Here is a 123,416-nt window from a genome sequence, read left to right as displayed (position 1 = left end):
TCCCATGCACTGCAAGGCGGACTCTTAGCCTCTGGACCACGGGGAAACCCCTGAAAGTCTTTATTCAGGAGAGTGTGTGGCTATGTTTGCATTTTAGATTAGCAGAGCAGGGGCTGGGTGCAGGCAAGGCTGGAAGATGAACAGAACTACATTAATCCAGGTGAAAAATCACAGCTCTCAGTTGTGACAGCAGCAGCTACAGTGAATTCATTAAAGGTTTTAGGAAGAACTGACAGGACTGTATAAGTAGATGTGGAATGTGGAGGCCAGCCACAGGTCTGGGTGGATGTTGGTGCACTCAACCACTGTGAACAACAGTACCAGTGAAGGAGAAAACAATGATTTTAGCTTTGGACGCAAGTTTGAGTTTTCTGCAGGACCTACAGGTGGAAATGCTCAGCACAGTTAGATAATTGGCCTGGAGCTTACGGGAGAAGTTGGGGGTGGAGACAGATTAGTGATTGTCAGTATACAGACAGGGCATGAGATGTGGAAGCAGCGTGAGGAGAAAGGGCTTCCCTGGGAAGGAACTTCCGAAGTGGGGAGGGAAAATCCCGGCAGGACCGCGGTATCCGAGAAGGACAGAATTCCGAGCAGGTATGCCAATGGTCGGTCATACCTCATGCCACAGGACCAAGTCAAGGGAGAGCTGAACACTGCCCATGGCTGTGACCTTGGATGTTTGGGTGAAGTCAAGCCCAGATCACGGTGGGCTCAAGTGCTGGCTAGTTAGGAAATCAAGCAGAATACAGAATATGGGGAAACTCACAGTTTTGAAGAGGGGAGGGAAGAGGAGGCAGTTTGAAACTATGGTGAAAAGGTGACTAGTAAGGGAATAGGCACCTGGGCTGCTTTATGGGCCAAGGAGACCCTGAAGGGGCATCTGTGTCAGGGGCACACCTGTACCTAAAGCCCAGATAAAGCAGACTTCCTGTCCCTTCTCCCCCTTTCTTCTTCCCTTGGGGGCCTATTTTGAGCACTCTTCCACACCCGCTTCTTGTTTTAAAATCAGAACTCATTGTCAGTTACTCCCTGATATGGGCATGAAGAAGTAGCTCTTCCCAAGGGTATATCTGAACCCAGAAGATGGCCTGGGAGTCCCACCTGTTGCTCTTTCTCTGCTGCCACCAGCTCCTAGCCCCCATCTGCTTCACCCCCTTTCCTTTCACATTTGCAGTATTATAGAATAACTCACGTTCACTATGTGATCAGTTCAGTCACCCAGTCGTGTCCGACTCTTTGCGACCCCCATGAATCGCAGGCCTCCCTGTCCACCACCAGCTCTCGGAATTCACTCAAACTCACGTCCACGAGTCGGTGATGCCATCCAGCCATTTCATCCTCTGTCGTCCCCTTCTCCTCCAGCCCCTAATCCCTCCCAGCATCAGAGTCTTTTCCAATGAGTCAGCTCTTCGCATCAGATGGCCAAAGTACTGGAGTTTCAGTTTCAGCACCATTCCTTCCAAAGAACACCCAGGACTGATCTCCTTTAGAATGGACTGGTTGGATCTCCTTGCAGTCCAAGGAACTCCCAAGAGTCTTCTCCAACACCACGTGATAGGTATTAGCTAATCCCATTTTACAGATGAGAAAACTGAGGCTCAGAGGAATCAACTAACCTGCCTAGATTGTGTGGCTAGGAAATGCCCTTCTTGTGCCCTGGTCTTTGCCTCTGCCCACAGGAATCTACTTAAGGTTTCCCCCACAGATAGGAGTTGCCACCCACCTTGAAAAACTCAGCCTCAGTTAGCTAATTATCAGCTCCTGGTGAAGTCAGGCTGGTGAGAAGTAAAGGACATGAGAGTTGTTCTCCATCATAGGACCCAAGTTGTACCCAGTCCGCTCTAAGCCTCAGTTTCCCTGTATGAGGGACTGATTGATTGAGTTCACAGTGCTGTTCCATGCATGGAGGAACAAGGCTCAGAACCCGGGACTTCCCTGAACCTTGGTAAGACCTACACCCATGCGGGTAGCAATCACTGACCTAAATTGCAGGAGCTCAAGTAGGGAAAGGGGCAAAATCCTGATCAGCTTTCTGCTCACCCCTTCAGGATCTTCTTTTCTGTCCTCCTGTCATTCACTGTCCCACATACTCTGCCTTCTGAAAATCGTGAATGGCAAGCTAGAAAGTATAACAGAAAGGGCACTGAGCCAAAAGTGAGAAGGCAGCCACAGAATGCACCCATTCCTAGCCGTACGATCTTAGCCAAGTTAATGGATTCCTCCGAGCCTCGGTTTTCTCATCTATAAAATGGGATTAATGACATGAGCTATTCTGTAACACCTCATACGTGACAAGGCCTCACACAGAACTTGACATGTAAAAGGTCTGCATTTCAATATTTCTTAGGCCTGAATGCTTAGGCTAGGAATCCGTGATACTTGCAATTTTTGTCATTTTGTGGAATTCATATTTGAACATGTCAAACCTGAAAAAAAAAATACATCACTTTTAACTAATCTTCTAGGCACTTAAGAAAAGACTTTTTTCTTTAGTACATCATTGTGTTGCTTTGACTATCACTGGCCCTGTCCCTCCATCTGAATTAGGAGTTCCATTTTTACATTCCTTTCAACTGATACGGTTGCCGTGCACTACAGTGATTCCCAAGGTAATAGAATAACTGTCTCTCTTGCTGGCTCTGTTTTTTCTTTCTTCTCATTTTTTCTTTTCCCCTTAATAACATAAAGCTTCTTTTTTCCTTCCAGAAAAGAACCAGCGTCACCCTGTCAATGTTAAATTCTGGCAGAAACCAGAGCCGCTAACGTGGAAAGAAAAAAAATCAGCAAAAGCCAGGAGTGAAAAATTGCTATAGCGTTACTTAGTTGGGCTTCCCTGATAGCTCAGTTGGTAAATAATCTGCCTGCAATGTGGGAGACCCCAGTTCGACTCCTGAGTCGGAAAGATCTGCTGGAGAAGGGATAGGCTACCCACTCCCGTATTCTTGGGCTTCCCTTGTGGCTCAGCTGGTAAAGAATCTGCCTGCAATGTGGGAGACCTGGGTTCAGTCCCTGGGTTGGGAAGATCCCCTGGGGAAGGGAAAGGCTACCCACGTCAGTATTCTAGCCTGGAGAATTCCATGGACTGTATAGTCCACGGGATCTCAAAGAATCAGACACGACTAAGCGACTTTCACTTCACTACTTAGTTGTGTGTATTTCAGGAATACAGGGTCCTCTGCATTATTGGCAATGACTGTCTCTGTGGTCAGCACTGATTTCTAACATAATTCTCTTTTCAGTGTGTGTAGCAGATTGATTGCATTGATAGCCCCAGTTCCCTTCCACTTCTTTTGCTCTGCCACTTGGCTGCTTCCTTCACTCAAGAGATGGAGTCTGTTAACCCATCTCTTGCTTTTGGACTTGGCCATGTGACTTGCTTTGATCTGAGGATGTTAGTGGTCATGATGCAAGCAGAAGCTTTTAAAAGTACTGATGTGTTTCTGCTAGTCCTTTTGGACCCCTGACATTACTGTGAAAATATGCCCAGGCTAGCCTATCCGAGGACTGTGAGAGGGATCCAAGGTAAGGCCATCCTAGACCATCCGGCTCCCATCAACTGATCCTTAGGCTTGTGAACAAAAATCTGTATTATTACTGTATGCCACCAAAGCTTGCTATTTGTTATGCAGCAATAGCTAACTGATACAGTAAATTTTGGAGCCTAGGGCATAACCCATGACTTCTACAACTGAAATGGTGAAAAAAAAATTCTTGTCGTTCAAGCCCTACTGATACTATAGTTAGCCACCTGGAGAAGTATTTTGAAATCACCCTTCCAGGTAAGCTGCCCTTTAATTGTTCCCTGAATGCAACCTGTATATCCCTGCCTCAGTATCTTTGTACATTTCATTTCTCCCTAGGGAATGTCCTTTCTTCTCTCTTCCCTATTTGAATCATTCCGGATCTCCAAAGACCTAACATAAACCACATAAACCAGCCTTTTCTGAATGACCTCTGGCTACCCCCTGCCTGCAGTAGTCCTGCCTGAGTCATAAAACGGATACCCAACACAGGCTGCCTTCCATGGCTACAGTTTCTCTCTTCCTTTCTTTCTTTCTCTTTTTTAATTTTTATTTTGCTTTACAATACTGTATTGGTTTTGCCATACATTGACATGAATCAGCCATGGGTGTGCATGAGTTCCCAATCCTGAACCCCCCTCCCTACCGTTTCTTATCTACAGTTCTTTATCAAACTAGATTCCAATTTCCTGGAGGGCAGGGCCCATTTTTTTACCTCTTTTATCCCCCAAGCACTGCATAGTACCTTAAAAAGGAAAGCACAGGGCCTTTTAACTGAAGATGTTAGTATTTGCATGTTGTCACGGAGAAGGGTGGTTGTTGTTCAGTGTCCTTGCTAATGAATAAAACCAAAGGGCGATCACTGTGTTGTACACCTAAAACTGGAATGGTGGTGGTGGTGGCGGCTGCTGGTTTAGTTGCCAAGTTGTATCCAACTCTTGCGATCCCATGGCCCCTCTGTCCACGGGATTTCCCAGGCAAGAATACTTGAGTGAGCTGCCATTTTCTTCTTCAGGGGATCTTCCTGACCCAGGGACTGAACCTAGGTCTTCTGCACTGTAGGCAGATTCTTTACTGACTGATCCACCAGGGGAGCTCAACTAATACAGTGTAATGTGTCAGTTCTACCTCAATTTTTTAAAACTTGGAAAGAAAATATTAAAATTAAAAAAGAAGTTAGAGGCTTCGAGGACTTCCGCAGTGGCCCAGTAGTTAAGAGTCCATGCCTCCACTACAAGGGGCAGGGGTTCGATCCCTATTCAGGGAACTAGGATCCCACGTGCTGTGTGGCATGGCCAATAAATAAATTTTTTTTTTTTTTTTAAGTTATAGGCTTCCAGATGAAAGCTTGTAGAATCTTACCCTATCCTACTCTAATTCCCCCTGGGAAAATAAATCATAAAATGCCACCTTTTCCCTGAAGATTCCTGACTTCCCATTCTCTCTTCTTCAGTTCTTCATGTCTCTTTGCCACCTGTATTTCTCCTAGTGGGCCTCCCGGAATTTACCTTATGTGATAGCCAGTCATGTTCTTCTTTCTTTCCTGTTTACCTGCACCAGGCTCCACCATCAAAATTTCCTAAGATCAGAGGCTGCACTTTTCCATGTGTGTCTCTGGCACTTGGTAAGGTGCTTATCGTAAAGCAGGTGCTCCGTGAAGTATTTCATGACCTCATCATCTCTTCCAGCTCTGTCTTTATGTTAAATGCCCTAATTCAGGCCCTTACCATTGCTCCTACAGAAAATTGAAAAAGGCTGTATCTGGCCTTCCTCCTTCTACCCTTGCCTCCCTTCCTCATCTTGGTCCTCAGCTTAAAAGAAAAACATGACCAGGCCATTTTCCTACTTAAAAAACAAACCAACAAGCAACCTCTTAATAGCTTCCCTTTTCTATAAGGTTAAGACCGATTTCTTAGGCCTGGTGTGCATGACCAACTCAGGTCTGTCCCAGCCCACCTCCAGAGAACCTTCTCCCTTCACACCAGCCTTTAACTTTACTCCAAGAGGGCACAGCTGATGCATCACAATCCATACTGGATTGTCTCCCCAATCACACCTCACCGCCCACCCCCCTCCCTGGTTGCTTCAGGTGACCCAACCAATCCTGACCCTCCCACTCACCCACTCACTTCCCAGACTCCCTTGACGTACCCCATTGATTGTTGTGCTTGCAAAATTACCTTGTAGTTATCTGAGTAAGTGGAAACTTCCTGAGAACAAAGACTTTGTATTGAGTTGGTCAAAAAGAAACATTTTGTCCAACCCAGTATGTGCAGCACCTACCACGGCACCCAGAAGATTAAAAAAAGCAATCATTGGATGGGTCGGTGGATGGATGGAGCAGGGATCTGCTGTAACTGTGGCCTGAAGCAGACCAGACCATTCCTGACGTATCTAAATAGAGGCTTGGTCTGGAGAACTAACATCCTTCGTAAGCTTGTCCCTTGTACAGTCTTGTTTTCAGGTACTAGGATTAATGTGGCCTGGATTCAGGGCCATCCTTAGTGGCCAGGTCCACACTGAGCAGCTGAAGATTCCCGTAAATGTTCCTTGATATCCACTGGGCACTTCCTATGTACTAGATGTTTTTCTGATGTTTCACTTTCAGTGAATTAGTTCATTCAATTCTCACAGCAATCTTATGGGATGTACACAGTATCTCTATTGTATAGATGAGAGTTAGGAAATGTTAACTAACTTTTCAAAGATCAACTACTAAAAACATAGTCTGAGTGCACACCCAGGCAGCCTGATTCTAGAGCATGCCAGCGTCACCGCCACCTCGTGTTTCCCCGGGTCCCTGTCTTCCAGCTGTGCTTCTCTCTTTTCTCAACCCTTACCTCCCAAGATGGGAGGCAAGATGAGGGCTAAGAAGAGAACATTTCTTCTTGATTGTTTTATTTATTCTGTCTACTTTAATTTCCTCATTATTACCTAATTATATATATTTAGCCAGGAGGAGGCCATCTTTTCTTATTTGTATCTATATATGGTTACCTGCCCATGAAGATAACTTTTCACACCGAATTGGAATGAGTATCAAAGAGCCATATAAAGCAAACTGTATTGCCCTTTGCAAGCCATCTCTGCTTCTCAGTGGGCTGGAAACCGCACGATTGCTTCCTCTTTATCTTCGTAGTGAGAGCGCAGCATTTGTCACTCAGCGTCTGAGCAACTTCAGTGACACCACCAGGAAAGGTCTACATTGGTCCAAATGGCACGCTTCCCACATGTGGCATCATTTTTTCTCTTTCTGAGTAAGTGTCATAATTCTGTATGTTGCTGTTGTCACAGGAACTAGTCAAACAGAGACTGTAAGGAGATAAAGTGGGACAGTTTGGTCTCTATAGGGACAACAATGGCACACATCTCTGGTGCTGGCAATCATTTTGACTTTTGATGATGTTCTTGCCTACCTAGACGACCTTGAGCTCCAGGTGGTGCAATGCTTGGTTGAGTCCCGTGAACCTGATCCCATAGGTTTTTATATTTGTGTGTGTTGCTAGATCTGCCAGTTTTGCTGGCCCTGCCTTCACCTTATTTTCTTGGGCTAACCGATTCCTGGAGATAGGATGAGGCTTAACCCTTCAGACTGACCAAGGATGCCTGATAAGATTTGGGAGAATGGCATTCTATCATGTATACTATCATGTAAGAATTGAATCGCCAGTCTATGTCTGACGCAGGATACAGCATGCTTGGGGCTGGTGCATGGGGATGATCCAGAGAGATGTTATGGAGAGGGAGGTGGGAGGGGGGTTCATGTTTGAGAACACATGTAAGAATTAAAGATTAAAAAAAAAAAAAGAAAATAGAGGAGAGAAGAAAAAAAAAAAAGAGCTTGTGTAGATTAATACACCTTGGGGATGTGGCTGGATGAAAGGCTTATGAAAGCATGTAATAGTTTTAGGCTAACTTAAAGAAGGTTCTGACTTCACCTGTGAGCTGAAGTGGGCGTTGACTACTGTAAAACTGAGAAGGGGGCAGGAAGAGTCACATGGCTCTGCTGAGGGGCATGTGGAAGGGCCTCAACAAGCCTAGGGGCATTTGTATATGGTTCAATAGGGTGGAGGAAGTAGAAATTTGGGGGTGATGGAGAACAGATGAACTGGGAAGGGCATGAAATAGTTTCAGAGCAGACAGAGCAGGGAGCAGGTACTTTTTAGTGCTATGGGTTCATTTAGCATCTGGTGAAGCTCATCTTCACCCCCATCTTAGAACAGTTTTTAAATACATAAATTAAAACATATAAGATTATAGGGAAAAACAATCAGATTGAAATGCAGTTATCAAAATATTTTAAAGTAAATCATGATGTAGTCATTTATTTTCTTTTTTATTCATTATATGATGAGATCTAGAGGTAGTCTATTAACCACCAAATTTCAATTTAGTAATGAGTGGGAATAATATTTCAAGACTCTGCAATAGATGTGATGTGAAAATATCTTGGTTTGTTGTCTACCTTCATAGCTGAAGAAAATACTGAATTTCCGTTAAGGTTAGTGAAAATAAAGATGTAGGGTGTTTTTCCACCCAAGTTTACAAACCCTTTAATCCCCCATGTGGACTCAGGTTTAAAACTTCTGCTTTAGAGTGACTAGATGGAATTAGCGAAGGGATTTGGACAATAGGGGAACTAAAAGAGCTTAGAGTAACCAAGGCTGTGGCTAATAGACAAAAAGGGTGCCGCTTTCAGCTCAAAGGGGCGCTTAAGAAATCCTTGGCTTGAATTGAACTGCACTCATGTCTCAAACGGAGAAGGCAATGACACCCCACTCCAGTACTCTTGCCTGGAAAATCCCATGGATGGAGGAGCCTGATGGGCTGCAGCCCATGGGGTCGCTAAGAGTCAGACAGGACTGAGCGACATCACTTTCCCTTTTCACTTTCATACATTGGAGAAGGAAATGGCAACCCACTCCAGTGTTCTTGCCTGGAGAATCCCAGGGACGGGGGAGGCTGGTGGGCTGCCGTCTATGGGGTCGCACAGAGTTGGACATGACTGAAGCGACTTAGCAGCAGCAGCAGCATGTCTCAAAGGACACTGGGTAGTGAGAGGTGAAGGTCAGATATGGGGCCTGATGGAGGTGACAAACAGCCTGCAGGGGAAGTTATTGGGACCAGTTGCTCGTTAATTGCTGCCCACCAGACTGGCTTTGCAGGCACTGATGAGTAGGAGGACTGGGGAGTCCTTTGGGGACTTGCCTGGCATGTTCCTACTTGTCCTATTCAGGTACCTGAGTGTGATTCTCAAGTGTCTGTGCCTTGTGTCTCTGAACTGTGTGTTTGGCTTGCGTATGGGGAAACTGGGCTTACATTGTGCAACAAGTCAGACGGTTGCAAATTCTGTGTCTTTTTTTTTGGTGGGGGGGTGGATGGGGGCCTGGGAAAAGGAAAGTAACCAAGGTTCAAAAAGGGGAAGCTGCCAGGCTTTTCCTAGTTCATTTGAACCATTACCTAAACTGGGTTATATATTTATTTTTCTAAATTTAGATTCCATAAATACTAATTTTGTGTAGAGCCACAGTTTTTATGTGAAAAACACATTAATCAGAAAGTAACTTGAAAAGATGTTGCAAGCCTGCTATTTGTCATTACAAATACAGAGGGGAGAAATTAAGGCAATAAACTAAATAATGGATGATCAGTTGAGCACTTGTATTGTTTAGCAAATGTTTACCTAGTCCTAATTAATTTTTAAAAATAAATATGTAAATGTATATGTATGGCTGAGTCCCTTCACTATTCACCTGAAACTATCACAACATTGTTTAACTGGCTATAACCCAATATAAAATTAAAAGTTCCAAAAAATATGTAAAGGCTGACGAATCCTGTTAGAATATGGGGCCAGATGAGGTTAAAGTCATGGATAAAAGAGTCCTTGGACTTAACTTTGTCCTCTTGGTCTGTCACCCCTCACCCTAACTAGCTGCCCTACAAATAAAAGTCATTAACTTGGGAGGGTCCTGGGGAGGGCATACTGTTTGTCCTACTAAGACTGTATTCATGGAAAAAAAATCCACTAAATTATGGATGAAAACGCTTCCAGCCTCCAAGCATGCAGAGATTTTGTATGGGTAAAGAAAAGGAAGTTGTTTGTTGTGTTTGATGTTCTCCAGCTAGGTTTTGTAAAAGGTGGAAGTATTTGAAGTTGCTGTTTTTGTATATCAAAAATGGTCAGGTGTTGACCATTTTATATAGTTCAATCAAATAACTTCAATCCAAATAACACTGAAATAGAAAATTTGGCAAAGCCAGTGATGTTTTTGAAAAAAGCCAATACCATCAGGAAATTCTTCATGTATCAAAAGTGTGACTCTGATGCAGTATGTCATTGTTAAGCTGGGTGTGCATCAGTCAGCAAGAATCTGCTGTCCAGAGGTACCTCACCCTCTGTGCATTAAAAGAGAAAGCAACAGGCCAGTCCTCTAAGGTATTTTCCTCTTTTGGGGGAGAGATATGTGCAACATCCCACAGAAAATAGATTTATAATAAGATGCTTCAAGTGTATGATTCCCCATGCATGACCATTTGAACTGGCCTCTGTCCATCATTCCTTTGTACCTCCATAATACCTATTAATCCTTTACATTGTCTCTTTCACTTTCCTGAGAAAGTGGTACCCTCCCAATCAAGTTCTTGACCTCATGCTTCCACTAAGACCTTACTGCATTCGTCATCATCTCTCTGGCTTCATCCATCTCTCCCCTCTGCAGCTCCTCTGCCCATAAACATGCAGAGGCACCCGTGTCCATCTGCCCTCACTGCTCTGCCCCACTGAGCTGCTCTTTCTAACTATCACCCTATTCTTCTCTTCTACATGAAACTTCTTGAAGTAGTTTAGTTTAAGCTTCTTGCAGTTGCTTCTTACCCTTGAAATGTTCTGCTTCTGCTCTCTTGAAATCTCTTTTACAAAGATCACCACCGACATCCTCATCATCAAATTAAAAGGACACTTCTCTGCCTTTTGAATCCTGACCCTCTCAGCATCATTCAGCAGTGCTGACAAGCTCTTTCTTCTTGGAACATTTTGCTCCTTTGGTTTTCAAGCTGCAGTGCCCTGGCTAGCCTCCCACCTCCCTGATTCTTCTTTCTGTAGCATGCATTTCTCATCTTATTTCCTAAATAGAGAGATCCTCTAATAATCTCTCTTTAGCTCTCTTCTTATATCCCCTAACGTTTTCCACTACTTAACGTGTAAATGACTTAATCAGCATCTACAGCCCAGAACTCTCCTTAGTTACAAACAAGCATTTACAGGAAGCAGTGAAGAAGCAATGAGACAGTCAGGAATTTGACATTTGTAAATCCAAGTTCAAGTCTGGCTCCAACATTTACAACTTTGCAATTGCTAAATATGGGAATATCACAGAGTTCTTAAGATAACTAGATGACAAATATTTTCAAAGAGTAGATTTTAAAGTAAAGAAAGAGACACAGATATTGACATTTATTTCAATAATATTTCTAAATATTTGCTGGATTTCCTTCTTGTTTATTCCATAGTACTCTAATTTAATGTTTCCAAGATTAAATTCGTTATCTTCTCCTTCACCCCTGAACACATAATAGTACCTCTTCCTGAGAGCCTTATTCCTATTAATAGTACTGTTACTCCCAGTCACTCTTACAAAACCTGGTATCATCTTTGATTTCCTCTTGTCTTCCACCCCTTTAACCTCCAAGCATCTAAGATGCTGAAAAACTCTATAGATTTATCTCCACAGTGGCTCTCAAATTATAGCCCCTTTCTTTCCATTTCTACTGCCTTCATCACTTATCTCCTGAGCTTCTGTAATTATCTGATATCTATTTCTAACTCCATCATCCTACATACCATCAGGTTAATTTTACTAAGAATTTTAAAACACTTTCAGTGGGTTCCCCATTGTCTATCAATCATGCCCAACCTTTTAAACATGCCAGTCAAGCCCTTCATGCTTTGGACTCAAAATTCCTGCCCAATCTTACCTCTTGCTATTAATCTTTGTGTAACCCACCCCCGAATCCAACTGATTACTCCCTATTTCCTGAACAATTCTTTTGATTACTACTTATACAGTCTTTTCATGAAGTCTCCTTCACTGAAAAATACTCTTTCTCTCCACTTAAATTGTCATAACCTTCTCCAAGGTTCATTTTTAATACTCTCTCTTCCATACACCTTACCTATTTTCCTCCCCTAAGATGTAATCTCTCCTTCCTTCAAATTCCTCAAAGAACTTTTATCATATATCTTTCCAGGAGAGATGACAACCACCCTACTTGACTAAATTGTAAAGTCGAGAAGTCAGAGACTATCCTAAACTCATCTTCATATCTTAGTTCTTGAAGCCTCAGAAATACTGTAAGTGGTTGAGTGAGTGAGTGAAGTTACTCAGTCGTGTCCGACTCTTTGTGGCCCCATGGACTGTAGCCTACCAGGCTCCTCAGTCCGCGGAGTTTTCCAGGCAAGAGTGCTGGAGTGGGTTGCCATTTCCTTCTCCAGGGGATCTTCCCAACCCAGGGATTGAACCCAGGTCTCCCGCATTGCAGGCAGACGCTTTGGGTAAATATTAATTGAATTAGCAACTGAAGCAGAAGAAAATAAAGTACTACTTTTCACAATAAAATGTTTTGAATGTACCCATCTCTCTGAAAAGTCATAAAAAATGTGGAGTAAATGCTGCCTAGGCATAAAAAATAACATTGTGGAAACATCCCCTGACATAAACATATTAGTGGTACCTCAGAAATCATATTTTTAAAAGCTTTTTTTTTTAACAATATTGACTATTTAGTGAAAGTGAAGTCACTCAGTTGTGTCTGACTCTTTGCGACCCCATGGACTGTAGCCTACCAGGCTCCTCTGTCCATGGGATTTTCCAGGCAAGAATATTGGAGTGGGTTGCCATTTCCTTCTCCATAAAAACATTTTAACTGTGCAAATATAACACATAAGAAAAGGGACTTCCCTGGTAGTCCAGTGGTTAAGAATCCACCTGCCAAGGCAGGGGACATGGGTTCGGTCTCTTGTTGGGGAAGATTCCACGTGCTGCAAGGACAACTAAGCCCATGTGCCACGATGAGTGAGCCCCTGCTCTAGAGCCCCTGCTTGGCAACAAGAGGAACCACTGCAATGAGAAGCTCAGACAGCGCAGTTAAAGATTAGCCCCCTCTCACCACAAGTGGAGAAAGCCTGCTTGTAGCAACGAGACCCAACACAGCCAGAACTTAATTAATTACAAAGGAAAGTTAATAAAACACAGCTATGAAATTTAATGAATAAGGAAAAAGTAAGACCCATGTAATCACTAAGCAGGAGAAGAAATAGAACATTGCTAGGACCCTAGAATCACCCACCTACCTTGCTGTGTGCCCCACCAGATACACACACAATCACTTTACTGGCTTCCATGATAACTACTTCTTAGCTTTATTTAAAAAAAATAAAGGTTTAACTTCTTACGTTTGCATCACTAAACAATACAGTGTGGGGGTTTTTTGCCTTTCTTCAAATTTTATATTCATTTTGTATATAGTCAAAAAGGTTCTAAGTGTTCAGCATCTTTCCTTAAACACAGTGATCCATGTTTCTGCAACCAGCTGCAATTCACTCACTTTCATTTCTGTATAAGATTCTGTTTTATGACTGTACCACAGCCTGTCTGTTCTACTGCTGATGGACATATAGGTTGTCTCCAGTTTGGGGTTGCAATGAACAGTGCTGCTGTGGATGCTTTTCCATGTGTAGGCTGGGGCAGTGCTCACATTTCTTTAAGATGTATGTCTAAGAATGGCTAGCATTGCTGACAATGTTTTAAATTGCCTCTGTAGAATAATTTTTTGGTAAATAATATTTAAAATTTTTTCTACTGTATGGCATAGGGAACTACACTCAATATCCTGTAATAACCTATAATGGAAAAGAATTTGAAAAAGAATAGATATATGAGTATGTTAACTGAATCACTTTGCTGTACACTTAAAACTACCACAACATTGTAAATCAACTATACTTCAGTAAAAAGTCCTGTTTTGAAAAAAATTAAATTAACAAAATTTTTTCTCATATTTTCTAACTTCTATTCCTAAGTGCTTGTTACAAAAAAAGCCTAATGTATATGTCTCACATTTAACTGGGATTTATGAATAAATTAGTATATTTTAAATGATTACCGGAAATGTATACAGTTAGTTGATTGATTGGATGTTTGTTTCCCAGTTTTGCATTGATTGTATTCATATGCAATTTATAGTTGACTACATCGTGACCAATTACGCTTTCTCCCTGTTTTTGCAGGTCCCCTCCTATCAGAATTGTTTTCATTCTAAAATTTCTAAATTTAACCTTACCATGGTCTCTGTAATGTCATTTTTCCTTTCTCTCACTTTTTGTTCCAATCTGGTCTGCCTTACTCTTTGTCCTTGTGGATTCACAAAATTCAGCAGATGCTCTTGCTTCTTCCATTCCTGCTTATGAACTCTGTAATTCCGTAATACCAGTAATTGCCCCCGTTGGACTCTTCTGATGTCTTTCCCCTGGGCCCTAGGCCCTTAGTGAAAGACCTAGCTCACCTTTGTGGTATCTCTATCACTTGTTCATTGTTCTTTCTGTAACACAAAATAAACCAGCCTTTAATGTTAACATAAGAAATAAACACTTTAATTTAACATAAGAAATAATACACTTTAATTTCTTAAAAAGTCTTGATTTTGAAAATGTGTATGTCAAAGGAAATTTTTATTTCCTAAATAATATTTTCTCCTTTAAACCTAATACTTGAGATTTGTCCTAACGTGAGGCATTCCACTGTGATCCCAACTGAAAGCTTTAAATAAGAGAGCAACTAAACTAAGTCTGATCCCGGATCCTGTTGGACTTGACAGTCATCTTTTATGAAGCTTTTCAATAAAGCTGTAGTGGCTCTTTAAAAAATTACAAAATGAAAAACCCTCTATGGTATAGAAAGGAATTACTGATGCTGCTTCAGATGCTAAGTTTAGCTAATCTTGCACCAGACCCGGCCAGGAGCTACAAACAGTTCCAACCAATCAGTGGGAAAAGTCATAGCACCAGGGCCAGTGCCACGGACTTGGTCTCCCAAGTAGCTTGGTCACCCATACAGTAGCAATCATTTCTGTTAGGACAGCTCAATGGCAGGTCCCTAAGAACTGGAGGCTCGAGGAAGTATACTGAGAATTTTTCCATAAAATAACATAAAAGGTGAATTATCATGCATCATATTTACTTCAGGTGCACTTAGGTAAGTAGGTGCATTTTATAGAAGTGGTCATGTTACACTGATGAAGCTATTCTTTTTTAGGAGACTAGAGATTACTCTAGAAATCAGAATTATAAAAGAACAATTAACTCATCAAGCCATTCCACTGCTCCTCAGCCTGAAGAAGGTATTGCACATTTGAGTTGATTACAGCTAATAACCTGTGATCTCATTTTCTAGAATTGTAATACAGGGAGCTACATATTGTGGCACATTGGGAACTGGAGCACTAATCTATTTTTATTCCCTTTTCTTTCTCCTACTTGCAAGCTAAGCTCAGCGCTGGCCAGCGAGAAGTAACAGTTCAGAAAGGACCGCTATTCAGAGCTGAAGGTTACCCCATCAGCATCGGCTGCAATGTAACTGGCCACCAAGGACCTTCTGAGCAGCATTTCCAGTGGTCTGTTTACCTGCCGACAGCCCCGACACAAGAAATCCAGATCATTAGCACCATGGATGACACCTTCTCTTATGTAGTGTATGCAAAGCGGGTAAAAAGTAGGGACATCTACGTGGAGAGGGTCCAGGGTAACTCAGTCTTTTTGCACATTTCCAAGCTCCAGATGAAGGATACTGGTGAGTATGAGTGTTTCACACCCAACACTGATGAAAGATACTACGGGACCTACAGTGCGAAGACTACTCTTACTGGTAAGCTGTGTGCCCTTCTTTGCTAGCCAGCCCCTGACAAACCAGAGTCTCCATCATCACAATGCCTTGCACTGTGACATGGCTTTATATTGTTCTGCTTGTTTTAGCAAAAGAGCCCATGAACCCTTCTGGATATTTTGGAGTTTGTCACAGATAGATATCTCATATTCTCTAAAACTCTCAATTCATTTTCCCAGTCAACTTTGTCATGAAGAGTTAGATATGATGTGGTGTTCCTAGGCCTTGCCCGCAGCTATCCATAGGTTGCTAATATAACACAGCATCAGACAAAGCTTTGAGAGTTCTCGTGTCTCTTCTTGGAAGCAGAATATTAACTTGATAGAAGAGCTGGTATTGATAGAATACATTTATATATAACACGACTGAGCGACTGAACCGAACTGAATATCATAGGAAGTAAGTCATTAGCGTGGAAATAGTTATTCTCAAACTACCATTCTCTAGTGTGTTTTCCTATGTGGCAAGGATCATATTTGAAATTACTGTTTTGTCCCTTTGCCTAGAATATCTTATCACTTTCTTTTCAGCCTAGCAAACTCCTACATATACTTTCAAACCCAGTTTAAACATTTCCTCTCCTGTGAGCCCTGTTCTGACTGTTGCAGGCAATATTCCCATCTTTGTTCCTTCTTGTGGTTCTATTCACACCACTGTTATTAGCACTCACTCAGTTTATGTGGTAATCGGCTTCTTATATGACCGTCTCTGATCTTACCCCAAGCAATGTAAGAGAACATTTACTTCACTCCCTAGCACAGTGGCTAGCACTGAGTAGAGGCTCAATAAACATTCATTGTGCAATCTAAATGCTTTCACATAACCTTAGGCTGAGTGATCTCCTTTGAGGAGGATGAGAATGTTAGGGTATAGGATGGTTATCAAAACTTTGGTAAGGGTTGAATTTTGGCGCTGAAAGATAAATTATAACAGATTATTTCAGAACTTTATTTTATAAAGGAGCGGGTGAAGGCCCAAACAAGTGACTTGTTCCAGTTCATGGAGTCAAATAGGGACAAATATAGGATCAGAATATAGGTCTTCTAGCTCCTTGTGCTTTTCCCATTTAAAACCTGTGTCTGAGTAGCTAAATGGGTTACAGACTAAGCTAAAAACATAACAGCGAACCAAGAGCTTTGCCAGGTTCCATAGACTGTATGTACATAGATGCCAGTGTTCCTGTTGGTAATAGGTAAAGCATATGGCTGATGGGAAGCCAACTCAAAGAATGTACTTTACAGATGGTGGGTCAGGCCACCACCTTCATCTAGAGAGGCTAGTCTAACTAAGCCTCTAATTGATACTAAGTCAATTACCATCATTCCTCTCTGTCCAGTTATTCCAGATACCCTCTCGGTGGCCATGGCTCCCCAGACTCTAAACAAGGAGGAAGGTGAGCGGTTGGAACTTACCTGTGAGGCGTCCAAAGCCACAGCTCAACACACCCACCTCTCCATCACCTGGTACCTGATGAAGGATGGAGAAGGAAGCCAAGCCAGCAAGATTATTTCCCTCTCCAAAGATTTTACGTTGCTCCCTGGGCCCTTGTTTACAGAGAGGTTTGCAGCTGGTGATGTGCGACTCGACAAGCTTGGGGTCACTACCTTCAGGCTGTCCATGGGGAGGCTCCAGCCCTCGGACCAAGGTCAGCTGTTCTGTGAGGCAACTGAATGGATTCAGGATCCTGATGAAACCTGGACTTCCATCACGAAAAAGCAGACAGATCAAACAACCCTCAGGGTCCAGCCGGCAGGTAATTATCTTCTCAGGAAATTCATTAGTATGCTAGTGGTGGGTATTTGGGGGATATCTTTCTGTTTCTTTGTTTTTTTTCCCCCTTTTTTTGGCTGTGCCACATGTCTCGCGGGATCTTAGCTTCCTAACAAGGAACTGAATCAATGCCCTCGGCAGTGAAAGCCTGGAGTCTTAACCACAGGGCCACCAGGAATGGAGTCTTGACCACAGAACCATTAGGGAACTCCTGATTTTTGTTTTAAAATCTTTGGTTGAATATAAAACAAGATTGTTTAGAAAGTTTGGATAAATTTTGCTTTTGTCATTTTTGGAGCATAAATAAAGATACTCATCTGGGGCTCTGTCCACAGGCTATGTCCACGGGAGGTTTTATATGGGACAACATCTGTTGACTGTTAGTTAGATTCCACAAACCATACAGGGAAATAGTTTTGTTGCCATTTTTGCCAGGCTCTGTGTAAGCACTTCAGCTGCATTATCTAACGTAGTCCTAACAACCAGCCTCAGAGCAAGTTGTCAAATTCCACTTTTCGAAACACGACCCAGAGCCCCAGCTAATGGTCTGCCTAAGCTTGCTCAGCTGGTGAGAAGTGGAGCTGATGTTTGAAGGCCTCTCCAAGGCCCTCTCACCACAGTCACTTGGGCCTCAGAATAGCTCCAGTTTCCAATGTGAAGCCTTGTCAGTGCTCCGTCTGCCTGACTCCTTTACCTTGCAATAATGTCACTCTTCGTGATCCATTGGCATTTTCACCAGAGCAAGCAGGAAGCCTCCATTGTAATTCCTGGTCTCTCCACATGAGCTTTGATCCACTAGGAGGAGATCTAAAACCATAAACATTCATGCTAACAGCAATGATCCAGTGATGGTTGATTGAAGTTTTCTTTCTTTTTTTTTCTTAAAGAGGAGTATTATTTTGTTTCATTAAAAACTGTCCTGATGGCGTTATACATCCAAATTATACACGGGGAGTCTTGTGGAGACACATACATGCTTTTTTTCCCCCTTTCTTTTAAAAAGATTTTTTTTAATGTAAAAGTCTTTATTTTTAAAATTTATTTATTTAAATCAATAAAAATTTGTATATGTTTAAGGTGTACAGTACTGTGTTTGGATATCTGTTTGCATTGTGAAGTGACTATGATCAAGTTTGTTAGCATATCCATCGCCTCACATGGTTGCGTCGTGTATGTGGCAACACTTAAGATCTACTTTCTTAGCAAATTTCAGGTAACACCACAGAGTATTACTAACTGAAAGCATTAGATCTCCAGAACTTATTCCTGCATAACTGAAACTGTGTACTCTTTGACCAACGTCTCCCCATTTACCCCACTCCCACAAGCCCTGGCAACCAGGGGTCCACTCTCTGCTTCCACGTGTTCAACATCTTTAGTTTCCACAGTCTTTCTGTGTCTGGCTTATTTCCCATAGCAAAGTGTCCTCCAGGTTGATCCATGTTTTTGAAAAGAGTAAGATTTCCTTTTTTCTCATGGCTTAATGATAGCCCATTGTGTATGTATACAATTTCTTCGTCCGCTTACCCTTCGATAGTCACTTGTGTTGCTTCCGTATCTTGGATATTATGAGTAATGAACATAGAGCAGGTATCTCTTTGAGACGCTGTGTCGTTTGCCTTGAATATGTTCCCTGAAGTGAGGATTGCTGGGTTATGTGGAAGTTCTACGCTTAGTTTTTGAGGAACCTCCATACCGTTTTCAATAATGATCATACCAATTTACATTCCTACCAACAGTATACAAAGGTTCTTTTTTCTTCTCCTTCCTCACCAACCCTTGCTATCTTTTGCCTCTTGATGACAGCCATTCTAACATGTGACGTGATATCTTGTGGCTTCGATTTGCATTTCCCTGGTGATTAGTGATAAGCATCTTCCTTTCCATATTTTTAGCCATGTGTATGTCTTCTTTTGAGAATACCTAGTCAGATCGTTTTTCATTGTCAACTTATTTGGAATTTTTTGCTATTAACTTATATGAGTTTCTTATACATTTTGAATAGGAACCTCTTTTGAATAGATGGTTTGCAAATATTTTCTCCCATTTTATAGATTGTCTCCTCACTCTGCTGATTGTTTCTTTTGTGTATAGAATCTTTTTGGTTTGATGCAATTCTACTTGTCTATTTTTGCTTTTGTTGCCTGTGCTTGTGGGGTCATATCCAGAAAACCATGGCCCAAACTAATGTCAGGAAGGTTTTCCTTTTCTTTTCTTTTCTTTTTTCCTTTGGCCATGCTGCATGACATGTGGGATCTTAGTTCCCTGACCAGGGGTCGAACCCATGCCCCCTGCCGTAGAAGCATAGAGCCTTTACCCCTGGACCACCAAGGAAGTCCCCCTTTTATTTTCTTCTAGTAGTTTCTCAATTTCAGATCTTGGGTTTAAATCTTCAATTCATTTTGAGTTTATTTTTTTTTAATATGCTGTGAGATAGGGATCCAGCTTTATTCTTCTGCATATGGATATCCAGTTGGTTCAACACCATTTATTGAAGGGACTATCTTTTCCCTGTTGTGTGTTCTTGGAACCCTTATTGAAGATTAATTGACAAAGATTCATGAATTTATTTCTGGGTTCTCTATCCTGTTTCACTGGTTTATATGTCTTTATGCCAGTATCATAGTTTTGATTACTGTAGCTTTGTAATGCATTTTGAAAACAGGTAATGTGAAACCTACCACTCTTGCTCAAAATTCTTTGGCCAGTCACGGTCTTTTGTGGTTCCATATGAATTTCAGAATTGTTTTTATCTATTTCAAAATGCTATTAGAATTTTGATAGGGATTGCAATGAATCTGTAGATTGCTTTGGGTGATATGAGCATTTTAATAATATTAATTTTTCTGACCCATGAACATGGGATATCTTTTTGTTTATTTGTTTCATCTTCAGTTTCTTTCATCAGTGTTCTACAGTTTTCATTGTACATCTCTTTACCTCCTTGGTTAAATTTATCCTTAAGTATGATCTTCTCTTTGATACTGTTGTAAATGGGATTGTTTTCTGATTTGTTTTTGATAGTTTATTGTTAATATATAGAGATCTAACTGATTTTTTCATGTGTTGATTTTATATGCTGCAGCTTTACTGAAATTCTTTATTAGTTTTAACAGCTTCTTGGTGGAGTTCGGTGGGTTTTTTTCCTTTTTTCTTTTGATTCCTATATGTAAGAACATGTCATCTGCCAGCAGTGAGTCTTTCTTCTTTTTTTCCAATGTAGATGCTTTTAATTTCTTTTTTTGTCTAATTGCTCTGGCTAGGACTTCCAATACCATGTTGAATAGAAGTGGTGAATATAATCATCCTTGTCTTATTCTTTATATTAGATGAAAAGCTTTCAGTTTTCCGCTGTTAAGTGTGCTGTTAGCTGTGGATTTGCCATATATCACATATGCTTTTAACTTAGGAAAATTCCATTGGATATTCTCACCCAAAAATGAGAGCAAGAAATCACAATTTATGTCAGTTCAACATAGTATAAAATATTTTATTTTAAAATATACATTACTATGTACTTTACACATCCATGTATTCATCTTTCTTAATAGTATTGCATTCAGAAAATCACATGTGTTGTTCTTTCTAGATGATTTAAAAAATAGTCAAGGGCATTTTTGATTCTAGGCATTTCTTTGGCCTATCTCTGATCTCCCACATTAAATTCAATCCCTGTACTATCCTGATAGGAGATCGCATCTCTCTCTGGTATTAAAGGAATAGGTGCAATGGCCTCTCTAAATATCTGCCTTGCTTTTGTTTCCTAGTGAGAGATTTTCAAGTCAACATTAGAGCTGAGAGCACGGTACGTGAAGGAAAATCCTTAGAACTGGTTTGCCTGGTCATGGGTGGTGGCCAGGACCCACACCTTCAGGCCACTTGGTTCTTCAATGATGTTGAAACGGCCCACATTGATGCTGGCGGAGTTCTGGATCTGAAGAAAGATTACCAAGAAAGAGCAAGTCAAGGACAGCTCCAGGTTTCAAAGTTAAGCCCCAAGTCTTTCTCTCTCAAGATCTTCTCTGTGGGCCCAGAGGATGAAGGTGCATACAGATGTGCAGTGGCAGTGGTAACAAGAGCTCAGATAGGCTCCTGGCAGGTGCTTCAGAACAAACAGTCACCAGACAGCTTTGTACACCTTTGGAAGCAAGCAGGTATGTGAAGTTGGGGCCAGACATGGTTGGGCTGCATTTCGATGTCCTCCTTTGTGAGTACTGGATACCTTCATGGACACAGGGGAGGTCTCCAGAAGTCAGGTATCAATCAGGTCACTTTGAGGTGGACTGGAGTAAAGGGAAGCACCCAAACTAGCTGAAAACCTGGGGGCTTCCCAGATGGTTTAGTGGGTAAAGAATCCGTCTGCAGTGCAGGAAACCCAGAAGACTCAGGTTTGATCCCTGGGTTGGGAAGATCCCCTATAGGAGGAAATGGAAAGCCACTCTAGTATTCTTCTCTGAAAATCCCATGGACAGAGGAGCCTGGTGGGCTACAGTCCATGGGGTCACAAAGAGTTGGACACAAATAAAGTGATTGAGCACGCACCCATATAGCTGAAGACCTGAGTCCTACTCCTAAGCCAATAAATGGTCTGTGACCATGAATACTCCATGTACTTCACTTTACTAATTCTCAGCTTCCTCAGCTTAAGATAATCTAATTTCACTGCCGTTAAGTCCCTTCTTGCCATCTTAGATTCTTGATTCTCTTTGCTATTATTTCTGATTGATGTGTTGGGTTTTCTTTCAGCTGAGAATACCTGCGTTCATGAAGCCTTCTGTCTCCTTGTGTGTGTGTGTATTTTGAGTAGATTAAGAGAAAAGAGCTTATACTTGCCTCTTTCCTGAGAAATAAACACCCACATTACCCCTTCTACTTTTTCAGCATCTTTCAGATGTCTTACGTCAGTTCTCCGTGTTCTTAACCTGGTACAGGGAATGATACTTAGTCTTAATTCTGCATCAACCCATGACTCAGAGTAAGAAAAGAAGTGAGAGTGGGCAGACTCTATTGCCTGCATGTTGCTGTGATGTGGCGAGATGCCTATCTGGGTCAGATAGGCTGGGTCTGATTATCTGGAAGGCCATTCAGCTCCTGTTAAGTTTCTGAAGGCTGCGTGACCTTAAGCATGTTTGAATAATCAGTGCTTTTTGTGTGGAGAGAAAACTGATAAATCCACAAGCAATACTATGATTTTCTGGGCTGAGTATTAAATTCAAAGTCTAGAAAGATGAATTGCCCCAAAGCAAAAACCAAAAAAATAAATAAATAACAAACCCAAAATGAAGATGTCCTTGTTGTACTCGCTTATTGGAGGCATCTCCATAGACACAAACACTTCCATGCTCTTCTCCATCAACCCCATTTGCTTGGAGTGAAGATGCACAGCTTTGGCCTAGATTGGCGAGCCAGGAAGTGTGTTGGTGTTAGTTTTTACACTAAACATTTGGTCTTTCTTGCTAGGATTCAGAAAAAAACTATGTAGGCGTGTTTACCTATTTACACAGAGCTAAATCTCAACCTTGTGTATCTGTCTCCACTGGAGCAGAACTGTAAACCTTTCATAAACTCAGGACATAGGAATCTGTGCCAAAGGGACCAAAAGGTGTGCTTTGGGGCACATAGATCACAAGCTTATCAAGTAGGTGGTCTGCCCAAGCTAAAAATAATACTTTGTGCAGGCCGGAGTCCAACCTGTTTCTTTTTATGGAGAAACAGAAAAAGTTAGTAACAGATTTATTAAAGATTCTATTGAACATTTGGTTTTGAAACACAAACCGTTACTTCAAGTATGAGCAGTTTTATCATCCCGTGAATGTTTTAAACAGAAGAGGGTACTTCCCTACCACTGTGCATGCCCACCTTACACATGCCTGGTGAGTGTGTCACTTCTAACTCGGAGATAGCAATGACCACGATAAAGTAAGGAAACCACAGTTTTTTTTTTAAACTGAAACTGCTCGAAACCTATCATAATGGTTATACTTGAAGTGTAAGATTGTGACTAATAATTTCCCCTCTAATTTTGAAACTTTAGTTATGAGTCTATTTTTAACTTCAAAAAAATTAAGTGTAATAATGCCTCTAATACCCCAAATTTGGAAGCAAGTTTTATATATGTATATATATGTTATGTTATATACATATATATGTAATAGGTAGATATATATTAATCTATTTGTGGACATTAGCCTTCTTTCTGTCTTGGTAACATTGTGTTCATCCATAAAGCTGTTAAAGACAGAACTCTTCCTCAGCAGAGAAGATCAATCTGCAAATTCATTTAGATACTATTAAGATTTCAAAAGCCAGTTCTGTTTTGTTTTCCTGGAAATTTCCTGGTGGTTCAATGATTAGGATTCTGTACTCTCACTGCTGAGGGCCCAGTTTCAATCCCTGGTCAGGGAACTAAGATCCCACGAGTCTAGAAAATATAAATTAAAAAAAATTCTTTTTATTTTCCTTTTCTGACTTTGAACACCTCTGCTCTCATGAAGGGACTATCATTACACACTAATTCTAGTAGCTCACTTTTGCTGGGCACTTTTCCTTGCCAGCCAGGGTAAGCCTTTTGCACGTGCCGTTCACTTAGTCTTCTCACAGTGCAAAAGTGAGGCGCTATTATTACCTTCTTTCCTTTACAGGAAAGGAAATTGAGGCTCAGAGAGGTTCACTTTGTTGTCCAGGGTAATTCTATAATAACTCCAGGGACCTTGGCCTTAAGCATGAGGCTGGGCTGCCTAGGATGCATGAGCTTGAGGGATCTTTGCATTGCCCACAAAGCACCCAGGACAAGGCCTCTCACAGGAAGTTATCTGTTGAAAGGATGTCCACATTTCTGATCATCTTGAATTTTCCATCTGGGAGCCAGACTTAACACTTACTGTTTTACACTGTAGTTCAGATATAGGAAGGCTCTCCCTTCAGCCAACAATATATATGAATGAATATATGATTTGAAAAAGAGAAATGTATATATATGTGTGTGTGTGTGTGTGTGTGTGTGTGTATAGGTGTGTATATATATATATTTTTTTAAAAATACTTGAGGGGGAAGTATGTCTGTATTTATAGTATATGTATATTTATATATACATACATTTTCCCCAAAATAATTTTTAAAAGAAGAAATTTTTAATTAAAAATTTTTTTATTGGAGTTTAGTTGCTTTACAATTTTGCGCTAGTTTCTGCTATACAGAAAACCTAACCAGCTATACCTATACATATATCCCCTCTTTGTCACCACAGAGCATTGAGTAGAGTTCTCTGTGCCCCAACAGAGGTCCTTATCTATTTTATACATAGTAGTGTATATAAGTCAATCCCAGTCTCCCAATTCATCACACCCCTTGTTTCCCCCCTTGGTGTCCATATGCTTGTTCTCTACATCTATGTGTTTATTTCTGCTTTGCAAATAGGTTCATCTGTACTATTTTTCTAGATTCCACATATATGCATTAATACACAGTATTTGTTTTTCAACTTCTGACTTTCTTCATGCTGTATGACAGCTCTAGGTCCATCCCAGTCTCTGCAAGTGGCACAGTTTCATTCCTGTTTTTGGCTGAGTGATATTACATGTATATGTGTGCCACATGTTCCTCACCCATTTCTCTGTTAATGGACATTTAGGTTGCTTCCATGTCTTGCCTATTGTAAATGGTGCTGCAATGAGCACTGGGGTGCGTGTATCTTTTGTAATTATGGTTTTCTCTGGGTATGTGCCCAGGAGTGGGATTTTGGAGTCACACAATAGTTCTATTTTCCGTGTTTTAAGGAACCTCCATAGTGTTCTCCATAGGGTCTGTATCAATTTATATTCCTACCAACAGTGTAAGAGGATTCTCTTTTCTCCACGCCCTCTTCAAGTAATTGTTTTTTAATGGCAGTATTTTGAACAGAAATATAATTAACAGTACTTTTTCACTGTTCAGATACATACTAATTAGGGAAAGATAAGTAAGGAGGGGAAAGTCATTCTGAACTGTGAAAGTCTGAATTCTAGAAAACTAAACATTGAAATAAACACAGCTTCATTACTTTCACTCTCATACACCAACTCTAATTAATGTAACAAAATATTACCATGTGTTTTCCCAACTAGATGTTCCTAAGGAACAAATCACTAAAACTTAGGGCAAACTGTAAATTGTTCACATGTAAATTAGTTCTTCTGGTGTTCTTTCTGCCATTTCTACTATTTAAGTGTTGATTAAATCTTTTATTCTGGGGGATGATACAAGAGTGAACAATTTGATTGGATTTGTCTCAAAGTAGTCAAGTCTTAATTAATGAGAGTTCACTGTTTTATAGAAAACTTTTCATTTACTCGAAATATCTTTTTCTTCTAAAACCTGTAATCCACAGCAAGAAATGTGGTCGTGTCTACCAAGAACCGGCAGCAAGCAGTGTGGGAAGGAGAGGTGTTAACCCTTCTCTGCAAGGCATATGGAGCTGAGAATCTCCTGACTGTGGCCTGGTGGCATGTCCCACAAAACCAAACACAGCCGGTGTTTGTGGCTGGCATGGAGCAGGATGGCACTGTGAAGCTAGGTGCTTCATATGGGGAACTCGATAACCTCAGAAATGCAAGGCTGGAGAAAACAGACTGGGCCACCTTCCAACTTGAGATCACCTCCACCACCATCACAGACAGTGGCATGTACGAGTGCAGAGTGTCTGAGAGGACCCGGAGCCAGGCCAGAGATCAGAGCTGGACTCAGATGGTGTCGATCACTGTAAAGCCCCTCAGTAAGTGTCAGGGAAAGCCTTTGCTGAACTTGCATATCATCAGTATCTTCCTTCTGTAGTGGGATGCCACGGAGTTTGATTGTACGTCATCCTGAATCCTCTAGTTACAGTACGTATACCCCAGAATACAGAGCAGGGTCTCTGGTTACCAAGTCTCCAACTGGTCTCTGAAGTTTACTCATCTTTATAAAGATGGTCTTTAGGGTGCAACTTATAAGTTGTTATTCAAGACTAACAACAAAATCGAATCGTTTGGAGTAGACTTAGAAAAGAGATATGCCAAATGAAGCGGAGCCTCATACCTTCAGGCTTCTGACAGCTGCAGCCTGGGATTTCGGAATCTCCGGTAGCAAGTGTAAAACAGTGATAGTTCACCCAGCAGTGGGGTAAGGGAAGGAGGCCGGCCAGCAGGGCTGTGCGCCCCACCCCCTCAGTAGCAGCTGTCTAAGCAGTGGACTGGAGAAACACTGCCTGTTTGTTGTCTCTGCTGAGAACACTCTTACAGGAGGTTCAACTTTAGAAAACTGGGGTCAGAATTCAGGACAGCCTGTACTGTGAATCAATTTCTACCCCCAAATATTTGATACTCCCAGTGTGTGAACACATGGTTCCGTGTGAAGAGGTGATGACTAGGAAAACTTAGAAGCACTGTACCTCGATTTAATAAACATGTTAGAAATCATGTGTTGTGTTTCTGCCCACAGAGTCAAGTTTACAAGTTAGTCTGATGAGCCGTCTACCACAAGTGAAATTAACCAACACCTTTGACCTGTCCTGCATAGTGAGGGTTGGCTACTCTGACCTCAGGGTTCCACTCACCGTGACATGGCTGTTCCAGCCAGCCAGATCTCGAGCCTTTGATCTGCTTCTTCAAATCACCCACAATGGCACTATTGAATGGGGGAGCTGCCTACCCCAGTTCCAAAGGAAGACGAAGATTTCACAGTCTCCATTTCATTCTCGGCTCCTAATCCATGATGCCACCGAGGAAGAAGCAGGAGTTTATCAGTGTAAAGTAGAAGTTTATGACAGAAATTCTCTGCACACAAACAGTCCTGTGAGGGCTTCTGCTACCTCTCACGCACTAAGGATCATTGTCACTTTACCAGGTTAACACTACTTGAAATTAATTCCGCTTTTTTGAAAAACATTCTTCCCATTTAGGGAAAGTTATGGAATTAAAGCATAAAATAAATTTCTCCCCATGTTTGTACTATAAGTAAGTACAATATATAAGTGATATCCAGGAAGCGGGGTAGGGATAAATTAGGAATTTGGTATTAACAGATTTAATGGACATGAACTCGGACAAACTCTGGGAGATGGTGAGGGATAGGGAAGCGGTCGATGGGGTCACAAAGAGTCGGACACAACTTAGTGAATGAGCAGCAACAACATTAACAGATGCTCACTAGTATATGTAAAGTGGATAAACAACAAGGACCTGCTGTATACCACAGGGAACTATATTCAACAGGTTAGAGTAACCTATAATGGAAAAGAATCTGAAAAAGAACATATAAATCACTTTTCTGTACTCCTGAAACACTGTAAATCAACTCTATTTCAATTTTTAAAAAATTAACCAGAATAAAAATCATACCCCCACCCCCACACACATACACACACACACACATGCAAAGTGATCTAGATTAACATAGAGCTAATATGCATGAAATGGCCACACTGGTTTTTAAAACGTTGGAATAGTTCCACACTAATAATAACTGTGGCCCCTTCCTCATATCCTGTAAGTCTCCACCGCTCAGCAGCTGGACACTACACGGCACAGCAGGGAGCTTCCAGGATCAGCTCCAGTGCTGGGGCATTCCTTCAGATTGGTCCCTGCCTGTGCCTGGCCAGTCATTAAATGTTTAGAATGTCTCTCCTAGTGGTATGGATAATGCAAATTCCATTCAGTACACTTAGCCATTCATTTTGATGTGTTAATGTATAAGAATTAGAGAATTTATGATTATAGTCAACATACAATTGGTAATAGAGCATAGAGATGAAAAGTAAGACACAACTTCCCAAATTCTGCTGTGCCAGTATCTGCTTCCCTGATTTCCATCCTCTTAAGGTGGAGTGTTCAAGAGGCTTTGACATCACTTAGATCTTGGTCCCTGCCTGTGCCACCGACCGACAGATCAAGAATCTGTCCAAGCCTATTGACTCCATGGGTAAATTGCTGATGTGCAATTGAAAGATGGTGACATGTTCCTAGTGCAGTGTCTGACAAACCAAGCAGATACTCAAACATGGTAACCATCATTCTCTCAGCTACTGAGCAATAGTTTTGGTTACAGTAGTCATCTCCTTGTTGGTTAACTCATGCCTTAATTTACTTGTCTTTTCTGATGTATTTCAAATTGTTGGTTCAGTCCTTTCTTCTTGAAACTTCTTTTTCCATGGCCTTGTGACACAAGATTTTCTTGGTTTCCTTCCTAGCCCTCTCATGGCTCCTTCTCATTCTCTTTTGCAGAGTCCTCCTCTCGCACTGACTCAGCCCTTTGGGCTTCATTCTCAACTTTCTCTCTTCTCATTCTATACAGTCTCCCAAAGTAGGTTTATTCCTACCCAGGGATTTATGCTATGTATTGACAACTCCCAAATTCACTATCTTGAATGACTTCTCTTCTGATCTCCAGACTCATGCAATTGCCTTCAAGACATGTCTACACTCAACATGTCAGAACATGAATACACCATCATCATCCTGCCAAAGCTACTCCTCTGACATCATTCTCTATGTCCCCAAAATCCATCAGTGATCCAAGCAAGAAACCTGAGTCATCCACTACTCAACTACATCCAACTCCTGTTCAAACTTGCGTTACATAGTAGGCAAGGTCCTTTGTGATCTGGAATACTTATGCCTTCCCAGCACCATCTCTTTCCACTTTCCATCTTGAATTTGAGCTCCAGCCACACTGAACTACTTGCAGTTCCTCCAACACACTATGCTCTCTCTCATGTTTAGTCTTTGTTCAAGTTGCTTCTTTTGCATGGAATTCCTTTACCTCTTCTCCATCAGCCTAATTCCTATTAACCCTTAAGACTTAGCTTAGAGATATCTCCTCCAGGAAGCCTCACTCCCATATTTGGGTTACACAGTCCTGGTATGTGCTCTGATAGTCACTTTTGCAGACTTCTGTCCTGCTTGGGTGACACAATCCTATAATCTCTCAGCCTCTGTCCCAGTACTAGTCTCTCCCTCTAGGCAGAAACGGAGGGGAGGGATCCACAGAGCCTGGAATAGTCTGGCACATAAAATAGTATGCATTAATAAATGTCTGTTAAAGGAGGAGTAATGAGACCTACTGGCAGCATCAGTAAGCAGGCACAAAAGTATAATCTGTGATGTCAGCAAGAAGATAAGAATAAGATTTAGAAGCCAGGTTTTGCCATTCATCTTCTGATAAAGCAGAAAAGCTCTGGGGTTAAAGGATAGTTGACTCCCTATCCATACAATGTTCCCAGAGTTGAGTAACTGCAAAGAGACATTCAGTTTTAATAGTGAACATACAGCTTCCTCTTGTTTACCCATATCTGCAGACAGGTACAACTAGACTTGGGCAAATGATGGGTCAAGGAGTATTCTGGTTAGCAAACACCCAGGCAAAGCATCCAAGGGCCACTTTCTCTCAATTTGATTTATGAGGTGCTCTAAAAGAGAAGATGTCTGTGCCTAAATATTGAAGAATTTTCTTTTTTTTAATTTTATTTTATACTGGAATATTATTGATTAACAATGTTGTGTTAGTTTCTGGTATACAGCACAGTGATTCAGTTTTATATGTATATGTTCTTTTCCTGTATGAATTTTTATAGGATGTTGAATATAGTTCCTTGGGCTATACAGTAGGTCCTTTTTGGTTATCTAATATTGAAGCATTTTCATGTGGGAGAGATTGGCTTTCTGGTTTGATACTTCCTCCCTGCCCTACCCTCCCCATTCCACTCTTAGGGCAGGGTAGAACTAGGACAAGTGGGTGGAAATTATGAAAAAGTAAGATTCACCTTGATATTGGAAAGAATTCTCTAGTGGCAGCATGTCCAAAGATGGAATGGGTGCTTTGTTAGTTGTTCAGAGGCTGCATGAGCAGTTGGTGGGGCTACTAAAGAGAGAATTCACACATCTGGTAGATCTAGGAGCTATGGCCTTGTTTAGTTGCTAAGTCATGTCTGACTCTTTGCGACCCCATGGACTATATAGCTCATCAGGCTCCTCTGCCCATGGGATTTTTCAGGCAAGAATACTGGAGTGGGTTGCCATTTCCTTCTCCAAGGAGCTATGGCCTTAGTTGACCTCTAATGTCCCTTCTACTTTCAAGTTCTATTTTCTAGCAAAGTAACAAAAGTAATTGTACTGTTCTTCTCATTTAGAGAGCAAACTGAAGGTGAATTCAAGCAGTCAAGTCCAAGAGATCTCCATCAACTCCAACACTGACATAGAGTGTAGCATCCTGTCCCAATCCCCTGGAAACCTCCAGTTGGTCGTGACTTGGTACTTCTCTCCCATTTCCACTGATGCACCCTGGCTGAGGATCCTGGAAGTGGACCAAAACCACGTAGTAAAATATGGGGATGAATTTCAGACCACACAGAGAAAACAGAAATTCCACGCTGAGAAAGTTTCCCAAGACTTGTTTCAGCTACACATTCTGAATGTGGAAGACAGCGATCAGGGCAAATATCGCTGTGCTGTGGAGGAATGGCTCTGGTCTACAAATAGCACGTGGCACAAGCTTGGAGAACAGACATCAGGTCTCACAGAACTGAAACTCAGGCCCACAGGTAAACCTTGCCAGTATATTCTCTAGCATCTTTCTGTAGAATGACCCCCTTCTCTTGGGCAACAGTTCTATGGGATGATAATATGCGGGTGAAAATATGACCTAGAGTCATAGGAACAGTGGCCACCAGCACAGTGACTGCAGGACGGAATGGCCCACCAGAGGAGTAGGAGTCATTTCTGGTGAGTCAGTCTCAGATTTGGAGAAGTTTAAATGGGAACAAGATCCCTTTGAATGGTTGGCTTCTCAGCCTGGCAGCCTGGTCTATGCAGCTACCCAGGGTATCGTATCTCCAGCTCTCTATAATAACAAGCTGTGTCATTCCGGTGGGGCTCTACTGTAATTTGGCAGAGAAAGAGTAATACAAAGCATATTTCTCCCACTGTGAACAGAAACTGTACAACTCTATAGGGATGTGTGGAGAGATTGCTTTTCAACCTACGGCTGCCTCAACATAAGGCAAATAAGAGTAGTTAACTGTTGGAATGGCTTACTGAGGGCATCTCCTCCCCTCTGGAGATCTTTAAAAATGAAATAGAAGTTCCATTCATTTGCATTGGTCCAAAAGTGCCGTGGTCTAAACGAGGGCAGGGTTGATTAGATCTGTCAGCACTAGTTAGGTCACCTCCAATGTTGATTAAAATTAAATGAATGTCACATCTAAGGTTCGGGAACTGGCCGAGATCCAAAAGCACAATGCAAATAAGTTAATCTAGTTTGGCACTTAAAATTCTATTTTCAACGTAACATCAAAAAGTAAGATTATAATGAACATTGCTTTGTGTTAGGCAATTAGGGCTCCACAGATAAATAAGGCAGAGTCTTCACAGTCAGTTGGGAGCAGTAGGGGCAAAACAGTAGCTGAGTGCGAGGGTCTCTTCCTTCTGCTCTGGCTCCCCTTCTCCATGCCCTTCAGGCCCTTCTTCCTCTCCCTGCTCAATGTGCGTGTTCCTCAGGGACACATGAACCCATTTTTATTCTTACTCTCTGCTCCCTTCAGAACCTCCTAAACACTGCTTGGGTTCCAACTACCACCTTCAGTGAAACAAGCTCTAAGTGTTTTACGCTTAGCCCCCATCTCCTGAACTCCAGGCCTTGCCACTCAACTGCCTGTTGCACATTTCTGCTCGGCTGCCCTGGAGACCCTCACACTCCACTTGTTCCTAATCATCCTCATGTCCCATACCATCATGATACTGTCTATCATCTGGGCCATCCCACAGGCTTTCTGTTGTTGCCGCTCAGTCCCACAAGGCTTAGGCCCACTCAATGCTCCATCTGTGTGGCTGGCATCCCTTTCTTCCAATTGTCCAGGCTGAATCTTGATAATGTGTGCCCACCCCTTTAAAAAGTGCACACCAAGGGACCTGCCTGGTGGTTCAGTGAATAAAACTTTGCCTTCCAATGCAGGGGGTGTGGGTTCCACCCCTGGTCAGGTAACTAAGATCCCATATGCCTCCGGGCCAAAAAACCAAAACATAAAACAGAAGCAATATTATAACAAATTCTTACATGATAGTATACATGATAGAATGCCATTCTCCCAAATCATCCCACCCTCTCCCTCTCCCTCTGAGTCCAAAAGTCCGTTATACACAGCTGTGTCTTTTTTCCTGTCTTGCATACAGGGTCGTCATTGCCATCTTTCTAAATTCCATATATATGTGTTAGTATACTGTATTGGTGTTTTTCTTTCTGGCTTACTTCACTCTGTATACTCGGCTCCAGTTTCATCCATCTCATCAGAACTGACTCAAATGAATTCTTTCTAACGGCTGAGTAATACTCCATTGTGTATATGTACCAAAGCTTTCTTATCCATTCATCTGCTGATGGACATCTAGGTTGTTTCCATGTCCTGGCTATTATCAACAGTGCTGCGATGAACATTGGGGAACATGTGTCTCTTTCAATTCTGGTTTCCTCGGTGTGTATGCCCAGCAGTGGGATTGCTGGGTCATAAGGTAGTTCTATGTCTGACGCAGGATACAGCATGCTTGGGGCTGGTGCATGGGGATGACCCACAGAGATGTTATGGGGAGGGAGGTGGGAGGGGGGTTCATGTTTGGGAACACATGTAAGAATTAAAGATTTTAAAATTAAAAAATAAAAATTTAAAAAATAAATAAATAAAAATAAAATAAGTTGTGACTACCAATTGGAAATACAGTACAGTAGCAACATTCAAATGAAAGTGCATTAATTATAATAAAAGTTTCTATCTCATAAAAAAAACAAGATATAAGATTATACATCAAAAAAAATATTATAACAAATTCAATAAAGACTTTAAAAGTGGCCCACATCAAAAAAATCTTGAAAAAAAAAAATGAATTGCACACCATTTCTTAGCTCAAGCCAGTGCTTCCTGTTCAGAAATGAGGGACCAGTGCTGTCCAATCTTTTAGTCTATCAAGAAATGCCTGAGCTCTTTTTTCGGTGGCGTCACCCATTTTGAGACTGTCCATAATGAATTCAAATTCTTTTTAAAATACTGAAGATGTCAAATAAAACATAATTGTGGGCTGGGTGTGGCTGGCTGGGGTTAGCTAGCTGGTTACCCTGGTGTAGGAAGTAAGGTAAGGAGGAGGCCCCAGGGAAAGACACTGAGAAGGACTGGTCAGAGCTGTAGGAGGGGGCGGGGATGTTTTCTCTGAAATCAAAGGAGGAGAGGATTTCGGAAGAAAATTTGTTTTGGTGACAAAAACTGCAGAGAGAACAGAAAATCCTGGAAGGTCTCTTGAGTTGGGAAATTGCGCCTTTACTGGGAGGGAACCTTGGCCAGAGCATAGTGATCGGATTGGAAAGCTGATGGCAATAAGGTAGAGAGTAATTTGAGGAGAGGAAGCAGAGACAGTACGATGTCAACTAATATTTCACACGGTTCTCTACAAAGAGGAGACAGTAAAGATGTAACTATAAAAGAATCTAGGAGCAGACACAGTTAATCTTTTAAAGATAGACCAATAAATATGTTTGTAGTAGAGATGAAAATTTAGCACATACTCGTTGGAAAAGGGGGCTTCCTAGGTGGTGCTAGTGGTAAAGAACACACCTGCCAATGCAGGAGACATATGAGATACAGGTTTGATCCCTGGGTCAGGAAAATCCTCTGGAGAAGGAAATGGCAACCCACTCTAGTATTCTTGCCTAGAGAATTCATGGACAGAGAAGCCTGGTGGGTTACAGTCCATGGGGTCACAAAAGAGTCAGACATGACTAAAGTGACTTAGCAAGCATATTAGAAAAGACTCTGCTGCTGGGAGAGATTGAAGGCAAAAAGAGAAGGGGGCAGCAGAGGATGATATGGTTAGATAGTATCACAGACTCAGTGGACATGAATTTGAGCAAACTCCAAGAGATAGTGGGGGACAGAGGAGATGGACATGCTGTAGCCTGCTGCTGCTGCTAAGTCGCTTCAGTCGTGTCCGACTCTGTGTGACCCCATAGATGGCAGCCCACCAGGCTCCCCCGTCCCTGGGATTCTCCAGGCAAGAACACTGGAGTGGGGTGCCGTTTCCTTCTCCAATGCATGAAAGTGAAAAGTGAAAGTGAAGTCACTCAGTCGTGTCCGACCCTCAGCGACCCCATGGACCGCAGCCTACCAGGCTCCTCTGTCCATGGGATTTTCCAGGCAAGAGTACTGGAGTGGGCTGCCATTGCCTTCTCCGGCTATAGTCTATGGGGTCACAAAGAGTTGGATAAGACTTAGTGACTGAACAACAACAACATAATTTCTTTATTTTGTTTGTGACTCCTCTAGCCTCAGGTCCTCACCTGCTGCTTAACAGGGGAACATTTAAAAAAAGCAAATGTCAAAATCCGTTAAAAACATAATCTAATCTAGTCATGTAAATAGTCTCCTTGAATGGTATTCTTTTTTAAAAAATATTTATTTGGCTGTGGTATCTTAGTTGCCGCACACAAGATCTTTTTGTGTGGCCTCAGTAGTTAGAGCTCCTGGGCTTAGCTGCCCTCTGGTATGTGCGATATTAGTCTTCCCACCAGAGATTGAACCTGTGTCCCCTGCATTGCAGGATGAATTCTCAACCCCTGGACCACCAGGGAAGTCCCTTGAGTGATGTTCTAACATATGTATGAAAATGTTCAGTCTCTCACCTAACCTCCTCTCTTCCTGTGTCCATACCTGAGGTTAATATCTAGGTATATGGGAAGAGGGTAATTTGCTAAAAAAAAAAGGGGGGGTGGGGGTAGTGGTGGCATACAGGACTTGAGGAGAGGACTGGAAGTTTCAGATGACCTTTCTAAGTAGCCGAAGGGAGGGTTGACCTGGGAGAAGTATTGATAAAAGCAGCAGGGCAGAGCTTCCCGCAAACCTGGGTGGTTTTCAGTGACAGGGCCAGTGGACAAGAGGTGGGCTGAAGAATGAAAGTGGCTGGTTTTATTCACAGCAGAGGATGTTCTGGCAGATATGGAAGAAGGACAGGGGTCAAGGCAAAGTGTTAAAGATGAAGGACCTGATATCTAAAGGTTATCAGACAGCATCACTTCAACGAAAAGTAGTTTTTTCAGAGGAGGTGTCCAATCTGGAGTCTGGCTTCCTCTCAAATTTACTGCCGTTTTGTTTCCTAGAAAGTAAGGTGCGCATCTCCAAAGTGTCCCGGACAGAAAATGCCTCCGAGCACAGTGAGGCGACCATCTGCTGCAGCCTGGAGGGTGCCATCAGCCCTGCCTCCCTGTTCTCTGTGATGTGGTACCGGCAGAGAGAAGATTCTGGAAGTAGGATGTTGGTGCACCTGCAGCATGACGGCTTGCTGGAATATGGGGAAGAGGGGCTCAGGTGGCGCCTGCACTCTTACCGCTCATCCGCTGCCGACTTTGTCCTGGCGCTACAGCGGGTGGAGATGAAGGATGCTGGAAAATACTGGTGCAAGGTGGCGGAGTGGCGGCTCCACAGCAACCCAAGCAAGTGGGTCAGCCAAGCATCAGACGAGTCACAGCCTGTGGTGCTCAGAGTGCTGCGGTCAGGTAACCAGAGGTTCATCTGCCACGGCTCGCAGTCAGGAGAATCTCTGTCTCTGCTCCTATGCCTTCCTGCCCTGCTATGTTTTGCTTCCTCTCAGGCTGAACACAATTTACAGAAAGAAAATGACTTCTCCATTTCTCTCAATAGTAACTCATTCAGACAGACAAGGTTACATGAGGTTTTGGCATGGATGTTTAAATGTCAAGGGCATCTGACCTCCTTCCCCACTTCCCCTCATAAACAAAAAAGCCATCAATATTGTATCCCTTTAAGTAACCAAATAATGTTTGAAGCAGGCAGCTTTGTCTCTTAGCTGACACTCCGATCTCAGAATACTGACCGGTGGTGAGAGTGGGGTGAGGAATAGAGACATGCTGACTTTGTCTGTAACCTTGTTCAACCAAAATCAGCTACATCTAAACGCTCCCTGATGCTCCCTGAGGCAAAAACCAACCACACAAACAAAAAGTCTTTCTCAATAAATAAGTGCCAAGCTTCTTACTGATGTGCGCAACAAACTACCAGATCTTTGATCATGATAGTCAGTGGGTGTGTCTCTCCTAATTGCACCTTGAAAGGCATCACAGGAGGAAGTGTGCCCCATAGAACTTGTTTACAGGCTCTAGCAAAAATGCAGGTAGTTGAAGACCACTGGCCACAATGATCATCTCTGTGTGGATGGTCAGTCTCTTCTGCTGAGCACTCAGCTTCAGGAGGCATGCAGAATAAGAGGTTGTGAAGGAGAAGAGGGGTTCCTTCCAGCCAGTGCAGTGCCAAGCATATAACAGGCATTCATTAAGCAAAAAATTCTTCCAGCCAGACCACTAAATCTTCCCAGGTGATCAATGAGGGGGTAGATGTCATAGCCTGCTCATCCTTTGAGCAACTTCTTTCTGGTGGGGTTTAAGGAGAAGGTGAGAGCTGAGCTATAGGTTGCGCTTGCAGTAAGAGAGGATCACTGGAGAGGCAGGGGTGTGGTCTTGGTGCCCCACGCCAGGAAGAGTAAAAAGCATCAATAAAGATGACCTCCTTACAGTGCCAGCTAGCTTTGGAGACAGTCTATAGGTGGGAACAAGGGCTATTGAGAATGAATGGCATTGTCTCAGAGTAGTAATAGTTGCATCCCAGCCCCAGCAAGGCTTCTGGAGTAGAAATCAGAGTTATCTAACCTGTTCCCTGGAGTCCATCACTCTCTCTCCCTGACTGTTCTTCAGCAGGATCTTCTCCCAAGTTTCCAAGCAGAACTGATTTTCCTATCAGCTTTTCTTCCATTCCAACAATTGTAGGAAGTCCCCACCCTGAGCATATTCTGTACATGTTTTCCCACTGGAATTCCTGGGCTCTGTAGATTCAGCAGTTTGTGTAGTAGAATAAGTAGATAATAACTATAAAAAGCATATATTCTATGACTAAAAAGCACATCTCTCCTGAGACAGATGGGATTGTTCACAGCAAGTGTGTGTGTGTGTGTGTGTGTGTATATATACTGCTCATCTTTGTGGAATTCTTAGAAAGCAGGTGTAAGGTTTTTTAAAAAAATGAACTCTGAAAAAAAAAAGCATTACAAACCAAATGGTCTTTGTATTCTTCACAAGTGAAGGTGCTTAGAAGCCTGTGCCATAAGAACCTGAGGGTTTTCATTGTAAGTATAGTTCCGTGTTCCCAAGTCAATCTTTATAATACAGCATCTCACTTCCTCTACCTGACTGTTCCTTTCCGGTATTTGGGGAGACAGTGTGGGATAATAAAAATTCCAGCATTTGGAATCAGAGAAGCCTAGGCTCAAATTGTTGCTCTGTCACCTCCCTACTAGCTGTGAAGCCGTCCCCTGGTTACTCAGCTTTCTCATAAAATGAGGGTCGTAACACAAATGCATATGAAGCATCTAGCACAGTCCCTGGCACGCTGTAAGTGCTTATCAAATGTTACCTCGGTTTCCCCTTATGCCTCCAGACATGCTAACACACACACACATCTACATTTGTATATATCCATTTATGTGGCAAGATATTTTAATTTGTTCAATAAATAACCATATGAGATTCTGCTGCTGCTGCCAAGTCGCTTCAGTCGTGTCCGACTCTGTGCGACCCCATAGACGGCAGCCCACCAGGCTCCCCCATCCCTGGGATCCTCCAGGCAAGAACACTGGAGTGAGTTGCCATTTCCTTCTCCAACGCATGCAAGTGAAAAGTGAAAGTGAAGTCGCTCAGTCGTGTCCAACTCTTAGTGACCCCATGGACTGAGATTCTAAGGGCACATAAAACAATGTATTATGGAGTCTGTTCCCACAGAGCTGAGGCTGGTAGGGGAAGGAGAGTCCAACCTGATAGGAGTCATGAATGAAGTTGTCTCAGGATACTAAGCAGGGAGCAGAGGCAGGGCTAGGTGGGGAGGAGATCTGGGAATGTTCCCAGAGCATGGAACCTGTACAAAGGAAACACATGTTTTGGGAAAAGGAAAGGATATGCAAGATGATCAGAAAAACTGTGGTAGGATGGCAAGAGAGGAGACTCGGGAGATGGAAAGGGTACTGTTGTCAAATGGGTCCTCTGTACAGAGCCAGGAGAGGTGAGCTTTATCATGGAAGTTACAGAGTGTCATTGAACAAATTCAAGCAGGGTAGTGACATATCAGATTTGCATTTTAGAAAGCTCCCCCCCGGGAGCAGTGTTAAAAGTGAATTGGAAGGGAGGCAGGCACAGAGCTGGGAGAACTATTTGAAATTGACTGTAGGGGCCCAGGAGAGACAAGATGAAGGCCCAAATGAAGTCAGTGCCCTTGAGGGCTGAGAGGACAGCACTCTGCATTCCATATTAGGAGATGACATCTTCAGGATTTAGAGACTGATTATCTGTATGTGGCTTCCCCAGTGGCTCAGCAGTAAAGAACCCGCCTGCAAAGCAGGAGATGCAGGAGACGCGGGTTCAATCCTGGGTTGGGAAGATCCCCTGGAGGAGGGCACAGCAACCCTCTCCAGTATTCTTACCTGGAGAATCCTGCAGACAGAGGGGCCTGACAGGCTATAGTGCATGGGGTCATGAAGAGTCGGACATGACTAAAGTGACTGAGATCACATGCCTATGTGTGTATGTGGAGGGTGAATGAGCAGAAGAAGAGAATCAAGAATAAATACCAGGTTTCTGGTATAGTGGGGACAGTCACTAGATGAGGTAATGTAAGAAAAGGATCTAAAGAAGAAGATTAGTTCAATTTTGAGTAAGTTGGGCTGGAACTGAGTTTGGAGTACCAGTGAGTTATCTAGGGGGATCTATCCAATAAACTATGGAATTTCCAAGTGAGATCTCTGCCAGAGTTATAGATTAGAAATCATCAACTTACAGCCTATAATGATGCCCAAGGATGGACCCCTGAGATGCCACTATTTCTCAGAGGATTGCAGAAGAGAAGCCTGTGAAGAATGGAAGGAGTAGCCAGAGATAGGAGAACTGGGGTTTGGTGGTATCACAGACACCGAAAGTGGCAAGGGCATCAAGAAGAAAGGGGGAGCCAACAGATTCAGCTAGTGCAAAGAGATCAATTAAGAGAAAAATAGGAAAATATCCTTTGGGTTTGACAACATAGGACAGTCACAGAAAAGTAGTAAAATGAGACTGCAGGGAAAAAGTGGACACATCAAATCCAGCTCATGCTTTTAAGACCTTGTGTGTGTGTGTGTGTGTGTGTGTGTGTGTGTGTGTCTGCACTGGGTCTTCACTGAGGTTTATGGGCTTTCTCCAGTTGCGGTGCAAGGACTTCTTGTTGCAGTGTGTGGACTTAGTTGCGCTACAGCATATGGGATCTTAGTTCCCCAACCAGGGATCAAACTCATGTCTCCTGCATTGAAAGATGGGTTCTTAACCATGAAACCACCAAGAAAGTCCTTCAAGAGCTTTGACGTAAAGGGAGAGAAGACAAGAACAAAAGGCAAGAGGTTCACTGAAGCTTTGCTTTGTTCTGTTTTGGTTTGAAGTTAGTAGGGACTTGAGCACGTTTATATTCTAGAGAGAACAGAGCCATTGGAGAATCAGAAGAGGAAGCTTAGAAGAGAGTGGATAAGATTGACAGTCCAACATCTTGAGTGAATTTATGCCGCCTCCTGATTGGAATTCTCCTTCATGTTATTTGTCCCTGGTCAGCACTTACTAATCCTTCACCAACCAGCTTAACTGCTACATTCTCAGTGACTTACTTTTGTCTCTTAGTCATCACACTTGTTTAACATCCATCATCAGGGCCAGACAATACCTTCTGGGAAGGCAAAGACTGAGTGTCTTGTTCTCAGCCCTAGCACAGTGCCTGGCACACAGAAGATGCTCAAATACACTTACTGAATCAGTATAGCTGCCCTCCTGGTCAGGACCAGCTCTGTATATTAATAAAGTTCAGGTCAAATACAATAGGCTACCAGTTCTCATTTCTCAAATGGTTTTCTACTATCTCTGTTTGTCATTACTGGGTTGGGTTAGTTTGGGGCTACTTAATAAAACTATGAAGCATGTGACTCCTGTGAAGGCAGGAAATGGAGAAGTGTTTCCCTGGTGGATCTCACCTTGCATTTTTCTCTCCAGCTTACTTTCTTAGCTATGACTAAACCAACGCAGGGGCTAACAACTACCTGAGTCGTTTTGTATTTCATTCTAGAGAATTCTCTGATTAATTAATAGGCAAGTAATAAGGCTTTCTGGGTGCTGGGTTATTTGTGGTAGTATGGTGTTTGTTACTATTTCCCAGCTTTTGGGTGGTAAGGATGTGTTTAGAAAGCAAGTCCTCATAGGAGTCTTGAGCCCCTATCACACTGATGTTTCTGGAGAGGACATGTCATTTATCAATGCTACCCCGGTGCTTTCAACAAGGACTGGCACATAGCTCTCAGTTCAACAAATGCCTGATGAAAGAATGGGCAAGCGAGTCTTAATGGAGTTAAAACCAATGCTGTCAGGGGCTCATTTATTCTGGGATGTACTTGTATCACATTACCTAACCTTGCCTTCAGTTCTTGGCAGGAGCCACCTCTCCCACATGGCCACACCTGGCATGTCAGTTGCCCAAGGGTGGGTTGGGGTTGTGGGGGAGTTGATAGTCCCCTCATTATCCTCAACCTTTCTTCTCCAAAGTCTGTATGCATGTGTGCATGCTAAGTTGCTTCAGTGGTGTCCGACTCTTTGCGATGCTATGGACTGTAGCCTGCCAGGCTCCTCTGTCCTTGGGATTCTCCAAACAATAATACTAGAGTGGGTTGTTATACCCTCCTCCAGGGGATCTTCCCAACCTAGGGATAGAACCTGCGTCTCTTATGTCTCCTGCATTGGCTGGCTAGTTCTTTACCACTAGCCCACCGGGGAAGCCCAAAGTCAGTATATCTGGGGTAGTATCAGACAAGAACACTCCTCATGATATGCTTGGCTGCAAGGTAGAAACAAGTTACAAACCAAACCTTGTGATAAAGCATTCTCATTACACTTTTGGCTCTGCCTTACAGGCCTTGTGCTTGGAGCACAGGGCATTTACTCGGATTGCTTCAAAATGCCAAACCCTAATGGTTTTGAATGTCACTAATGCTCATCCAGATATGGGTGAGAGGCAGATGGTGGGAACAGGGACTGTGGGACCCAGAGCAAGTGCTCCCCTCCCAGGAGAGGTCATTTAGAAGCACTGGAGCTGACAGCTTCTAGCTGTGGGCCAGTTCAGCACTGTGAGGGGTCTGTTTTGTCGTCCTTGGATGACAGGTTGCTCGAAGTCAAGCAGCCTCCTCCCCATTTATATAGTCAGGCCCTCTGGCAGTCCTTTCATGCTGAAGGTTAGAGTCTCAGTGGCAGAAAAATCCAAGAGCCAAGTTTCTTTCCACCTTCTCTGTGCCGGCCCTGTTTCCCATCAGCATGTCTCCATCCTAGCAACAGTGACACATGGGTGCCGTGGGACTCTTACCTCCCAATTCTCTGCTTCCCATGACTGGAAAAGGAAGCCAGAGTCTCACAAGTAATCATTTGACTCTCAACTGAATGTCTCCCTGCCCTGGGGACAGAGAGATCAGAGATTTAAGGGAGAGGCTTGGGCTGTGGAAGGACAGAGCCAGGCCTGCAGCCCTCTTTTCTGCCTAGTCTCCTGGGGAAAACTTGCTTGTGATTTTCCTAACTTTGTTCGTAGCTTTCTAGCTGATATTTATTCTTTGTTGATTCAACAAATGTGCCAAGCACTGTTTAATGCTTTACTAAGCATTATCTCATTATAACTCTGGAAATTATTATCCTCATTTGATTGACAAGGAAACTAATGATTAGAAAGAGAGGATAAGTAACGTGTCCAAAGTCAATAATGGTAAGTTGTGGAGCCATGATTTGAACTCAACTATCTTTGAGACAAAGTAGATACTGTGAAGTAGCAAGGCCAGAACTCGTGCTTGTTGGTCTCTATAGCACCATTCTTTTTTAACATTGCATTCTGTACCTTTTTCTTAACTATATGCTTTCAAATGTATTCAGATAAGACCTAGAAGAATTATTATAGGAGGGCCTTGGAGAGAAGAGTCAGGAAGGTTGTGAAAAGGAGTGAGAAAGAATTCAAAATCTAGCTTTATCATTGCCCACCCTTTTAAAACCAAAAATTAGATTTAGGGTGGAGAATATAAATGAGGCCAGAGAAAAGCCAGGGAATAAACCCTTGTAGCTGCTTGCCAGCCCTTTTTAAAGCTGCCAGCCTTATGTTCAGAGATGATCTGTACTCTGGGGAACATCATGGCAGTGACCCCTGAGTTCCTGTGTGTGCAGATCACTCCTGCAATTGTCTCATTCTTTAATCTCCACTGATGACCTGTGAACAAAGTGCTACACGGGAGGAAAAGATGCGTAAGACATGGGCCTTCTCCTCCGGAAGTTTACAAATACAGGAGCTGTACCCACGTTTAGATTCTTTCTTGACTTCCCACAAAGAGACGTTTTTCAAGGTACAAAGTGTATTAGCAATGTCAAAAATGGAATTCTTGCAGCATGAGGTTGGTCACAAGGACATCTCAACCTGTTGTCTTCATCTCTAAGCATCTGTAATCCCGTGAATCCTATAGTTTTACCTCTGAAGAAGAAAGTGCTTAGGTCATTGCAATTTTCCAATAAAAGCACAGCTACCATTAATATCAGATTTTTCAGAACAGCCCTGATTTTGAATATCCTGTTGTAAATAAATGTAGTTGGAAAACTGCATTTAATAGTTGGTGTCTCTTTAAGCGTGTGTCTTTCTGCACTGAGAGACTAAATCCCTGTCCGCTGGCCTTTACTTTCCTGGTAGCAGGGCCAGGAACCCCTCGGGGCTGCTGGTGTGTGCTCTGCGAGTCTATGTGCTGATAGCACTTCCCCGCGGGCTGCAGCTGCCAGATGCTTCAGCATGCCTTTATATAGTAGCCTTTGCCCATGAGGTTGCAGGCCAGGCAGTTTAATTCAGATCAGTAAGCATTATCAAGGCACATGTGCTAGGCACTGTAGGGGCTATAGAAACAAAGGACACTGTGAGACCTACTGGAGTAACTGCGATGACAAAGATGGTTAAAAGGGAATGAAAGAAGTCTAAACAAAGGTATGTGTGAGCAGAGGATAGAAAGAAGAGGAAAACTGTGCCTGAGGCAAGGTAGGAAGGCCAATGTGATGGAGAGTGAGGCCGGCAGGACCCAGAGGCTATAGGATGTGACAGATGAGGATATGATAGGGGAGCAGAGAGCTCACCAGGTAGAGGCAACAGTAAGAGGAAGAGGTGAAGGGGCTGAATGGGGTTGAGGCAGGGCTGCCAGGGGATGAGAGGCCAATTTGGAGATTCAGGAAGGGATGGTGTTTCTTATTTGTGGGTACTCTTGTTATATAAGGACAGTGTAGAATGTGTGTGTGTGTGTGTCTGTGTGTGTGTGTGCGCGCACGCGCCTGTGCGTGTGTTTCAGAAGCAGCAGTGGGAATAACTCAGTTAAAAATTCAGGATTGGCAACAGAGTTGGGAACGAGGGTTGAATTATAGATATCTTTTCTGAGGAAAGAAGATTAAAGGAGAGGTTTTCTTTTTTGTTTTGTTTTCATTTCTGGCTGTTAGTTTTAAGTAGGTCACCAGAACCTCTGGTGGTTGGAAATTGCTGGGTGAGGGGGAGTCGGGCTGGAAGAAGCCGCCCTAGAGCCTTCTTCTCCCAACTCCCTTTCCTTGGCTCCTCCAGTGTGATTTAAGGGGCCCCCTGCTATCTGGCCCTGTTATTTGTACATATAGTTTCCTGTAACAATAAATCCCAGAAGTGTTTATAATTGATGAGTACAAATAAGCTGGAGACTAATGATTCTCTTTATTTTCTTCCTTTTTGGTACAGAGTCCACGTTTCCTTCCAGGATCTGTTCGTCAGCACCTTTAGTCTATTTCCTATTCATCTGCCCCTTCGTCATACTCCTCTTTCTGCTCATATCCCTCCTTTGCCTGTACTGGAAGGCCAAGAAGTTGTCAGCTCTGAGTCTAAGCGTGCAGAAAGAACAGAGCCTCTGGGTGAACTTGAAAGGGGCTGGAGGCTGGACCACAAACAGGATGGGAGACAACGATGATGAAGACAGTTGAATCCTGAGAGGTGCCCACAAAGAGGAAAGACTTTGGAACTGGACTGCCCAAGATAGGCGCGCCCCCTGGTTCTGTCCTTCTCTGAGTCTGTGGCCTGGGGTAAACTACCCAGGACTCAGAGGAAACATGTATTGAGCTTGTTTGTGGTTCCAGAAACAGTTAAGAGTTTCTTTGTATTTCATCTAATCACCCCCTTGCATTTCCCCAGGAGCTGCTGCTGCTGCTAAGTCGCTTCAGTCGTGTCCCACTCTGTGCGACCCCACAGATGGTAGCCTACCAGGCTCCCCTGTTCCTGGGATTCTCCAGGCAAGAACACGGGAGTGGGTTGCCATTTCCTTCTCCAATGCATGAAAGTGAAAAGTCAAAGTGAAGTTGCTCAGTCGTGTCCAACTCTTCGCGACCTCATGGACTGCAGCCTACCAGGCTCCTCCGTCCATGGGATTTTTCAGGCAAGAGTACTGGAGTGGGGTGCCATTGCCTTCTCCGCCCCCAGGAGCTAGGTCTTATATTTGCCACACCTCCCAAGGCTTGGGCTCCTCATCCGGAAGACCTGTAAGGAGAAGAGTACCTCCCTCACTCAGCTGCTGGGGATGAAGTGAGATCCTATGGCAGATTCCAGGGCCATGCTTCTTCCACCTTGCTCTCTTAGGTCACTGATTCTCTGGAGAATACTCAGCGGTCCAGCCACCCTGGCTCTAGGTGATCTTTGCCTCCAAATCAGAGGCATAGGAGAGGACCTGAAGCCAGCAAGGCAAGAGAAGTTGGGAATGTGCCCTTCATTCGCATCAAATGTGCCTCCTAACCAGACGGTGACAACCTTGAAGACAGAAATCCCATCTTCTCCTCCACCCCATCGCCACCATCCCTTCTCTAAAAGCTAGCTACTCACAAGCAAGCTCGGCATAGTAGGTGCTTAATCAATATGGGTTCCTTAATGGAATGATAAAGTATTTTGTAGCCTTTCTTTCTTCTTTTATCTCCATAAGACTTAGTAAGTCATTGGTAAAAAAAAAAAATTTTTTTTTAATTTTTGCAGCAGTGCTCCAGTCAGCTCCCCAAGGCCTCAAGTCTCCCTTTCCTCCCATACCCAAAGGTCCATCTGGCTCCTGGCTCTTCTTAGCCAAAGGCGCTATCTTCCTTGACCTGACAGCACTGAGTGGCAGGAAAAGGGGCTGTGGTAGGTATGAGAGGGCACAGGGTTAGCAGCGCTTCTCCCCTGCCCTGCTCTGGCAGCGACTAGGAGCTCTGGGGAAGTAGTGGGCCAAACTGGCTCCCCTGCGTCCACTATTCTCAGCCAGGAAAAGTCAGGGGCTGGGGGATGGGGAGTGTCATGGCTGATGACTTTCACCAGCATCCCCTAAGAGGTATCAACTGTCCCCACTGAGCCTGAGGTCCCCTCACCTTTGTTTCAAAAGCTGCTCAGGCCCTGTTGTAGCCAGAATTGGAAATCAATCAGGGCCACCTAACAGACTTGAGAAAACACGTCTGTTTATTATCTATGTGACCAACAGGGTTGCTCTAACACTTGTTAATTTGGATTTCCAAGGAGAGCAATTTATTTTTAATTATTTTATCAGGCACACACGTCTTCTCCAAACATAATTAGTTCCTTTGCAAGGGGATTATGGGTGACTATGAGAACTCCCACTGCAGACCTATGGGTTTTTTGAATTCATCTTCCTTTGCAGCCCTATTTGAAATATTCCAAATGTTTTCTTAAACAGCTCAGTGCATTTATTTCTTCTCTCTCAGGTGAAGGGAACAATATTTTCCAAAAACAAAGCTAATGTTAAGATACCTTAGAAAGCGTGATGCCTTCCGTACCCCCACCATTTTTTTCCCGGAAACCTTTATTTTAATTGGATATTGAAGGGAAAGAGTGGAATGGCGCTCCATCAGAGAATCAGAGTAGATTCTAGTGCTGCCCCCGCCCGGGTACCCTTTCCCCCAAACACCGTTCTCCCACATTACCTGGATACTGCCTTTCAGCTCTCAGCTCAAACAGCAGTTCTTCACGTTTGAATTCAGCACGGAGATTGCACACAACAGACACTCAGATATCTAACTGCTCCACCTGGAACAGATTTATTGTCCAGTGAGCACTTCCTGGGTGTGAAGGTTGCTATTGTGAGTTGGGCAGACATAGCCCCACCCCGCTGGGATGATCACCTTGTTTTGTTCTGGATGCTCTGCTTTCCTTAATGGAGGCTGGAGCACGTTAGATTTTCTAAGAAGTCACATCATGCTGTTTGGCCTACAGTAGTTTTCTGGCAGCTAAAACCTGTGTCTTCTTTTTACCTTTCCGAACTTTTTTAGAATAAAATTTGTTTTTATCCAATTCAGTAGGCATTTTATATGGACTCTCTCTGATTATGGGCTTGTTCTTTTTAGTGTTTTAGACTTCACAGAGGTCTTTACTTTTACTCAGTGACTTCAACTTTTTTATGTCTCCACTTTCGCTTCTCGTGTCAGTAAATCCTCCTGGGCAACAGGACAAACCTCTGCCTCAGGAGTTGGCTACCTGTAGCACAGGCCGAAAACAGACCCGCCACCTGTTTTTTAAAATTCTATTCGTTGGAATACAGACGCTCTCATTTGCCTACATATTATCTATGGCTGCTGATATGATATAATGGCTGAATAAAGTGGTTGCCACAGTAACCTAAAATGTTTACTATCTGACCCTTCATGGAAAAAACTGGCCACTCCCTGCTCTCTTTCAGTAGCTTATGTTCTATCTTAGCCATGTATTATGTTCCTAGGAAGCTTGATTTGAGCAGTTATATCTGTCTCTGTTATACAGCTGATGACTTTAATAAATAATTTTAGACTCTCTCGATTGGTGTCTAGTCCAAGTAGTTCTGAAGCATGAATCCTTTCCTGCACATTCCCACTGAAGATGAGAAACACATCACCCTGAGGTATTCTACACCATCCTAAATTGCAGGATGAGATGACATCCTGCATGAATACATTCCTTTAAGGCATGAATACATTCCTTTTGGTATTTTCAGTCTCTTGAGACATGTATGGAAATGTCATCACAACAAAGATTTGGAGTGATGGAAACAACTGATTCATGGCAGAAGGGGGATGCCATTGGTAGAAAGTCATGTGCCATGATAATTTCTCACAACTGCACAGGAGTTGCTCATCATCTTAGAGGTCCACAGCATCCCCATGCGAAATGAACTGTTATTCTTCTCCTGCCGGTAAGAAATTAAAGCTCAGAGAGGTTGGGTTCATCCAGGATCACCCAGTCATATGTAGAAGAGAAAGGGCTCAATATTAGGGCTGCTGACAGTAAGTCTAGACTCTTTCCACAATCAATACTATGCTCAAATCCACTAATATCAGAAAAATCTAGTGATAATTAATTCCACCTCATATGGTTGTTATGAGGTGATCAAATCAGATACTTACATGAAGATAAGTTTTAAACCATTTCAAGTCATAAATGAACATCTGCATAACCCAAGTTTTTCCAGGCCTTCCTTGTCTGTGCACATAAATGAAATTGAATCAACACTAATAATCCAAATTCTACAGGCTTTTGCCCCAGGTTTACACAGAGTCTTGTGTGTGTGTGTGTGTGTGTGTGTGTGTGTGTTAGTCACTCAGTCGTGTCTGACTCTTTGTGACCCCATGAACCACACCCGGCCAGGCTTCTCTGTCCATGGAATTCTCCAGGCACGAATACTGGAGTGGATTGCCATTTCCTTCTCCAGAGGATCTTCCTGACCCAGGGATTGAACTCTGGTCTCCTGCATCTCAGGCAGATTCTTTACCATTTGAGCTACAGGGAAGTCCTTACACAGAGTCTTGGCCATCTATGAAGCATTCTTAAAGCACTTGTGAGGCTTCCATCAGATTCTGGGAATTGAGATGAACTCACAGACAAGTCCCTTCCCACAGGACTTCCCACTGCTCTGATCAGATCTATGGGCTCCCCCTGCAATGCTGGAGCCCATGAGATGCCAAAGCTGGACTCTAAGACTGGGAGAGTGCCCAACCTCATTCTGTCTTTGCATGACACTCTGTTTGGATTGCAGACAGATCCAAGGTTGCTTCTGCCCCCATATCTCTAAAGATTCTCTTGTGAACACTGCTCCCTTAGCATTCACTCATCGTCTCCTTTTTCTCTATAGGGCCTAAACGCTGGCCAGTCTGGAACCAATATGGGAAACAAACCTCGCAATGTGCTCTTCACTCCCCATTCTCAGCTCCCAGGAAGCCCTGAAACGTCTTCATCACAGGCCCCCTTTCTCCTGCAGGTGCGTCATGCAGATTGTGCTCGTGGGAGGCTTCCCACTCATCAGACAGGTCTGGAGAAATTGGTATTCCTGGTAGGCTCAGTTCAGACTTCTATCATGCTAGCTTGCAATTTTTACCTCCCCCTCAGTGCAGTGAAGTGCTGTGGGCAACGAGAAATTAGAAACAATTTCACAAAAGAGGTGTCATTTAAACTTTCAAAATGTCAGGAAATATCTTGATAGAAGTTGGAGTAAACAGTAGTCTGAGGGCAGAGATAGTTCCATGCAGAGCACAATATGTAGAATATCTTTGGTTTGATTTTAAGGGTCAGATTTATGAAGGGGAGAAATGAGAGGTAAACATGGAAATGTAACAAACTCTCACTCAGGGTGGGGAGGGGCAGGAAAAGAGATTGTGTACATGGTAAGAACTTGGACCTTAAACTGGAAGTTTGGGATTGACACACACACACTCTACTATATATAAAATAGGTAACTAATAAGAAGTACTTTTGTGGTGGCTCAGTGGTAAAGAATCCGCCTGACAATGCAGGAGACTTTGGTTTGATCCCTGGATGGGGGAAGATCCCCTGGAGAAGGAAATGGCATCTCACTTCAGTATTCTTGCCTGGGAAATCCCATGGACAGAGGAGGTTGGTGGGCTACACAGTCCATGAGACTGCAGAAAAGTGAGACACAATTTAGCAACTAAATAACAACAACAACTAATAAGGACCTTCTAAAAGTCATGACCAACCTAAATAGCATATTGAAAAGCAGAGACATTACTTTGCCGACTAAGGTCCGTCTAGCCAAGGCTATGGTTTTTCCAGTGGTCATGTATGGATGTGAGAGTTGGACTGTGAAGAAAGCTGAGCACCGAAGAATGGATGCTTTTGAACTGTGGTATTGGAGACGACTCTTGAGAGTCCCTTGGACTGCAAGGAGATCCAACCAGTCCATTCTGAAGGAGATCAGCTCTGGGATTTCTTTGGAAGGAATGATGCTAAAGCTGAAACTCCAGTACTTTGGCCACCTCATGCAAAGAGTTGACTCATTGGAAAAGATTCTGATGCTGGGAGGGATTAGAGGCAGGAGGAGAAGGGGACGACAGAGGATGAGATGGTTGGATGGCATCACTGACTTGATGGACGTGAGTCTGAGTGAACTCCGGGAGTTAGTGATGGACAGGGAGGCCTGGCGTGCTGCAATTCATGGGGTCGCAAAGAGTCGGACACAACTGAGCGACTGAACTGAACTGAACTGAACTGAACTGATATGGCACAAGGGACTTCCCAGGTGGTGCTAGCAGTAAAGAACCTGCCTGTCAATGCAGGAGACATAGGGCATGAGGGTTCAATCCCTGGGTTAGGAAGATCCCCTGTAGGAGGGCATGGCAACCCACTCTAGCATTCTTCCCTGGAGAATCCCATGGACAGAGGAGCCTGGGGGGCTACAGTTCATAGGGTCACAAAGGAGTCGGACAGAACTGAAGCGACTTAGGACACACGCACATGTAGGACAAGAAACTCTACTCAGTACTCTGTAATGGCTTATATGGGATTACTCTGTAATGGCTTATTTCAGATTATTTAATCTTAAAAAGAGTGGATATATGTATATGTATAACTGATTCATTTTGCTGTACACCTGAAATTAACACAAATTGTAAACCAACTATACTCCAATAACTTTTCTTTAAAAAGAACTTGGACCTTATTTGGTGGACAAGGTGGGTCATTTGAGTGTTACTTAGTAGGGAAAGAACAGTGGTCCTTTAGGAGGATTGAAAAAGCAACAGCTTTAATGGAGACGCAGACATAGAGAACAGATTTGTGGACCAGAAGGCGGCGGGAGGGTGGGGGAAGGAGAGGATAGGATGAACGGAGAGGGTGGCATGGAAACATATACACTACCATATGTAAAATAGATAGCCAGTATGGATGACTGGCTGTATGATTCAGGGAACTCAAGTTGGTACTCTGTGACTACCTAAAGGGTGAGATGGGCTGAGAGGTGGGAGGGAGGTTCAAGAGGGAGGGGACGTATGTATACCTATGGCTGATTCATGCTGATGTATGGCAGAAACCAACACAATATTGTAAGAAATTATCCTTCAATTAAAAATAAATAAACTTAAAAAAAGCAGCAGCTTGGGTGATGGAGAGGGTTTGGGGTGAGTGCTGTGGTTGTACCACGGTAAAGCAAGGTAGTCATCCTCAGCAAACTATCTCTGCTTTCCCAAGTTATATAATGAAGATAATACCAATTTTGTGAAGGTTTTGAGCACTGAACAAAATTGTCAGAAACTTTCAAGTATTCTATCAAGCTCACAGAGGTAGCTAATATGTATGCTTAGTCACTCAGTCTTGTCCAGCTCTTTGCAACTTCATGGTCTTTAGCCCAGCAGGCTCCTCTGTCCATGGGATTTCTCTAGGCAAGAATACTGGAGTGGGTTGCCACTTCCTCCTCCAGGGGATCTTCCTGACCCAGGGATTGAACACATGGCTCCAATATTGGCAAGCAGATTTTTTTTTTTCTTACCACTGAGCCACCTGGGAAGCGTTTAGTAAATATTTGTTAACCAAACTTCCTACTGATAAGTGTAGGGACAAGAGAGAGTTACATTGTTCATTATCTTAACTGGTGTTCTATTTACTTTATCTTTCGATACTAGATTTTACATTTAATTTACTTGTTAGAAATTTGGAGTTCCTACTATGTCATGTTTGAATCCAAGTCTCCTTCTGCACCTCATTCTGCAGCTCTGACTGCCAGATAGAGATGTTTTGACTAGAAGCATATTTATCACATTAAACCACTTACTAAGATGGAGGACCACATTGGAAAAGGAATTATTAATAAGTTCATAAGTTATAAATAACCCTCAAATGAAAACCCAAATTCATTACATCAAGATGGCTAAAACTGTAAAGACTGACAATATCAAATGCTCATAAGACAGGGGCTTCCCTGCTGGCCCAGTGCTTGACTCCATGCTTCCAATGCAGGGGGTAAAGGTTCTATCCCTGGTCGGGGAACAAGGGATCCCACATGCCACACAGTGTGGTCAAAAAATAAAATTGAAAAAAGAAATGCTCATGTAAGAATTTGGAGGAATTGGAATTCAATACATTGCCGAGGAGAGTATAAGTCTGTACAACTAGTTTGTAAAATTATTTGGTAGTTTCTAATAAAAGTAAACATACAATGACCCTGCTGCTGCTGCTAAGTTGCTTCAGTCATGTCCAACTCTGTGCGACCCCATAGACAGAAGCTCACCAGGCTCCCCCGTCCCTGGGATTCTCCAGGCAAGAACACTGGAGTGGGCTGCCATTGCCTTCTCCCTATGACCTAGTAATTCCATTCCTTGCATTTACCCAAGAGAAATGAATGCCTACATGCACCAAAAGATGTACACAAGTATATTTATAGCTTTATTCATCATTGCTAAAAACTGGAAACAAACTCATTGTCCATCATTAGGTGAGTGGATTAATTACAGTTTATATAAACCACAGAATACTGCACAGGGGAAAAAATGAACAAACTACTGATGTAAATGACAATATGGATGAATCTCACAGCACTGTTGAATGAAGGAATCCAGACCCAGCAAGGTACATAGTCTAAGAATGAGCAAAACGAATCTACGGTGACAGAAGTCAGAATAATGATTTTCCCTAGCAAGGGGAGCCTTGACTACAAATAGCATGAAGGAAACTTCTGAAGCAACTGAATTGCTTTTTATTATCTTTATCTGAGTAGTGGTTCCATGATTGTATGGAGATGTAAAAATTTACTTAAGAATGAGTCCTCTTAAGATTGAGTACTTTATTGTATGTAAATAACTGAACCTAATACTAATAATACTAATACATAACTTAACAGATAGCTTATATGTAAATAACCTAGACCTGAGTTTAAAAAAAAAAAAATCTTTCTCTGTAAAAAAACATTTAAGAATCAACTAGATGACCAACATATAGAGAGGTATTTAAAATATGAGAGAAACGAGACACACATTTTACAAGCACTTTTTGATGTCTAACATAAGCCAAGACATAGACTAGGAGCTGCTGCTGCTGCTGCTAAGTCGCTTCAGTCATGTCCAGCTCTGTGAGACACCATAGATGGCAGCGCACCAGGCTCCCATGCAGAAATAACTGACATCATCCATTTCCTCAAAGGGGAAAGAAGAAAGGGGTTCATGAGTGATGATGACTGGATCTTTATGATCAACCTGCAAAAAATGGAGATTAAACCACAAACTAGGAAAAACCAGTTAAACATTATGCTTAAGGTCACCAGGCATTAAGGGGCAGAGCACAAGCTTGGCCTGCAAAAACGATGCTCCGTCACAGCATGCCTGCTCTAGCTGTGGAGATTCCACCGTCTGATCACCAGCAAAGATCTATATTTACAAGGTAGTGAGAGGATAGTTGGGACAGAAAACAATGCCATGTGCTTTTTCGCCACTTGCTCTCTGAGGCCAGTTAGCTCTACAAAGGGGAGATCACTTTGGCCTGGAGGAGCAGAGGATCCCGTTGCCCTCTTTGCCCTGGTTTCCACAGATCTCCATTCAGCTCAGTGCATGCTGATTAAACGGCTACTCTGCACCGCCTGATGATGCTGTTCAAATAGACACACGAGAGCATGTTTTGTTACAGTCTCCCATGACTAAAGGCAGATGTTATGAGTTCTTAAGTCTGTCTTAAGGGAAACTTTGTATTGTTTAATGGTCTGTCCAACAACAGCTATTTGTACCACACTGCTAGCAGTAGGAAATTGTTTGAAGATTCTTCTGTTCTCAATATCCAAGATAGAGTCAGCCCAATAAAAGGATCCAAGTGTTAGGGTGCCCTTTGTTTCCCATGTGTGGGCCAAATATCTTCTAGCCTTAAAATTGGCAAATGAGGATGCTTGTGTAAAAAGCATCATTATGGAAGCAAAAAATTGAGCAGTGTTACAGGAGTCTGAAGTGCCTGTGGACTGGCCTTTAGCATCCATACTGAATGAGGATTACTGGCTCTGTCTAATGTCAGCTCCTAACACACACATCTAAACTCTTCATTTGAAACAAGTGAATTTTTTAAAATTTTATTTTTATTTTAAAATTTATATTGAAGTATAATTGATTTAAATGTTGTATTAATTTCTGCTATACAGGAAATTGATTCTGTTAAACATATATATATATTTTTTCATTTTCTTTTCCATTATGGTTTATCACAGGATAGTGAATATACTTTCTCATGCTATACAGTAGGACCTTGTGTTTATTCATTCTCTATATAGTAGTTTAATCCCAAACTCCCAATCCATTCCTCTTCTACTCGACCTGCCCTCGACAACCTCAAGTGTGTTCTCTATGTCTGTGAGTTTGTTAAACCTTTTTCTTGATTGATGGAGAGTATTCAGTATGGTATGAAGCATGAATCATTCAAATGAAGTAAACCAGGAGACTTCCTATCTGGCAACAGAAGGCTAAATGGCAAGGTGATATTTAGTAACCCTTCTATACAAAAGAAATAGATAAATCCTCCTGAGAAGTAAGCTGCAGTGAAACAAAATCCAGGCTGCTAACAACTCCCTCTTAGGGTCTTCTACTTTGACTTTTGGGTCTTTTTAGATGGTATGCCCAATGAATACATCTGGTAGCTTAATAGTCAGGAATGTGAGATCTGGATTTAGATGTCTAAATTCAAATCCTGATGACATCACTCACTGGATGTGTAATTTTTGGTGGTTAATCTCTTTCCCTCACTTCCCTCATCCATAAACATGGAGAGAATATCCCTTACTTGGTAGCATTTATCATAAGGATTAAATGAATACTCGTAAATGTTAGATATCATCCTTATCATCATCGAGAAATTGGCCATTTTAATCCTTTTCCTGAAAGGAAACCAGTTACTTACATTTTAAGTCCTAATTTTTTAACATAACAGCAGAGAGACAGGGTATGGAAATGAAACGAAATCATGGGTTTTGCTACAAAATGGGATCATTTTTTTGGGCCTACAGTCCAAGAGGTTAATTTAGGGATAGATAGGTATAAAGTTTCAGGAAACAGTCAGGATATCAAGGTAACAGGGACAGGAGAACATTTAGATAAAATTGTCTGAGTGCTTTACAGTTAAATGAGAAGCCAATATAGTTTAATCCAGGAGTTCCAAGGGAAGACATATAAATATACAGGAATTAATGGGAAATGAAGTCACCAGGGACTCCTATCCTGAGGTATTTTATACCTGTATTAATTAGCTAATTCAATTTACATGTAGATTTCACTGCAAATGGCACATTTGGAAAACAAATGTTATGGCAGGTAGCAAATAATTAGCTTGGGAATTTGTATTAGTCTGCTCTGGCTGCCGTAACAAATACCATAAACTGGGTGGCTTAAACAATGGAAATTTATTCCCTCACAGTTCTGGAGAGTCTGGGAAGTCCCAGATCAAGGTGCCAGGTCACTAGCAAGGGTCCTCTTCCTGCCAACTTATCACTGCGTCCTCACAGGACTAACAGAAAGAGATGGACAGACAGAGGCTCTCTGGTATCTCTTCTTATAAGGACACTAATGTGATCACGAGGGCTCCATCCTCATGATCTCATCTAAACCTAATTATCTCCCAGTGGCCCCACTTCCAAATACCCTCACACTGAGATGCAGAGCTTCATCATAAGAATTCAAGGGAACACAGTTAAGCCCACAGCAGATCTGACAGTGCAACGTGATGACCTGAACTGCGGTTTGCCCTGTACCTGAGCTCTTCATGCCTGTTTACATGTGTCAGATGGAGAAAGTTATTTGAGTGCTACATGTTTGGTATTTTCTATTGCACATGCACACACATGGGTAGGGTGTACAACTTAGAAGCAAAGCCATTCAAACCTGCAGCATTTTCCCACTTCCCACTTAGCCATGCTTCAGCTCTTCCATCACAAATAGGTGATGATTGAAGTGGCAGGTATGATGTCATCATGAAAAAAGTTGCAGGCTGAAAAGCGACTGCTTATTGCAGAGCTCTGGGTGAGAATATACAGAACCTGGAAGATCATCCTCCACAGCCAATCATTAATGTCGGGTTTGTCTCTTCTGGACCAAGGGGTTGGAGGAGGTGTAGTGGGGGAAAAATGAGGAAAAAAGAGGAATGGGAGAGAAGAAATGGGCAATTAGCACATAGAGCAAGAAAGCAGAAATTAAAGCCACAAAGTACAGAAAGAAGACCCTCACAGCCCCAGCCCCATCCAAGCTCTTCTCTTGATGCCCTGCACCAGGAGCTGGTGGCTTCTGAAGAAAAAAGCTTTCAGGAAGAAACCCTTCAGGTGCCAAGAGAGGCAGCAGCCCCATGGCCCCTGAGGCAAGGCTCACTGTGTCTCCAGAATAGTAGAGAAAGGTCCGTCTACTGTGTGTGGAAACAGACCCGTCAACTTCTGCTTAGAGTAAGGTGGGAGTCAGTCCAGAAAAGGGAAGGTGAGAAAGTATAAAGAAGAACTAAGAGCTAAGAAGAGCTACATCTTTTGAAGGGGATATCCTGGGCTACCCAGGAAGGCTGTCTCAGATCTTCATCAAAAGGATTACTAGCTCTTCTTCTTCTCATCTTTGGACTGTAGCAAATCACTCCCTTAGAACTTCCTAGCCTTCATCCAAATGCATGTAAATCTTGAGAGAGGACCAAGAGAGAGAAGTAGCAGGTGGCAGATTATATGAGAAGTGAGAGGTGCTGTGAGGCAAATCAGTGAGACAGGAGATGGTGTGACTGAATGAATCACTAGGTCAGTGCAAAGCACAAGCCTTCATCCTGAAGAACCACATCCCCCTGCGGCTTCTAGGCTGCGTCCTGTGCTGCTCACCAAGAAAAAAAGTCACCCAGATTTGCCTCACTTCCTTTTCTCCTATGCTTTGCAGGCTGGGGCATCAAGGGATAGCTATACAGATAGAACGTGAATGGCCTGCAGTGAGGCATTTGAACAAAAAGGAGCAATATGCATTAATGAGACTCCATGCCTGACTGACCAAACCCAAAGTGTGATGTCCAAGGCGCCATGTTTACCTGGAAGAGATCTGTCCAGGTTGTGCTAATGTGTCTGCGTTGTTCAGCATTTTTACTGGCAACTTGGATAAAGTCAAAACGAGCAAGCCTGTCAAGGGTTCAGTTGACAAAGAGCCATGAGATAGCACTAATAAGTCAGCTGACAGGAACAAGATTCAAAGAGATCTAGACAGGTTAGAATGATGGATCAGAACTAACAAGATGAAAGATGGAAGCCATAGTTAAGTTCAAGCAATTAGATGCACCAGGTAGGGAGACTTGAGTACATGCATGAGAAATGAAACCAGTGGTTTTGGCTGATTGCACTCTTGATATAAATTACTAGCATGACATTTGTTAGAAAAGGGAGAAAACAATTTTTGCAGCTTTTATTACATACATAAAGTGGTCGTATTAAAAAAAAAGGGGGGGGAGATAATTACCCCACAGTATTCTTCATACTGAATTCTATTTGAGATGCCTCAAATTAAGCAAAGATTCATTGAAAAATGCTGATGAGGGGGTCTGGTTGGGGGGAGAAGTAATTGAAGCAGTTGGAGCAGTTTCTCTGAGGAATGAGAATATGTGCGGAGTGTGGGGAGGAAGAGAGAGTCATATTCAAATATTTGAAAGTGACATTGAAAAGAATTAAGTCTATTACGTGTACCTCCAGATGACAAGTAAAGGGAAGTTTCAGACAGAAAGACAGATTTCTACTCAATATACTTTAGAATTAATTGACATTTTGAGATATCCAAATACAGCATTTACTGTGACTCGAAGTTTCTATCTTGAACTCATTAGGAAAGATGTGGAGGGAATTGGGAGGACACACTAGGTGACTTCGGGGTCTCTTCCACTCTATGGTTTAATTTATTTCACTTAAAAGGTATATACTGAAATTCTATGTCCTGTGTATATAGTGAGTGGTGAGCAGAACAGAAGCTGCTCTCTTGGCACCTACCTATGTAACTGATGGCGGAGACAGACAACCAACAGGTAAGCAGACAACTGACTACAGACAGGGTGCTGAGATAGAGATCAATTAGGAAGGACCTCCGTAGCCTTCCAGGTGGCACTGGTGGTGAAGAACCTGCCTGCCAATGCAGGAGACATAAGAGATGTGGGTTCGATCCTTGGGTTAGGAAGAGCTCCTGGGGGAGGGCATGGCAACCACTCCAGTACTTTTGCCACTAGTGAGGCTCAAAACATCCTGGCGGAAGCCTTTGGAGCACTGGGCAGTGTATTCATTCTCAATTTGAGAACATGGAATCTACCCTAGTGTCATTTGTTGCCTTCCAGAAGAAGTGCAACTCAGGATGAATTCCAGCAAAAAAGTTCAGAGCCTCAGATACCTTGAGACTCTGCTGCTGCTGCTAAGTCGCTTCAGTCGTGTCCGACTCTGTGTGGCGCCATAGACGGCAGCCCACCAGGCTCCCCCATCCCTGGGATTCTCCAGGCAAGAACACTGGAGTGGGTTGCCATTTCCTTCTCCAATGCATGAAAGTGAAAAGTGAAAGTGAAGTCACTCAGTCGCGTCCAACTCTTCGCGACCCCCTGGACTGCAGCCTACCAGGCTCCTCCGTCCATGGGATTTTCCAGGCAAGAGTACTGGAGTGGGGTGCCATCCTTGAGACTCTAGGACCTTTTACCTCTTTAGAAATTATAGATAACCTTGAGACTCTAGGTTATCTATAATTTCTAAAGAGGTAAAGGTCTTAGAAGACAAGTGAGAAATGTCCTTGCTCTCTAGTAATATTTAGAATTGGAACTGAGGATATGGTTAGAATTAAGCAAAATAATAACTAGAATAGAGTTAAGGGAAGTGGGATTTTGCTATAAAATTGAAATTAGATACCAAGAAGGAAATGGGATGAATTTTAAAAAATAAAATAAAGGATCAGTTATTGGAAGTTCAGGATTGAATAGCTAGATTAAGAACTAAGCCAAGAAAAAAAAAAGAGAACCAAGCAGATTTAAGAGGGGCTGTGGTGAGGCGTGGAGATGTGGTTTCCACAGTCACTTTACCCAACAGTATCATAATACTGCAGGCTGTATAGTAAAAGGGGGAGAAAGAGAAAAAAGCTACCAATAATCCTTCCACCTTCAATTGGCATCATTATTAATTTTGTGTATTTCTTTGTTATTTTTCCTTTGTGTCTGCTTTTAAGATCTTTATTGGATTTTTTCTAAGTCATAAGAGCAATACATGTGAGCAGTACAAAATGAAAACTGCACCCAATCCAATCTCTCAGAGGTATATAAATGGAATATAGTTCTGAAAGTTAATAGTTTGTTAAAAGAAGTTAAAAGAAGATATGATACACACACACACACACACACACACACACACTGGAATACTGCTGCTGCTGCTGCTAAGTCACTTCAGTCATGTCCGACTCTGTGCGACCCCACAGATGGCAGCCCATGAGGCTGCTCGTCCCTGGGAGTCTCCAGGCAAGAACGCTGGAGTGGGTTGCCATTTCCTTCTCCAATGCATGAAAGTGAAAAGTGAAAGTGAAGTCGCTCAGTTGTGTCCAACTCCTAGCGACCCCATGGACTGCAGCCTACCAGGCTCCCCCATCCATGGGATTTTCCAGGCAAGAGTAGTGGAGTGGGGTGCCATTGCCTTCTCCACTGCATGAAAGTAAAAAGTGAAACTAAAGTCTCTCAGTCATGTCTGACTCTTAGCGACCCCATGGACTGCAGCCTAAGAGGCTCCTCCCGCCATGGGATTTTCCAGGCAAGAGTACTGGAGTGGGGTGCCACTGCCATTTCCGCAATGGAATATTACTCAACCATAAAAAAGAATGAAAATTTTGCCATTTTCAGCAACCTGGATGCACTTGGATGGCATCATGGTAAGCAAAGTAAGTCAGAGAAAAACATTGTAGGGTATCACTTATATGTGGAATCTAAAAAATACAACAAATTAGTGAACATAACAAAAAAGAAGCAGACTTACAGATATAGAGGACACACTAGTGGTTACCAGTGAAAAAACAGAAGAAGTAAGGGGCAACACAGGGGTAGGAGAGTAGGAGGTACAAACTATTAGGTATAAAATAAGCTACAAGGCAGACTTCCCTGGTGGTTCAGTGGCTAAGACTCTGAGCTCCCAGTACAGGGAGCCTGAGTTTGAACCCTGGTCCAGGAACTAGATCCCACATGCCACAACTGAGTGTTTGCATGCTGCAAATAAGACCCAACCTAGCACAGGCAAATAAACTAATTATACAAATATTTAAAAAAATAAGCTGCAAGGATATATTGTATAACACAGGGAATATGGCCAACATTTTATAATTACTATAGAATATAACCTTTTAAAATTGTGAATAATTATATCGTACACCTGCGATTTATATAACATTATACATCAACTATACTTCAATTATAAAAACTTAATAGCTTGTTAAAATATTTCTCACAGGGGACTTCCTCGGTGGTCCAGTGATTACGACTCTGCACTTCCATTGCAGGGGGCATGCGTTCCATTACTAGTCAGGGAACTAAGATCTCAAATGCCATGTGGTGGCACAGCCAAAATATATATATACATATTTCCCACAGAACTACATTATAGTATATATTCAATTTTCTTACTTAATATACAAACATTAACATTATGCATTAATATTTCTTTGGTCTCCTTGAGTTAATAAAAATTAATGCCAGCAAATTTGGAAAATGGCCACAGGATGGAATTCAGCAATGGTCACAGGACTGGAAAAGGTCAGTTTTCATTCCAATCCCAAAGAAGGACAATGCCAAAGAATGTTCTGACTACTGTATAATTGCACTCATTTCACATGCTAGCAAAGTCATGCTCAAAATCCTTCAAGTTGGGCTTCAACAGGACATGAAGCAAGAACTTCCAGATGTACACGCTGGATTTAGAAAATGCTGAGGAGCCAGAGATCAAATTGCCAACATCTGTTGGATCACAGAAAAAGCAAGGAGATTCCAGAAAAACATCTATTTCTGCTTCACTGACTATACTACAGCCTTTGACTGTGTGGATCAAAACAAACTGTGGAAAATTCTTCAAGAGATGGGAATACCAGACCACATTACCTGCCTCCTGAGAAACCTGTATGCAGGTCAAGAAGCAACACTTAGAACCAGACACAGAAAAATTGACTGGTTCCAAATTGGGAAAGGAGTACGTCAAGGCTGTATGTTGTCACTCTGCTTATTTAACTTATGTGCAGGGTATATCATGTAAAATGCCAGGCTAGATGAAGCTCAAGCTGGATTCAAAATTGCCAGGAGAAATATCAATAACCTCAGATATGCAGATGACACCACTCTAATGGCAGAAAGTGAAGAGGAACTAAAGAGCCTCCTGATGAAGGTGAAAGAAGAGAGTGAAAAAGTTGGCTTAAAACTCTACACTCAAAAAGCTAAGATCATGGCATCTGGTCCCATCACTTTGTGGCAATAGATGGGGAAAAATGGAAACAATGACAGACTTCATTTTCTTCGGCTCCAAAATCACTGCAGATGGTGACTGCAGCCATCAAATTAGAGGACGTTTGTCCCTTGGAAGAAAAGCTATGACAAACCTAGACAGCATATTAAAAAGCAGAGATATCACTTTGCCAACAAAGGTCTGTATAGTCAAAGCCATGGTTTTTCCAGTATGTATGCATGTGAGAGTTGGACCATAAAGAAGGCTGAGTACTGAAGAATTGATGCTTTTGAACTGTGGTGTTGGAGAAGACTCTTGAGAGTTCCTTGGACTGCAAGGAGATCACACCAGTTAATCTTAAAGGAAATCAGTCTTGAATATTCATTGGAAGGACTGGTGCTGGTGCTGAAGCTCCAATACTTTGGCCACCTGATGTGAAGAGCCGGCTCACTGGAAGACACTGATGCTGGAAAAGATTGAAGGCAGGAGGAGAAGGGAACAACAGAGGATGAGATGGTTGGATGGCATCAAGGATTCAATGGACATGAGTTTGAGCAAACTCGAGGAGATGGTGAAGGACAGGAAAGCCTGGCGTGCTGTATGTAGTCCATGGGGTTGCAAAGAGTCAGACATGACTGAGCGACTGATCAACAACAATAGCAAATGTCATTTTTGCTTTTTGGCTTGTTTCATACAAACCTTTAAAGGAAAAAGCCTTTCAAGACCAACATAAAAGAGGAAGATGATGGCTAATAAGCATGTGAAAAGGAGCTCAACCTCAGTAGTCATTAGGAAACGTACAATAAGGCTGACATAAGATACCCCTTCACAGCTCTAGAATGACTATAATAAAAAAGAAAGATAATAACAAGTGTTGGTAAGGATGTGGAGAACTTGGAACCTTTATATGTTGCTCCTGGGATTGTAAAATGGTACCACCACTTGGAAAACAGCTTGGTAATTTCTTAAAAAGTTACACATAAACTTACTATCTGACCAGCAACTCCTCTCATAGGTATCTATAGAAGAGGAATGAAAACAAATGCCCACATAAAGACTTGTTAGTGTTCATAACAACATTATTCCTAATAAATCCAAAGGGAAAACAATCCAAAGATCTGTCAACTGGTGATGAATATAATGGAATACTATTCAGCCATAAAAAGAGTGAAACACTGATGTCCATTACAACATGGATGAACTTCCAAAACATTGTGCTAAATGAAAGAAAACAGAGGCAACAGACTACATACTGTAAACTCTACTTATAAGAGATGTTCCCCAAAGGCGTATTTATAAACACAGAAAACAGATCAGTGGCGGCCTTGGTGTTGGGCTTCTTACAGCAGGCAGGTAGCTAGGTATGAGTAGAGAAATGGGGGAAGGGCCGGGTGGCAGGAAATCACAGAGCTTGTAAATAGCAGGGGTCCAGGGGCAGACAAAGAAAAGCAGAAACCTCCAGACTGACAGGAAAACACACAGGATGTTGGATGATAAGTGCCATGGAAGCATACAAAGAAAGGTGAGGGAAGGTGGCAATCTCCTGCATAGGAATGTAACCTGTTGCTCATTATGATCTCATTACAGTAAAATTAGGCTTGCAGATAAGAAGTACCCATCATGCACTGACACTGTGGTGCTTCTTCTTTTTTTTTTTAAATTTTATGTATTTATGTATTTTGGGCTGTGCCGGGCTTTTGCTGCTGTGCAGGCTTCTCTCTAGCTGCAGCAAGCAGGGGCTCCCCTCTAGTTGTGGTAGGCTTCTCACTGTGGCGCCTCCTCTTGTCGTGCTCTAGGGTACGCGGGCTTCAGTAATTGTGGCTCACGGCTTGTGGCATGGGCGATCTTCCCAGACCAGAGATCTAACCCATGTCTCCTGCACTGCCAGGTGGATTCTTCACCACTGAGCCACCAGGGAAGCCCAACGCTTCTATAAAGACAAAAAATCCCTCCTCCCTTTGGGAAGATGGAGCTGGGATGAAAATCAGGGAATATGACAGTGTGATCCCCAAACTCCTCCTTCTCCAGTGAAATATCCCATCCCTTCATTTGTATGCCCCTCAAAACTGGCTTGCCACAGAAACCCAGGACAGCAACTCCTCACCCGTCTGCCTCCTTTCCGTCTGAGAGCATCAGTTCAGTTCAGTTCAGTCGCTCAGTCGTGTCCGACTCTTTGCGACCCAGTGAATCGCAGCACGCCAGGCCTCCCTGTCCATCACCAACTCCCGGAGTTTACCCAAACTCATGTCCATTGAGTCGGTGATGCATCCAACCATTTCATTCTCTGTTGTCCCCTTCTCCTCCTGCTCTCAATCTTTCCCAGCATCAGGGTCTTTTCCAACGAGTCAGCTCTTCGCATCAGGTGGCCAAGTATTGGAGTTTCAGCTTCAACATCAGTCCTTCCAATGAACACCCAGGACTGATCTCCTTTAGGATGGACAGGTTGGATCTCCTTGCAGTCCAAGGGACTCTCAAGAGTCTTCTCCAATACCACAGTTCAAAAGCATCAATTCTTTGGCGCTCAGCTTTCTTCACAGCCCAACTCTCACATCCACACATGACCACTGGAAAAACCATAGCCTTGACTAGACCGACCTTTGTTGACAAGGTAATATCTCTGCTTTTCAATATGCGTCTAGGTTGGTCATAACCTTCCTTCCAAGGAGTAAGCATCTTTTAATTTCATGGCTGCAGTCACCATCTGCAATGATTTTGGAGCCCAGAAAAATAAAGTCAGCCACTGTTTCCCCATCTATTTGCCATGAAATGTCTGAGATCATATTCCAGCTTAAATAAATTCTCACTTTACATTCTTAATCTCCCTGCTACCACTCTGAATTCTTTCTCAAGATGAAGCAAAAACCTTCAACTCATTGAGAACAAGGGTGTTGTGTCAGTTGAGTATACACAGGTTTGAGGGAAGTTTTGGGGATGATGGACATGGGCTAAAACTAGATTGTGATGATTGCTGCACAACTTTATAAATTTACTTAAAAAATTACTGACTAGTATACTGAATGAAAAACATAAATAGAGAAGGGGTGCCAGGTTTGAGCCATTTTGGGGATAATAATTTAACACCAGTGACATTTGGAACCTAATAGAAAATATTGGCACAACAAAAGAATTTGTAAAATCTCTTCCCTTTTCCAAATAACCTAATTTGTCCTTACTATATTCTCATCTTGACTATGCTTCTATCAATGGTAAAGTTTAAAATGGTCGTATATTTGAAAGGCACAAAATAAAATGAAACTGAATTACCATTGCTTATCACTGAAGAGGGTGAACACAGAAGTGGACCTTGTGTTCGGTTTTTATGTTAATATGCTGCTACCTAGTGATCAGTTATAAAACAGCAGGACTTGGTTTGTTTAGTTTCCTTGGGTTTGTTGAGCTGCATCTGTATAACACAATATCTGAATGCTTGGCTATGTATAGTTAAATGTCTGAATGCATCACTGAACAATTTATGCTTCCTAAAAATACTGTGGTGGCAAGAACTGGGATAGGAGTCCCTCCAAAGTGACTTCCAGTTCCTGGTCTGTCTGATGTCAGCTTTGTGACTTTGAGCCAGGAAAAGATTAATCTTTTGGTTCCAAAGTTCAAGTGGGGCTCTGTAAGAAAGTGGCTAATAGCTCTCTAAACTTTGGTGTTCCATTCTTTAAAATGGGGATAAAGGAATACCTGCTCCCAGGGTAGCTGTGTGAATTAAAATCACTTATAAGTGCTGTCTGTAAAAGCACTTATCTCAAGGCTTTCCTGGTGGTTCAATGGTTAAGAATTCATCTTGCAATGCAGGGGACACAGGTTCTACGCTTGCTCTCAGAAGGTGCCTCATACACGGAGCAACTAAACCCATGTGTCACAGCTACTGACCCTATCTATGCCTTAGAGCTCAGGAACCACAGCTACTGAGCCTGTGCTCCATAACATGAGAAGCCACTGCAATGGGGAGCCTGCGCACTGCAACTCGAGAGTAACCCCTGCTTGCTGCAGCTAGAGAAAGCCCACATGAAGCAACAAAGACCTAGCACAGCCAAAACTAAGGAAATAAATTAAAAAAAAAAAAAGCACATACCTCAAAATATACTGCCTAAGTAGGCTACAGTGATGTTTCCCTATAGTAAATATGCCTCATAGGGACAAAAAATCCTTTACCTACTCTTTAAAATTAGTTACCCCTCCCACCCCACCCCAAAGCAATGAGCAAAAACCCAGAGGGATATAAAATCAAAATAAACTTAGATTATCAGCTAATTGGAGAAGCATATTTGGACAACTTAATGTTTAAAACAGTGAAAAGGTAAAAAAGAGGAATGAGTTTTTCTATTCTTTCCTGAGAACAAAGAAGATAGAGAGAACAGTGAGCAGGCTTGATCATTCCTAGTTTTCACTGTAACCATTCCTAATTATTGTCTATAACTTAAGTTTGCTTTTCTGCCCTCTAGTGCTGCATGAGCTACATTCTGCACCTACTTCTTTTAACTCTGTGCTAATTACATCCTATATCTGGTCCTCACCTTTACAGCACTCTCTTGGAGATCATCCCTTGTAGTTTTTCTCTTTTTGCATTACATTAATAGAAAGAAGGCCACAGTACAATACACAGAAGACAATGGACCCAATTACCGGGCTACCTGACGCCAGCCTGTGACCATTTTTTTGAAACAATGCAAGAAGAAGAATGAGAGATTTTTACACCTTTGGTCATTACCAACCTCTGATGCAAGCCTTCATCCATATAATCCCTCAGATTCCTCATGGAGTGGGGGCTTGAGTCTGCTTTGTCTCCCCTCCACATGCTGAGGATTAAAGCCACCTTTCTATTTCCTCCAAAGTCTCTCTCCACACTTTTTATTTGGCTTCAGTGGGCAGAGAAAGCCAAGATTTTGGGAGGCATCAGTTGCATAGAACGTGAATTTTACAAATAACTTAAAACTTAGAATTGCTGATTATTTCCATCACTCACTCAATGGACAGGAGTTAGAGCAAACTCCAGGAGATAGTGAAGGACAGGGGAGTCTGGTGTGCTGCAGTTCATGGGGTCACAAAGAGTCGTACATGACTTAGTGACTGAAAAACCAGACAGTGACAAGAAAGACAAGGGGTGACTTCTAGCTGATACCCTCACCACCAGTATCTTATAGATGCCTTTCATGTTTAATATATGCCACCCAGCACAATGCTGACTAGATAATATACAACTGCTTTATTTCCCAAGAATTAAAATGTGAGTTTGTACCACTCTGGATTTTATTCCACAGGTCAGAGAACCAGTCTGCTTAAGGATTAATACTATCTAAAACTAAAGAGCCTTTAGGATGCTGAAACATTTAGGTGATTGAGCCGAGATTTTCTTTTCCTTGCAGATGTTTTGGTATTGCCCATACACTGTTTTTAACAGCTTTACTGAAGAACAGACACCATAGAATTCACCTATTTACAGTGCATAGTTCCCCGAGTCTTAGGAAATGTATACAGTTGTGCAGCCATTACCACAACCGAGTTTTAGAAGAATTCCGTCACATACTTTATGTCTGACCACCTCCATGCACAAATAATTTATTGGCTCATTAACCTGTGGATTTAAACCACTGAGCTTTAGGACCTAGCCTACACATTCATTTTTGAATACATCAAGTTTAAAAGCAAAACAAACTCAAAGTCTCAACTTTACTCAAAATAAGGGTCCATAAAGCACATTGTGTCCAAAGGAGTCTCCAAGAGTCTATAGGCTAATTAAGGATATAAACAATATACACATACTAATGTATATATTTTGAAAAGTGTATATTGTATAATTCTCCATGTGTGTTAGTCAGTGGTGTCCGACTCTTTGCACCCCCATGGACTGTGACCAGATTTATGGGAGAAATAATCCCCCATTCTGTGATTTGGCTGTGCACCCTTTCATGGGGTTTGACCTGAGACACTAGCTTGAATACTTGACAAAGGAAGAGTTCCCTCCTTAATGGGACATTTAAGATGCCCTGATTTTGTCTTGTTTCAAAAAGGCATTTTTAAAGAAATAATTAAATTATCATGCCCCTTGTCCTGCAAATCCAATATTCATGGTCTACTTTTCCTAATATAGCATTTATTAAGTATACGAATAGAAATCTCTCAATGCAAGAATTACAATCTGGGTATAATGAAACTGCCTTTGTCTTTTTACTCCTTTCCTATTTCTACATTTATCTATAGGTGTTTCAGAAGGGATAATTATGTATAAACTTACTCTACTTTCCTTCCAGACACATCTTTAATCCTAAGAGTTTACTGGGATGTCCACTCATCATGCCATTCAAATGCTATTACCTTGTTATTTAAGTGTTCAGTATGTGCTAGATCAGTCTCCTCCAACTACTGAGCAAGTTGTGGTTAGAATAGCCGTTTCAAACTTTATATGTGAATAAATGGATTGTATATTTCCTAAGCACCTAGTCCACATTGGGTATACAAAAAGCTATATATTAAGAACTTGTTTAATTCTTAATAAACAAGAAGAACTGTTTGTTCTCAGGTTTGTCTCCCATCCTCTGGCTCCCTACATTTACATTCACCATATAGCTCAGATTTCCTGGAACTTGCAGATTCTCCTGTCCTACCGTCTCTGTAAATACAGTTACACACGCCACACCATATGTCTGTACATATGGTCCTCAATAGTTGTACAATTAAACCGTCTCTCTTGCCATGTCTGATTCCTATTCCGCCCTTTTTGTTGAGTACGAGATCTGATTACGATTTCAAATAGTCCCTTTTCTTTTAATTACACCCTCGATTTTTAATATGACAAACGCATACTAATAGAAAAAGTCTGACAATACAAAATGTACAGTATAAAACTCCCTTTCACCAAAGGCGGTCTATTCCTCCCGTTGTTTCCACTCTGACATTTCTAACTCAGGTCTCCTACACTGAGTGCCTGGAGAACACACAAGTAGACACACGAGGCAGTTTTCTGAGCACCGTCGGCCAACTGCCCACTCACTAATTCTCTAACCTGGGGGGACTCACTCAAACTTTTGAATCTCGGGATCCTTAAAATGCTGCGCATCCCACCAGGTTGTCAAGACAGACGTGTATGGGTAAGGACTGTGTCGTGGGTTCTAGAGGTCTTTAGGCCAGCTCTCCAACAAACATGTCAGTTCACCGCTTAGCTCTAAAGGACGCCCCAACGGCCCTCACTCGCACCCCGCTTCGCCTCCACATGCAAATCCAGTGCCTCTTCCTGAGGCGGCGGCTTCTCTGGGACTCCCCTCCCTAGCGTTCGAGCGCGGAGGCGGAGCGCCCACCAGCGCTAGGACCCGGCTGGCATCCCGAAGACCGCGAAGCTCTAGGAGCTCTCGGCCTCGGGAAGAAGGGAAGAAGAGAGTCTTTGTAGAGCTCCTCTCTGCAGTCTGTAATGCCTGCTTCCTCTAGGGATGCCTCTAGGTCTTAAATGCGTGCAAGGTAGAGTCGACCAGATCCTTCCTCGCAAAGCTTCCCTCCTCCGGAAAGCCCCTGCTGCTACTGCTGCTGCTGAGTCGCTTCAGTCATATCCGAATCTGTGCGACCCCATAGATGGCAGCCCACCAGGCTCCCCCGTCCCTGGGATTCTCCAGGCAAGAACGCTGGAGTGGGTTGCCATTTCCTTCTCCAATGTATGAAAGTGAAAAGTGAAAGTGAAGTCGCTCAGTCGTGTCCAACTCGTAGCGACCCCTTGGACTGCAGCCTACCAGGCTCCTCCGCCCATGAGATTTTCCAGGCAAGAGTACTGGAGTGGGTTGCCATTGCCTTCCCCGCCGGAAAGCCCCGCCAGCCTCCAAAGCTCACTCCAGCTTCGGCCACGCCCCACCGACCGGCCAAAGACCAGGTTTCCCCCGCCCCATTTTTGATTTCGGCGCGCCGCGAATCTCAGGGCGGCAGTGTTTGGTTGGAGGTGAGCACATTTCCCGTCTGATTGGCTGATAGTAGTTAGGGTGGGTGTGGCTAAAGCCGCGGCGGTGAATTATGGGGGATTAAGAGTGGAGGAGGCGGGTGACGATTGGTTTCCGAATGAGGAGGGCGGAGAAAAAGGCGGAAGCAGGCGTTGGGAGAGGCGGTGCCTTCGGAGAACAGGAAAGCTGGAGCGACATGGAAGTAGTTAGGTGTCCTGAGCATGGTAGGAGGTCAGGGTCCGAGGGTCCAAGGGGTCTGCCAGCCTAGCGTGGTGTAATCGTTGTCGACCTTCTCTCCTTAGGGACTTTATGTCTTCTGAAGACCGGCGTCCGAGAAGGCCCGAATAAAGGAAAGAGCTTCTACGTGTGCCGGGCGGACACATGCAACTTTGTGCGGGCCACCGAGTAGGTCTCCGAGATAGGCCCAATTCCCTGGGTCTGCGCGTGGCCACTCAGGAGGAGTCGCCGGCTCCCCGCTGCCCAAAAGGACTAGGAGAGATGGGACTCCTGGTCTGCAGAGCCAGGGCCCTTGAAGTAGTTGGTAATCCCCGGCAGGTTAGGGACATGCTCCGCTACTGCTTGCTGTGTGACCCATGGCTGTTTACTTTCCGTCTCTGGGCCGCCAGGGCTCTCATTTATAATCTGGAGGATTGGCTTCATCTGGATCCTTCTGGACCTTTTCAGTTCTGGGTTCACTGGCCTGGCCTTGACAGTCCCTTTTCCTGTTGGGACATTACTCCCATCCCGTTTATAATTGAGAACGTGCAGACATAGCAGAAAATAATTGGCTCCAGCTTTACACTAGTTTTAGGCCGAATTGGTTTCCAAATGTTTGAGGTTAAAACACCCTGGTAGTCAGATTAACGGGACCCTTTAAAAACAGGATTCTCTGCATTTAAGTGGTGAGTTTGATACTCGAAAAAAACAAATTAGGGATTAAAGCTGAAAAGACATAAGTAATCTGATTCAGCACTCTCGTTTTTACAAAATTAAAAGCTGAGACGAGAAATAATAAGCATCGTCTTTGAAGTAAGAAAATACTGTTCTCATAAGTGTTAGTATTTCATAGTACCTGGTGTCCACAGTTTCTATGTGAAATTTTAAACTATCACAATTATGCATTTTTTCCTGCTTTCTACTGAACTTGGTTTTAGAAAAGGCATTTTCTACATGTGTGAGACACTATGGATATCAATAGAAAAAAATTTTTTTCAACACATATATTAGCTTCTCATGTTTTCCCCGAATGATTTAGATGACTTGTGTTTTTGTTACACTTTGAGACTTAAGTGGAAGATTTTTATCTTTTTTCAGATTTAGAAAATAAATTTTTTAGAGGAAGTATTTTCTTAGCCTTCTTATGAGTTGTTTTTTCATTTGAAAGAAATTACTGGGATCCATTTAAATTAAATACAAAATGACTTTATTTAAATTAGTGTTAAATCTTAAGATAGAAGGAACCAAACAAATTACTCAAGCTATAAACATCATTATGTCAGGGTTTACTGTTTCATTTCTAATATGTATATGGAGCTTCTTAGGTTCAATACCTAGCTGAAGTTGCATGAGACATGAAAGCACATTCGGATTTGTAGAAATTAAATATTAATGGAAGCATGAGATTTGGTTTTAAGTAAAAAGGAAAATGCCCTTATGTAAAGTACCATTTATAAGAACATATTGCTATACAAACTAGTATAATAATATTTGACTCAAAGGTGGTTATTTGATAATTTGACCCATTTGGGATATGTCTGGAAACCAGATTATAAGCAAAAAGAAGGGAAATGCCGCAGGTCATATGACAGTACTTTAGATTTTTGCTCTCAAATATTATATTCTTTCCTACTAAGAAGTTGGAAGGGAGGAGTTAAACTTAGGCCAATCAAGCATGAAGTGTAATTAGTAGAATGTGTTGCCAGAGTTCTCTTGTTGACAGTGACAGCTAACAGGTTATTAGAAGGAAAAGGATGATAGGAGAACCTGGGAAAAATTCACAGCTTGGAGGAATCACAGTATAGTGGTATGTAAGCACAATATCATTTTAAACTTGAGTCCTCAGGAAAAAGATAAGTATGTTTATTGTCATACTTTATTTGGGGGCATGAGAAAAGAATAAAAGATGGGCCCTTTCCCCAGAGGAATGCACATGGACAAGAAAGTGTGTGGGATTTACAAACCCAGTAGAGATTATACATGGGCCCTTATATTTAAGACACATATTTTAGATTTCATTTTAGGATATTGACTTCTATGCCTTCTAAAACACAAATTTCCTTTTTTTTTTTTTTCCCTTCTAGCATTCCTATTTCTCACTGTTTATTGCATGAGGACTTTGTGGTAGAGCTTCAGGGTCTGTCTCTATCACAGGGCAAGAGAGAATACAGGTAAGTGTCCAAAAGTAACAGCTAAGTGTATTTGTTTTTGTTTTCCTTTGTCTGAAAGGGTTATGGTCGGGTGTTTTCCTAGGATTGACTAGTCTTTAAAAGTCAATAAAAAACAAATGGTGTTTCTGTATGTACAGAATATCTTCTGGACTGTCACTTCCTAACTTCTGAGCTACTTGTTGATGTGAGAAGCCTGACCTCTATTCTGGATAAACTGCTTTACCTCCCTCCCTCTCCAGCTTTCAAGTAGCCAATAACATCAGCTCACCAACAGTCATTAATTTGCACTTGCTTGTCAACTTTCTCATTGTGGTAGTAGAACGAAAGTGAAAGTTAGTTGCTCAGTCGTGTCCGACTCTTCGCGACCCCTTGGACTGTAGCCCACCAGGCTCCTCTGTCCATGGGATTCTCCAGGCAAGAATACTGGAGTGGGTTTCCATTCACTTCTCCTGATCTCTAGCTCTCCAGGGGATCTTCCCCACCCAGGGATTGAACCCAGGTCTCTCGCATTCCAGGCAGAATCTTTACCATATGAGCCACGAGGTAATGTATAAAAATGTCTGATGTATGTTAAGCACTCAATAAATGCTAGTTTCCTTTTCTATGGGAACTCAGAAGAAGGGCAGGGAAGTCTACATAGGTGGCAGATGATATTTGTCATGAGTATTGAAAAGTAAGTAGGAATTCCCTAGGGGCAAAAAGAGGTCATATATAACAGACCAGTCAGTATCCTGCATTAGTATATGGAGCTTGAAGTAATTGCAAACATTTGGTTCAATGGTTTTTTGTTTGTTGTTCAGTCATTAAGTCATGTCCAACTTTTTTTCGACCCCATGGACTGTTGCCCGCCAGGCTCCTCTGTCCATGGGATTTCCCAGGCAAGAATACTGGAGTGGATCTTCTTGACCCAGGGATCAAACCCATGTCCCTGGCATTGGCAGGCAGATTCTTTACCACTGAGCCATCAGGGAAACTCTGTTCATTGGTCATTTAGCATATATTTAAGTGGAGAATTCAGAAGATAAGACTGGCCAGAAAGGCAGGGGCCATATGTAGTGGTCTTTATATGACATTTGTATGTAATGGTCTTTATATGACAGTTTGAAATTTATATATTCTAGCTTGATTCCCCCCCCCCCCACCAAATATAGGCACTCAAGTACCATCTTCACAATTTTATATAACTGAAAACTGCCTGTACTGCTATATTTCTTTACTGAGTTATGGATGCAATAAGATGCATGGTTCTTAAGTGTTCAACTAGTTCAGTTTTGTTTATTTTCTGATTGAGTTTTAAGAAAGGTATATACCCATCCTTAAAATCAAGATCCCAGTCAAAATATAGACTATTTATTTCCATTACCCCATTAAGTTCCATTGGATCCCATCTAGATAATCCCCCCACCTATCATAGCTGATTACTGTTTTGATTCATACTGCATGTATTCTTGGAATCTGGCTTCTTTTATGTAACAGTGTCTATAGAGATTTGTCCATGTAGTTGTATCTGTCAGTAATTCATTCTTTATTATTGTCCAGAATACCATTTTGAATACCATTTATGAAAGCCATTTTGTTTCATGTAGTTTTTTGCTATTTCTGTATATCTTCTTTGATGAAGTATCTGTTTAAAATTTTGCTCATTTTTTTAATTGAAATTTTTGTTGAGATAATTATAGATTCATAGGCAGCTTAAGAAATAGTACAAGGAGATCCTCTTCAGACTTTACCTAATGGTAAAGTTCAGTTCAGTTCAGTCGCTCAGTCGAGTCTGACTCTTTGCGACCCCATGAATCGCAGCACGCCAGGCCTCCCTGTCCATCACCAACTCCCAGAGTTCACTCAGACTCATCCATCGAGTCAGTGATGCCATCCAGCCATCTCATCCTCTGTCGTCCTCTTCTCCTCCTGCCCCCAACCCCTCCCAGCATCAGAGTCTTTTCCAGTGAGTCAACTCTTCACATGAGGTGGCCAAAGTACTGGAGTTTCAGCTTCAGCATCATTCCTTCCAAAGAAATCCCAGGGCTGATCTCCTTCAGAATGGACTGGTTGGATCTCCTTGCAGTCCAAGGGACTCTCAAAAGTTTTCTCCAACACCACAGTTCAAAAGCATCAGTTCTTCGGCGCTCATTCAGTTCTGTGCAAGTTTATCATGTGCGCATGCATGCGTGCTTAGTTGCTCCGTCATCTCTGACACTTTGTGACCTCATGGACTGTAACCTGCCAAGTTCCTCTGTCTGTGGGAGTCTCCAGGAAAGAATACTGGAGTGGGTTGCCATTCCCTTCTCTAGGGATCTTCCCACCCCAGGGACTGAACCTAGATATGCATTGCAGGCAGATTCTTTACCAGCTGAGCCACCTTTTGTGTATTTACCACAACAGTCAAGATATTGGGCAGTTCCTTTACCAGAGGATCCTTCTTGTTGCCCTGTTGTAACTATCCCCACCTTCCTCTTATTTCCCTCTGTACACTCCTGGCAACCATGAACCTGATCTCTAGCTCTAAAATGTTGTCATTTCAAAGTGTTACATACATGGAATCATACAGTGTAACTTTGGGGGATTTTTTTCTATCTTTAAAATTGTATTATCTTTTGTTATTGAGTTGGAAGGGTTCCTATGTATTCTCTGCACAGGTCTTTTGGCAGATATATATATATATAGATAGATAGATAGATAGATAGATAGATATATAGTGTATATTTCCTCCCAGTCTCTGGCTTTGGTTTTCTTGACTGTCTTTTGAAGAGTAGAAACTTTTCATTTTATGAAATCCAATCTATCATTTTTTTATGATTTGTGCTGTTTGTCTTCTGTGGGAAATCTTTGCCTAACTCAAGATCATAAAGTTCTTCAGTGGTTTCTTTCAGAAGTTTTATAGTTGTTTTCTTTATCTTTTTTTTATGACTTTTTGGTTTAGTCTACGCCTTTTGTTGTTGTTCGGTTGCTCAGTCTTGTCCAGCTCTGCATGCCCATGGACTGCTGCACTCCAGGCTTTTCTCTCTTTTACTATCTCTCTGTGCCCTACCTCAGATTAATTTGGCATACCTTATGAGATAGAAGGTCATTTATTTTTTCATGTAGTATCAAATGAGTGCCATCCAATTGTTTCAGCACCAGTTTTTGAATGTTTCCCATGGAAACACTTGGCACCTTTGTGAAAAATTGGTTGACCACCATGTGTGGATCTATTTCTGGACTCGCTAATTTCTTCCATTGATCTTTTCGCCTATCCTGACATGATCAGATAAGATCCTGTGAGTCTTCCAACTTTCCTCTTCAAGATTTGCTATTCTGGGTCCTTTACATTTCCATATAAAATGTAGAATCACCTTTTACAGTTTCCTCAGAAAGCTCAGTTGGGATTCTATTGAATCTGTATAGATCAGTGTAGGGAGAACTGATATTAATCTTGATCTTCCAGTCCATGAGCATGGTATATTTACTTATGATGTTTAAAATTTCTTTTAGCATTGTGGAATAGTTCTGATTATAGAGTGCTATATACCTTTTTGATTAAATTTAGTCCTCAGTGTTTCTTGACAATCTTATTATGAATGGAATTTTAAAAAAATCATTTATTTACTAATTTTTCGCTGTGCTGTGTCTTTGTTGCTTTGCACAGGCTTTCTCTAGTGTGGTGGGTGAGGGCCACTCTTGATTGCAATGCCAGGCTTCTCATTGCTGCAGCTTCGCTTGTTGCGGAGCACAGGCTCTAGGCTCTCAGGCTTTAGTAGTTGTAGCATGTGGGCTAAGTAGCTGCAGCCTGTGGGCTCTAGAGCACCAGCCCAGTAGTTGTGGCTCACCAGCTTAGTTGCTCCGCACATGTGCGGTCTTCCTGGACCAGGGATCCAAGCTGTGTCCCCTGCATTGGCAGGCGGATGCTTATCCACTGCACCACCAGAGAAGTCTTTATAAGTGGAATTTTTTAAAATTTCACTTTTCTATTGTTTCCTGCTAGGACAGTGGGGCCAGGAAGCCTTTAGTGCCTGAATTTAAAGCAGTCTCCTTTACATACTACTGGGGGCCTTGGATCATACAGAAATACTGTTCTATGGGTAGGAAGATGCTGAGGAATTTTTTATTCAATTTGCATCAAAAAAAGAACTATGGAAGTTAGATAGGAAGTGATGGCAGTGGAGGCAAGGAACCCACTGAACTATTTGGGGCTATAGAGTGCCTACTACATGGCATGTTCATGACCTCTTCATAGAATCTACTGTGATAGGTTTCAGTATCCCTGTGTTATAGACAGATGAGAAAACATTTAGAGAGGTTAGAAAAGGAATTTGAGGTCCCAGCATTATAATGTGGCTTGGCTTTGATTTGAGCCTTGTTGTTGTTGTTATTTAGGCACTAAGTTGTGTCTGATTGTTTTGTGACCCCATGGAATGTAGCCCACCAGGCTTCCCTGTCTATGGGAATTCCCAGGCAAGAACACTGGAGTGGGTTTCTACTTCCTTCTCCAGGGGACCTTCCCAACCCAGGGATTGAACCTGTGTCTCCTGCATTGGCAGGCAGATTCTGTGCCACTGAGCCACCAGGGAAGCCCCTGGGATTTGAGCCTAGATCTAACCAACTTCAGGCACACCCACTTTCTCTAAGTGAAAGATGAATTTGGACTGAAGCCCTGGCATTAGAGTTGGGTGTGCTTAGACCAGTGGATCAGACAGTAAAGAATCTGCCTGCAGTGCAGGAGACCTGGGTTTGGTCCCTGGAGTAGGAAGATCTCCTAGAGAAGAGAATGGCTACCCACTCAAGTATTCTTGCCTGGAGAATTCCATGGACAGAGGAGTCTGGCAGGCTACAGTCCATGGGGTGGAGAAGACTCAGACATGACTCAGGGACTAACATACACACACACACTGGAGGACATTTGCTGAAAGAGAATTGATACAGCATGTTTCCTGGTGGTTAAGCATGTTCTTTCCTCCATGTAATCAGCTGGGATAGCGGTCATGGTAGCACTGGATTCCCTGGGCTGTGAGGGTCAGTGCAGTCATGCCTGTGATCACTTCGTTTGGTGTTTAGCACATGGTCAGCGCTCAGGAAACGGTTTCCTGGTTGGGTGAGTTTACCATTAAGCAAAACAAGGAAGGAAAGTTAACATCAGTAAAGGATGGCTAACACATACAGCTTTGGACTCAGTGTGTCTTGTACACATGAAGCAGGCTGGAAAAGTGAGTGGGCAGCTCCAAAGAGAGGTCTAGGCTGAGGACAGAATCTTGAAAACTTGTCTCTATTACTCTTTACACAAGGTAGACGAGGCTGAGGTGCTCATTATTTTAAAAATAGAAAAAGAATTCTTGAATGCATTTCTTTTAGCTCAAGTCTAGAACACTTATTAAGAGGAACTTAGTAGAGCTTTGAAAAGATTTTTTTAGCACAAATAAAATACATTTCTACAGCACACAACAAATTAACAACAAAGCAAAAAAACAAAAACAGCAAAAAATCCAACAGGTATACCCTGATAAGTGGTATAGGCTGAAAACGTAAAAAAGAAATAGCTAATGTATCTATGGATGATGACTTCCTTAGTAGACAGTAAAGCATTTAGCCAGAATCCCTGCACTCTGGAGAAAGACATCAGGTAGCACAAGCTTTTCTTCCCCAGATTTGGGTTTTCTTTTCAAGAATTTGAAGGACTTTATATCCTTGAGTTTGTACTGTTATGTTTAATGCTTAACCTAGCTAGGAGACAGTAGTAGCAGATTAGTGGAGGGGAGGTGTGAACCAAAGTAACACTAAGGTGCCCATTTTTCTTACCTTGGCATGAAGGTACTTTTTTATGTAGTTCTCTTACTAAACACCAGATGGTACCACTCACCAGCATTTGAGTGGCCCTTCAGCCATGACCCTGTTGTTGGGCATTAAAGAAAACTGTGACTGTTGCTCAGTAAAACCAGAGAGAAGAGCTCCTGCCTTGACAGGAATAGTGTGGCACATGTTGATATAGATGTTGGACATGGTCATCAAGCTCCTGAGTTCTGTTCTCTCCTCTCTTCCCTCTCTCTCTCTGTCTTTTAGCTTTTATTCTCAAGGATCAAAATAGATGGTAATATTCTTTGTCTCTAAATTGGTAAAACAGGTTTTAGTTCTTTAAATAACTGGTTGTACTGGGATGTTTAAAATACTTTCATGTTTTTCCTTTTTTTTAAGAGGTCTTTTTTTTTTTTTTTTTGCGTCACTGGGTCTTCATTGCTGTGTGCAGGCTTTCTCCAGTGTGGAGAGCAGGGGCTATTCTTCATTGCAGTGTTCAGGCTTCTCACTACAGTGACTTCTCACGTTGTCGAGCAAAGGCTCTAGGCATGCGGGCTTCAGTAGTTGTAGCAAATAGGCTCAGTAGTTGTGGCTCACCTACTTGGTTGCTCCAAGGCATGTGGAATTTTCCCAGACCAGGGAACGAACCCGTGACCCCTGCATTGGTAGGCAGATTCCTATCCACTGTACCACCAGAGAGGTCCCCAAAATGCTTCATTTTTAATAGCATATGAATCTGTGCACATCTAGGACACCTCTTTTGTGGTCGGTTGATTACTGGGTAAAATTGGCGTGCAGATTATCTAACCCAATGATGATGAGCTAGGCTGATGACAGAGGCACTGGGACGTGAGCCAGGCCCATGCAGTCGGACCTCGGGCTCCAGCAACCCATAAAGAAGCCCACTCAGCAGAGCCAGTACTGTGACTAGGTGTGTGGAGTAGCATGCGCTGTGCTGTACCGCAGGAGTAATCCTTGTGTGGGAACATTATTATGTGTGTGTGCTCTCTCACTCAGTTGTGTCTGACTGTCTGCGGCCCCAGGGACTGTAGCCCGCCTCCCCCACACTCTTCTGTCCGTGGGATTTTCCAGGCAAGAATACTGGAGTGGGTTGCTGTTTTCTTCTCCGGGGGATTTTCCTGACCCAGGGACTGAATCAGCATCTCCTGCCTTGGCAGGCCCACTGGGACACCTGGTAAGCCCATGGAGAGGATATTAGCCTTTTATAATGTGTACAGCAATTCCTTTCCCCAGGTTGTCCTTTGTCTTGTAATTTTGCCTATGGTATTTTTACTCTATGGACATTTAATACTTCTATGTAGTCAAATTACTAAATCCTTTATCTCTCAGCTGCAGGATTTTGTCACTCCCTTTTTATGTTAGGATTGCCAAAATATTCATCTCCGTTTTTTTTTCCTAGAACATTTACATTTTTATTCTATTCATTTTTGTTCCATCTTGAATTTTTGTGTAAAAGGTGAGGTAGAAATCCAGCTTTATGTTTTTCCATTGCTGCATGTGGAGAAGGGAACCCGTATTTCTAAGGGCCGTAAGACACGATTGGGCTAAGAGTTAGACACAGGAAGGTTGGTGAGCAGTCTGATCTGCATGCTCTGCTCTGCTAAGTCACTTCAGTCGTGTCCAACTCTGTGTGACTCCATAGACGGCAGCCCACCAGGCTGCCCCGTCCCTGGGATTCTCCAGGCAAGAACACTGGACTAGGTTGCCATTTCCTTCTCCAATGCATGAAGTGAAAAGTGAAAGTGAAGTCGCTCAGTCGTGTCCAACTTTTCGAGACCCCATGGACCGCAGCCTACCAGGCTCCTCTGTCCATGGGATTTTCCAGGCAAGAGTACTGGAGTGGGGTGCCATCACCTTCTCCGCTGATGTGCATGTTAGAGTGCTAAATTGTATGTGTTCGAATGCCAGATGTTTCTCTGACTGTAAAACCAATGGTAAGAGATTAAGGCTGATGAAGGTTACTGAGAAAGTGGAGGAATTGAGACGTGAACTTGGTCTTGAATGACTCCTAGCTGGTTTCTTCATTTTACTTGTTCATAACCTATGCCTTGGAAAATAATTAACGAATATACTGTAGAAATTGCACTCTTTTTCATAGTGGACTCAGTGTTTGCTTTCTCTATGATAATATATTTCCACCGCTTTCTCTATTGATTTACAATTTAATAAACATGACAAACTTTTATCCTAAAAACAGAGAAGCTCTTCTAGATTGTTTTTAATAAAAATGTAAGCAGAAACATTTTTTGCAGTGTGCCTAGCACATAGCTGATGCTCATTGTGTGTTGTTTACTTCCCTCTTTCTCCAAATCTTGCCCTTCTTCTGAAAGTCTATGACGTTTGGGCTTTAAAATACATGCTGTTTATAAAATATTCTTTCAGTTAAGGTTTCAGGTACTTGATACACTTTCAACAGCAAGAATTTGTTCTTGACTTGTTCTCATAAGTAGTAGTACTCCCTAATAGTAGCCTTTGAGTTTTTTGCAATCAAGGCATTTCAGTAATTTTCAGAACTATATGCTCAGAACTAAATTTTCTTATTGCAGTAAGAAAAAATTAAAGAGACCAACACAGGTTTTTTTATTGTGAACTTGAATGAGAAAATTATGAGTCTGTATGATAGGAGCTGGTCCTTTCTTCTTTTTTATTTTTTTAAAATAGTTTTATTTATTTTTTTTGGTGGCATTGGACCCTTTGTTGTCTGCGTGGGCTTTCTCTAATTGTGGAGAGTGGGGGCTACTCTCTCGAGGCTGTGTGTGGGCTTCTTTCGTTGTTGGGCACAGACTCTAGGTGCACAGATGGCAGTGGTTGCAGGATGCAGGCTCAGTAGTTGTGGCTTGTGGGCCCTAGAGCATGCAGGCTCCGTGGTTGTGGTGCACGGGCCTAATTGCTCTGTGCCATGTGGAGCCTTCTCAGACCAGGGATCAAACCCAGGTCCCGGCACTGGCAGGTGGATTCTTATCATCTGTGCCACTAGGAAAGTCCGTGTCTTCTTTTTCACTCTTATGGAACACTTGTCCATTTGGAGCTTGTTATCTTTGCTTTTACACCCAAGTGAAGTAATGGCATCGAGGGGTTGTGATCTGCTCAGGATTCATTTTGAGTTAGGACTCAGACTGTTGTGATTTGTGTTCTATTTGTTATTTAGTTGCTAAGTTGTATTTGACTCTGCGACCATGGATTGTAGCGCCCCAGGCACCTCTGTCCCTGGGCTTTCTCAGGCAAGAATACTGAGATGCCGTTTCCTTCCCCAGGGAATCTTCCCAACACAGGGATCGAACCCACGTCTCCTGCATTGGCAGTCGGATTCTTTGCCGCTGAGCCACCAATGAAGCCCTTGTGTTGTGTATCACAGTACTAATTTAAGAAGCTAGAAAAAAGGACAAGAAATTAAACAAAGAAAACGAAAGCAGGAATTAATGCAGATAAAGTTGAACTTAATGAGGTAGAAAGGAAAAAAAAAAAGTGAGCTAATAAATAAAATCTAGAAGCTAACTGATGAAGAAAAGCAGAGAAGGCTCTCATATACAGCATGAAATATAGAGAGTTGCCCAATGGATATATTAAAACACCTGTTAAATGACATATGCAAAAGGTTATTCATTGTGATATTGCTTTTAATAGTAAAGGATTGGAAATAACCAGAGGGGTCTGGTTAAATAAATAATGGAACATCCTTATAGTGGAAAACTGCTGCTGTGTAAAAAACTGTGCAGTTGTAGAAAATATGTACATATAAGGAAGTCCTTTATGTATATGTTTTTATAGAAAAATCTCCAAGACATGTTGTTAAGGTTTTTAAAAAAGGCAAGCAAGATATGTAGTAGTATGTATACTATGCTACCTGGGCTTCCCTGGTAGCTCAACTGGTAAAGAATCCGCCTGCAATGCAGGAGACTCCGGTTTGATTCCTGGGTCTGGAAGATCCCCTGGAGAAGGGATAGGCTACCCACTCAAGTATTCTTGGGCTTCCCTGGTGGCTCAAACAGTAAAGAATCCACCTCAATGAGGGAGGCCTGGGTTTGATCCCTGGGTTGGGAAGATCCTCTGGAGGAGGGTATGGCAACCCACTCCAATATTCTTGCCTGGAGAATCCCCATGGACAGAGGAGCCTGGCGGGCTATAGCCCATGGGGTCGCAAAGAGTCGGACACAACTGGGCGACTAAGCACAGCACAGCATACTATGCTACCCACTTGAGTAAATAAGGAAGAAATAAAGAAAATACATTGACCTAAATATTCATTAAAGCTATCTCTGGAAAGGCAAACCAAAAACTAAGAGAAATGGTTACTTGGGAGGGCTGTGAACTGAACAGATGGAGAGGAGGTGCTTTTCACTGTCGTTTTATACTTTTTGATTGAGCATTTTACCTATTTAAACAATTAAATGGAATACATATGTCAAAGGCTCTTATTTAACTGATTAAATGTTTTTGAGGAGTTATTTGGGGTAAGGAAGAATTCAGCTGGTTCTGTTAAATTCAACAATACTTAACTATTATGTACAAACAGCGAGGCTTAGGAATAAAGAGAGTTATCGCCTTCTAGTTGCTGACAGGCAGATATAAGCATAATATAACTATATACAACAAAAACACAGAAGCAGTACAGTGCATGAACAGGGCAGAGAGCATGCAAAGGTGGTATGTCTTGAACTGGGTGTGGAGGGACCTGTAGGATTGACAGCTGGTGATGGGGTAATGGTGGGCAAATAGGGGTAAGGAGGATATTCTTTGGATGGAGAGTGGTACACGTGCAAAGTCCAGTGGGATGGAGAGGGTGTGGCTTAGTTTGAGCTTGGGACAGCACAGCCATTTTTGCATAGCTGGAATATAGGTAGTGTTTGTGTGAGCAGTGACTGCCTTGCCCTGGGATGTAGGCCTGTAGTCAGTCTTTTTTTTTTCTTAATGAAAGATTGGAAACATATACAAAAGTAGACAGGATAGAATTACTGCATGTGAGCTTCAACAGTCACACTCATGGCGAATCTTGTTGCATCTATATCCTTGCACCCTACCCACCAGCTCCTCCATGTTTGGAGACAAATCCCACATAATGTCATTTCTTCTGTAAATATTTCAGTGCATAGCTGTAAAAAAATATGGACTGTTTTTTTTTTTTACCAATTAGAGTACAGATTTCCAGAAGATTCATAAATACTATAAATAGTTTATTTTTGGTAGTTTTTGCTCGTTTGCTTAAGTCAGGATTTGAATAAGGTCTACAGGTTGCAGGTAATTGATTTTCTCTTTACATCTCTTAAATAGGTCCCCCCCGCCCCCCCCCCCCCCAGTCTTTTTCTTCTCCCTTGTGATTTACTTATTGAAGGAATCAGGTTGTTTGTTTTATAGCACTTCCCACTGTTAAGAGTTTGCAGATTACATCCCCTGGTCTAGTTTTACGTGTTCATCTGTTTGCATTTCCTGTAAACTATTAATTGGACCCAGGGGTTTGACCAGATTCAGGTTCGTTTTTGTCTTAGTTTTCTTGGCCACACCACTATAAGTTTTGTGGGGTCTTAGTTCCCAGACCAGGGATGGAGCCCAGGCCCCCTGCAGAGGAGGTGCAGTCTTAACCATTGGATAACTGGGGAAATCTTTGATTGGCTTATTTTTTTGGTTTTACTTTATAGGAAGTATTGTGGCTTCTTATTAGGGACACATAATGTCTGGTTATCTCCTTTTTTCTGATTTTAGCAGCCCTTGTGGATCAGTGTTCCCATGTCAGTCATTCTGTAGAGTTAAAAGAATTAATCTATGAATACTCTCTGGTTACTATGACATCTGTACTCTTTCACTTCTCAGGTCTTGTAAATATCCTATGAGGTAAAGAATTTTTTAATTAAAATTTTTAAATGGAGTACATGTTAAGAGTAATTGGTTTCAAGTGACCTTTCAAAGCTGTTATCAAATAAAAGTGCTTCTTGAATTAAAAACAAGTTCATCTTTTATTTTAATGGATTTTCACAAACTCGGTTATTTGTGTTTTATACTTTATCAGGTTGCTCTTCCGATGTGTTAAAAGTAAAGCAGAGGGGAAACAGTGGTGTGGAAATATCCCATGGCAGGTAGGAATTATTCATCTGTTTTCAGATCTGACTGTGTAAAGATGTTTAACCTGTGGGATCATCTGAAAATACCCTAAAGTCCATTATAAACTGATTGGTCTTCATTGAACTTTCTCTGAAAGAGTTCTTTTCTTTCAGCAAGGTAGACCCTGTTGGGACTCTTAATTCAAAGGACTATTTGGATCTTTTTTTTTTTTAATTTTAATATTATATTGGAATATGGCCAGTTAACAATGTTGTGATAGTTTCAGGTGAACAGTGAAGGAACTCAGTCATACATAAATATCTATCCATTCTATAGTTAGTAGTGTTAGTGTTAGTCGCTCAGTTGTGTCCAATTCTTTTTGACCCCATGAACTATATATAGCCTGCCAGGCTCCTCTGTCCACGGAATTTTCCAGGCAAAAATACTGGAGTGGATAGCCATTCCCTTCTCCAGGGAATCGTCCCCACCCAGGAATCGAACCCAGGTCTCCTGCCTTACAGGCAGATTCTTTACCATCTGAACGGAAGCCCATTCTATAGTTAGCAGTCTCCTATTTAGGGAAAAAATTTAAATTTACTTGACTAACCTCAGGAATTTTTTTTTTAATATTTATTTATTTGGCTACTCTTATTTTATTTGTAGCATGCAGGATCTTTAGTTGTGACATGTGGGATCTAGTTCGCTGACCAGGGATCAAACCCAGACCCCCTGCATTGGGAGCATGAAGTCTTAGCCACCAGACTGCCAGGGAAGTCCCAGCATGTTTTTATAGACTGTTATCTACTTGATGTCTGCATAAACTGGGTGTAATTCATAAGCTTCTGGAATGTGAGAACTAGGAGAGACCCTGCAGATGCCTACTACATGAGGAACTAGACTGAGGGAGGTCTTGAGACTTGTAGAGGGATAGCTTGGACTTAAGGGTCTAGATTTGAAACCGTCCTAAAGCCAAAATCAGAGCTGTTTAGGTTTGGGGAAAAGTTCATCTTGAGAGAGTCATTTTCATGAAAAATACACATTGTGGCTATTGCTATTATTAAAACAGTTTGACCTGGACACTGCTTTTCCTTGGGACCTGTAAAAGCAGTGATCACGGACAGAGAAGGAACCAAGCATTGAAAGTACTGTTAAGAAATGAATACTGTTTAGTTCTTTGGCCCATTTTTTGATTGGGTCGTTTATTTTTCTGGAATTGAGTTGCATAAGTTGCTTGTATATTTTTGAGATTAGTTGTTTGTCAGTTGTTTCATTTGCTATTATTTTCTCCCATTCTGAAGGCTGTCTTTTCACCTTGCTTATGACCCTGTATGCAAGACAGCAAAAAAGACACAGATGTGTATAGTGGACTTTTGGACTCAGAGGGAGAGGGAGAGGGTGGGATGATTTGGGAGAATGGCATTGAAACATGTATACTATCATGTAAGAATCGAATCGCCAGTCTATGTCCGATGCAGGATACAGCATGCTTGGGGCTGGTGCACGGGGATGACCCAGAGGGATGTTGTGGGGAGGGAGGGTGGGAGGGGGGTTCGTGTTTGGGATCGCATGTACACCCGTGGTGGATTCATGTCAATGTATGGCAAAACCAATACAGTATTGTAAAGTAAAATAAAGTAAAAATAAAAAAAAAAAAAAAAAGAAAGAAACGAACACTGTGCAAGTTTGGCAGTTCTTTCTAGAGCAGGAAATGATCCCAGGAACGTTTAGAAAAACTGGACTGCTTTTACTGCTTTTACTTTTCCCATTTCCTCTGAAGAAAGGCCTTCTAGGTGTGAAGGTTGCATTCATATTTTATATTAAGATTAGATTATTTCCTTTGTCTTTTAGGATCCTAATTCTAAAGAACATTCTGGAACCAGTAAGTCTCAGCTTGCCTCTGAGCCATCTCATTATCCTTCCAGCCAGCAGAGAAATCCGTTCAAGGTACTTGATAAGAATCAAGAACCATCCGTCTGGAAACAGTTCATCAAAGGTGAAGATGAGGAAAAGACAGCTGATAAGAAGCAAAGAGAAAAGGGAGATCCACGCCTGGATCCAAAGAAGGAACAGAAGCCGGAATCTAAGTGCTGGGCGGAGAAAGAGCTCTCATCCGGCCTGGGAGCAAAGAAAAAACAGCCTGCAGTTCAAGACAGACAGCAAGGGGAGAAGACAGCGTTTCAGGGCGAAGCAAAGGAGATGGAAGGGATGCACAAAAGAAACCTTTCAGAGATGAAAGCCAAACAGGTCTGTGGAAATGGGCTCAGAGAACCATCTGCATTTCAGGTGGAGTCAGATAGTGAGAGTCATTCTGTCCAAAAAGAATCAGAACCTCCGACAGAAAAGGAAGCTAAGCCTTTGCCTCGAATTGTTCACAGTCAGCACTCAATAAGCCAGCCCCTGAAAGGGGAGCACCTCACCAAGGAGCACCCTAAGAGCTGGGAGGCTAGAGAAACAAAGACAGGGAATGACCCAAGCACACAGACCCTCCAAAAGAGTCTGCTCCAGGGCCATTTTCAGGCTCAGTCGGGGACCCGGGACACGCCTGCTCCAAAGGAACCAGCCACTCGGCCTGCGCCACTGGCCACAGGGCGCCCCGCAGGAGAGAGGCGAGAGGCTGACACAGGCAGTGGTGGCAGTGAGGACAATGACGTTGTTTTTGTTTCATCTAAGCCGGGGAGCCCCTTACTCTTTGACTTGCCTCCAGACACACAGGAGAAGAAGGACCTTAAGCTCCCTGGTCAGAGCGTGCAAAGAAAAGTTTCTTCTGCCTCAAGTGTTTCCAAGAAGGGAGAACCTTCAGACCCGACAGCCCAACGTGTGTTCCTCACAACACAACTGAGACAAAAGAAGGTAACTGCCACCTGTGTTTGTTTATGAGGTCGGAGCATTGCCTGCTGTGGGCAGGTCAGGTGCGCCACGAACACGTATTAATGTGTGAAATATATTAATGTAAGGAAGGTCTCACAGGTGGATGTTTAGTTTCTGCCTTTTGCTATGTTTGTATGTTCAGGATTGGTAAATCAGCTGGGTTTAGAAAGAAGAAAGGTTCTGGTTTTCACGCATATAGCTTAAAGACTAATGCTACAGTTTCAGCTTTCTAGGCTGTTTTAATCTGAAAGTACCTCTGACCTCTCGAGAGGAGCGAGTGACCCATTTTATAGGATCTGTTTTACAGAACACACTGGCATCGGTGAACATCCAGGCTCTTCCAGACAAGGGTCAGAAGTTGTTCAAGCAAATTCAGGAGCTGGAGGAAGCGCTCAGTGCCCTGGCCCTCTCCCCAGAGCAAGGTAAAAGGGGTTCTGCCCCTGAACCCGGGGTTTGCGTGAACTTCACGAGACATTCGAGAGCCATTTCGATAAAGAAGAGGTTGGGGGACTTCCTTGGCTGTCCAGTAGTTAGGACTTCACCTTCCAATGCAGGGGGTACAGGTTCAGTCCCTGATCGGGGAGCTGAGATCCCAGATGCCACGTGGCCCCACACCCCCCAAAAAACCCAAAACATGAAAAGAGCAATGTAACAAATTCAATAAATACTTGAATTTTTTTTTAAATCTGAGGAACAAATCCTGACATTAAAAGAATAGGTTGATGCATTGACCTGCCTATCTTGTTGTCTGTTTCAGAACTTCCTTTTAAGTTGGATCTGTGATTGATAAAAATTTCCTCCTATTTCCTGTGGACTCAATCAAGTCTTTTCCCATTGTTTAAGAAGCGGTTTAAATTCTACACTCTCTAGGAAGCCTTCCCCTGCTCATGGTGATCCCACCCTCTTGACCTCACCTTGCTCGTGGAATCCCTTCACTTTTCTGAAGTGTAATCTGTTCTTCCCTGTGTTTTGAGCAGACACTAAGGAGAAGAGTAACGCTCAAGAACCTCAGCAGAGTAACTTCACCAAAGAGACCACTGACCCTCCCCGCTTGGTGCCTCCCAAACCCCTGCAGGGTCAGGATCTCTGGCCTCTGGGTTCTCAAGGACTGAAGGCTGCCCACCAGGAAGCTGCTGGAGGGTCTGGTCAGTGCTGTGGAGGTGAGATCCGAGGGCCTGGCCCTGGGGGAATAGCTACACCTACAAGTTCAGTGCTGCCTCATAGGTGCCTTTGTGTCCATGAGAAGGGAGAAGCCATTCTGTCTTGTGTAATAAAGCTGGGGGTGCTCAGCTGAGTTTTTACAGTGTAATTTAGACCTTCTTGAGAGCAGAGACTGTGTCTGCCCTGTTCATTGACCTTGTTCATGGCCCTTAATCAGCCAGCTTGGTGGCCAGCATGTGGGAGTCATCTACTAAATGTTTGTGAGTGAAAACTCAAACTCACATGAGGAGGAAGGCAAACCAGTGGATATGTCTGTAGTCGTGTGTGTGTCTGTCTGTCTGTCTGTGTCTGTGTGTGTGTGTGTGTGTCTGCGTCTGTGTGTGTGTGTGTGTGTGTGTGTGTGTGTGTGTGTGTGTGTGTGCGCGCGCGCGCGCGCTGAGGCAGGGCAGGGGAGTAAGCGACCGTGACCAATAGACCCACAGAGAGCAGCACCACCCTATTTAAATGAGCGTTTCCATCCTGAACTCTACAGACAGCAATGAATTCTGAAGTAGCTGCAGAAGGATCCCCAGAACAGCCTCAACTATGTAATATGATCATATGGTTAACTGCTCAGGTTGTGGAAAGGAAAAGAAGAGAAAAAAGAAAACCGGAGGGAGGGGAGAAAAGTTGAAAAGCAGTAGTAGTCAGAAGCGGGTAAGGGATAGACAGGGTGCCATGTGACCCAAGGATCCCTCTAAAAGGGCACAGAGAAAATGTACTCATATAGGTAAAATAGATAAGCAGCAAGAATCTACTGTATAGCGCTGGGATATCTTATAAAAACCTATCATGGAAAAGAATATATATTAAAAAATACATATAACTGAGTCACTCTGCTGTACACTCAAAACTAACACAGTGTTATGAATTAACTACTTCCTCTGAAACAAACAGAAAACGTATTTAGTCCAGTGGCACAGCCTAGTTAGGCTCCAGACGGAGGAACATTGCTGCATGACAGCGTCGTGCAGTCATCACCATGGTGATGGAGTTACCTAGAGAAATTAAGGTGGATTATTAAGGTAAGAAGTTATGTAGTATGTTTAGGAAAGAATCCCATTAAAATAGATTTTCATTTAAAAACATTTTAACGTTTAAGTGGATAATTAATTTTTATTCATTTAGAAATCTCTTATTTGGGTACTTCATCCCTAAATTTGCAACCAGCTAAGGTTCTTGTATTTATTACCTAACCTGAGTAGAAGTTCTCTGTGTATCAATAGAACGAGTGGTCTCCAACACTGAAGTATTCCCGGTGCAGTGCAGGCATCTTGGGATGTGCATATTTGGGGCTCTCTCTGTGCCTGAGTTGACTCATTGGAAAAGACTCTGATGCTGGGAGGGATTGGGGGCAGGAGGAGAAGGGGACGACAGAGGATGAGATGGCTGGATGGCATCACTGACTTGATGGAAGTGAGTCTGAGTGAACTCCGGGAGTTGGTGATGGACAGGGAGGCCTGGCGTGCTGCGATTCATGGGGTCGCAAAGAGTCGGACACGACTGAGCGACGGAACTGAACTGAACTGTGCCTGAAGTTTGACAACTTCCTGTAGCTCAGTCTCTTCTATTGCTGGCTTTTCTTCTTGGAATCCAGCCCCAGGGGTCTTTTTTTCCAAAAATTCTGATGGTATTGTTTTCTCTGCCACCTCTTCAAAGCTGAAAAAGAATAAAAAATATTATAGATTATCTTATATTTTAGTTATACTTTCTATTACTTTGTCCTTTATTAGAGTACTTATTAATGGGAACTTTAAAAGACGGACATAGAGAGAATGAGGCTAAAGGAGCCAGAGCGGCTAGGAGAATCTGGAGGCAAGAATTTTTAGCCCATACAGATCCATCATCTGGCAAATAATGAATTGCCTTTTTGCAGCTCTGGTCAGGACATAATACTCACAATCTCGATTTGTCTGCAGGCACTGTGAGCCAGAATGGTCTTCATGCAGTGTGGAAGATCACAAGTGAAGCCATTGATGAGCTTCATCGCTCTCTTGAGTCTTGTCCTGAGGAGACTGCCATGGCAGAGGATCCAGCTGGGCTGAAGGTGAGCTGGGAAGGCCCGCAGGGCAGAGTATCCTGGATAATGCCCTAGCGCCCATGAGGAGGGCGCCCAACCATTGGGAAAGTTCCTAGCTGAGTGCCATTCTTCGTTGTTTTTCTTTAAATAGTCCTTTTTGGTTTCTTTTTTAATTTACTATTTTAAAATTTTATTATGTACTTTTAGTTTTGGTTGCTCTGGGTCTCTGTTGCTGCACATGAGCTTTCTCTGGTTGCATGAGGCGAGGGTGTTCTACTCTTCCTTGAGGTGCACAGGCTTCGCATTGAGGTGGCTTCTTTCGTTGTGGAGCATGGGCTCCAGGATGTGGGCTTCAGTAGTTGTGGTGCTGGGCTTAGTTGCTCCAGGACCTGTGGAATCTTCCCAGACCAGGGATTGAAACTGTGTCCCCTGCACTGTCGAGTGAGTTCTTATCCACTCTGTCACCAGGGAAGTCCCAGAGAGCCGTTCTGACATATCTTTTCTACAAATCACACTCAAGTGGTTTCCCTTACGGTGTTTGCTTTTTTTCTGTTTAGCAGTGAAAATAAAAAACACTTTTTTTCCCTTAACATCATTAAGTTATATGTCTGTAGCAGTAACAGATGCATTTATCATTTATTGAGCTTCAATAGGCACCACAGGGATACAGACGAAATGCTGCGTTTAATGAACTAGTTGGAGTAAAAATGCGTGTACAGTCCATGTGAGATGATTAGACAATCATTGTAAGACAGAAAATGTGCATTGTCACATACTGTGAAGTGTATGCAAAGTACAAAGGCATTTGAAACAAAGGAAAACTTTTTCTCGGTCAGGAGTATTATTTGTGCCTTAAAGAAACTGCAAGCCTTTAAATAGGGTAGAAACCAAACACCAGTGAGAGGGAGTGGTGGTTGGAGGGAAGATCAGATATTGATATTATTAAGTGATGATCAGGTAACAGCAGCACCTGAGCTGGGAGCAGCAGGTGGTGCAAATTAGCACAAAGAGTCTCTTGCTATGGAGCCTAGCATTGGTGGAGGAATTTAGACTAGGATAGCATAAGAGAGTGGAGAAGGCGATGGCACCCCACTCCAGTACTCTTGCCTGGAAAATCCCATGGACAGAGGAGCCTGGTGGGCTGCAGTCCATGGGGCTGCGAAGAGTCGGACATGACTGAGCGACTTCACTTTCAAGCATTGGAGAAGGAAATGGCAACCCGCTCCAGTGTTCTTGCCTGGAGAATCCCAGGGACGGGGGAGCCTGTTGGGCTGCCATCTATGGGGTCGCACAGAATCGGACACGACTGAAGTGACTTAGCAGCAGCAGCAGCAGCAACAGCAGCATAAGAGAGGGCTTCCCTAGTAGCTCAGCTGGTAAAGAATCCACCTGCAATGCTGGAGACCTCGGTTTGATTCCTGGGTCAGAAAATTCCCCTGGAGAAGGGATAGGCTAACCACTCCAGTATTCTTGGGCTTCCCTGGTGGCTCAGATGGTAAAGAATCTGCCTGCAACGTGGGAGACCTGGGTTCGATCCCTGGATTGGGAAGATCCCCTGGAGGAGGGCATAGCAACCCATTCCAGTATTCTTGCCTGGAGAATCCCCATGGATAGAGGAGCCTGGCGGGCTACAGTCCATGGAGTCGCAAAGAGTTGGACATGACTAAGCATAGCACAGCTTAAGAGATATTATGGAATCACTGTAGAAATTTGAGCAGGGATATTTTAAGAAAGTTATTTATGTCACCGAATTCCAGATAAACTGGTGAAGGGAAGACTAGCAGGGAGGCCCCCAGTTAAAGGGCCGTCATTTATGACTAGCACTGCGGACTGAGACAGTGCCCACAGAGAGGAGAGTCACACTGAAGAGAGAACGAGGAAGAGCCCGCAGAGCGGCTGGTGGGAGTAGGGTGGTCACTCAGAGCTCTTGACTTGGGCTGATTAAGCAGACGAAGCAGCTGTCACTTGAGAGTGACAGAGGCAGCCGCTGATAGACAGCCTGGGCCATCGGCATGAACGGTAACTGTGGGCAGGCCAGGACACGTGGTGACCCCCAGTGAGAGAGTGGAGTCCAGGACTTCACGGGGAAGTGAGCGGCTTATCTGACAGCTAGAATGTTGAGAGGGTCACTTACAGAAAGTAAACGAGTGGAGGAGGGAGTCCGTGTGGCCAGGCTGCCGCATGGCCTCTCTTCAGAAATCGGTGCCTAACTTCCGGTTACTACCTTTGTCAGATCTCTTTGCTGCCGCACCAGAAGCAGGCATTAGCCTGGCTGCTATGGAGGGAAAGCCAAAAGCCACAAGGAGGAATTTTGGGTGAGTCTTGCCTTGGGATAAGAGCCCACAAATACATTGCATTGTTCAGTCCTCTCAACAACTGTTGTGGGTAGCTACTCTAACACCTTGTTTGACAGATGAGGAAACTGTAGTATGGGAAGCTTAAGCCACATGCTCCGGAGTACACAGCCATAGAATCAGCCAGGAAGCTTAAGCTGCGCACTCCAAAGTGCACAGCCATAGGATCAGTCAGGAAGCTTTAAGCTACATACTCCAGAGTACACAGCCATAGCATCAGTCAGGCAGCTTAAGCTGTACACTCCAGAGTACACAGCTGTAACATCAATCAGGAAATTTAAGTTATGTGCTCCAGAGTACACGGCCATAGGATCAGTCAGGTCTTGGCTGCAGGCAGTAGAGACTGACTCTGGCTGATTAAGCAGAGGGAGGGTTTATTCTCTGGTGGCCCACAGAATCTTTGGAAGATGTGGAGGGCCAAGCTGGAGGCCAGACTTCTAGGAGCAATGGCCAGAGTCAACTTACCAATGGAATGTCCTGTGAGAACGATGTGGCTTGCTCCGTGCCTCACAGCAGTAGAGGAAAGCACTGCTCCCCAGAGCCACACACTGCTGTCTCCACCCCTTCCTGTTGAGAGGGCTTCATGGGGAGCCTCATCTTCTGAAGGTGCTTACATCTGAAACAAAGTCTGCTGTGAGTGTAAGTCTCTGTAGAGCCTGGTCTTGCTCCTGGTGCCTTAGCTACAGAGGAGGCAGAAAGCAAGTTTTCCAGGCTCTGCTTTGGAGCCTCATCACACTAAAAATTTCCAAGGTGTTCAACTTCCAGAAAACGTGACAGAGGTCCACTACGGCTAGTTAGTGGCTGTGTCTTGGTCCCCAAGCTCACCTCCTGGTTGGATGATTTGCTAGAATGCACAGCATATAGTTATATGTTGCTTTTCGGTCGCTAAGTCATGTCCGACTCTCTGTGACCCCATGGACTGCAGCTCTCCAGGCTTCCCTGTTCCTCGCCATCTCCCAGAGTTTGCCCAGACTCATGTCCATTGAGTTAATAGTGCCATCCAACCATCTCATCCTCTGTCTCCCTCCACCGTCAATCTTTCCCAGCATCATATTCATGGGTGTAACTTATTGCAGTCAAATAAGCTGAATAATAATTTAGTTATTTTGATTTGATATTAAATCAAAATCAGCAAGGGAAAAAGGCGCATGGGGCACAGTCTAGGGGAAACTGGGTTCAAGTCCTGTCCCAGTGGAGTCACTCTGTGTACTTAATCTCCCAGCAGCAACGTATGAAAACACAGGTAAAACATTGCCAGCCACGGAAGCTTGTTAGAGATTTGGCGCCCAGGATTTTTACTGAGGGATAAAAACCCACATAGGCAGCTTCGGGCTGGCAGGTACTGAAATTCTAGATTCCCAGAGGGAAAGAAGGCATTCAGTATAAACTGTACTGTGGGTCCAAGGAGTTAAGGTATAGTGAGCCACTCCTCCCAGTCTGGGAAGGGGGGACCCCTCCTGAAATGAGTTTCCACATGCTAGCCGAGAGCCAGCCTTGTAAGCTGGCCTTTCAAAGGAGAGTAGTCAGCTGCTGTGGTAACTCTTCTGCACAGTGGCAGAGCCAGAACTTGAACCAGAGCCCATGTGACATTTTACTTCTGCTTATGTCAGAATGCATATTTAAACCATTAAAAAGAAGATAATACCATTTTATAGGGTGTAAATAGTAAATTGGATAAGCTTAGTAACTAGCATGATGATGGTACCCAAGAAATGCTAATTTATGACCTTCACTGATGAATAAGTTAAGGGGATGGTGAGGACTGTCTTGAGTTAACTCTAACTCCAGAATTGCAGTAAAGTGGGTAGCAGGATATATCTACTGGGACCTTTTTGCTTTTGCAGGGTAATAAATAAGACGACTAGGCAACATCTGGAACTTCCCTGGTGGCTCAGATGGTAAAGAGTCTGCCTGCAATGTAGGAGACCTGAGTTTGATCCCTGGGTCAGAAAGATCTCCTGGAGAAGGGAATGACAACCCATTCCAGTATTCTTGCCTGGAGAATCCTATGGACATCAGAACCTGGTGGGCTACAGTCAGTGGGGTCGCAAAGAGTTGGACATGACTGAGAGACCAATATACACATAGGCAACATCATCAAACTGAGAGAGATACCAATGAATGTATTGGATAAGTAACAATAAAACACAGAGACCCAAATAAGACCTAAATAATAAGTTTTAAATTTTACAGAGGTCATAATAAATGTCTGTGACTTAGATTGCAAAATAAATGGCAAGAGGGAATAGGCTGATATCTACCCTGACTGCATCTCTTGAAGTTGAACTGATTCCTTGCCCAGAGTAATTATCTCTCCTATTTTTGTTTTCATTTTCCAGCGGATGATATGGGGTTAGGAAAAACCCTGACAATGATTGCACTCATCCTGACCCAAAAGAAAAGCAAAGAAAAGGACAAAACCACGGCTTTGACTTGGCTTTCCAAAAATGGTATTCCAAAGTGTCTTGCTAGCCTGCTACTTCCTAAATCACGTGAGGCAGTGGGGAATGGAAGTTTTTCAGCCATGAAAGGATGCCTTTGGTCATATTTAGATTTTTGGAAGACTGTTACTTTCCTACAGTGTCATTTCTGACACTGAATATACTAACTAGAAGTGATCTTTTTTTTTCCTTTAAATATAAGGTTAACTTGACCTGTGATTAGAAACAGTTCTATGGTGGGAGCTAAAAGTCTAAAACTGTTAGTTTAAACCTAGTGATTGTTTTTGTTAATGTTGAGAACATAACTACAGGGTAGACCCAAATAATTAAAATACTGTTTTCTGAAGGAAGATCTGTAACAAATTCAGACTTCAGCCACCATAGTGGACAGTTTTCCATGTTTCTGAAATTCCAGAAATTTCCAGGTTCTAGGGAGTTTCTCTTATTTCTATCTCTGCTTTTAAAATGTAATAACTGTATAAGTACTTTAAAGGTCCTGTATATTATATATAGATGACACCACATGTAAACTGGATGTACACAAATAAATTTCTCAGTTGGTTAGACAGTCAAAGAATCTGGCCGTCTGCTCTCCGGGCCTCCATCGGCCACTGTGGCCGCTGGGTCCTCTGTCCCTGTATGGAGCAGCAGCCTGTGTGCACGTGCAGATGTGCACGTCTTTGCACAGGTACAAACACGCCATCACCATCTGGTTCTGAAGTAATGTTTGCTTATCCTAGAGGATTTGGTACTTATTCTTCAGTATGAATGTAATTAAGGTATGCTTTTCAAAGAAAAGTAATAATACTGCCCTCTAAGGAGTCAACGAAGAGTTAGGAAATGACCCAGCTTCTATCTTCTCGCCACTGGGAAAGTGCATTGAGGTTTTTTGGTTTTTTAAACTGAAGTAATGTACTAGCCACTCTCCTCTCCCTTTTTAGCCTCTCTTTCTTCCACTTTTATAGGGGAAAAGAAAGAAATAATTGTTTTGAGTTAAAAGATTATTTTTTTCCAGTTTCTATTCTACTTCATGCATACCTCATTTTATTGCACTTACAAATAGTGTTTTGTTTTTACATGTTGAGGCTCTGTGTCAACGCTGCGGTTTTGGCACCACTGTTGCACCAGCATTTCCTCACTTCATGTCTCCATGTCACATTTTGGTAATTGTTGGAATACTTCAAACCCTCTATCAGTAAAAAGATTACAAATAATGTTAGCACTGTCTAGCAATAACTACGTATTTTTAAATGAAACTATGCAACTTTTTAAAAAGTATTATACTGTTGAACACTGAATAGACTATAATGCAGTGTAAACATAAATTTTCATAGGCGCTGGGAAACCGCAAAGTTTTGTGTGACTCTCTTTATTGTGATATTCACTTTATTGCTGTGGTCTGGATCCCAGCCTGCAGTGTATCTCCAAGGTATAAGCTATATGTAGAAATAAGAGCAACAGTTGTTAAAAATATTGATTAAATGAATAGACATCAGTCAAGGAAAAGAGGTAATGCCTTGAAGAAGTTAAAGCTATTTAATGAGTGTAACTAGGTGTTGATTTTTTTCCCCTCTCCCAAGACTCCTCTGAGTCCACTTCTCATGGAACACTAATCATCTGTCCTGCTTCTCTGATCCATCATTGGAAAAATGAGGTGGAGAAACATGTGAGCCGCAACAGATTACGAGTCTGTCTCTATCACGGGCCAAACCGGAATCAACATGCAAAAGTGTAAGTGCAGAAATGTTGCCGTCAGTATGAGGTATCCGGCGTCTTGGCTGAAGGGTCATGTTGACCTTTGTGTGCTCTCTGGTATTTCATTTAATCAAGGCTGATGGTATTTGTGAAGACCACGGGCACTGTCATCACCAAACAGCCTTCGCCTGTGCTGAGGGATGCATCTTGAGAGGGATTGGTGTTCTGAGCTATATCCCATCGCCAAGCTGCCGTGCAAGTTAGCCTGAGGTGCCTGAATCGTCAGCTAGGCAGTAGCGGAGTTCCCCTGGTAAAAGGAATATGTCACAATTATTTCATGATTGAATATCTGTTTCCAAATTCACATTCTTTTCCTGTTAGTGTAAATGGAACCAACTCAGTCTTAACAGAGCATCTTGATGTAATATTAATGATTAGTTGATATATGCTAGTTAAATGTTTATGGCTGTATTTTTCATATGTGAACCATCTAAGAAGTTTAGATTCAAAAGTTTAGGATTAAACCTAACTGAATTCCTAAAGGGGGATGACCAGGAAGGAGGAAAGAAAATGTTTCCCGAGATGGTGGTTGTAGTCCTGTTCTTTGTCTTTTGGTTTTAAAGGACCTGTTTTTTGTTCTTAATTATGATATGATGGTCTGGATTGAATACTTGCTGATCTAGTCAAGAACTGAGTTGTTTTTCCATCTGAGTAATCTCTCTCCCCAACCTCTGATACTGGATATTTTATCTCTTAAAGAACAACACAGTAGTCTCTCCGGGGTGAGTTGCCAGAATGGTGATCCTAAGTCCTAAGGGCACACCAGCTCTCATGACTGGTAGTCATTTCAGCAGACGAAAGGAATCAGGGCAGTAGTGGCCATCCTGCACGCCTTCTGTAGCATGGAGTACTATAGATTTTTGTTTAGAAGTCAGTTCCATCTTATATGATTTGCATTTTGATTGTACTGGGTTTGGTGTCCTGAATACACTAGCTGACTGATGGGAATCATTCTCAATCATACATCTTTATATGATGCTAAGGCAACAAGTAGGCATCACTGCCTGTCCAAATTCGCGTGTCATCTTTATCGAAAGTGTTACTGAAGTTCTCTCAGGTACACAATATTAAGCTTCCTTGGAGAAAGATTTGTGCTTTTCATTAAGAATCTTTACATGTAAAGAGTATAGGCGAGGTGAGCTGAAAGTGTACAGCATGTATTTTTGTGCCCAAATGTCAAAGCTAGATGAATGGGTTTTCATGAATCCATTACAGAACAATGAGGAGAAAGCACCATTGATATAAGATGAACAGTACTTCATAGTTTTCTTACTTCCCTGGGACTTTAGAATCATCTGTGTCAAATTAACTAAATATTAAATTCCAATCCTGCCCAACTTTCTGTTCTTGTCAGATCTCATCAAGCTTAATTTGACCTCAGCCAGAGATGATCCTTTGTGACTTGGCTGGGAAGAGGGGGGCTCTTCTAGTTACAGTGAGTAGTCTGTAAAAATGACCAGTGGTAGGTGATAAGGAAGTCAGGTGTGTAAAATTTACCTCTTCAGGGTGTGTGTGTGTGTGAATTGACACAAATTAATGAGTTCTGCTGGAGGGATTTTTGTGAAGGAAATCAACTCTGTCTCGCTTTGTCAGAACCATGCTGGATGGTTTACCATTTGCTTTGTTTTATATCTGCAGCCTCTCCACATATGACATCGTGATCACCACCTACAGCCTCCTGGCCAAGGAGATTCCCACAGCAAAACAAGATGAAAAAATCCCGGGTGCAAACCCCAGTGTGGAGGTGAGGCATGGACCCTGCTGGGGAAGTAGGGTCAGAACTGCAGATTGTTTAACAGGAGCCTTTTCACAGCATCAGAGATGGAAAGGTCCCCTCTACTGGGGTCATGAGCATTCGTACCGCTTCTTCTGTGGAAACAGAGTTCTTTCCTCTGTCCCTTCACTTTTACTGTAGGCGTCCTTCTCAGTGCTGAAGGTGGAGATGCAATTTGCTGTTTTTTAGAAATAATGACTACATTGCAGTTGTGCTGATCATGGTGTAAATATAGGGAAGCTTCGCTTGTTGCAGTGTTTGTTTGAGAGTCTGGGGTGTACTCTCAGGATGTGTTTTGTATTCAGCGTCAGGACTAGTATTTTGATATTAAGGCATTATTCCCTGCCTTTACTCCACCTCCCAGGAAAAGGGGTTGCAAAGAAAAAGCCTACAATGGGCCAGAGGCTAAACAATAACCAGGGAAAAAACCTGAATGCTGCTGTGTCCAGCCTAGTCTCAGTTATGTAGGGGCTTTACTGCATAACTCTTATGGGCTTTTCCCCCCTGGAAATGCAGTGTTGTTCCAAAACCTACTCTTTTGCATACACTTTTATTCTTAGTGCAATAGAATATTCACAGCTTCTTGTATTTCAGGTGATCTCTAGAGTGCTTGATTCATGCACCTAACATTCCAGGTTCCTATGCAATATTGCTCTTTGCAGCATGGGACTTTACTTCCATAACCAGTCACATCCACAACTGGGCGTTGTTTTTGCTTTGGCTCCATCCCTTCATTCTTTCTGGAGTTATTTCTCCACTGATCTCCAGTAGCATATTGGGCACCTACCCACCTGGGGAGTTCATCTTTCAGTGTCCTATCTTTTTGCCTTTTCATGCTGTTTGTGGGGTTCTCAAGGCAAGAATACTGAAGTGGTTTGCCATTCCCTTCTCCAGTGGACCACATTGTGTCAGACCTCTCCACCATGACCCTCCCATCTTGGGTGGCCCCACAGGGCATGGCTCTACACGGTATAGCACTGCGCGGCATGGCTCATGGCCACACGGCAGGGCTCGTCTCAAACAGGAGATGGCAGAGGGAATGTCAACATTCTAGGAATCAGTGCACCACAATGCACTGGAATGGATGAATTTAACTCAGGTGACCATTATATCTACTGCTATGGGCAAGAATCCCTTAGAAGAAATGGAGTAGCCCTCATAGTCAACAGAGGAGTCTGAAATGCAGTACTTGGGTGCAGTCTCAAAAATGACAGAATGATCTCTGTTTCCAAGGCAAACCATTCAATATCACATAATCCAAGTCTATGCCCCAACTGGTAATGCTGAATAAGTTGAAGTTGAACAGTTCTATGAAGAAGACCTACAAGACCTTCTAGAACTGACACCCAAAAAAGATGCCCTTTCCATTATAGGGGACTGAAATGCAAATCTAGGAAGTCAAGAGACACCTGGAGTAACAGGCAAATTTGGCCATGGAATACGGAATGAAGCAAGGCAAAGACTAACAGAGTTTTGCTAAGAGAATGCACTGGTCATAGCAAACACCCTCTTCCAACAACACAAGAGACGACTCTACACATGGACATCACCAGATGATCAATACCGAAATCAGATTGATTATATTTTTTGCAGCCAAAGATGGAGAAGCTCTCTACAGTCAGCAAAAACAAGACTCCTTATTGCCAAATTCAGACTTAAATTGAAGAAAGTAGGGAAAACCACTAGACCATTCAAGTATGACCTAAATCAAATCCCTTACGATTATACAGTGCAAGTGAGAAATAGATTCAAGGGATTAGATCTGATAGACAGAGTGCCTGAAGATCTATGGATTGAGGTCCGAGACACTGTGCAGGAGGCAGTGATCAAGACCATCCTCAAGAAAAAGAAACGCAAAAAGGCAAAATGGTTGTCTGAGGAGTCCTTACAAATAGCTGAGAAAAGAAGAGAAGCAAAAGGCAAAGGAGGAAAGGAAAGATATACCCATTTGAATGCAGAGTTCCAAAGAACAGCAAGGAGAGATAAGAAAGCCTTCCTCAGTGATCAAGGCAAAGAAATAGAGAAAAACAATAGAATGGGAAAGACTAAAGATCTCTTCAAGAAAATTAGAGATACCAAGGGAATATTTCATGCAAGGATGGGCACAATAAAGGGCAGAAATAGTATGGACCTAACAGAAGCAGAAGATATTGAGAAGAGGTGGCAAGAATACACAGAAGAACTATACAAAAAAGATCTTCATGACTCAGATAACCATGATGGTGTGATCACTCATCTAGAGCCAGACATCCTGGAGTGGGCCTTAGGAAACATCACTATGAACAAAGCTAGTGGAGGTGATGGAATTCCAGTTGACCTATTTCAAATCCTAAAAGATGATGTTGTGAAAGTGCTGCATTCAATATGCCAGCAGATTTGGAAAACTCAGGAGTGGCCACAGGACTGGAAAAGGTCAGTTTTCATTCCAATCCCTAAGAAAGGCAATCCCAAAGAATGTTCAGACTACCACACAATTGCACTCATCTCACACGCTAGCAAAAGTAATGCTCAGAATCCTCCAAGCCAGGCTTTAACACTACTTGAACCATAAACTTCCAGACATTCAAGCTGTATTTAGAAAAGTCAGAGGAAGCAGAGATCAAATTGCCAACACCTGTTGGATCATCGAAAAAGCAAGAGAGTTCCAGAAAAACATCTCTTCTGCTAAATTGACTACAACAAAGCCTTTGACTGTGGATCACAACAAACTGTAAAATTCTTCAAGAGATGGGAATACCAGACCACCTGACCTGCCTCCTGAGAAATCTGTATGCCTGTCAAGAAGCAACAGTTAGAACCAGACATGGAACAACAGATTGGTTCCAAATCGGGAAAGGAGTATGTCAAGGCTGTATATTGTCACCCTGCTTATTTAACATATATGTAGAGTACATCATGTGAAATGGTGAGCTGGATGAAGCATAAGCTGGAATCAAGATTGCCGGGAGAAATACCAGTAACCTCAGGTATGCAGATGAGACTACCCTTATGGCAGAAAGTGAAGAAGAACTAAATTTTGAAAGTGAAAGAGGAGAGTGAAAATATTGGCTTAAAACTCAACATTTAGAAAACTAAGATCATGGCATCTGGTCCCATCACTTCATGGCAAATAGATGGGGAAACAGTGGAAACAGTGAGAGACTTTATTTTGGGGGCTCCAAAATCACTGCAGATGGTGACTGCAGCCATGAAATTAAAAGATGCTTACTCCTTGGAAGAAAAGCTGTGACCAACCTAGACAGCATATTAAAAAGCAGAGACATTACTTTGCCAACCAAGGTCTGTCTAGTCAAAGCTGTGGTTTTTCCAGTAATCACGTATGGATGTGAGAGTTGGACTATAAAGAAAGTTGAGCGGCAAAGAACTGATGCTTTTGAACTGTGGTGCTGGAGAAGACTTTTAAGAGTCCCTTGGACTGCAAGGAGATCCAACTAGTCCATCCTAAAGGAGATCAGTCCTGAATATTCACTGGAAGGACTAATGCTGAAGCTGAAACTCCAATCCTTTTGCCACCTAATGTGAAGAACTGCCTCATTTGAAAAGACCCTGATCCTGGGAAGGATTGAAGGCAGGAGGAGAAGGGGATGACAGAGGATGAGATGGTTGGATGCCATCACCGACTTGATGGACATGAATGAGTAAACTCTGGGAGTTGGTGATGGACAGGGAACTGGTGTGCTCCAGCCCATGGGGTCACAAAGAGTCGGACAGGACTGAGTGACTGAACTGACTAGAGTGCTTACCCATCTCATGACCAGCTCTGCCTTCTTGCAGATGATTAACTTTTCAGATTCCTCAATGGTTTCTCTTAGCTTTCAGGTTAAAACCTTCATTCCTTTAAATGATTTTTTACGCCTTGTACAGTCTTGCCCTTCCTGAGTGTCCCTTGTCCAATACCTGCCCGCCTCCCTGAGCAGGGGCACCCCATGCTCAGCTGTACCAAGGGCTGTACTTCCCTCCATACTCTGTTGTGCTGTTGAGCCGTTCTCCCTCTGAATGGAGTGCTTTGCTGTCCTCTGTGCTCAAATGCATCTCCTGGCACCTACTGCTGGCTTATACCTTGACACTCCATTCATTCTGCAAATACTGAGTATCTACCATGTACCAGATGCTATTTTCAGGTAAACAGCAGTGAGCAAGACCCTACTAGATTCCTGCTGTTCTGTATTAAATCATCTATAGGACTTGCTGTATATACATTGTATATAATGATCTTTATGCTTGTGTTATTTTTCTGCCCCGCTAGATTGTGAGCTCCTTGAAGAGAGGAAATGATCTTTGTGTCTGGCTTAGTATCTTACATGTAAAAGGAGACTTTTAGGGAGTTTTCCTGGTGACCCAGGGGTTAAGACTGCACACTTCCACTGCAGGGGGCATGGGTTTGATCTCTGATTGGGGAACTGAGACCACGCATGCTATGTGGTACAGCCAGAAAAGAAAACAAGTAGACTTTCAGTAAATTTTTAGTGAACTATTGTAAATTTAGGGAAAGTGAGTAAATATTTTATTGATTGAATGACTTTGCAGCCTCGACAGCTAGAGTATCCCTTACCTGTGGCCATTGCTCAAAAGTGGGTTGAAAGAATACAGAAAACTAAAATTAGGAAACATTTTACCCTTAAACATCTTATGCTCAACAATGGGGATGTCAAGTGGCTTGTTTATTTGTATTCATTGAATTTCTGCTCTTGGTTTCTTAAGCTTAATCCTTATTTCAATGTGTACCTGGAACTTGAAGATAACAGTGAGTCTTTGAAGTTTGCTTATTTCCCCTTATTCCTGGAAGATACACATGTTTTCCTGTATTTTTGCTAGATTTCACTTGTGTTTCTTCCAGAGTACGTCATCACCTTTGCTTCGAGTAGTGTGGGCTCGAATCATATTGGATGAAGCTCACAATGTTAAGAATCCCCGGGTACAGACTTCCATGGCCGTGTGTAAACTCCAGGCCCAAGCCCGTTGGGCTGTCACAGGAACCCCAATTCAGAACAACTTGTTGGACATGTATTCACTGCTGAAGTGAGTAAACTCTTTGAGATGAGGTAGATGTGAGCCCTGTCAGTAACCCTTCCTGATTATTTCATGTCTCGTCTCAGCCATGTGCACACCAGGTTAGCGTGTGTAGCAGGTGAGAAATCTGTCACCATGTAAAGGACAAGGGAATTAATATCTATGAGAGTATCACCTGTTGATTGACTGGCTGATACAGGACTTTCATGACATGCAGTCCTCCTATGTGGAAGAATACAGGACCAGTTAAATTAAAGGAAACGGAAGTCACTTTCTTTGGTCCTAGTAATGTTTTGAGCTACTTTTGCTTGAAAACATGTGGCCTGAGGTCAGGGCTACAATTTATTTCAAGCAAACAGAAAAGAATGCTGATTTTTAAATATTTGCTTTTATTTAAGTCAGCTCATGAGAGGATATAGAATTTCTGTATTAGCCTTTGAACCTTTAGGAATGAATTCTAGCTATTGGTTATATGTCCTATTGTGATGATATAGACAAATTTAATGGGAAAGGGCACATTTTTATAATGTGGTTTTATGATGTGGTTATTGACTTGGATCGTTTTGCTCTGTCTAGCAGAGCTTTGCTATGAAATTCACTTTTAACATTGATTGGGATGACATGTAAAACCTAATTTGCTTTTCATCTTATGTCTGTCTTTGACTCTGTCCTCCATCCTCCCATGCTTCTTTCCTGTTCTCTAATGAAAAAGATTTCTCCGTTGTTCTCCATTTGATGAGTTTAATCTGTGGAAGAGTCAAGTAGACAATGGCTCAAAGAAAGGAGGAGAACGGTTAAATATCTTAACCAGGAGCCTTTTGCTGAGGAGAACAAAGGACCAGCTGGACTCCACCGGCAAGCCCTTGGTAATCCCATTGACGCTTGTCCCTGGGTGGATGTGGGGGGTGGTCAGGAAGGAGGGGACCACGGCCTGACTCTGCTTGCACTGCCTTGGCCTTTGCTTCAGGAGCCTCTGAGTCTCCCATGTTCCTACACAGAGGCCCTTGCGTTGTTGTCCTGCCCCCGGGGTCATAGCTGGCCTGTTTTGTGGTGTGTTAGTACTCTTGCCTGGAAAATCCCATGGATGGAGGATCCTGGTGGGCTGCAGTCCATGGGGTCGCAACTGAGAGACTTCACTTTCACTTTTCACTTTCATGCATTGGAGAAGGAAATGGCAACCCACTCCAGTGTTCTTGCCTGGAGAATCCCAGGGACGGCGGAGCCTGGTGGACTGCCATCTATGGGGTCACACAGAGTCGGACACGACTGAAGTGACTTAGCAGCAGCAGCAGCAGCAGAGCCATTCTGCTTTCAGGGGAGGGCGGGAGCTGCCATCCAAGGGTTCACTAGATTTCCAGTGTGAGCTCTGGGGGACATGCTCTGTAATATTCAGTTAATTTGTAAAACTTCATTGCAGCTACTTTTGTCTTTTACTCTTCCAGGTGGTGCTGCCCCAGCGTAAATTTCAGTTGCACCATTTAAAACTCTCTGAAGATGAAGAGACTGTTTATAGTGTCCTTTTTGCAAGATCGAGGTATGTGCTGTGAAGAAGCACCTTCTCACAGCTGTTGTTTTATTCTTGTTCTTGCTTGGGATTGAATCAAGGTTCTTCTAACTGCAATTACGGTATTGTTGACAAGCTGAATATCTGTGTTCCTTTTTAAAAAAGCTCCCTTGTTCTCTCACCTCAGCCGCAGCTCACCTTTATCTCATATACACTGTGAACCTGTTCACTGGCTGTCTTGCATGGAAGGTCTAGGGTGTGCACACTGTCACCAGGTCTTTCTGGTCGCTGTGGGGCTGTATTAGGAAAGTATTGGCCAACCTAGTACATCTCTTTGACCTTTGACCTGTTATCCAGCCTCCCACCAGAGCTTTTAAGAAGCTGTTCATCAAACCTTCCAAAATGATTAAGTTTTTTCTCTTTGTAGATCTTATATTTATTAATAAACATTTTAATATTAATCTTAACTAATTAATGTATTACGGTTACATATTTAATATTAAATTGATATAGAATATAATGCTAATAGTTTATAGTATCAATAAGCTTAATACTTATTACTCATTTTTTTTTTTAAATTTTTACTTTATTTTACTTTACAATACTGTATTGGTTTTGCCATACATTGACATGAATCCACCACGGGTGTACATGCATTCCCAAACATGAATCCCCCTCCCACCTTTATTACTCATTTTTAAATGGCTTAGCTTTTAAAGTAATTATTTTTATTACCTTTGGCCAGTGCTTGCTGTGAGCCTGCCTTCATTTAACAAGTCCACTTTTCCACTGCTTTTTTTTTTTCCACTGCTTTTTAAGTTAACTTATTTTCGGCTGTGGTGGGTCTTCGCTGTTGAACGTAGGCTTTCTCTAACTGGAGCAGTTGGGAGCTGCTCTTCCTTGTGGAGCACTGGCTTCTCATTTCGGTGGTGTCTCTGTTGCAGAGCACGGGCTCACGGGCTAAAGCGTGCCGGCCCAGTAGTTGGGGCACACAGGCTTGGTTGCCCCGCTGCATGTGGGATCTTCCCAGAGCAGGGACTGAACTCGTGTCCCCTACATTGGCAGGTGGGTCCTTAACCACTGGACCACCAGGGAGGTCCAACAAGTCCACTTTTACAATTTTTCAAGGTCCTACCACTATCGCAGTTCAGCAGTGACCATGGTAAACCTGTTTGGTCTTAGTGACCGTTATATGTGCATTTTGTTTCTTGATGAGGCAGGTTGGCTCTGCAGTACTATCTAAAAAGACATGAAAGTGGGAGCAACCAGTCTGGAAGAAGCCCTGACAACCCATTCGATAGAGGTGAGCAGTGGGACACTTCTACATAGAGACTCATGAAAGTTTGGATGCAGATTTGGTAAACTTACAGAAATGGGTGGGGCGGGGGGGGGGTGGTCATGAATTCTTGATAGCAGAGACTTGACCTTAGCTTGGAACCTCAAACTAAAGTAAAATATAATCTGCAAGCACCAGACCTGGTGATGTAAGCTTGTTTTTAGTTATTTCCAAAATCTGTTTTATTAAAATGCAGATACAATAGGTCTGTAGAGAAAATGAGTATTTCGTTTTTCTTCATTAGTAGAGAAGTGAGTTACAACTGTGTTATTGAACCTCAGATCAAAGAAGGTTTCAAATCTCCTCATTTAGTTCAGGGTTCTTCCCCATGTTTCTGTTTTAAACATTGTCCTATTTGCTGTGTCTGTTTTCCTTCTTGGAAGTGGCCCAGGAGTTTGGGTCCAGCGGGCCTGGGCCCTCCATGGCAGCCACCTGGGCGACCTCCAGCACCGTCCACATACTGTCACAGCTGCTGAGGCTCCGCCAGTGCTGCTGCCACCTGTCTCTGCTGAAGTCGGTAAGCAGAGGGCCTGTGTGGGGCCCTGAGGGGCTGCGGAGAAGGCTGCCTCTGTCCTGTAGCTGGGCTCAGGCAAGATGGGATTTGAGTGTATTTTGTATGTTGGTGGGGCAGCAAAGAGGAGACTGATTATTTTACTGTATTTTAATTGTTAGTGAGCTTGAGATAATTCCCATAATGTTGAGAACAGTTTTTATTATGTATTTTATTTTTTAAAATAGCTTTATTTTAGAATAGAAAATAGTACCTCATTAAAAAGGAAACCATTTGTGAATACTTTGGAATTTTAGGGTGTCATAAAGCTAATAAGTCTAGTTATGAAAACTCAAGTATTTATACAATTGGAAAAGTTGTCTGTACAATGGATAGAGACATTCATAATTAAGAAGAATATGTTACAGGCAGAACACTGTGACATAAATTGGAATAATATGTTTTTGAATTTGTTCTCTAGAGTAATGGAAATAAGAGCAAAAATAAACAAATGGGACCTAATTAAACTTAAAAGGTTTTGCAAAGCAAAAGAAACCGTAAACAAAATGAAAAGACAACCTATGGACTGGGACAAAATATTTGCAAACAATGCCACTGACTAGGGATTAATTTCCAAAATACACAAATAACTCATAAGGTAATATCAAAAAGCCAAACCATCCAGTCAAAAAATGGGCAGAAGATCCACATAGACATTTCTCCAAAGAAGACATACAGATGACCAACAGATGCATTGAAAGATACTCAATATTTCTAATGATTAGAGAAATGCAAATCAAAACCACAATGAGGTACCGCCTTATAACTGCTCAGAATGGCTATCATTAAAAAGTCTACAAATAATGCTGGAGATGGTGTGGAGAGAAAGGAACCATTCTACCCTGTTGGTGAGAATGTAAATGGGTGCGGCCACTATGGAACATAGCATGGAGGTTCGTTCAGTTCAGTTCAGTTACCACACCATCCAGCAATTGTACTCCTGGGCACATGCCAGAGAAAACTACTTCAAAAACGTACATGCACCCCAGTGTTCATAGTAACACTATTTACAGTAGCCAAGGTGTAGAGGCAACCTAAATGTCCATCAACAGAATAATGGAGAAAAAAGATGTGGTGTGTATACATATATATATATGTACAAATATGCATACATACATACATACATACATACAATGAAATATTAGTCAAAAGAATGAAATAATGCCATTTGCAGCAACAGGGATGGACCTAGAGAGTTCATATTAAGTAAGAGAAAGACAACTGCAATCCAAAAAGATGATATGGATGAACTTATTTACAAAGCAGAAATAGTCTCACAGACATAGAAAACAAACTTACAGTTACCAAAGGGGATAGCAGAGGGCTAGGAGGAAGAATAAATTAGGAGTTTGAGGTTAACATATTCATACTACTATATACTGAATAGGTAACAACAAGGACCTACTCTATAGCACAGGGAGCTAAACTCAGTATCCTATAATATCCTATAATGGAAAAGAGCCTGAAAAAGGATGTATATGTATATAAAACTGAATCACTTTGCTGTATGCTCAAAACTAACAGAACTTTGTAAATTAGCTACAGGCGGCCAGGAAGCGGTCAGGGTTGCTCCCCAGGGCTGTGGGGTTCAGACCCCAAGGTATCACTGTCCAGTTCTCGGGCCGGGGCTTCACGGAGGAGGCCCGCCAGGAGGCCCTGCGGAAGCTCGGCCTCCTGAAGGAGAACTTATGATGGAGCGCGAGCGGGCACGGGGAAGGCAGGGTGGCCCGGTGCGCAGAGCCAAAAACGGATGTGCACATGAGCACAGCACAGCTGCAAAGCCCCAACTGGGTACCCGATTGACGACTAGAGATGAGGGCCTGGGAGTCAGTAGACGAGCTGACCCCCTCCATTCTGCGTCCGAGCTGGGACATCCTTCCATGTGAGAGGGTCCGCGCCACATCTTGTCTTCCCTTTTCCAAGAGCTCAGAGAATAACCTTGAAAACCTACAGGTTTCTATGATTTGTAAATGCCATATGTTTTTTGGATCTAGGAGGAAGGGGATTTAGGTCTGATTTTTTTTTTTTGCTGTTATTGAGTCTCTGATCTAACCTTTAATCCTCGAATGCATGAGAGGAAAGCCAGTGTAGATTTTATACTCATTTCCCTAAGAAAGGGAACTTCCCCTTCTTTTCAAGAAAATAAAGAAGTGCTTGTTCAATTTTCATAGTGTCTTAAAGTACTGTTTTGGTCTTTTGTTAGTTTTTTTAAAGGTGAAAGTATGTTAGCCTGAGATATGCCTTTGTTTCTTGATAAAATTTGGTTTGCCCAGGTTTTTTTTTTTTTTTAATTGAAAATTAAAGCCTTTAGAGTATGATTTGCTGTAATGTTGAGTTATGAGAATGGAATGTAAGGGTTCAGTTTGGAAAAGGGGGTAATTTTAAGAAAGTCATATCAAAGTACAGTCTTTGTTACTGGGAGATATGTGTATGGTCATGTATTGTGTATATACGTGTACATAATGTATGTTTATAGGGACATATATACAGATATCGGAGAAGGTGATGGCACCCCACTCCAGTACTCTTGCCTGGAAAATCCCATGGACAGAGGAGCCTGGTAGGCTGCGGTCCATGGGGTTGTGAAGAGTCGGACACCACTGAGCGGCTTCCCTTTCCCTTTCCCTTTCAATGAAAAAAAGAGAAATGTGTTACTTTTTTTCCTCCTTGGCAGTTAAAATTTATATTATTTTCTCCTTGGTTATCAATGATTCTTTTCTTTATACTCTTTTGAACTTTTCCAGATTTTCTATAATAAGCATATATCATTTTTACAAACAGAAAAAAAAACTACTTAGTACTTGAAAATTTTTTTTACTTAAAAAGTTTTTATTGAAATATTTTTTTGAGGCATTGAAGTAATGTGTCTTTTTTTTTGGTAGTACTGTAAATTATGTCTTGATTATCAATAGCTTAATTTACTATTTTTCTAGCCGGGGCAAATAGCATAATCTTGTAGTCTATCTGGCAATTTTCTAAAAAGTTCCACTTTGGTTTATTTTTGATCTAGTGAGAAAAACTTGTAAGACTTCATTTTAATCTGGGTTTACTCACGGGGGTACTGATGGTAAATTACGAAACATTTTGCCACATGCAGTGTTGAACAGTCAGCACTTTGCAAGTCCCAAGGCTTGCTGCCTCAGTCACCCATTTGCTGTGTCCCCTGTCTGATTCTGCTCAGGCCCTAGATCCAATGGAGCTGAAGAGTGAAGGTCTGGCCCTCTCCCTGGAGGAGCAGCTCAGTGCTTTGACCTTGTCCGAATTCCACGACTCGGAACCGTCTGCCTCCGTTTCCCTTAATGGCAAATGCTTCAAGACGGAGCTTTTTGATGACAAGAGAGAGAGCACCAAGGTAGTATGATTACCTCTATTCTAGTAGAAAGACTTCAACTCCTCGTATTTCCCTGAGAGCGCTGTATTTGTCCAAGTGGGTCCAGCCATTGGATGGCAGAGCTGGAGCTACCAGATGTTAGCTGGTCAAATTCTCCCTCTAGTCCTGAATTCTGGTTTCATTTCATGAATAGAACTGAAGTGGGCTTTCAGAGAGTGGCTTGGGCCCACCTCTCACATCAAGGCAGATTTCTGGCATGGATTCCTGGAGAAAGAGTCTGTCAGGTTTACACTGGCGATGGGGCCTGGGCAAGTGAGCAGTTTGTTTTGGGAAAACCGCAAAGACCTGAGCCTTGAGACAATGTCTTACATCTGAGCGCCAATTGCTTTCCTTTGTTGAGAGGCTTCAATCTGCCAGGTTTGATTGTTACCAGCCTTCTGTCCTCATTAGTCACTCTATTCCCACGGGAGCTGGAGAAGGGAATGGCAAATCACTTCAGTATTCTTACCTTGAGAACCCCATGAACAGTATGAAAAGGCAAAAAGATAAGACACTGAGATGCTTTTGAACTGCGGTGTTGGAGAAGACTCTTGAGAGTCCCTTGGACTGCAAGGAGATCCAACCAGTCCATTCTAAAGGAGATCAGTCCTGGGTATTCATTGGAAGGATTGATGCTAAAGCTGAAACTCCGATACTTTGGCCACCTCATGTGAAGAGTTGACTCATTGGAAAAGACCCTGATGCTGGGAGGGACTAGCGGCAGGAGGAGAAGGGGACGACAGAGGATGAGATGGCTGGGTGGCATCACCGATTCGATGGACATGAGTTTGAGTGAACTCTGGGAGTGGGTGATGGACAGGGAGTCCTTGTGTGCTGCGATTCATGGGGTCGCAAAGAGTTGGACACGACTGAGTGACTGAACTGAACTTAGGAAGGAGGTCACTGCCAAGGGAATGGTGTTACTAAGAGTTAAAGGGCACCCTATGTTGCCAGATTTCAGGCCCTGGCACCCTCAGTTAGCAGATGGGTTGAAACCTCACATTTTTAATAATCTGTGTTCTTCACAACTTGTCTGATACTCGGTTAATGATTCACAAGCCTTCTTAATGTGAGCCCATTAATCATAGTTCAAACCTCTTAAGGTGGTTTCACATAAGGAAGGGAGTTTGTTTGATAACACAAACCAAAACTCACACAGAATGTTATCAGAATTAGTCTACAGCTCACAGACCATAAATCCTGCTCTCCCACTGCATTTTTTTTTTTCTTCAAAATAACCTATGGCTAGGTTTTTCATGTGCCAATTCAAGAACTTTCTATAAGTTGTCAACTTTCTGATTTCTGATAACTTTTTCAAGTTGTCAGAACACCAGGCACTTCATGTACGTGCTTTTTAAATTCCTGTTGATTCAAAATGGTACAGTCCTGTGACTGTCTTCCTGCCCAGTCATGTTCAGATTGGAATGCAGCCTCACGTGGGGGCCTCTACAGGTTACCACTAACGTCACGACAGCATAGAGGGGAAGAGCTAAGCACATCTCCATTGCTCCGGCTCAGCTCATTTTACCCATGAGGAAGCTGAACTCTTCCCTAGGAGTTTCAGGGTGATCTAGCCCTGTGATGGCAAAGTAGGAACGCTGCTTATCTCCTGGTTCCTAGCCTAATGCTCTTCCTCCTCGACCACTCTGGAGAGGAACTCTAGGCCTCTTAGAAACTTTAGAAAGGTCATTCACCTTAGCAGTCAGGAAGAATGAACTCAGTCACTCTTTGAAGTCCTGCCCATGTGTTCTTACTGTCTGATCCTTCATTGACTTGAATGTGCCCTGAGCAGTTGTGGATAAATTGGATTTTCCAGGCAAGAGTACTGGAGTGGGATGCCATTGCCTTCTCCGAAATAGCCAGGGAGCTTGTTGCAAAGCTTGAGCAAGTGTTCCTCAATCTGGAAGGGTTTTCTTCAACACCATCTGCAGCAGGGCTCAGACTAGGTCAGGCTCTTTTACTTTCTCCTTCTGCAAATATTAGGATAGTATCTTCTGTGTCCCGCAGTGTGCTGGGTGCTAAGGGTGCAGATGAACCAGACACATGCCAGCTCTGCCTCCTTGGAGCATCTCTGGTCTTGAAAGCAAGAGATAACTAATAAGCAATTAGTATATAATTTTTTAAAAAGACCATGATAATAGAAAGAAAAGGTGTATAGTTAGTGAACACCTTGGATTGGGGAGGACCTCCAAGAAATGACATTAAGCTGGCACCTAAGGCTGTTCTGAGCAGAGGGAACGGAATGGACAAAGATGAGACAAAGCACAGCTCAGTGGAGGGAGAATGTTGGTATCACCCAAGCATCATTTGGATGTAGTGAAGGATAAGGCTGGAGATGTGAGAGGAAGTGAGAATCTGGGAGGTCATTGTAAGGAGCTTGGGCTTTATTCTCTGTGGGAGGCTACTGGAGGGTCTTCAGTCAGCGAAAGAAAATAAGAAACTGGCATTCTGGAAATAGTCCTCTGGCTGCAAAGAGGAGAGGGAACCAGAGAGGAGTAATACTTAAAGCTGAGAGGCCCTAGGGGAGACTGATTCTTTCATTCAGGGGAGAGAAAATGGAGAAAAGCAAATTTGCTTAAACCTACTTATGTTAATTCAACCTTTTTCCAGATTTCATCTCTGTTGGCAGAATTGGAGGCAGTCCGAAGAAATTCAGGGTCCCAAAAGAGGTAAGTGTGTTATTTCATTATCCAAATGTTGCTTGTAATTATGCAAGAGAGTTGGATATTGTGGATGGTTATAAGTCTTAGCTTTTTATATCAAGGACCTTGAGTCATACTCAGCAGAAAGTACTGAGGTTACAGCACAAATTCCCTATGATTTCTAATTAAAATATTTCTCACACTGGTTGCGAAGGCAATCCTTGGAGGATCTAAGTAAGCTGAGGATCTGAAGAGGGGTTTAAGAGCAGAGAAGAAGCATCTTAAACAAAGCAAGACAATGACAGAGGGAGATGGAGGGAGAGGGGTGTGGTCAGACCGGGAGCCCCCACAGTGCTGGGCGTGTTCCTGAGCTGGGGGCAGGGGGGGGGGCGGGGGGTGCAGGAGGGTCAATCATTGTTTTACTTTACTCTGTGTTACTCACTGCATTTGTAAATCAGAAAGATTTTGATCTAAACACATAAAACTCTAATTAAAGCACAGCATGGGGGGAACAGAGAAACCCTAGAGGCTTACGGTTCTGACTGGCAAGGGGAGGGGCCTGTCCTCCTTTTCTGCAGGAGGACAGACCTCCTCTAGATGAGAACTAGGGCCCCAGATAATCGGAGGCTGCAGCCGTCACTTTAGTTTCACCACCACTTTGTTCTGACTTGTAAGTTGCAGACTGGATATAGAAATAACTGGGAGCATTATAATCTTATGTCACCTAAGTGTGTACCCTTAGGTATCAGAAGGCTTTCCTTCTTCCACATTTGATAACTGAATCGTATGGAAGCCCTTTAGATGAGTTTATTTCATCTGCATCGGTTTTCTGTTTTCTCCTTTCTTCCAGTGTCATTGTCTCGCAGTGGACCAGCATGCTGAAGGTTGCAGCCTTGCATCTTAAAAGATGTGGATTTACTTATGCCACCATCGATGGCTCTGTCAACCCTAAACAGAGAATGGACTTGGTAGAGGCATTTAACAGCCCCAGGGGCCCTCAGGTACGAGCTGATCACAGCTGAGTTCTGTAATTAAGAGCAGATTGTTCCCGATTACACAGAAAATTTTAACATAGCTCATTTGAAAAGTATTCATAGCTTTGATCCCTCCAGGTATTTTTTATTCTTTTGACATTTATCAGGGGTACGTATCAAAGTGTGAAAATACTCTAAGAGTATAAAATATGAAGGTTAAAAAGAGTAAGGACAGAACTGGTTCGGATCAAGAAACTTTGTGGAAAAGGCAAGCCTGGAAGGATGTGTGGAATCTTGATATGAGGAAAGATGGAGGGAAATGGGAGAACAGTCAGTTCAGTTCAGTCGCTCAGTCATGACTGACTCTTTTCGACCCCATGGACTGCAGCATGTCAGTCTTCCCTGTCCATCACCAACTCCTGGAGCCTACTCAAACTCATGTCCGTTGAGTCAGTGATGCCATCCAACCATCTATCTCATCTTCTGTCGTCCCCTTCTCCTCCCACCTTCAATCATTCCCAGCATCGGGGTCTTTTCCAATGAGTCAGCTCTGTGCATCAGGTGGCCAAAGTATTGGAGTTTCAGCTTCAACATCAGTCCTTCCAATGAATATTCAGGACTGGTTTCCTTTAGGATGGATGGGTTGGATCTTCTGGCAGTCCAAGGGACTCTCAAGAGTCTTCTCCAACACCACAGTTCAAAAGCATCAATTCTTCGGTGGTCAGTTTTCTTTATAGTCCAACTCTCATATCTATAAATGACTACTGGAAAAACCATAGCTTTGAGAAGATGGACCTTTGTTGGCAAAGTAATGTCTGCTTTTTGATATGCTGTCTAGGTTGGTCATAGCTTTTCTTCCAAGGAGCTAGCGTCTTTTAATTTCATGGCTGCAGTCACCATCAGCCGTGATTTTGGAGCCCCCCAAAATAAAGTCTCTCACTGTTTCCATCTGTTTGCCATGAAGTGATGGGACATGATGCCATGATCTTAGTTTTCTGAATGTTGAGTTTTAAGTCAGTTTTTTCACTGTCCTCTCAAAGACATCTAGTTATGGATGATGGGAATTTAGGGCTTCCCTCGTGGCTCAGTGGTAAAGAATCTCTTGCCAAGGGGGAGACTTGGGGTTGATCCCTGGGTTGGGAAGATCTGTTGGAGAAGGGAATGGCTACCCACTCCAGTATTCTTGCCTGGGAAATCCCATGGACAGAGGAGCCTGGTGGTCTACAGTCCACGGGATCACAAAGAGTCAGACATGACTGAGCGACCAAACCACAGCTGAGTGATCGGCAGGAGAGTCAAGGCAGTGGTGGGGGACTGGCGGATTAGACAGTATCTGGTTGATGGAAAGTGTACTGCACTGACCAGCCCCAGCACTCTAAATGGTAGTATTCATATATTTGGCAGGCACGCAATTAATGTCTTGCGATTGACTCACCAAAACAAGGTTAAATGAGAATCTTCTCAAAGGTGAGGCAGGGAAAATAGCATCTCAAAGTTTCGAAACAGTGCCTTTATGACTGCAGAAGGAAATTTGATAAGAACATGTTGCTTATTTGTATTGATCTTGGTATTGAACCTGTGAGAGGAGGAGAGATGCTTTATGAGACCGAATCTGTGTAAAGTGAATGGTGTGCTTCCTTTTGAAGGTTATGCTAATTTCTCTCTTGGCTGGAGGTGTCGGTCTCAACCTGACTGGAGGAAACCATCTTTTTCTTCTGGACATGCACTGGTAACAATTATGGACTTTTCTTGAGTTGTCCCTGCATCGCAGGGAGACCAGAGGGGCAGTAAAACCTGACCTCATATGAGTGTGTTCCTTTCATATTGTGGAGGTGCCTCTGTGCATACGTGTGTATACATACAGATCAAAATGGTGTAGGCTGAGTTGATGGCCCTGTATTCCTGACCAGGGAAGGATTCACATGACTATTTAAAATAGTTTGTTCACTTTATTGTTAACCTGATGTCTGTTTCCATGGAAACTGGGAGTAGGGCTTTTTCTCATGGCTAAGAGCTACTTCACTCAACGAAGAGTTTTCTCTCTTCAAAACACCGTATCTCAGACATACTTGTTGACGTCCAAGGAAATCTCAGCATTGGCAAAGAATGAGAACCATTACTCCTAAAGGAAAAGGCAAAGAAATTTTCTAATTATGTTAGATACATGCTTAACACATAGCCTTGGACTCACCGCTCATAGTGTCAACACCAGGAGCATAGCAGCGTCCTTCTTAGATACGAAGCAAATGATTCATGTGTTGCTAGGAGAAAGTATCATAATCTGTCCCAGTTTTGCTTTTTCAGTGATGCCAGTTAGGGATTGCTGCTCCAGGCACCGTTGCCAGGGATTGTCATTTGTTCTCCAGGCAGCCCAGATGGGCACAGACAGGCCCACCTGTTGTTATTTTCCTGGAGAATGTGTTTAGGTCTTACTTGGGACCCCTCCCACCCCCATACATGAGGAAAGCAGAGTTGGAATCATGCTGGCTTCTGAATTGGAGAAATGTTATTCAGGTTTTTAAAGAGGTAAGATGAGAAACTAGTTTGGAATTGAAAAGGAGAATCTAGAAAGAAGGAAACAAATTAAGTCTCCTTATTTGAATCATAGAAAGTTAAAAGTTGAAAAAGGCGTTAGAGGGGACTTTCCTGATGGTCCAGTAGTTAAAAGATTTTGTCTTCCATCGCAGGGGGTGTGGGTTCAATCCCTTTTTGGGGAGCTAAGATCCCGTAAGCCTTGTAGCTAAAAAACCAAAACATAAAGCAAACAGTATTGTAGTAAGTTCAATATAGACTTTAAAAGTGGTCCACAGTTAAAAAAATCTTTAAAAAGATAAAGGCATTAGTGATCATTTGCCAGCCGTCTGATTCCCAAGCCTTTTAGGTTATGGTTAGATGACTAGCCCAGAGTCATCCAGCTAGTTAATGATTGGATTTGAGCATCACTTTAGCCTCTGTTACCTATAGTTTTCAGCTGATGGTGGTGCTAAGAGTTCCTGTTGGAGGCAAATCTGAGCCCAGTTTCTCATGAGAGGGCAAGAAGACATCTGGGAGTCTCCAAGCCCCACATAGACTAGAACAGAGATCTACCAACTTTTTCTATAAATATTTTAGGCTTTGCAAATACATAGGTCTCTGTCACATATTCTTTTTTGTGGATTTTTGGTTGTGAATTTTTTTTTTTTATCAAACTTTTAACAATGTAACAACTATTTCAAACTCAAGAGCCATACAGACAGACTGCAGGCTGGATTTGGCCTGTGGGATTTGCCCACCCCTTGTCGAGGATGTCAGTTCCCCTGAGCTCAAAACCTGTCTTCTCACAGGAATCCATCACTTGAAGATCAAGCTTGTGACCGAATCTACCGAGTAGGGCAGCAAAAAGATGTCATCATACATAAGTAAGTATGTAAAGGTCTCCTGGGGCCAAGATCTGCTCCTGTGAAAATCTTTCTTGGTAGTGTTTTAACAGAATGTAAAGTATTTGGTGGTCACTGTACTGATGGTTTTTGTGGGGCTCATCCTCCTTGGCACTCATGGTCAGGAAGGGAACACTAGCAATTTGGGGGTAACCTTGGAGCTGGTCCCTGCAGAAGAAAACTTAAGTACAGTGATGAGCCTTATCTCAGTCAAGGCTGCCCATGAAAGGACCCTCCTCTCTCTCTCTCTGTCTTTCGCTTTTATTTCGACATAACTTCAGACATAGAAAAGAATGTAGGAATTCTTACAAAAATACCCCAGAGTTCTCGATTGTAAGAATAATACCAAACGATTCCTGACTGCTGTGACATTTGTGTGTGTATGTGTAAGCTTTTTTCTGGACCATTTGACAGTAAGTTGCAGACATGATGTTCATTTACCTCTAAATACTAAAATAGGCACTTTCTAAAAATGACATCTCTTACATAATCACAATAAAGTTATCAAAACCAGGATGTTAACAATGATACAATACTATCATCTGATCTGTGGACCTTATTCAGTTTTGCCACTTGTTCCAGTGATGCCCTTCCCAGCAAAAGGTCCTGCATGGCATTCAGTTCTTCTCACTCTCCTGTCCTCTTTAATCTGGAACAACACTTCAGTCTCTCTTTGTGTTTTATGACTGTGACATTTTTAAAGTGCACAGGATAGTTATTTTGTAGAGTGTCCCTCTACGTGAGACCCTCCTCTTTTTATTTTTTTAATTTATTTTTTAAAAATTATTTATTTATTTATTTTATTATTTATTTTTTTTTAAATTTTAAAATCTTTAATTCTTACATGTGTTCCCAAACATGAACCCCCCTCCCACCTCCCTCCCCATAACATCTCAGTGGGTCATCCCCATGCACCAACCCCAAGCATGCTGTATCCTGCGTCAGACATGGACTGGCGATTCAATTCTTACATGATAGTATACATGATAGAATGCCATTCTCCAAAATCATCCCACCCTCTCCCTCTCCCTCTGAGTCCAAAAGTCTGTTATACACAGCTGTGTCTTTTTTCCTGTCTTGCATACAGGGTCGTCATTGCCATCTTTCTAGATTCCATATATATGTGTTAGTATACTGTATTGGTGTTTTTCTTTCTGGCTTACTTCACTCTGTATAATCGGCTCTAGTTTCATCCATCTCATCAGAACTGATTCAAATGAATTCTTTTTAATGGCTATGTAATACTCCATTGTGTATATGTACCACAGCTTTCTTCCCTCCTCTTTTTAAAAACAATGACAGAACCTGCCTTAACAGTGCAATCCAGCCCAGTTATGGATGGCTTTCCTTCATCTTCATGGCCAAGTTTCTTGAAGAATTAGAAATCATTGTCTCTCTTTACTTATTTCCCATTCATTCCTCAGCCTGTATGAACTGGCTTTCACCCTGTCACGTCACTGAAGCTGCTCTTGCTAACAGGACCAATGAATTCCAAAATGTGCCAAGTACAGCAGTTGTGTCCGTTGTTCTGTCTTTAGCTCTCTTCTCAGCTTACTTTGTATGCACCTCTCTCAATAATCCTATCTACTCCAGCAAGTCCAAAATCTATACCATCAGTTCCAAGGTCTCCTCACCTTCAGGCCCAGATATCCAAATCCCCGCAAAATGTATGAATCCAAGTGTCCACATCCACACCCATTATTCATCTACTCTTGGATTTATCTCATTCATCTCAAAAAAATGAATACCTATCAGGCTTCCCAGGTGGCTTAGTGGTAAAGAACTCTCCTGCAATGCAGGAGACCTGGGTTTGATTCCTGGGTTGGGAAGATTCTCTGAAGAAGGTAATGGCAACCCACTCCAGTATTCTTGCTTGGGAAATACCATGGACAGAGGAGCCTGGCAGAATGTAGTCCATGAGGTTGCAAAGAGTCAGATACGACCTCACAACTAAACAGACAACAAAAGTGGGGAGTCCCCATGTAGCAAGTACTGTTACATGCTCCAGGGACTCACAGTACCACATGCTGAGATTGTTTCTCCCTACTTCCCCGTATCTATTGATTCTTCTGAATTCCTTATCTTTGTGAATAGTGCCAGTATTTTTATCTAATCATGGAGCCAAAACCAGACTCCAGGTGCTTACTTTTCACAAACCATGTCCATTCGTTTTATTTCCTAGATGTTTCTTATAACCATCCCTTTCTTCCCATCCACTGCCATTTCCTTCTTTCAACTCTTAAGCTTCTTGTTGTCACAGGAGTGGTCGCTCCTGATCCAGCCCCCACCAGTCTCCTGAGCTTCTGTCGTTGTGGTACAACGTAGTGTTTGACTTTTGCCCTGGCCGGATTGGATGACCTCCCCAAGCTTACCATGTTCCAAAACTTGGCAAAGGTTTTGTTTCTTTTTTCTAAATATAAGTGGTTACTTTATAGCTTAAACATGTAACCATACTCCTGCTTCCTCTGAGGCTCAGATGGTAAAGAACCTGCCTCTGACTTAGGAGACCTGAGTTAGGTCCTTGGGTCAGGAAGATCTCCTGGAGAAGGGAATGGCAACCCACTCCAGTATTCTTGCCTGGAGGATTCCATGGACAGGGAAGCCTGGCAGGCTATAGTCCATGGCATCGCAGAGAGTTGGACAATTTCTCTATTCCATTCATTCTGTTTTTTTCTTTGTTGTTATTTTTAATTTTACTGATGTACAGTTGCTTTACAGTGTTTGTTAATTTCTGCTGTATAGCAAAAGTGGCAGTTATATATATTCTTTTTCGTATTTTCCCTTTTGGTTTATCACAGGACATTGAATATAATTCCCTATGCTATACCGCAGGACTTTGCTGTTTATCCATCATATAATAGTTTGCCTCTGCTAACCCCAAACTCCCAAGCCATCCCTCTTCCACCCCCACCCTCCTTGGCAACCACAAGCCTGTTCTCTATACCTGTGAGTCTATTTCTGTTTCATAGATATGTTCATTTCTGTTGTGTTCTAGGCTCCACATATAAGTGATATCATGTGGTATATTTGTCTCTTTCTGGTTTAGTACGATAATCTCTAGATCCATCCATGTTGCTGCACATGTTAGCCCTGGTTTTATACATGTTCCCATTCCCTGGGATGCCCTCCCCACTGTTCCATCTGGCAAACCCTTGCTCATCCTACAAGTCGCATGAAGAATTAACCCGTCAATGGGGTTGTCCCTGAATAGCCCAGACAGATTTCCTTTAACTCGTCTTGTACAGTGGACATATTTCCATTAGAGCGGTTCCCAGGGCATATCACTATTCTTGCTGTTTATTTTCATGTCTCTGTCTTGTGTTCTCTGACTGCACGAGCATGTTCGTCTCTATGTTCTCTGGCATGGTGCGTGACATATAGTGAATCTCCATCAGTACTTGTTGATTGAGTGAAGAAAGGACAACAGTGGCATTTCCTCAACTGGTCAAACCTGTTTTCAGTGTGAATTAGCCATGAAATAAGACACTCTGTACTTTAACCAGTACACATTCCTAGCAGAAGCCTGATAGCTTTAGACCTTCTGACCTTCCCAAGGTGGAGCTTCTTGTGTGAAAGCTGGATCTCTACAATTTTTATTTTTGGGGGTTGGCATATTCCCTGGTGGCTCAGTTGGTAGAGAATCCGCCTGCAATGCAAGAGACCTGGGTTCGATCCCTGGGTTGGCAAGATCCCCTTGAGGAGGGCATGGCAACCCACTTCAGTATTCTTGCCTGGAGAATCCTCAAGGACAGAGGAGCCTGTCAGGCTGCAGTTCATGGGGTCGGAAAATCGGACATGACTGAGTGACTAGGCACATATCTCTTGTGATTCTGGCGTTTCTCAATTATTTCAGCTTTGAAAAGAAATGAAAAATCAGTCTGAGTTCAGATCACTTTAAACGGATGTATATATTTAGTCTAAGTTGTTTAGGTTTAGTTATTAATCAAACCTAAGGAAAAACAGAGGAGGAATTCTTTAAAAACTAAGCATGCATAGAAGGTTGAATATTTCTTTAGATATGCTGCTTTGGGGTTCTGATTATTTGCTTGTCTGTTTCTCAGATTTGTCTGCGAGGGAACAGTGGAAGAGAAGATCTTGCAACTCCAAGAAAAAAAGAAAGATTTAGCCAAACAGATTCTATCAGGATCTGGAGAATTTGTCACCAAGCTCTCCTTGGCTGACCTCAAAGTCCTTTTTGGGATCTAACTTCCTGTTTTTCAAGCTCAGAATAGTGCCACTGCTGGTTTGTACTAGGATCTGGGGGGAACAACTTAACCCTGGTCCTTTGAGCTCTCCTTGGCTTTCAGTTTCACCTTCAAGCCTGATGCCATGCCCTTCTCCAAGCGAGGATGAATTATCATGTTAACCAGATAGTTAACCAGTCATGTTAACCAATCAGCGTATTAAATAAAATCAATAAAGTACTTTGGATAAACAGCCCTGGGAGAGTTGTACCTAAGCTTCAGTAAAAACTTAAAAAGCCCTCTGTGCCTTTTTCTTCTCAGCTAATGGGGACCCCATGTTACTGCCTTTTCTAACACAGACTCCCTCCCATCTCTTCAATTCCTACCAATAAGGCTACTCCTATAACCATCTCTTCTAGACCATTTTTCTAGATTTCACATATACCCATTAATATACTATATTTGTTTTTCTCTTTTTGACCTACTTGACTTTGTTTGACAGTCTCTAGGTCCATCCACATCTCTACAGATGACTCCGTTTTGTCCTTTTTACGGCTAATATCCCGTTGTATACATGCACCACATCTTTATCCATTCCTCTGTTGATGGACGTTTAGGTTGCTTCTGTGTCTTGGCTGTGCTATTGTAAATAGCCAGGACATGGAAGCAGTGAACACTGGTGTGCATGTATCTTTTTGAATTACGGCTTTCTCTGGGTGTATGGAAAATGGGAGTGCTGGGTCATACAGTAGTTCTACTTGTAGTTTTTTAAGGTACCCCCATACTGTTCTCCATAGTGACTGTCTCAATTTACATTCCCACCAACAGTGCAAGAGGGTCCCCTTTTCTCCACACCCTCTCCAGCATTTATTGTTTGTAGATTTTTCAGTGATGGCCATTCTGACAGGTATGAGGTGATACCTCCTTGTAGTTTCGATTTGCATTTCTCTTATATTGAGCGATGTTGAGCATCTTTTCTTGTGTGGTTGGCCATCTCTGTATCTTCTTTGGAGAAATATCTATTTAGGTCTTCCACCCATTTTTTGGTTGGGTTGTTTGTCTTTTTTTTTTTTTTTGATGTTGAGCTGCATGAGCAGTTTGTGTATATTGGAGATTAATCCTTGATCCATTGCTTTGTTTGCAAACATTTTTCTCGCATTCTGGGGGTTGTCTTTTCATCTTGCTTATGGTTTCCTTTGCTGTGCAAAAGCTTTTAAGTTTAATTAGATCCCAATTTGTTGATTTTTGTTTTTGTGTTCATTACTCTGGGAGGTGGGTCAAAAAAGATCCTGGTGCTTATGTCAAAAGAGTGTTCTGCCTGTGTTTCCCTCTAAGAGTTTCATAGTAACCATCTCTGTATAGGCTGAGCAGAAGTGGGTTCCTACCTAATATGTGGTTGGGTAGTATTTGTATTATTGTATCATTTAGAATTTGATATCATTTATGTTATATCATTTTGTGTTGTTACGTAGTATTTGTGTCATATAGTTTAACATTTGTATTTTTATAGTATTTGTAGTTTTACACATTTGCAGTATAGAAGCACTTAGTCTCATTGTTATATTCCGTATTACTGAATCATATAGTATTTGTATTATCATTGGCATAATCCACTAAATATGTTTGACGTATAGCAGAGATAATGCTTTGTGTCCACTAACCCCCACGTCCCTTTTCCTCCTGACTACCGGAGACTACATTTCCTATTCTTCACTGCGGTTACATGGGTTGTATTACGCAGTTCTAAGTCAGTAGAATGTGGAGAGAAGCAATGTGTAAGTCATTTCTTATCTGCCCTTCTAAAACTTTTGCATATGATTCTTTGTGCTGTTTCTTTTCTTGTTGGCCCACTGAATACAAAGGACCTGATGGACGACTGCAGGGCCCTACAGAACTGTGGAGCCACTAGACCAGAGGTGTTTAATCTGCTCTTGGCCATGGGCCCTTTGGTAGACTGGTAAGCCTCAGTTCCTGAATGACAGCAGAACAAAGCCTTCCAGTGCCTCCCTTCCCATCCCAGCTCACCCACGTCGGACTATGACATAATCAAGAAATAATTTTTTTTTAACTATGAGATTTGGGGATAGTTTATATAGCAGTTCATATCTTAACTAATACAAACTCTTTGAGAATTTCCCTTTGGGGAACTATTCAGATTCCCTTTCTGTTGGCAGTCATTTTCAAAGCACTTACTCTGCAAATTTCTGCTGAAAAGAGTTTATTTCTTCTTCGCTAGAGTTGTTGCCCTCTTTTGAGTTAGGATTACATGACAAAGCCCTATGTTAGGCCAGTCACAGTGTGGACTGAGGCCCTGGGGCCTTTTTAAGCAAAGGTGCCCCCTAAGGACATAGTCTAAGGGCTGCAAAGGTAGAGAGAGGTGGCCTGGAGGGAAGAGTTCTGACTTTACTTCCAGGCTCACCTTAGCTGGGGGTGTAGCCTTGAAGAAATCATTCCCTTCTCTACACTTTGGTTTCTGCGACTGTGCTGGGCATTGTTTTTAGAACTTCAGCAGCTATAGTGAGGTCCCTGATAAAATTGGGAAATAGATGTAAGATTACCCTCCAAGAGTTTGGTTGTATGCTCCACACACCAGGTTAAAGGGAATGTCATCTGAGAAGCCCTGCCTCCCAGGCTGGTAGGAACATTTGCTGACTGTCTGGTGTTTAGCTAGTTGCAGATTCCCCAGGCACCTCAGTTCTTTCCGTCTGTGAGGTGTGAGAATTGGCATACAGTCACTGTGCTCCACAGGGATATTAACAACATAAACACACCATACCCATTTGACACGACAGGTGGGTCATGTCAGTCGAAGGCACATTAAGTCAACACCATCGGTGTCCTTTC

General features: G+C 42.6%; 2 protein-coding genes across 2 annotated transcripts; both read left to right on the top strand.

Moving 5' to 3' along the window:
- The first annotated feature begins 6,738 nt into the window (after nt 1-6,738).
- CD101 (CD101 molecule) lies at nt 6,739-44,339 on the top strand. Its single transcript, XM_068965886.1, has 9 exons — nt 6,739-6,781; nt 15,065-15,445; nt 16,800-17,216; nt 21,001-21,387; nt 25,600-25,983; nt 26,688-27,092; nt 30,373-30,783; nt 35,376-35,771; nt 44,101-44,339. The coding sequence occupies exons 1-9, from the start codon at nt 6,739-6,741 to the stop codon at nt 44,337-44,339; spliced, it is 3,063 nt and encodes a 1,020-aa protein (XP_068821987.1).
- A 24,827-nt stretch (nt 44,340-69,166) lies between these two features.
- TTF2 (transcription termination factor 2) lies at nt 69,167-120,752 on the top strand. Its single transcript, XM_068965678.1, has 23 exons — nt 69,167-69,194; nt 69,273-69,375; nt 71,271-71,357; nt 83,143-83,209; nt 85,023-86,024; nt 86,350-86,464; nt 87,020-87,202; nt 89,162-89,289; nt 91,496-91,577; nt 93,956-94,066; nt 95,638-95,788; nt 97,451-97,556; nt 102,424-102,605; nt 103,309-103,462; nt 104,039-104,130; nt 105,321-105,403; nt 105,820-105,953; nt 109,168-109,338; nt 111,967-112,025; nt 112,849-112,999; nt 114,619-114,701; nt 116,296-116,370; nt 120,450-120,752. Exons 1-23 carry the CDS (start codon nt 69,167-69,169, stop codon nt 120,592-120,594), a joined length of 3,492 nt encoding a protein of 1,163 aa, XP_068821779.1. The 3' UTR covers nt 120,595-120,752.
- The last annotated feature ends 2,664 nt before the right edge of the window (nt 120,753-123,416 follow it).

Source organism: Capricornis sumatraensis, chromosome 2 (assembly GCF_032405125.1).
Source record: "Capricornis sumatraensis isolate serow.1 chromosome 2, serow.2, whole genome shotgun sequence".
NCBI classification, from domain to species: domain Eukaryota; kingdom Metazoa; phylum Chordata; class Mammalia; order Artiodactyla; family Bovidae; genus Capricornis; species Capricornis sumatraensis.
This window is presented reverse-complemented; position numbering and strand designations above follow the sequence as displayed.

Excerpts from the sequence above, each read along its gene's own strand:
- CD101 (XM_068965886.1), top strand. The coding sequence starts at position 6,739 with ATGGCACGCTTCCCACATGTGGCATCATTTTTTCTCTTTCTGA. Across the intron at positions 21,388-25,599 it reads ACACCTTTGGAAGCAAGCAG|CAAGAAATGTGGTCGTGTCT; the intron begins GTATGTGAAGTT and ends TGTAATCCACAG. Across the intron at positions 30,784-35,375 it reads ACTGAAACTCAGGCCCACAG|AAAGTAAGGTGCGCATCTCC; the intron begins GTAAACCTTGCC and ends TTTGTTTCCTAG.
- TTF2 (XM_068965678.1), top strand. The coding sequence starts at position 69,167 with ATGGAAGTAGTTAGGTGTCCTGAGCATG. Across the intron at positions 95,789-97,450 it reads CGGAATCAACATGCAAAAGT|CCTCTCCACATATGACATCG; the intron begins GTAAGTGCAGAA and ends TTATATCTGCAG. Across the intron at positions 102,606-103,308 it reads GACATGTATTCACTGCTGAA|ATTTCTCCGTTGTTCTCCAT; the intron begins GTGAGTAAACTC and ends CTAATGAAAAAG.